The sequence below is a fragment of the Somniosus microcephalus genome, chromosome 17, assembly GCF_052327205.1.
Source record: "Somniosus microcephalus isolate GS21.2 chromosome 17, FLI_Smic_1.0, whole genome shotgun sequence".
In the NCBI taxonomy this organism is placed as follows: Eukaryota; Metazoa; Chordata; class Chondrichthyes; order Squaliformes; family Somniosidae; genus Somniosus; species Somniosus microcephalus.
Window position 1 is genome coordinate 48608516 of NC_141003.1, and position 137090 is coordinate 48745605.

General features: G+C 45.6%; 2 protein-coding genes and 1 pseudogene across 5 annotated transcripts; 2 read left to right on the forward strand and 1 right to left on the reverse strand.

Moving 5' to 3' along the window:
* The first annotated feature begins 26724 nt into the window (after window positions 1–26724).
* On the forward strand, window positions 26725–41166 carry zbed4 (zinc finger, BED-type containing 4; annotated as a pseudogene).
* A 503-nt stretch (window positions 41167–41669) lies between these two features.
* Window positions 41670–74561, reverse strand: alg12 (ALG12 alpha-1,6-mannosyltransferase). 2 transcript variants are annotated; one of them, XM_086010309.1, is made up of 9 exons: window positions 74056–74561; window positions 73790–73922; window positions 69824–69997; window positions 65081–65275; window positions 64873–64976; window positions 63020–63243; window positions 59587–59756; window positions 55345–55420; window positions 41670–43611 (listed from the first exon to the last, which is right to left on the reverse strand). In XM_086010309.1, the coding sequence occupies exons 1-9, from the start codon at window positions 74209–74211 to the stop codon at window positions 43362–43364; spliced, it is 1482 nt and encodes a 493-aa protein (XP_085866435.1). In that variant the 5' UTR covers window positions 74212–74561; the 3' UTR covers window positions 41670–43361. The 2 variants fall into 2 exon arrangements, with proteins under 2 accessions (XP_085866435.1, XP_085866436.1); XM_086010310.1 differs by lacking the exon at window positions 65081–65275.
* Window positions 74560–104969, forward strand: creld2 (CRELD disulfide isomerase 2). Of its 3 annotated transcripts, none has more exons than XR_015081560.1 (10): window positions 74560–76290; window positions 78351–78433; window positions 82563–82673; window positions 84030–84121; window positions 89436–89612; window positions 92985–93095; window positions 95528–95611; window positions 100156–100251; window positions 100874–101023; window positions 102796–102905. XR_015081560.1 is itself a non-coding variant. In XM_086010312.1 (10 exons), exons 1-10 carry the CDS (start codon window positions 76162–76164, stop codon window positions 104677–104679), a joined length of 1101 nt encoding a protein of 366 aa, XP_085866438.1. In that variant the 5' UTR covers window positions 74566–76161; the 3' UTR covers window positions 104680–104969. The 3 variants fall into 3 exon arrangements, 2 of the variants coding, with proteins under 2 accessions (XP_085866438.1, XP_085866437.1); XM_086010312.1 differs by lacking the exon at window positions 100874–101023 and adding an exon at window positions 104603–104969 and having other exon boundaries at window positions 74566–76290; window positions 102796–102936; XM_086010311.1 differs by lacking the exon at window positions 100874–101023 and adding an exon at window positions 104600–104969 and having other exon boundaries at window positions 74570–76290; window positions 102796–102936.
* Window positions 104970–137090: the final 32121 nt, after the last annotated feature.

Here is a 137090-nt window from a genome sequence, read left to right on the forward strand (position 1 = left end):
TCCCTCGGAACCGAGGATGACTTGCTTCAATGCTAAAAATGAGTTCTATAGCTATAGAGAGCATCCTGACAAACTGTATCACGGTATGGTACGGCAGCTGTAGCTCCCATGACCGGAAAGCCCTGCAGCGGGTAGTCAAAACTGCCCAACGCATTACCGGCACCCGGCTACTGACCATAGAACATATATATCAGAAACGCTGCCTACGGAGGGCACGGTCCATCATCAAAGACCCTACCCACCCCAGCCACAGTGTGTTCGCCCTCCTACCATCTGGAAGACGCTACAGAGGCATTCGCACCCGTACGACCAGATTTAGGAACAGCTTCTTTCCCAGGGCTGTCATCCTACTGAACTCCACAAATAAACACTAAAGCCTGCACATCTGCCGATGCACTTTATTATGGTCATATTTATGCTAATATATATGTACAAATGTATGTTGAAATGTTTAAGTGTCCTAATCCAAATTGTACACTCTCGGGAGCCGCAAGCCTACATTTCGTTGTACTGCACTTGTGCACTAACAATGACAATAAAAGTTGATTTTATTTGATTTGATTTGATTTGATTCTCAGGTGACTGATGAGTCCAATGCAGGACCTACAGTCTCTGTCACAGGTGGGGTAGATGGTGGTTGAAGGGGCGGGTAGGGTGCTTGGGGTGACGTGCGCGCCTTCTGCTGTTTGTGCTTGGTGTCATATCACACACACACACGGTGGCTCTGTTCTCGGCCATGGAGCGCCAACTCTCTTTTCAATTACAGGGGCGCTGCAACGACCTGGGCACAATGGTAGGTAGCGTGAAGCATGCACTTTATGGCCTAGAAATTCAGTAGGCTTTGTGCCCAGTTTTCGCCCAAAGAGGGCTTTTGCGCCACTTGCTGAGATTTCGCCGATATTCAGCGCTGCGGTAATGGCGGCGTTAGCCAGTAGCGCTGCGCCGCCACCGATGACGTCATCGGTGTGCGCAGTGCCCCGCTACCGGCCCGACCGCCATATTTAGTTGCGGCCGCCTCTTCCGCAGCGGCTGCAAACAGCGATCAGAAAACGGGGCCGTCCTGTAGCCTTAGTAGGGCGCTTTTTTGGCGGCCGCCTGCCCGCACCTCCTTCCCCGGCCTCCTCCACCCCCCCCCCCCCCCGCGGCATTGCCGGCTGCTTTCCGCGAACCCGGCACTTCTCCGTGGTGCCGGGCTCATTTGCCGGCACTATCCAGCGGCGATCTCCCCGTTGCAGGCACCTCCCCCTTAAGAGAAGGAGGAGGCCTGCAGTACCGCAGCCTGCCGCTCCGCAGCGGGTGGCGCAGCGGCGCCTAGAGCGCTGAAATTCAGTTTCAGCGCCCCAAGCGGGGGCGGGCACACCCTGGAATAGCGCCCGGTTCCGACTTGGGGCGCAAAAACCGAATATCTGACGGGCGCAACTGGCTCCGTGCTCAGCGCTAACTTTTGGGCGCACGCCAGCTGGCGGGCCCAAAGTGAATTTCTAGGCCTATATCTCCTGTTCGACTCCAGCGGCAGTACCCTGGGCTCCCCCGAAGCCCAGCGGAGAGAGGTAAACGGGACGGCTCAGTGTCTCCTTTCTCGGACAGTCGGGGAGAGGCTTCGCCTTGCTCTGCTTTGGGGCTGCCCCCCTGCTCGCAGTGTGTGGGTCGGACCTGCTCAAGTAGGAAAAGCTGCTGACTGGAGGAAGACAATTTTTTTTTTAAACAATCCCGCCTTCAGTGTCTGTTGAGCTTCGATCTTTATTTGATGCCCGACATTTCTAGGATTGCTTGCAAAATTTCTATGGAAAGTGATGGTTTTTAAACAGTTGTCAAGTTTTTTTTTAACTTTCCATGCCCTACATTAGAAGGAGGAAGTTTTTTTAAATCTCCATTGGTAAGCAGTGTTGTATTTTAAAAAAAATGTTTTTCCTATGTTTAGCAAATCAGGCAAAGCACCTTCGGCGATACTGGTCAAAAGCAATCGACAGTTCCTTTGTTCTGATGGGGAGGTGGGTTGTCTCAGAATCTTTTTATTTAAAAATTTCTTGCAAAAAATAAGGTTGAGCGTCCCGAATCCGGCAACCGAGGCCGAGCTGGTTTTCGGGTTTTTCCGGACTTCGGAACGTGTTTCTGATGTCCGAAGTCCGGAAACGCCTGGGCCCAGGTTGCAATATTTCCGGACTTCGGACATCAGAAACACATTCCGAGTCCGGAAATGCCTGGGCCCAGGTTGCGCTATTTCTGGTTTTTGGTAAGCTTCCCTCAGGGTGTCTGGATTCCGGAACATTGTACGGATTCTGGACCCCTTCCACCAATCGTTCCGGATTCCGGAACATTGTACGGATTCTGGACCCCTTCCACCAATCGTTCCGGATTCCGGAACTCCAGATTTGAGACGCTCAACCTGTATTTACAACAGTTGGTGCAATACGTGTGATTGAAAATCACTGTCTAATTATACAGGATTACATTGCATATACAGCACAGAAACAGGCCTTTCGGCCCAACCAGTCCATGCCGGCCTTTATGCTCCACTCGAGCTTCCTCCCGTCTTTCTTTATCTAACTATCAGCATAACCCTGTATTCACTTCTCCCTCATATGCTCATCTAACTACATCTTAAATGCATCTATACTGTTTGCTTCAACCATTCCCTGTGGTAGCAAGTTCCACATTCTCACCACTCTTTTGGTAATTAAGTTTCTTCTGAATTCCCTATTTGATTTCTTGGTGACTATCTTATATTGACTGCCTCTAGTTTTGCTCTTCCCCACAAGTAGAAATGCTCTCTCTGTAGCTACTCTTATCAAAACCTTTCATGATTTTAAATACCTCCAATAGGTCACCCGTGAGTCTTCCCTTTTCAAGAGAAAAGAGACGTAGCTTGTTCATCCTTCGCTGATGGGTATACCCACGCATTTCTGGTATCATCTTTGTAAATCTTCTCTGCACCCTCTCCAGTGCCTCTCTATCCTTTTTATAATATGGTGACCAGAATTGTACAATGTGTAGTGTGTGTGTGGAGACACAAAACAGAAGCAGTTTTTGGAAAAAGTCACATCAGTAAAAAAGTGATGTCGGCACAAGGGAAGGAGCTAATTGGTACAGTAGTTGGTGAGTATATATATATATTTTTAAGTTTATAAGTTTATTTCTGCTAAGTTAATTAATAGCTTATTAAATAAAGGGAAAGAGCTGATTGGTGAGTAGCTGGGGAGTGTTTTTTGTTAAGTTTTAAGTTTATTTCTGCTGGGTTAGTTCTTAGTCTATTAAATAGAGGCATGGCAGGGCAGCTCCGTCCCATGGAATGCACATCCTGTGCCATGAGGGAAGTCCTGGACGCTTTGTATAGCCTGGACGACCACATGCGCGGGAAGTGTCGCCAGCTACAGCAACTCGAGCTCTGAGTTTCAGAGCTTGAGCAGCACCTGGAGTCACTGCGGTGCATCCGTGAGGCTGAGAGTTATGTGGATAGCACGTTTCTAGAGGTGGACACCTCGCAGCTTAAGAGTATGCAGGCAGAGAGGGAATGGGTGACCACCAGACACAAGAGGAGGACCAGGCAGATAGTGCAGGAGTCCCCAGAGTGCATCGCGCTCTCCAACCAGTATTCTGTGCTGAGTACTGGTGAGGGCGATGGTTCCTCTGGGGAGTGCAGCCAGAGTCAAGTCCACGGCACCACGGGTGGCTCAGCTGCACAGGGGGGGAGGAAAAAGAGTGGAAGAGCAATAGTGGAAGGGGATTCAATAGTTAGTGGAGCAGACAGGCGTTTCTGTGGCCGTAGACGAGACTCCAAGATGATATGTTGCCTCCCTGGTGCCAGGATCAAGGATGTCACTGAGCAGCTGCAGGACACTCTTGAGGGGGGGAGGGTGAACAGCCAGAGGTTGTTGTCCATAATGGTACCAATGACATTGGCAGAAAGATGGATGAGGCCCTGCAGGCAGAGTTTAGGGAGCTAGGAGAGAGATTAAAAAGCAGGACCTAAAAGGTAGTAATCTCCGGATTACTCCTGGTGCCACGTGCTAGTGAGTACAGGAATAGGAGGATACAACAGATGAATGCGTGGCTGGAGAGATGGTGCAGGAGGGAGGGCTTTAGATTCCCGAGGAATTGGGACCGTTTCTGGGGAAGATGGGACATGTACAAGCCGGACGGGTTACACTTCAGCAGAGCCGGGACCAATATTCTCGCAGGGAGGTTTGTTAGTGCTGTTGGGGAGAGCTTAAACTAGCTTGGCAGAGGGATTGGCACCAGCATATAGGAGTAGAAAAGAGGAATAAGGTGCATAAAAGAGTGAGTGTGTTGGGTAGTACTAGAGAAGATAGTACTAGAGGCGGTAGTAGTACCATATTAGATAGGAGCAGACTAAAAAAGACTACGAAAAATTCAAAAATGGGTTTAGAATTCATGTACGTAAACGCTCAAAGTGTGATGAATAAGGTTGGTGAGCTACAAGCACAATTAGCCATGTGGCAATATGTGGCAATAACGGAAACATGGCTTAAAAATGGTGAGGACTGGGCACTTAATATTCAAGGGTACAAGGTGTTCAGAAAAGATAGGGAAGGGTGGGCAGTGCTGATTAAGGAAGACGTAGTGTTGGAAAGGGAGGATGTTCTTGAGGGGACAAGGACAGATTCCATTTGGTTAGAGTTGAGGAGCAAAAAGGGTATGATCACACTATTGGGGGTATTCTACAGGCCTCCAAATAGTGAGAGGGAGGTAGAGGAGCAAATCTGCAGGGAAATCGCAGAGATATGCAAGATGCTATAGAGTTGTGATATTGGGGGACTTTAATTGCCCAAATATCGATTGGGATAATGCTAGGGTAAAAGGGAAGGAGGGGGAGGAATTTCTGAAATGTGTTCAGGAGAATTTCCTTGACCAGTATGTTCTTGGCCCAACTAGGAAGGAGGCATTGCTGGATCTGGTGCTGGGGAATGAGGTGGGCCAGGTCGACCAAGTGTCTTTGGGAGAACACTTGGGTACGGGTGATCATCCTATCATAAGATTTAGATTAGCAATGGAGAGGAGCAAGGAACAATCTAGAGTGGAACTTCTAAACTGGAATAGGGCTAACTTCAATGGGATTCGAAAGGATCTAGCCAGGGTAAAATGGAACCAAAGATTGACAGGAAAAACTGTAATGGAACAATGGGTGATCTTTAAGGAGGAGATGTTCTAAGTACAGGCTAGGTACATTCCAACAATAGGGAAGGGTAAGGGAACCAAAGCAAGGGCTCCTTGGATGACGAGGGAGATAGAGAAGATGATGAAACAAAAAAGGTGTATGATGCATGTCAGGTGAATTCTTCAAGGGAGAACCAGACCAAATACAATAAGCTGAGAGGGGATGTGAAGATGAAAATAAGATTGGCAAAGAGAATATGAGAGTAGAATGGCGGTTAACAAAAAAGAACCCAAAAATCTTCCACCGGCATGTAAGCGGGTAGTAAGAGGTGGTGTGGGGCCTATTAGAGACAAAGGTGATATATGCTTAGAGGCGTAGAGCAAGACTAGAATACTCGATGAGCACTTTGTATCGGTGTTTACTAAGGAGGTGGATGCTGACAAAATATCGGTAGAAGTGGAAAAGGTAGAAACAATGGAAGGGGTGAAAATTGATAGGATGTACTAGAAAGGCTGGGTATGCTTAGAGTGGACAAGTCGCCTGGTCCAGATGGCTTGCATCCCAGGTTGCTAAGGGAATTGGGGGAGGCGATAGCGGAAGGGCTTACCATAATTTTCCAATCTTCCCTAGATGCGGGGGAGGTGCCCGAGGATTGGAAAGTGGCAAATGTGACACCATTGTTCAAGAAAGGGTGCAAGGACAATCCTAGTAACTACAAGCCGGTCAGCTTAACATCAGTGGTGGGTAAAGTTTTAGAAACAATAATCAAGGAAAAAGTTACCGGCACTTGGAGAGGTTTAAGCTAATTAAGAAGAACCAACATGGATTTGTAAAAGGCAGATCGTTTTTGACTAATCTAATTGAATTTTTTGATGAAGTAACAGAGGATTGATGAAGGGAATGCAATGAATGTTGTCTACATGGGTTTTCGGAAGGCGTTTGACAAAGTACCACATAGAAGGCTGGTTAATAAAATTGAGGCTCATGGAATAGGTGGGTCAGTGGCAGCTTGGATAAGGAATTGGTTTAAGGACAGAAAACAGCGAGTTGTGGTAAATGGCCGTTTTTCGGATCGGAGGATGGTAGACGGTGGTGTTCCCCAAGGGTCAGTGCTGGGCCCACTGCTTTTTTTGATGTATATAAATGACCTGGATATTGGAATACAGAGTAGAATTTCTAAATTTGCCGATGACACCAAACTTGGGGATGTGGCAAACAGTGATGATGATACCAATTGACCGCAACAGGACATAGAAAGGCTAGCAGAATGGGCAGACAAGTGGCAGATGGAATTTAATAGGTGATGCATGTGAGGTGATGCATTTTGGCAGAATACACTTAATGGCACAGTTTTAAAGAGTGTGCAGGGACAGAGGGACCTGGGAGTTATTGTGCATAGGTCCCTGAAGGTGGCAGGACATATGGAGAGAGTGGTTAACAAAGCATATGGGATCTTGGGCTTCATAAATAGAAGTATTGGCCCAGATATTCTGATCGCAGGCCTCCCGCGGGCGGAGGACTGTGATCTGGAAAAATCTGCGCCCTTACCCGAGGGCTCCCGGAACGTGCACAGTTCCGATGCTGGGCCTCACCAAACTCCAAGTGCGCAGGGCCCACGTATCCCAGGGGCACAGATAGTTCACGGCATCCCTGGGATCTCGTGGGCCATGGGGAGCCAATCACAGAAGGGAATCTCTCTTCATATACTTGACAGGAAGACCTGTCAAATATATGAATGGAGATCACACCCAAAACATAGTAAAACTTTAAATAATTTTTTTTTAAATCACATTTTTAAAATGACTTGAAATTACAATAAATTAACTTTTAAACAAAAATTAAAATTTTTGAAAAAAATAATTAAAGTTTTTTACGGGGCTAAAAATAAACGTACCTTCTTTTAAAGTATTTTTAACTGATTAATCAAGTGAAAACATTTTTTTTACATTCAACTCTTATCCTGGTAAAAGCAGGCCTTACGCCTGCTTTTACCAGGCGCAAGAATTGTAAGTGTTTTCTGCGGGTGGAGGGTCTCCAAAAAGCGGAACTATCTGCCCGCAGAGGCCCTTCTCCACTGCAGCCGGGGGATCTGCCAAGAGCTTTCTTGACAGATCGGAAATGCCGGTTTCCAGCGCATGCGCTGTGCATGCCTAAAACCAACATTTCCGATGTCCCTACGGGTGAGTACACAGCGCATACCCACCCGTAGGAATCGGAATATCTGGCCCAATGAGTACAAAAGTAGAGAAGTTATGCTGAACCTTTATAAAACGCTGGTTAGGCCACAACTGAAGTATTGCGTCCCATTCTGGTCACCACACTTTAGGAAGGACATGAAGGCCCTTGAGAGGGTGCAGAGGAGATTTACCAGAATAGTTTCAGGGATGGGGGATCTTGGCTACAAGGACAGGTTGGAGAAGCTGGACTTGTTTTCATTCGAGCAAAGGAGGTTGAGGGGTGATTTGACAGAGATGTACAAGATTGTGACGGGTTTGGATAGGCTAGACGGGTTGATGGTACAAGGACGATGGGACACAGATTTAAGGTTTTAGGCAAGAGATACAGGATATGAGGAAAAACTTTTTACGCAGTGAGTGGTGATGACCTGGAATTCGCTGCTGACAGAAGTGGTGGAAGCGGAGACACTCAATGTTTTCAAGGGGAGATTGGATAGGCATTTGAGGGGAATAAGCTTGCAGGGCTACGGGGATAGAGTGGGGGAATGGGACTGACTGGATTGCTCTACAGAGAGCCGGCACGGACTCGATGGGCTGAATGGCCTCCTTCTGTGCCGTTATGACTCTCACTCTGTCAAGATGCATCTGTTCTTTGCAGTGACCCTATTGATTTTTTTCCAAGGTTCATTCATTTTATAGATTCCAATACATTGGCATTGAAATGTCCAAGCTTTGTAATGTAAATTACTAAAGTTAACATTATGCAGAGGATAAATTGCAGTGCAAACTATATGATTTATAATTTTGTTCATGATTCTTGGAAACAATTTTGGGGGGAATGCTGGTATATCCTTAGCCGGATTGATGCATTACTTACAGATGAGTGATCTGCATTATATGAATGTATGTATGAAATAATGTAGACTACTTGTACTGTTAGACTAACCTAAAGACAGTTTGTGGATTTATAAGTAACTTTCCCCCAAGAAAGTATTCAAGTTGTATCATAGTCTAATTTGTAAAGGATTGTTAAAAATATATCTGAAAATCACAAACTTTCTTAATGTCTTCCTTAAGTACTGCCATGAGCAGTTCGCATTTGCCATATATGTGAAATGAATTGAATTTTAGCACATTTATTACAAACTTGTGAGAACAAGTGTGCATGGAGAGAATTTGATGGAGTTATATGTGGAAACACAAATATTATATAACGATGTAGCTCTGGAGAAAATTAGTTCAAGTGTGTTTCAGTAATTCTGTGGAAGAGGCATAAAGGTATCAAAGTACATAATTTTATTATTGTAAATACATTTTAACAAACTCACTGAATGAGTTGTTTTACGATCCTAACTATCTGTTTCACAAAGGATTCTAGGAGTTTTTTTAAACCAGTGTTTTGTGGATTGTGATTTTGCTCATTATTCCATTTAAAAACTGCTAGCTATTTGTCTTGCTCAGAAGTAAACTATAATGGTCAGTCTGATCTTAGAATCTTACAGCACAGGAGGTGATTTGGCCTGTCGTGCCTGTGCCAGTTCTAAAAGCTATCCAATTAGTTGCACTCCCCCACTCTTTCCTCATAGCTCTACAAATTTTTCTTTTTCAAGTATATATCCAATTCCCTTTTGAAAATTACTATCGAATCTGCAAACTTTGAAATTATGCCCTTCTTACCCAAGTCCAGGTCATTAATTTATATCAAAAAGAGCAGTGGTCTTAATACCGACCCTTGGGGAACACCACTGTATACTTCCCTCCAGTCTGAAGAACAACCGTTCACCACTACTCTCTGCTTTCTGTCAATTTTGTATCCCATTTAATTCAATTTTGCTAAGTCTATTGGCCCAGAAATTCGGGTCTCCACGGGTGAGTACGCACGGGGTACTCACCCGTAGGCCCAATGGAAGTGCCGGTTTCCTGCATGCACTGCGCATGCGCGGGAAACCGGCACTTCCGTTCCTCTGAACGAAGAGGTTCAGAGGTCGAACGCGTGCGCGGGGGAGGCTGTGCGTGCGCATCAAACTTAGTTTTTTTTTTTTTTTTACAGGTTTTCCCGCGAGGGTAAGCCTGCAGAATTTAGAAATGTAAAAAGCAGGCGTAAGGCCTGCTTTTTACAAGGTAAGTGGCGAATTAATTAAAATTAAAACATTTTTTCCACAGGTTTATTATTTTTAAATACTTTAAAGCAAGGTAAGTTTATTTTTAGCCCCGTAAGAAAATAAAATTATTTTTTCAAAAATTTAAATTATTGTTTATAATAGTTATTTCATGTAATTTATAGTTTATTTTAAAAATGTGATGGTTTTTAAAAAATTTATTTGAAGATTTAGTGCTATTTTGGGGCCGTAGTATTTATAAGCCTTGACAGCACTTCCTGTCAGACTTATGAATGGAGCAATCCCTGCTCCGATTGGCTCCCCATGGCTCACGTGATCCCAGGGGACGCATCGAACTAACTGCGCCCCTGGGATACGCAAGCACTGCGCACCGGCAGCTGGACCAGGCCCCGGATCGGAATTCCATGGGGGCCCAGAGCTCAACGGCCGGCGCACAAGGTAAATGCAGATCGGGGGCTTGCACCCGCGGGAAGCCCCCAACCCGAATTTCTGGGCCATTATGTTGCATTTTACCAAATGCCTTTTGAAAATCCATATACACAACATTAACCGCACTGCCTTCATCAACCCTGTCTTTTACTTCAGGGGAATGCCCTGTGGTAACACTTTTGAAGCCGACTCTTTTATATAAAAAAAAAAAAAACTTTCCCCCTAGTCACTTAAATTTCACTCTCAGTCTACCCACTATCTAGACTTTGGCTCTTCATTAGCAACAATACTTCTCCAGCCATTGATTTGCTCAATCACCTCTTCACCTCTCCCTTTTGATGACTTTGATTCCAGCAAAGCTTTTACAATCTCCCATCCTCGTAGTTCCTTCAAAGCCAAGTGGTAAAAAATTGAGTGCATCTAGCACACAGTTGGCATAGCCGTCCATTACTAGCTCTGACTGGACCGCATCAAGTGATATCAGGCCTCAGTCCTGTCAAAATCAACCATTACTTCAGGCTTATCCTGGAGAACAAAGATAATGCCCAACTTCTTTTCTCCACTGCCAACTTTAACCCCGCTCCCTTCATCTCCAACAAGTACGAGAAGATCAAAGGAAGAAGCTTATAATGTTGCCAAAAAGAGTAGTAAGCCTGAGGATTGGGAGGATTTTAGAATTCAGCAAAGGAGGACCAATAAATTGATAAAGAAAGGGAAAATAGAATATTAGAGTAAACTAGCGAGAGACACAAAAACAGACTGTCCAAGCTTCTATAGGTATGTAAAAAGGAAAAGATTAGCGAAAGTAAACTTGGGTCCCTTACAGGCTGAGACAGGAGAAATTATAATGGGGATAAGGAAATGGCAGAGAAATTAAACAAATACTTTGTCTGTCTTCATGGAAGACGACACAAAAAACTTCCCGGAAATAGTGGAAAACCAAGGGTCTAGCGAGAATGAGGAACTGAAAGAAATCAGTATTAGTAAAAAAAAATAGTACTGGAGAAATTAATGGGACTGAAAGTCAATAAATCCCCTGGACCTGGCCTACATCCTAGGGTTTTAAGAGGTGGCAATAGAGATAGTGGATGCATTGGTCGTCATTTTCCAAAATGCCATAGATTCTAGAATGGTTCCTGCTGATTGGAAGGTTGCAAATGTAATCCCACTATTTAAGAAAGGAGGGAGAGAGAAAATGGGGAACTACAGACCAGTTAGCCTGACATCAGTAGTAGGAAAAATGCTAGAAACCACTATTAAGGACGTGGTAACAGGGCACTTAGAAAATAATAATAGGATTGGGCAGAGTCAACACGGATTTATGAAAAAATCATGTTTGACGAATCTGTTAGATTTTTTGAGGTTGTAACTAGCAGAATAGAGAAGGGGGAACCAGTGGATTTTGGATTTTCAGAAGGCATTCGATAAGGTGCCACACAAGAGGTTATTAAACAAAATTAGGGCTCATGGGATTGGGGATAATATACTAGCATGGATTGAGGATTGGTTAATGGACAGAAAACAGAGAGTAGGAATAAACGGGTCATTTTTGGGTTGGCAGGCTGTAACTAGTGCGGTGCCACAAGGATCAGTGCTTGGGCCTCAGCTATTCACAATCTATCTATATCAATGATTTGGATGAGGGGACCAAATGCAATATATCCAAGTTTACTGATACAAAGCTAGGTGGGAATGTATGTTGTGAGGAGGATGAAAAGAGACTTCAAGGGGATATAGACAGGCTAAGTGAGTGGGCAAGAACATGGCAAATGGAATATAATGTGGTGAAATGTGAAGTTATCCACTTTGGTAGGAAAAGTAGAGTATTTTTTTTAAATGGTGAGAGATTGGGAAATGTTGGTGTTCATAGAGACTTGGGTGTCCTTGTACACGAATCATTGAAAGTTAACATGCAGGTACAGCAAGCAATTAAGAAAGCAAATGGTATGTTGGCCTTTATTACAAGAGGATTTGAGTATAAGAGTAAAGACGTCTTACTGCAATTATATAGGGCCCTGGTGAGACCACACCTGGAGTACTGTGTACAGTTTTGGTCTCCTTACCTTGGTGTCATATTTGACCCTGAAATGAGCTTCCAACCACACATCCGTGGCATAACTAAGACCACCTATTTCCACCTCCGTAACATTGCCTGTCTCTGCCCCTGCCTCAGCTCATCTGCTGCTGAAACCCTCATCCATGCCTTTGTTGCCTCTAAACTTGACTATTCCAGCACACTCCTGGCTGGCCTCCCACATTCTACCCTACGTAAACTTGAGGTTATCCAAAACTCGGCTGCCTGTGTCCTAACTCGAACCAAGTCCCTTTCACCCATCACCCTGGTGGTTGCTGACCTACATTGGCTCCCGGTTAAGCAACGCCTTGATTTCAAAATTCTCATCCTTGTTTTCAAATCCCTCCATGACCTTGCCCCTCCCTATCTCTGTAATCTCCTTCACTCCATAATCCCTCACGGTTGACGGTGTCGAAGGTCTTTGTGAGGTCAAAGAAGGCCATGTACAGCGGTTGGTGCTGTTCCCTGCATTTCTCTTGTAGTTGACACGCGGTGAAGATCATGTCCATTGTGCCCCTTAGTGGATGGAATCCACATTGCGACTCTGGGAGGAGCTCTTCAGCCACTGGGAGAAGGCGATTGAGGAGGATTCTTGCGATGACTTTCCCTATGGCAGACAGCAGGGAGACTCCTCTGTAATTACTGCAATCGGACTTGTCACCTTTCTTGAAGATGGTCTCGATTACGGCGTCTGAGATACCCTGGCATGCTCTCCTTCCAAATAAGAGAAATGAGTTCATGTATTCGTGCCAATAGTGCTTCTCCGCCATGTTTTAGCGCCTCGGTGGGGATTCCATCTGCTCCTGAGGCCTTGTTGTTCTTCAGTTGTTGAAATCCATGATGAGGCCTTGGACAACGTGGACCACTTTCCATACCTCAGGAGCCTACTGTCAACAAGGGCAGACGTCGATGACAAAGTCCAACACCGCCTTCAGTGTGCCAGTGCAGCCTGAGGAAGAGAGTGTTTGAAGACCAGGACCTGAAACCCAGCACCAAGCTCATGGTCTACAGAGCAGTAGTGATACCTGCCCTCCTGTATGCTTCAGAGACATGGACCATGTACAGCAGGCACCTCCAAAGCACTGGAGAGGTACCACCAACGCTCTGCAAGATCCTGCCAATCCATTGGCAGGATAGACGCACCAACGTCTGTGTTCTCGCTCAGGCCAACATCCCCAGCGTGGAAGATTTATCCACGCTCGATCAGCTCCGATGGATGAGCCACATCGTCCGCATGAGCTCCGACATGGCAAGAGAGCCCCAGATGGGCAGAGGAAACGCTTCAAGGACTCCCTCAAAGCCTCCTTGGAAAAAGTGCAACATTCCCACCGACACCCAGGATTCTCTGGCCCAAGATTGCACAAAGTGGAGGAGAAGCATCCGGGAAGGTGCCAAACACCTCAAGTCTCTTCGCCGGGAGAAAGCGGAAGCCAAGCGCAAACAGCAGAAGGAGCGCACGTCAACCCAAGCACCCCACCCACCCGCCCCTTCGACCACCGTCTGCCCCACCTGTGACAGAGACTGTAGGTCCCGCATTGGACTCATCAGTCACCTGAGAACTCATTTTTAGTGTGGAAGCAAGTCATCCGAAGGACTGCCAAAGAAGAAGAATCTCCGTCAGCCCAACAACACCCACTCCCCTGCCCCGAGATATCTGCGCTCCTCAAATTCTGCCCTCTTGAGCATCCCTGATCATAATCGCTCAACCATCGGTGGCTGTGCCTTCAGCTGCCTAGGCCCCAAGCTCTGGAACTCCCTCCCTAAACCTCTCTGTGCCTCTACCTCACTTTCCTCTTTTAAGATGCTCCTTAAAACCTACCTCTTTGACCAAGCTTTTGGTTATCTGCCCTAATTTCTTATGTGGCTCGGTGTCAATTTTTTGTCTTATAACACTCCTGTGAAGTGCCTTGGGATGTTTTACTACGTTAAAGGTGCTATACAAGTTGTTGTTGTAAGGAAGGATATACTTGCCTTAGAGGGAGTGCAACGAAGGTTCACCAGACTGATTCCTAGGATGGAGGGATTGACCTAATGAGGAGAGATTGAGTAGACTAGGTCTATATTCTCCAGAGTTTAGAAGAGTGAGAGATGATTGAAACATACAAAATTCTTACAGGGCTTGACAGAGTAGATGCAGGGAGGATGTTTTCCCTGGCTGGGGAGTCTAGAACCAGGGGTCACAGTCTCGGAATAAGGGGTCGGCCATTTAGGACTGAGATGAGGAGAAATTTCTTCACTCAGAGGGTGGTGAATCTTTGGAATTCTCTACCCCAGAGGGCTGTGGAGGCTGCCATTGAGTATATTTAAGACTGAGATCGATAGATTTTTGGATATTGAGGGAATCAAGGGATATGGGGATAGTGCAGGAAAGTGGAGTTGAGGTAGAAGATCTGCCATGATCTTATTGAATGGCGGAGCAGGCCTGAGGGGCTCCTATTTCTTATGTTTTTCTGTTGTATGTCACAAAGACAGACCATCCATTCAGCTGCCCCTCCCATTTCCCCTTCCCACCAAACCAAATCTCTTTCTCACCCACCACCCCATCTTCCTGGCTCCTCCTTACTCTGGTCCTAAATCCATGTCCCTAAGTTTTTCTTTCATCTCTCCGCATACCCTCTATGAGCTCATCTTGTCCAGGAGACCCACGTCCTGCTCCCTTGGCCCCATTCCTGCTGAGCTCTCATCCTAGCTGACATTGTAAGTGGTTCCTTCTCCTCAGGTACTATATCCTCTCCCTTTCAAGACTGCTATCATCAACCCCTCCTCAAACTGAGCCTTCACTCTGTGTCCTTGCAAACTATCTCTAATCTTCCTTTCTTCTTCAAAGTCCTTGAATTTGTTATTGCCTCCAAATACCATGTTGAGCTCTCCTGCAACTCCGTTTGATTCTCTCCAATCAGGTTCCTGCCCTTGCCACAGCACTGATAGGACCTTAACCAAAGTCACTAACTACATTCTATGTGAAGATACCTGTGATGTATTATCATCCTCGACACTCCAGTGCAATGTTGAGGAAGTGCTGCACTGTTGGAGGTGCTGTCTTTCAGATGAGATGTTAAAGCAAGACCCCGTCTGCTCTCTCAGGTGGACGTAAAAGATCCCATGGCACTATCTCTAAGAAGACCAGGGGAGTAATCCCTGGTGACCTGGCCAATATTTATCCCTCAATCAACGTAACAAAAACATTATCTGGTCATTCACATTGCTGTTTGTGGGAGCTTGCTGTGCATAAATTGGCTGCCGCATTTCCTACATTGCAAGTGTGACTACACTTCAAAAAGTACTTCATTGGCTGTAAAGTGCTTTGAGACGTCCAGTGGTCATGAAAGGCGCTATACAAATGCAATCTTCTTTCTATCTCTATGCAGACTTTGACACAGCGACCATGTCTCTCCTCTGTTTTCCAGCTCGTTGGGCCTGCCCTTGCTTGGTTCCACTTTTACCGTTCTGATTGTAGCGAGAGCACATCCAGCAATGGCTTCTTGTCCCATTCCTGCACCGTTACCTTGGAGTTGCCCAAGGATCTATCCTTGACCCCCCTCCTGGTCCTCATTTATACCATGCCCCTTGGCAATGTCATCTGCAGAAATGGTGTTAGCTTCCACACACATGGTGATGACACCCAGTTGTACCTCTCCACCGCCTCTCTCAGCCCCTCCACTGCCTCTGGGTTATCAGACCGTTTGTCCGACATCAAGTCTTGGATGAGCTACAGTTTACTACAGCTAAACATTGGGAAAACCAAAGTCATTTGTCTTTGACCCCTTCAATTCAATTCAATTTTATTTGCCATATGTAACTAGTACAATGGAATGCTTTCCATTCCCTTGCCACCAATTCCAGCCACTGTCCCAGCTGAGCTAGACTTTTTGCAACCTCCACATCCTATTCAACTCTTGAGCTGAGCTTCTGACCCCATATCCTCTCCATCACAAACACCACCTAATTTCACTTCCATAACATCGCCCACCTCTGCTCCTAACTCAGCCCATCTGATGGTTTAACCCTCATCCTTTGTTGCCTCCAAAATCAATTATTTCAACTCTCATTTGGTCAGCTTTATGTCCTCCACCCTTTGTAAACTTCAGCTCATCCAAACCTTTGCCGCCTGTATCTGTCCTCATTCACCTACATTGGCTCCAGGCACCCCAACACCTCAGATTTAAAATTATTATCCTTGCATCTAAATCCCTTCATGGCTTTGCCTATCCCTATCTTTGTAAGATCCTACAAGCATGCCCTAAAGTCTCCACTCCTCGACCCTGGCCTCTTATGTACTCACCCCACCATTATTAGCCATGCCTTCTGTTGTGTATGTACCTTTAAGGGAATAACTGGTCTTAGACTGCAGTACCGGCAGTGACCACCCCTGTATAAAAGGCCCTAGCAGGCTTCTGTAGTTTCAGTTTCAAGCTGCCTCTTGTTCAGTAAAGTACCTGTTAAACTGTTCTCCCAAAGTCTGTGTATTATTGAGGCGCAGACTTTACAGTGGCGACGAGTAAGTTCAAACTCACCTGCAGTGTGGCATCATCTCACGGGGATCTCGCCTGAAAGGAAGGTCCTGGAAGGTCGTAGTCTGAGCAACGGGCGTCGACCGAGGGCAACCGCCCAAAGAATCCATCGGTGTTTGGAGAATTGCGGGAGAGACTGTGGTTCCAGCGAATCGTGCTGGTAGCAGGTAGCGCGCTGACCCTTCCGGACTGCGGCGGGCTCAAGCTCGATCGAGTGGCTCTACAAATCGGGCCGCGCAGCGTCGCCGGGAAAAGAAAACGAGAGAGGGTGGAGCGCACAGGGCGCGGTCGGTGCTCGAGAACAGGACAGCGGAGAGAAACTAAACGGGGGGGAAGGAAAGCGAGATGCGCCGAAGCTGCGGGTCGCCGCCATTACCCCGTAGAACGCTAGGAGCAGCGTGGCAGTAAGGGGAAGAAGCAAAAGCGCGGGAGGCGCCATTTTATCCCGTTGGGGAAGAAGCAAAAGCGCGGGAGGTGCCATTTTATTCCATTGGGGAAGAAGCAAAAGCGCGGGAGGCGCCATTTTAAATCGCCCAAGATGCCGAAAAGTGGCAGTATCACTGCTTTCGACAACGAGGTAGAAGACTGGACCACGTATGTGGAAAGAATTGAAGTGTACTGCAAGGCAAATGAGGTGGCTGATGGAAAGAGGGCATCGGTATTATTAAATCTGATGGGTGCGAGTACGTACGGCCTATTGCGGAATTTAATTACCCCAGCTAAACCAATGGAGAAAAGTTTTGAGATTGTTCATATCTTACAGGAACACCTAAGCCCTACACCACTGCTGATAGCAGAAAGATTCAAGTTCCATAAAAGAAACCAGCACAAAGATGAGAGCAATGCTGACTATCTTATGGAACTACGCAAGTTATCGAAGCACTGCCAGTTCGGAGCAGGACTGGCAGACACCTTACGGGATAAGTTTGTCTGCGGGCTCCAGAGTGAAGGAACCCAGAAACGACTACTTTCAAAAAAGGACCTGACGCTAGAACAGGCTTTCAGCGTGGCAGTATCCTACGAAGCAGCAGCACGGGGAGCTGCGGAAATACAACAGAAACCACAAGAATACAGCGCTAACGAAATGGCGTATGGAGCCGAAAAGTGCTATCGCTGCGGTAGAACAACCCATGAGCAGAAGGACTGCTGGTTTAAAGACAAAATATGCAGGCAATGCTGGAAAATGGGACATATAGCAAGAGTCTGCAGGTCGGGAAAGAAGACCAACACGACAAGAACTACTAAGGAACAGTACAGGAAAGTAAAGAAACTGACAGATAGTAGTTCAGAAGATCAGGAGAGTGATAAGGACTCCGGGAGCAGGCAACTAAGTTGTTTAAAGTTACACAACGTGATCGCAAAAGAAGATCACCAAACCATTTGGGTCACCCTCATGATAGCAGGGTCCCCAGTGAAGATGGAATTGGACACAGGATCAGCCCTAACTGTCATGAATCGACGAGACTATGAGCGGCTATTCTCACACATACCCTTAATTGAAGACATACACGGGGCAAAAGGTCTACCCCAGAGGAAAAATAAGGGTGCCAGTTGAATATAACGGAAAGGAAACACAGAAACTATACATGTATATACTACGAGATGGAGGACCACCATTATTGGGACGTGAATGGATCCGAAGACTACAATTGGATTGGCATTCCATTCTGGCACTAACTGTGACTGACAAAAAAGATGATGACGTCGCACCTGGACGTCTGTCACATATTCTATCTGACGCGGAAGAGGTGTTCCAACAAGGACTTGGGACTCTAAAAGGAGTAAAGGCAACCATAAAGATTGAGGATAACGCAACCCCAAAATTTTTCAAGGCCAGACCGGTGCCATACGCGATATGCCCAGCTGTGGAAGCTGAACTGGAGAGTCTGGAGCGTTCGGGGGTGCTGTCTAAGGTGGACTGGAGCGAGTGGGCCACACCCATCGTTCCTGTAATGAAGAAAGCATTGAGCAGCACGCCTGGGGAGCCAAGGAAGGTTCGCATCTGTGGGGACTTCAAGGTGACTGTGAACCCAGTCCTGCACACAGTACAGTATCCGCTTCCGCGGATAGAAGATATTTTCGCCTCACTATCTGGAGGGAAACGTTTTACAAAGATTGACCTGGCTCAAGCGTATCTACAAATGGAGGTGGAAGAAGCATCTGGGAAATACCTCACGATAAACACTCACAAAGGCCTTTACCAGTACAATCGACTGGTATTTGGGGTAGCATCGGCCCCGGCTATGTGGCAGAGGGCAATGGAACAAGTCCTGCAAGGGATCCCGGGGACCCAGTGTTATTTGGACGACATCCTGGTTACGGGCAAAAATAACAATGAACACCTTGCCAACCTGGAACAGGTGCTCACGAGATTGCAGGAATATGGGCTACGAGCCAACCATCCCAAATGCGAGTTCTTCAGGAGACAAATCTCGTATTGTGGCCACATGATTGATGAGGAAGGGTTGCATAAGTCGCCGGACAAGATTGAGGCTGTAGTCAAGGCTCCAGCACCAGAAAATGTGTCGCAACTGAGGTCGTTCCTCGGGTTGGTGAACTACTACCATAAGTTCTTGCCGAATTTATCTACAATTCTGCACCCACTGAACGCCCTCCTTCAAACTGGTGTAACATGGAAATGGAGTGATGAGTGTAAGCGTGCCTTTCAGGAATGTAAATGCCAAATCACTTCAAAAGAAGTATTGGCCCACTACAATCCAACACTACCGATTCGGTTGGCATGTGATGCGTCACCTTACGGCATTGGAGCGGTGCTGTCACACAAATTCCGTGACAGTTCAGAGAGGCCAATAGCCTTTGCATCGCGCTCGCTACCCTCAGCTGAGCGTAACTACGCCCAGATTGACAGGGAGGCCCTCAGCCTGGTGTGGGGGGTGAAGAAGTTCAATCACTATCTGCACGGGCAGAAATTCACCCTACTGGCTGATCATCAACCCCTGGTCTCAATTTTTAACCCAAAGAAGGGCATTCCGGTGATGACGGCGCAACGGCTGCAAAGATGGTCACTTTTTCTAGGGGCACATCAGTATGACATAGAGTACAAAGGTACGAAACAACATGGAAACGCTGATGGGCTGTCGCGCCTACCGTTGCCTATGGCGGAAGAAGCACCTGCAGTGGACCCGGTGGAGATATTCCATGCAACCATCGTCGAATGTTTGCCTGTTACAAACGCAAGTATTGAGAAGGAAACCCGAAATGACCCGACACACTCTCGGGTCTATGATTTGACGGTGAAGGGATGGCCAGCATATGGCGACTCACTGTTGCCAGCATTCTCGCCAAGGAGGGAACAGCTGTCAGTGTGCCAGGGAACCTTGATGTGTGGATCCCGAGTGGTAATTCCACCCAAGTTGAGAGATAGAGTACTCAATGAGCTTCACGAGGGTCATCTGGGAGGGGTAAAAATGAAGAGCCTAGCCAGGGTGTTTGTGTGGTGGCCGGGAATCGATAAAGAAATCGAGGATATGACCAAGAGATGCACAGGATGCCAGAAGGTCCAAAACGCTCCACCACAGGCCCCGCTACATCCATGGGAGTGGCCCTCATCTCCATGGCAACGGGTACACATTGATTTCGCTGGTCCATTTATGGACTCAATGTTTTTAATCGCTGTGGACGCCCATTCGAAATGGCCAGAGGTCATTAAAATGTCCTCCACCACCACGGAGAAAACTATTGCAGTCCTAAGGACCATCTTCGCCAGGAATGGGTTGCCAGAACAGATCTGTTCCGACAATGGCCCACAGTTTGTGTCTGAGGATTTCTGGAGGTTCCTGAAGAATAATGGGGTGAAACATTACACATCTGCCCCATATCATCCAGCCACAAATGGATTGGCTGAGAGGTTTGTTCAGACCTTTAAAAAGGCCATAAAGGCAATGTATAATGACGACATACCACTGCAACACAAGGTGGATAACTTCCTGTTTGCTTACCGGAATGCGACACATGCAGTAACCAACCAAACTCCAGCCGTACTGTTTTTCAACCGGAGACTAAGATGTCGCTTGGATTTGCTCAAACCAAACATAAGACGAGATGTTGAGGATAAGCAGTTCCAGCACATAAATGAGAAGCCAACCAGGAGCTTCAAGATAGGGCAACCAGTCTTGGCCCACGACTACCAAACAGAAAAATGGCAGCCAGGCACGATATGCACACAGCAGGGACCACTAATGTACACAGTGGACGTTGGAGAGAGCATCGTGAGACGCCATGCTGACCAGATTATAGAGTCACAGGAACAAGCCAAACCTGTACCACAAGCATGTGCACCTGGTAATGAGCCCGAAGTACAGATTGTGTCTACCTCAGAAGCAGGGGTATTGGAAGCTGACGAACCAACCAATGACAATGAGCCAGGATTGACTCCACCGCCAGAACAGGATACTCGAGAAAGGCGCTATCCAATCCGGATCAGGAAGCCTCCTCAAAGACTGAACTTATAAATGACTATTTCAGTTGATGTATATATTACTGAGAAAATTGTAATTGTAATTAGTTATTATTTAGTTGTTAAATGAATGTTATGTACTGTTTATCTAAAAGGGGAGGAATTGTTGTGTATGTACCTTTTAAGGGAATAACTGGTCTTAGGCTGCAGTACTGGCAGTGACCACCCCTGTATAAAAGGCCCTAGCAGGCTTCTGTAGTTTCAGTTTCAAGCTGCCTCTTCAGTAAAGTACCTATTAAACTGTTCTCCCGAAGTCCGTGTATTATTGAGGTGCGGACTTTACACCTTCAGCTGCCTAGACCTCTCGCTCTGGCATTCCCTCCTGAACTGTCTCTCCTCTTATGACCAAAAGCTTGGTCAAAAAGGTTTTTTTTGACCAAGCTTTTGGTCATCCATCCTAATATCTCCTTTGGATCAGCATCCATTATTTTATCATGCCTCTGAAGTGCTTTGGGATATTTTTCTACATTAAAGGCATTAAATAAAGTTGTTCTCGTATGTAATTTAAAAGCAATGATAAATTTGATTCTAAAGAAATAACTCTATGAAACTACTTTCAGTTGAATATTTTGAATTTTGTTATAGGATGATCATAATTGGAGTTGGTAAAATGTTTTTTTTTTTAGGTGGCCCACTGGTTGGAAAGGAAGATTATCCACATATTTCAAAATTATGACTTAATTAACTTGATTCTGTTCTGAAGATCTCCATATATTTTTGAAAATAATTCTAGATGTTTTGTGACTGGAGGATGCAGCGTTGTACTGTTTTACTACTTGAAATTAAAAGCTACTTGCTCTACAGCTGAAAAGTTGCAAATCCTGTGCCCTGAGTCTAGCCTGCAGTATATGCTTATTTCCACATTCCCAGTGATGGATCATAAATATGTTTAATCAAAACATCCTGCTTTTCACCTTGCACTAGGGAAACTCATTACATACGGCTTACATTTTACATCAATGATGCAGAACAGTAATGGTATCACCTTATAACTATTAATATATAAACATCTGTTAAAGAAATGGGAAGGTTGTAATACTTTATTTACATTATAAGTTTCAGAAAGTTGCTTCATCTAGATTTTAATGCAAATAACCTGGAATTTCTGAGCCTTATTTCTGTTTGAATAATGTTATAAAACAACAGATTCTGATATTGATAGACTATATATTACAGTGTGTAACCACAATTATTGCAGGAATGTGATTTTAAATTGCAGTTATTTTGATAGAACTGGGAATGGGGAGATTAATACATACAGTAGTTGATGAAGTACTGAGGATTGTGCTTTACTTCCATTTCAAGAAATTTATAGTTTTCTCAATGCTTTCAAAAGTCATAGAGTCATAGAGTTATACAGCACAGAAAGAGGCCCTTCGGCCCATCGCGTCCGCGCCGGCCATCAAGCCCTGTCTAATCTAATCCCATTTTCCAGCATTTGATCCGTAGCCTTGTATGCTATGGCATTTCAAGTGCTCATCCAAATGCTTCTTGAATGTTGTGAGGGTTCCTGTCTCTACCACCCTTTCAGGCAGTGAGTTCCAGATTCCAACCACCCTCTGGGTGAAAACATTTTTCCTCAAATCCCCTCTAAACCTCCTGCCCCTTACCTTGAATCTATGCCCCCTTGTTATTGACCCCTCTACTAAGGGGAAAAGTTCCTTTCTATCCACCCTATCTATGCCCCTCATAATTTTGTATACCTCAATCAGGTCCCCCCTCAGCCTTCTCTGCTCCAAGGAAAACAACCCCAGCCTGTCCAGTCTTTCTTCATAGCTGAAGCGCTCCAGCCCAGGTAACATCCTGGTGAATCTCCTCTGCACCCTCTCCAAAGCAATCACATCCAATAGTGTGGCGACCAGAACTGCACAAAGTATTCCAGCTGTGGCCTTACCAGCGTTTTGTACAGCTCCATCATAACCTCCCTGCTCTTATATTCTATGCCTCGGCTAATGAAGGCAAGTATCCCATATGCCTTTTTAACCACCTTATCCACCTGTTCTGCTGCCTTCAGGGATCTATGTACATGCACACCAAGGTCCCTGTGATCCTCTGTCTTTCCTAGGGTCTTACCATTCATTGTGTATTCCCTTGCCTTGTTAGTCCGTCCAAAATGCATCACCTCACACTTTTTAGGGTTAAATACCATTTGCCACTGTTCCGCCCATCTGACCAACCCATCTATATCATCCTGTAGCCTGAGGCTTCCCACCTCGCTATTTACCACCCCACCAATTTTCGTGTCATCTGCGAACTTGCTGATCATACCTTTTACATTCACATCCAAATCATTAATGTAGACCACAAACAGCAAGGGACCCAGCACCGATCCCTGCGGTACCCCACTGGACACAGGCTTCCAGTCACAAAAACCTTCCACCATCACCCTCTGCCTTCTGCCACTAAGCCAGTTTTGGATCCAATGTGCCAAGGCACCCTGGATCCCATGGGCTCTTACCTTCCTGATCAGTCTCCTATGCGGGACTTTATCAAAAGCCTTACTGAAATCCATGTAAACCACATCCACTGCACTACCCTCATCCACACACCTAGTCACCCCCTCGAAAAATTCAATCAAATTGGTCAGACATGATCTTCCCTTGACAAAGCCATGCTGGCTATCCCTAATTAATCCCTGCCTCTCCAAGTGGAGACCAATTCTGTCCCTCAGAATTTTTTCCAATAATTTCCCTACCACTGATGTTAGGCTCACTGGCCTGTAATTCTCTGGTTTATCCCTACTACCCTTCTTGAATAATGGTACTACGTTCGCTGTTCTCCAGTCCTCTGGCACATCCCCTGTGGCCAGAGAGGTTCTGAAAATTTGTGTCAGAGCCCCTGCAATCTCCTCCTTTGTCTCACATAGTAGCCTGGGATACATCTCATCCGGGCCTGGGGATTTATCCACTTTTAAGCCTGCTAAAACCACTAGTACCTCCTCCCTCTCGATGCTAATATGTTCAAGTATATCACAGTCCCCCTGCCCGATTTCTATGTCCACATCGTCCTTCTCCATAGTGAACACAGATGCAAAAAATCCATTTAAAACCCCACCTACATCCTCTGGCTCTACACACAGTTTGCCACTTTGGTCCCTAATGGGCCCTACTCTTTCCCTAGTTATCCTCTTGCCCTTAATATACTTATAAAACAAGTGAAATTGTTATCTTGTTTGATACTGTATTAAACAATTTTGATTGTAATAGGACAAAAATTATGACTAGCCAAAGTAATTGGGAAAATTTCACTTGTAAGTGATGAGAGACATCAGAAGGAAGAAAATCATAGATCTATTGGTGACAAACAAAGTGACTCTTCATTTACAACCTTCATAAGCCCTCTTCATGCTGATACTGATACAGTTGTTATTTCTCTTCCATCTATTAGTGGTGGAGGTTCTGGAAGAAAATTAGCTGTCTGGAATCATTTTACTATGTCTACTACAGATATTACCAAGGTGATTTGTGTGCATTGCAATCAAGAATTTAGTAGAGGTAAGAAATGGTCAGATCTTGGTACAAGTTGTCTAATGAGGTATCTACATCGGTCTCATCCAGCTGTACTTATACATGATTGTGGCAATGCTGCAAGTTCATCATCTCTTTCAGCTTTACCAACATTTTTGTCTTCCCTGCAATCTCTACCACTTCAGCGGACAATTGAACCTACTACTCAAAAAATATCAAGATGACAAACCTCAGAAGCATAGAATCATTTTAGTGTGTCCCCATTGGACTGTGCAAAGGCAGTGTGAATGCATTGTCACCGTGTGATAAGCAGAGGAAAGAAAAGGTATAAGAACATAAGAAATAGGAGCAGCAGTAGGTCGTGTGGCCCCTCGAGCCTGCTCCGCCATTCAATAAGATCATAGCTGATCATCGACCTCAACTCCACTTTCCTGCCCGATCTCCATTACTCATTGGAGTTTAGAAGAATGAGAGATGATCTTATTGAAACATATAAGATTCTGAGGGGGGTGGACAGGGTAGATGCTGAGAGGATATTTCCCCTCGTGGGGGAATCTAGAACCTTCGAATAAGGGGTCGCTCATTTAAGATGGAGATGAGGAGGAGTTTCTTCTTTGAGGGTTGTGAATCTTTGGAATTCTTTACCCCAGAGAGCTGTGGAAGCTGAGTCATTGAATATATTCAAGGCTGAGATAGACAGATTTTTGAGCAACAGGGGAGTCGAGGGTTATGGGGATCCGGCAGGAAAGTGGAGTTGAGGCCAAAATTGGATCAGCCATGATCTCATTAAATGGCGGAGCAGGCTCGAGGGGCCGAATGGCCTGTTCCTGCTTATGTTCTTATGTCCCTTGATTCCCCTAGAGTCCAAAAATCTATCTATCTCAGCCTTGAATATACTCAACAGCATTCACAGTCCTCTGGGGCAGAGAATTCCAAAGATTCACAACCCTCTGCATGAAGAAATTCCTCCTCATATCAGTCTTAAATGGCCTACCCCTTATCCTGAGACTATGCCCCCTAGTTCGAGACACCCCAGCCAGGGGAAACAACCTCTCAGCATCTACCCTGTCAATCCCCTTCAGAATCTTGTATGTTTCAATGAGATCACCTCTCATTCTTCTGAACTCCAGAGGGTATAGGCCCATTCTACACAATCTCTCATCATAGGACAGCCCTCTCATCCCAGGAATCAATCTAGTGAACCTTCGTTGCACCGCCTCCAAGGCAAGTATGTCCTTCCTTAGATAAGGAGACCAAAACTGTGCACAGTACTCCAGGTGTGGTCTCACCAGAGCCCTGTACAATTGTAGCAAGACTTCCTTACTCTTATACTTCAACCCCCTTGCAATAAAGGCCAACATGCCATTTGCCTGTCTTATTGCTTGCTGTACCTGCATGCTAGCTTTCTGTGTTTCCTGTATGAGGACACCCAAATCTCTCTGAACACCAACATTTCAAAGTTTCTCACCATTTAAAAAATATTGTTTTTCTATTCTTCCTACCAGTGAATAACCTCACATTTCCCTACATTATACTCCATCTGCCACCTTACTGCCCACTCAGTCTATCTATATCCCTTTGCAGACTCTTTGTGTTCTCCTCACAGCTTACTGTCCCACCTAGCTTTGTATCATCAGCAAATTAGATACATTACACTTGGTCCCTTCATCTAGGTCATTAATATAGATTATAAATAGCTGAGGGCCCAGCACTGATCCTTACAGCACCCCACTAGTTATAGTCCGCCAACCTGAAAAAGATCCATTTATCCCTACTCTGTTTTCTGTCCGTTAATCAATCCTCTATCTATGCTACTATATTACCCCCAACCCCATGAGCCCTAATCTTGTGTAATAACCTTTTATGTGGCACCTTATCAAATGCCTTTTGGAAATCCAAATATACTACATCCATTGGTTCCCCTTTATCTACCCTGCTAGTTACATCCTCAAAAAACTCCAATAAATTTGTCAAACACAATTTCCCTTTCATAAAGCCATGTTGACTCTTCCTAATCATGTTATCATTTTCTAAGTGCCCTGATACCACTTCTTTAACAATGGTATCCAACATTTTCCTGATGACTAATGTCAGGCTAACTGGCCTGTAGTTCCCTGTTTTCTTGAATAGCGGTGTTACATGATCTTGGTACCAGTTGTTTAATGAGACACCTGTATTGGTATCATGCTTCTCTACTTCAGCACAGGAAAGATCTTGCTTTGGGAACATCTCTCACATATATCCACTCTATGTCCTTCTTGCCATCCTGTTCAGAAAATGTGGCTGCAAGTAAACCTACTCTTATGTTGCCATCTATGGAAAGTACAGGTGATTTTTTTTCATTTTTGCAACAATGAAACAAGTTGCCACACCTATTGCTAAAAAGTCAAAATTATGGAAAGTTTTCTGTATGTTCGCAGATCTAACCAAAATAGTGTACATCCACTGTAACTATACAAGAAACTCAGGAAAGCAAACCTCCCATCTGACTACATGTTTGCTTCAACATCTTCAACAGTCTCATCATGTGCATGTGCACAATGATGGTATATCAGATGTTTAATTTCCATCTTCATCCTGTTTCAGAGCTGCCATTTAAAACACAACTTAAAGCAGCAGCCTCTGAGAGCAATAATGAATGGACTTCTCCACTAAGTGCCAAAAAAAATTTCTGTCTTGGAGAATGTTGGGTTCAATAGGTTGCTGTCATATTTACAGCCACAATATTCCTTACCATCTCCATCTTCTCCAGGATTGCTGTGCCAAGAATGTACAGGAAACTTAGTGATATCCGGCACCGACGGGACTGGCATGTTGCCGATCTATCAAAACTGCCGGACATACAAAGTTAATGTTGAAGCATACGGAGGTTTTCATCTCCGTATCTGACAACAAACACTGTTGCTTAGCAACAGCTTCTAAAGAGTCGGCTGCAGCTGCAAGCGTCTCTAGCTGAAGCTGTTGCTATAGCTACAGACCTTGCAGTGCCTGACTAGGGAAAAAAAAAGAACGAGAACTAAAAAAACTTATAGAAAACGGCTCCTGATTTTTGCCGTTAGATCGAGTATTCCAGACATACAACCTCCGGATAAACCAAAGTTTCCTGTATGTGTGTGTGTGTGAAGGAAACGATAGCTTTAGATCTGAAAGAAGCAGAGGGTGGAGTAGTGCATTTTACAACTGGCAGATAGATGAGCAACCAAACTAGGGAATACATGACTCTAAGTGCTCACTGGGTAACATTTGATTCTTCTATATGTCCACCAAGTCAGAAAGATTATCACTGTTCTGCTTTACTAAATGTATCACAGACTGACTGTGACTGCAATGGTATAAACATCCAGAAGCATTTGGAATCTTTGTGGGCAGCTTGGATGGCCTCATCTGGACTTGAGATTGGTTTCACTGTTACTGATGATGAGCAAAACGTACTGAAAGCACTGAAGGACAGTGGACGTGCAGTTGTTCAGTTTTGCTCATAGTATTAAGGTAATTGTCAGTGAAGCCATCAAGACTCAGAGAATGGTTCAAAATCTTCTCTGTTGCATGGAAAGTGTGTGAATGAATGTCGCTCACCAGAGTTAAAAGAAAGGCTAGGTAAATTACAAAAAGAATATAATTTGCCTCGGCACCAACTGTTTCAAGACATCCCAACTAAGTGGGCCACCTCATTTTACATGCTTGAATGACTTATAGAGCAAAAAAAGGCTGAAGAGTTATCCCTGGAGCACAACTTTTGAGAACTAATCCACCACAATCATTGGCAATTAATGGAATCTGTTTGCCACACGCTGAAACATTTTGAAGTTGCCAGTAAGGAAATGAGCAGTCGGATTGCAGCACTCAGTCAAGTAATCACACTTGTTCAAATTCTGATAATTTATTTGAGGAAACTGTAGGAATTGACAATATGTTAAAGTCTGAGGGAAGCAGTGGTCTGCTGCTTTTCATCTGCACTTCACAACCCAAAGTACATCTTCTCTACTTTAGTGGATTCTCGTTACAAGACGTCATCTTCACAGAGAATGAAGCTGAGCAGTACAAGCAGGAACTGATTAATGAGGTTGAAACCTTTTATTATACTTCCAAAGGAGATGATAACTTAGATGCGGAGGAGGAGCCCGGCTTGAAAACCGGCGGCAGCTACGAGGCCCGACCAGTTCGGGGGAGAGCAGCAGCGGAGGAGGAGCCCGGCTTGAAAACCGGCAGCAGCTACAAGGCCCGACCAGTTCGGGGGAGAGCAGCAGCGGAGGAGGAGCCCGGCTTGAAAATCGGCGGCAGCTACAAGGCATACCAATTCAGCAGCGGGGAGAGAGGTAAAAAGTAATCAGTTTGTGACGTCACCAGGGAGCAAGTAAGTGATTGGTTGGTGAGTATTTCTCTTTTTTAAACTTTAACTCTGTAGTTTATAGTTACTAGGGTCTTTTCTGGTGTAGCAGGGACTGTGGTAGACTATACAAGCGCCTTAGAGATATCTTAAATTGGTGATAGTAAATTAATTTAAATTAATTAAAGGGTAAGTCATGCCAGGAGAGCCCAGCCCCATGATGTGCTCCTCTTGCTCCATGTGGGAATTCAGGGACACTGCCCCTGATGACCACGTGTGCAGGAAATGCATCCATCTGCAGCTACTAGCAGACCGCATGGAGGCGCTGGAGATGCGGGTGGATGGGTTGTGGAGCATTCACGATGCTGAGAAGTTCGTGGATAGCACGTTTAGTGAGTTGGTCACACCGCAGGGAAGGGTTGCACAGGAAGAAAGGAAAGGGGTGACCATCAGGCGGAGCAATAGAAGTAGGCAGGTAGTGCAGAAAACCCCTGTGACCATTCCCCTCTCAAACAGGTATATCGATTTGGATACTGTTGAGGGGGATGACTCACCAGGGGAAGGCAGCAGCAGCCAGCTTCCTGGCACTGGGGGTGCTCCTGCTGCCCAGGAAGGGAGGAAAAAGAGTGGGAGAGCAATAGTGGTAGGGGATTCTATAGTCAGGGGAACAGATAGGCGTTTCTGTGGCCGTAGACGTGAATCCAGGATGGTTTGTTGCCTCCCTGGTGCCAGGGTCAAGGATGTCACTGAGCGGCTGCAGGGCATTCTGGAGGGGGAGGGTGAACAGCCAGAGGTCATGGTCCACATTGGTACCAACGACATAGGTAAAAAGAGGGATGAGGTCCTGCAGCAAGAATTTAGGGAGCTAGGGGCAAGATTAAGGAGCAGGACCTCAAAGGTTGTAATCTCTGGATTACTCCCGGTGCCACGTGCTAGTGAGTATAGGAATAGAAGGATAGAACAGATGAATGCGTGGCTAAAGGGATGGTGCAGGAGGGAGGGCTTTAGTTTCCTGGATCACTGGGTCTGCTTCTGGGAAAGGTGGGACTTGTACAAGTCGGACGGTTTACACCTGAACCAGAGGGGAACCAATATCCTTGCGGGGAGGTTTGCTAGCACTGCTGGGGGGGGTTTAAACTAACTCGGCAGGGGGATGGGATACAGAGTGGAGCTATAGTAGGGGGTGATGTACAGCCAAATACGGAGGAAAAAACAAGTCAGCAGGGAAGGCAGAGCAAATATGTGGAGGCAAAAGGGAATATGGCAGGGCTGGAAGGCATTTATTTTAATGCAAGGAGTCTTGCAAATAAGGTGGATGAACTGAAGTTGTTGTTGAACACATGGGAGTATGATATTGTTGCTATCACGGAGACATGGTTGAGGGAGGGTCAGGACTGGCAGCTCAATATTCCGGGGTATAGAATCTTCAGGCGAGACAGAGGGGGGTGTAAAAGGGGAGGGGGTGTTGCAATATTAATTAAGGAGTCAATTACTGCTGTAAGGAGGGATGATATATTAGCGGGTTCCTCTAATGAGGCCATATGGGTAGAACTTAAAAACAAAAAGGGGGCAAGCACTTTGCTGGGAGTGTACTATAGGCCCCCAAACAGTCAGGGGGAGATAGAGGAACAGCTATGTAGGCAAATCTCAGAAAAGTGTGAAAATAATAGGGTAATAATAGTGGGGGATTTCAACTTCCCCAATATAAATTGGGATAGTCAGAGTGTGAAAAGCTTAGAGGGTGCAGAATTCTTAAAGTGCATCCAGGAGAACTTTTTGAGCCAACATGTAGAAAGTCCTACAAGAGAGGGGGCGGTACTGGACCTCATTCTAGGGAATGTAGCCAGGCAGGTGGTGGAAGTGTCTGTAGGAGAGCATTTTGGCGATAGTGACCATAATTCGGTGAGATTTAAGGTGATCATGGAAAAAGACAAAGACGGCCTGGAAATAAGGGTTCTAAATTGGGGGAAGGCCGATTTTAATAAGATAAGGCAGGATCTGGCCAAAGTGGACTGGGAGCAGCTACTTATAGGAAAATCCACATCAAAACAGTGGGAGGCTTTCAGAAGGGAAATAGAGAGAGTACAACACCAACATGTTCCTGTAAAGGTCAAGGGTGGGACCAACAAGCAAAGGGAACCTTGGATGACAAGGGATATACAAAAATGCATTAGGAAAAAAAGGGGGGCTTTTGGCAGTTACAAAAGACAAAAGACGGAGGAAGCCCTAGAGGAGTATAAAAGGTGCAGGGGCATACTTAAAAAGGAAATTAGGAGGGCGAGGAGGGGCCATGAAATAACACTGGCGAGCAAAATAAAGGAAAATCCTAAGATGTTTTATAAGTATATTAAGGGCAAGAGGATAACCAGGGAAAGGGTAGGGCCCATTAGGGACCAAAGTGGCAAGCTGTGTGTAGAGCCAGATGAAGTAGGTGGGGTTTTAAATGAATTTTTTGCCTCTGTGTTCACTATGGAGAAAGACGATGTAGACATAGAAGTCGGGCAAGGGGACTGTGACATACTTGAACATATTAGCATCGAGAGGGAGGTACTAGCGGTTTTAGCAGGCCAAAAAGTGGATAAATCCCCAGGCCCGGACGAGATGTATCCCAGGCTGTTGTGTGAGGCAAAGGAGGAGATTGCAGGGGCTCTGACACAAATTTTCAGAACCTCTCTGGCCACAGGGGATGTACCAGAGGACTGGAGAACAGCTAACGTAGTACCATTATTCAAGAAGGGTAGCAGGGATAAACCAGGGAATTACAGGCCAGTGAGCCTAACATCTGTGGTAGGGAAATTATTGGAAAAAATTCTGAGGGACAAAATTAGTCTCCACTTGGAGAGGCAAGGATTAATCGGGGATAGTCAGCATGGCTTTGTCAAGGGTAAATCATGTCTGACAAATCTGATTGAATTTTTCGAGGGGGTGACTAGGTGTGTGGATGAGGGAAATGCTGTGGATGTGGTTTACATGGACTTCAGTAAAGCTTTTGACAAAGTCCCCCATAGGAGACTGGTCAAGAAGGTAAGAGCCCATGGGATCCAGGGGGCCTTGGCGCGTTGGATCCTAAACTGGCTGAGTGGCAGGAGGCAGAGGGTGATGGTCGAAGGTTGCTTTTGTGACTGGAAGCCTGTGTCCAGTGGGGTACCTCAGGGATCGGTGCTGGGTCCCTTGCTGTTTGTGATCTACATTAATGATTTGGATGAGAATGTAAAAGGTATGATCAGTAAGTTCGCGGATGACACGAAAATTGGTGGGGTGGTAAATTGCGAGGAGGAAAGCCTCAGGCTACAGGACGATATTAACGGGTTGGTCAGATGGGCGGAAAAGTGGCAAATGGAATTTAACCCTGAAAAGTGCGAGGTGATGCATTTTGGACGGACAAATAAGGCAAGGGAATACACAATGAGTGGTAGGACCCTAGGAAGTACAGAGGGTCAGAGGGACCTTGGTGTACATGTACATAGGTCCCTGAAGGCAGCGGAAGAGGTAGATAAGGTGGTTAAAAAGGCATATGGGATACTTGCCTTCATTAGCAGAGGCATAGAATATAAGAGCAGGGAGGTTATGATGGAGCTGTACAAAACGCTGGTGAGGCCACAGCTGGAGTACTGTGTGCAGTTCTGGTCACCTCACTATAGGAAGGATGTGATTGTTTTGGAGAGGGTGCAGAGAAGATTCACCAGGATGTTACCTGGGATGGAGCGCCTCAGCTATGAAGAAAGACTAAACAGGCTGGGGTTGTTTTCCTTGGAGCAAAGGAGGCTGAGGGGGGACCTGGTTGAGGTGTACAAAATGATGAGGGGCATAGATAGGGTAGATAAAGAGGAACTTTTCCCCTTAGTAGGGGGGTCAATAACAAGGGGGCATAGATTCAGGGTAAGGGGCAGGAGATTTAGAGGGGATTTGAGGAGGAACTTTTTCACCCAGAGGGTGGTTGGAAGCTGGAACTCACTGCCTGAAAGGGTGGTAGAGGCAGGAACCCTCACAACATTCAAGAAGCATTTGGATGGGCACTTGAAATGCCATTGCATACAAGGCTATGGACCAAATGCTGGAAAATGGGATTAGACTGGACAGGGATTGATGGATGGCGCAGACACGATGGGCCGAAGGGCCTCTTTCTGCGCTGTAAAACTCTATGCTACTGGCTGTATCTTGGAATCCTCTTCAAATAAGTCATCTGCTGGTTGTGAGGATGACTTGTGGTCACTCCAAATATAAACATGGCAGCAGTGGAACAGGTTACTATGTAAAAGTCGCCAGAGAGAATTTTGAGGATGATATATTTGATCAACGCTGTTGTAGTGTATGTACCTTTAAGAAAGAACTACTTTTACAGCTCCTGTATACTGTAGTACCGGCAGTGACCACACCTGTATATAAGCCTTGAGCATGCCTCTGTACCCCAGTCTTGAGACTACCCTACTCCAGTACTCCAGCAAACCTTTGATTGCTGTGATTATCTCTCTGCCGAGGTGTGATAAATGGCAGTTGGAAACATTACCTGTAAACATCTGACATGATTCTCTGACTATATAAGCTGTGTCTTCATGCATTTCTCCACTTCACCTGACGAAGGAGCAGCGCTCCGAAAGCTTGTGGTTTCAAATAAAGCTGTTAGACTATAACCTGGTGTTGTATGACTTCTTACAGTAAATACCTGTTGATTGTTAAGTTACAGCATCCGTGTGGTTATTGAAAAACATCATACTCTCAGAATCACGGATCTAACAGTGGCGACGAGTGTCGATTCGAATCTACCTGCAACTCTGCATTTCCCTTTGAGGATTTGCTCTGGGAGGGCGGTGGAAGAAAGTCGAGGCCAGAAACACAGGCGTCGACCACGAGCAACCGCCCAGTCGTCCGGCAGAGAGTGAACATCGCAGGGGAGGCTGTGGAGAGCCGGGCTTGGTTCCCCAGCCACGACGATCAGCAATAGACTGACGCAGACCCTTCCCGGACAGCGGCGGCTGGAGCTGACCGACGGTGGAGAGAAAGCCGAGCAGCGTCGACGGGGTAAGACAGAGGGTGAAGTGCACAGGGCGCAGCCGGGGGTTGAAAACCGAGTGGCGTCGAGGAAAAACAAAACGGAGAGAGGGTAAAGCAACAGCCGGGTTCAGGACCGAGCGGCGGAAACGGGAAAGGCGCACAAAAAAAAAACCGCGCAGAGCACAGCCAGGGCTTAAGGGCTGAACAGTGTCCGCGGGGAGAAGGGAGAGCGCGGGAGACGCCATTGAGCCGCGAAGAAAGGGAAGAGCGCGGGAGATGCCATTTTTAGAAGCCGCAGCGGAGAAGGGCGAGCGCGGGAAGGAAGGAAAGCGCGGGAGACGCCATTTTGTGCCAGCGGAGTAGAAGGGGAAGCGCGGGAGACGCCATTTTTGACAGTTAAATCACACCCAGGGATACCGAAGAGTGGCAGTATCTCTACGTTCGACAATGAAGTCGAAGATTGGGCGACATGTGGAACGTATTGAGGTGTACTGCAGGGCGAATGAAGTGCCAGATGCTAGGAAAGCACTGGTTTTGTTAAATTCCATGGGTGCAAAAACTTATGGGTTACTGCGAAACCTAATAACCCCAGAGAAGCCTGTGAACAAGAATTTCGAAAGCATAGTAGAAATCCTACAGGACCACTTAAACCCCACACCGCTGCTGATAGCAGAACGATTTAAGTTCCATAAAAGGAACCAACACAAAGACGAAAGCAATGCTGAGTACCTAACGGAACTGCGCAAGCTATCGAAACACTGCCAGTTTGGAGCGGGACTAGCAGATACGTTAAGGGGCAAGTTTGTGTGTGGGCTGCAAAGTGAAGGAACCCAGAAACGTCTTCTATCAGAAAAGGATCTTACGCTGGACAAGGCTTTCAGTATGGCAGTATCACACGAAGCAGCCGCAAGGGGCGCTGCAGAGATACAACGGAGACTGCAAGAATATGGCACCAATGAAATGTCCTATGGAACAGGGAAGTGCTATCGCTGCGGCAGAACAACACATGACCAGAAGGATTGTTGGTTCAAGGACCAAGTGTGCAGACAGTGTGGAAAAGCAGGACACATAGCAAGAGTCTGCAGGTCTGGGAAGAAAACCAACAGTAAGAAATCTCCACAGGAGAAGTACAAAAAGGTACACCAGGTGATGGACAGTAGTTCAGACGAACAGAAAAGTGACACAGACTCTGGAAGCAAGGAGCTGGGTTGTCTGAAACTACATAATGTAACCAAAATGGAGGATCACCAGACTATCTGGGTTACACTCAAGATAGACGGAGTCCAAGTGAAAATGGAATTGGACACAGGATCAGCCCTAACAGTCATAAACCAAAGGGACTACAAGCGGCTATTTTCACATATACCCTTGAAAGCTACAGAGATTGTCTTGAAGACGTACACGGGGCAAAAAGTCTACCCCAAAGGAAAAATAAGGGTGAAAGTGATATATAAAGGCCAGGAAATACCTAAAATGGATATATATGTATTGCCAGATGGAGGACCACCACTGCTAGGACGTGAATGGATCCGGAAGATACAATTAGATTGGCATTCCATACAGGCACTGAAGGTTGAGGCCAAAAAGGATGACGACGTCACACCTGGACGACGGTCAAAAATGCTAACTGACGCAAAAGGAGTGTTCCAGGAGGGACTCGGAACACTAAAAGGCATAACAGCAACGATTAAAATAGAGGAAAATGCAAGCCCAAAGTTTCTTAAGGCCAGACCAGTGCCTTATGCGATCAGACCAGCTGTCGAAGCAGAGCTGGAAGGGTTGGAACGTTCAGGAGTACTGTCCAAAGTGGACAGGAGCGAGTGGGCTACACCCATCGTTCCTGTAATGAAGAGGTCATTGAGTAATACGCCTGGGGAACCAAAGAAGGTCCGCATCTGTGGGGATTTTAAGGTGACAGTGAACCCAGTCCTTCACACGGTACAATATCCGCTTCCACGAATTGAGGATATTTTCGCCTCGCTATCTGGAGGTAAACGCTTCACCAAAATTGATCTAGCCCAGGCGTACTTGCAAATGGAGGTAGAAGAAGCCTCGAAACAATACCTTACGATTAACACTCATAAAGGTCTTTATCAATACAACCGGCTGGTGTTCGGGGTAGCATCAGCTCCGGCTATTTGGCAAAGGGCGATGGATCAAGTCCTGCAAGGGATTCCAGGGACCCAGTGTTATTTGGACGACATCCTGGTCATGGGCGAAAATGACAGTGATCACCTCGCCAACTTGGAGAAGGTGCTTACCAGATTAAAGGAATATGGGCTACGAGCTAATCACAAGTGCGAGTTTTTCCAGAGGCAGATCTCGTATTGTGGCCACGTCATCGATGAAGAGGGTTACATAAGTCCCCTGAAAAGATTGAGGCAGTAGTCAAGGCTCCAGCACCGGAAAATGTTTCACAACTGAGGTCGTTCCTCGGGCTGGTAAACTACTACCATAAGTTCTTACCAAATTTGTCCACGGTATTACACCCACTGAACATCCTACTGCAAACAGGGGTACCATGGAAGTGGAATGACGAACGTAGATGAGCTTTCCAGAAGTGTAAAGAATTGATCACATCCAAAGAGGTGTTGGCCCATTTCAACCCAGCACTACCAATTCATTTGGCATGTGATGCATCACCCTATGGTATTGGAGCGGTGCTGTCGCACAAATTCCCAGAGGGGTTGGAGAGGCCAGTAGCCTTTGCGTCTCAGTCACTAACCTCAGCCGAGCGCAACTACACCCAGATTGAGAGGGAGGCCCTCAGCCTAGTATGGGGAGTAAAAAAATTCAACCACTATCTGCATGGGCAGAAGTTCACCTTGCTGACTGACCACCAACCACTTGTCTCCATCTTTAATCCTAAGAAGGGCGTTCCAGTGATGACGGCACAACGGTTACAAAGATGGTCTCTGTTTCTAGGGGCGAATCAATATGAGATAGAATATAAAGGCACGAAACAGCATGAAAACGCTGATGGGCTATCGCGCCTGCCACTGCCTACTGTGGAGGAAGCACCAGCAGTGGACCCTATCGAGATATTTTATTTGTCAATAATTGAACGATTGCCAGTAACGAACGCGGTATAGGAGACCCGCAATGATCCGACGCTGTCTCGGGTATATGATTTGACGGTGAGGGGATGGCCAACACATGGCGATTCACTGTTGCCAGCATTCTCATCCAGAAGAGAACAGCTGTCAGTATGCCAAGGGACAGTGATGTGTGGATCCAGAGTGGTGATTCCACCCAAGTTAAGGGAGAGAGTGCTAAATGAGCTACATGAAGGTCATCTGGAGGGAGTGAAAATGAAAAGCCTTGCTAGGGCTTGTGTGGTGGCCGGGAATCGATCAACAAATCGAAGGCCTAACCAAGAGCTGCTCAGGATGCCAGAAGGTCCAAAATGCACCACCACATGCCCCTCTACACCCATGGGAGTGGCCCTCCTCTCCAGGGCAACGGGTGCATATTGATTTTGCTGGTCCATTCATGGACTCAATGTTCTTAATAGCAGTGGATGCTCACTCGAAGTGGCCTGAGGTGATAAAAATGTCCTCAACCACTACAGAGAAAACGATTGCAGTCCTACGGACCATATTTGCCAGAAACGGCTTGCCAGAGCAGATTTGCTCTGATAATGGACCACAGTTTGTGTCCGAAGAGTTTCGAAAATTTATGAGAAGGAATGGGGTAAGGCATTACACATCCGCCCCGTATCATCCAGCCACAAATGGATTGGCTGAGAGGTTCGTACAAACCTTTAAGAAGGCGATAAAGGCCATGTGCGACGATGAAATTCCACTACAGCATATAAGGTGGACAATTTCTTATTAGCCTACCGAAACGGGACACATGCAGTTACCAACCAGACCCCGGCCATGATGTTCTTTAACGAAAGGTTGCGATCTCGTCTGGACTTGCTTCGACCAAATGTGCGAAGAAATGTTGAGGATAAACAATTCCAGCACATCAATGAGAAGCCGACAAGGAGCTTCAATGTAGGACAACCAGTCTTGGCCCGTGACTACCGAACAGAGAAATGGCAACCCGGAACGATATGCACACGGCAGGGGCCATTAATGTACACAGTGGATGTCGGGGAGAACATTGTGAGATGCCACGTTGATCAGATCTTAGCGTCACAGGAACGAGTCAACCCCATGTCTTGCGTACCTGGGGATGAACCCGACATACCGGTAGCATCTACCTACGAACCAGTAGCAGTGAAACCCGATGAACTAACCGATGAAAAGGGGCCAGAACCGCCTCCTCACCAAGAACAAGAACCTCAGGAAAGGTGCTATCCCGAAAGGATCAGGAAGCCGCCCCAAAGACTGAATCTATAAATGGACTATTGTTGTTTAATGTACATGTTAAAGTGTTAATTGTTATTTGAATATTATGGGTACTACTAATCTAAAAGGGGAGGAATTGTAGTGTATGTACCTTTAAGAGAGAACTACTTTTACAGCTCCTGTATACTGTAGTACCAGCAGTGACCACACCTGTATATAAGCCTTGAGCATGCCTCTGTACCCCAGTCTTGAGACTACCCTACTCCAGTAAATACCTGTTGATTGTTAAGTTACAGCATCCGTGTGGTTATTGAAAAACATCATACTCTCAGAATCACAGATCTAACAGCTGTGACCCTCTACTTTATTGGAAGCTAAAAAAAAGTGTGCCTACCACTTGCTATGGTTGCAGTTACTGGGCATCCATGAGGCGCTGTGGGCCATTAGCAGCAGCAGAATTGTATTCCACCACAATCTGTAACCTCATGGCCCAGCATATCCCTCACTCTACCATTACCATCAAGCCAGGGGACCAACCCTGGTTCAAGGAGGAGTGGGAACACCACCACCTCCAAGTTCCCCTCCAAGTCACACACCATCCTGCCTTAGAAGTATATTGCCGATCCTTCATTGTTGCTGGGTCAAAATCCTGGAACTCCCTCCCTAACAGCACTGTAGGACTATCTTCACCACCCGGACTGCAGCAGTTCAAGGCAGTGGACCACCACCACATTCTCGAGGGCAATAAATGCTGGCCTTTGCCAGCGACGCCCACATCCCATAAACAAATTTAAAAAAAAGTTGCTTGGGTGTCCCCCCTGTGCTCTGGCTTCTGAAAGAATATTTAATACTACTGCTGACAATCCCAGTCTAAATTATTCCAGGCCACTACCAGAAAATGTGGAAAGACTCCTTTATTTGAAAATGAACCTACCATTTATATATTTTCAATATCAACACTGAGCCCTCGAGTTGGCAAAACTACAAATATATTCTGGAAACTGAGAAGTAATGTGAGATGGTGCTAAAACTGCGTCGATACTGAGACTTGCAGTGTTCATTTGTGGATACTGTATTTACTAACCCAAGACTGAAATTAGTGCTGCAACGTGTTTGTGCAGTGGGTCTTCCAAACCATCAGGGATAGAGATTGTACTTAATTTCATTGTGCCTTATTTAGAGTTAATTAGGTATGTGTTTAAATTCAACATTCACAAGTTACAATAAAGGGTAAGCAAGATTTTTTTATGCAGGTCAACAAAATAGTACTTTTCTACATTTTAAAATAAATAATGTAGTTGTAATAAAGTTTGAACACCACTAAACAGTAAATAATTATGTAAATGTGTGAAGAATAAATAAGATGTTTGCACAGCATTAGTTGTGTTCCAATAAAAGGGTTTTACCTACAATAATAATTTGTACCAATGGTGAAGCTTTACTTGTTCGTATGGTAGTGGATGGTTTAAGATTCTGTACAAATCTCAATCAATTTAAAATAAAGCCGTGTACTGTTAAATATAATAAATATGCAGCGATCATAACGATTTAGTGAAATTGCCTTTAGGACATGTTTAACCTTCAGCTTAAAAAAAAGTAAATAAATTAATTGTAGTTGATGGTTTCAACATTGAAGGGACATGTTTTATGACTTTAGGGGAAAGGGAAGTTGGAGGTGGGGTTTGTTGGACCTGGTGCATAAATTGACTGGTGCGTTTCTCCACATTACAACAGTGACTACAGTTCAAAAGTACTTCAGTGGCTGTGAAGTGCTTTGGGATGTCCTGAGGCCATATATAAATGCAAGTTTTTCCTTCTTTCCTCAGAGGACAATTAAACTGCCAAATATGTACAATTGTATGAAACTACATCTAGTTGTAAAGTAGTTCCACTTGTCTAAGGGTCATTTGATGGCAACTTGTACATTGACCATAAACCAGGAAGTTATAACACGTTAAATATTCAAAAGAGGAACTGTAAAAATGCACATCATGTTCTGTAGATCATTATCAAAGCTGTTGTGGAAAGTGGATCAAGTCCACTACTAATTGCCTGGTTTTTGTTTCTGTTTTGAGCTACAATGGCCCAGAATATGCTGGGAAAATAATGGTGAGTTCACGGCGCTTGTCGTTATTAGTGCGTAAAAAACCCCAGCAATTTGTGGCGAGGAAGAGATATGCAAATCGCCACAAATTGCTGGAAGATTTGCGGCGCTCTGCAGTTAGCCTCACACAAACAGGATCTCGCCATCAATCTCCCGATGAGGTTCAAGAGATTGCTGGATTTGCAGTATAAATACAAATTAAACTCGCTGCAGAAAGTTAGAAAGCATTTAATGATGGAAGGACCCTTTTAATGACAAGATTTATGTTCCTGCAATGTCACTCGAAAGGGAACAATTGAAACTGTGGAGTCTCTTTCCTCCTGGTGGTTTTAATTTTAAAAAAAGTTCTCTTACTTCTCCCTCAATCAATTTTTCTTCCCCTCTTTCTCTTCTTGTATCTAATTTGACTCTAATTTACCCAAATTCCGTCGCCACCATTCCTCTGTTTCTCTATCCATAAATTTCATTAAGGAGATAGACTGTTGGTCCCGTTGTTCACCAAGGTCTCACATGCTCAGTTATCAACTTGCACTTCCAGCAATTTGCGGCGCAAAAGATTTGAGCTGAAAGGAGACAAAAAAAAAACATCTCAGGGCACGCCGCGAGATGCCCCACTCCAGCAAATTTTGGCCCAATACTTCTTGGTTATAACAGAGCAGACAACCGCAGCCATCATACTTCGAGTCATTTTCTCTAGGTTGATCTCTAGGATTTTTACATTTCCTATCATCAAGGAATATCTGTTAACTTGTATAACTTAATTTCCTATCTTATAATCATGGTATAAAAGCTACCAGGAAATGACCATACTCAAGTAGAATTTTTAAAACTAGGTTTGGTTTTCAACAGCACAACCCATGTTCATCTCATCACAATTCCAACATTGCTTTTAAAATGCAGAGATCAAGTGGGTCTTCAAAAGACATGAATGTCCTTTCCAGCTTAATACACTAATATACACCTCTTACTAAGACTGAGGTGGAAAATGGCTTGTTCTTGGGTTCCAAAGCCAGTAGTGTGCCCACAGTGCCAAACTGGGAAGCCCGCAGCCTGTTGGAATTTGGTCCTCGTTAACATTTTTGCTCGAACTGCCAATGCTTGTCTCACCTCCAGAGGCAGCTGGTGCATTTCAGTAAGATAGCGCCTGCTTCTCCTGACTCCACGGGAATGTTTTTGGTGGCGCAGCGTCCACTTAAGAATGCTCTGCTCAATCAAAACCCAAGGGGGCCAAAACAGGCGTTAAGCCCCTCCTTTACATAGCTAAAGGTGACTGGAGCCTGATTTAGGCGGCTGCCTGGGACGCCTGCAAACTCACCTTTACCAATATGGGTATGGGACATTGTGCCCTGAAATTGATCCTGTGTGTCCCGGCTTATCACCCAGAAAACAGGTACAATGAGGACCAATTTCTACCCTTAATACTCTGACTACTCTTAGAAGGTCACAAGATTGAACCTGTGATATTGAGCGGCTTCCAAGCATTCCTAAAATTGGAGAGGATCGCTTTGCAGGAAGTTCTAGAAGTAATGAGGTGCAGATTCCAATTGGTTAGGAGTGAAGAGACAATGCTACAACTGTACAAACATGTCAACTTTAATAGTTTGGTTGCACTAGAAAAGATCCACATATAAATACTGGTATTATATTCAGTTATGCAGAAAGTTCCGTTTAAAAAAAAAAAATACAAGCACTGCAATCAATTTGCACATCGTTACTATGAATTTACCAGTGAAAATATTAATTTATGTGGATGCCATATTAGGTGAACAGTAGATAACTTAACCTGCTCTCGCCAGGAGATTTAGCTTTCTTGGAAATAGACCAAGTCTGCTTCACAACAGTAAAAATTATAATCAAATAGAAATACCCTTTTAAAACTTGGATGCTCATAACTTTTTTTCCAGTGATTTTCTGAGAAATTATGTACGATGCCGATAGTAGTGATTGATTTCCATTCAAGTGGCTCTAAGAAAAAACTTATTAGATGCAGATTGTCAAAATGACTTGCTTTTTGTTCCTGTGACAGAAGTCTACTGCCTCAGATATAGATAAATGTATAGTATTGAATTTCCCTAATAGCATTGAGAATAATGTAACATTAACTGCAGCACACAGCAGAATAGGAATGAATAGAGCCATAAATTATCAACCATAGAGGTCAGAAGTATGAACTGGGCATTCCAATATGCCAAGTTGTCTTTTTAAAGCATATGGAATAATTTTAAATTTATTGGTACACATCTGAGGTGCCAACGATGGCGTCTCAAGGGTTATGTATGAAGTTTAAATCTATGTTCCCATTAATTTTGCATATATCTCAAGCTACTGATAATAGTATTTTGATTTAGAATTTATCCATCAATAAAGTAACAAGCCCTTTCCAAACCTCCAGACTTTCAAAATTCAAACAGGACAAAGCAATGAATACGAAATATATAAGCTCAAATAGGAATGAGTTGACAGAGGTTGAGGCCTGTTTTTGCAACCCAGGTCTATGCTACATTAGCTTCTAGTTTCAGTCCAAGATACGACCACCTTTACCAGTAAATCAGAGGATCAATATAATATTTAGTCCTATGACTCAAAAACATCTTTAAAAGTTCCTGCACTACAGACAACTACACTGAAAGTTGTTTTTATTGTTTCAATTTCATTCAATAGACCAGGAGTGTGATTTACTGTTGCTTTTCAGCAGACGAAGGCAGAAAAGAGATTAGACAGCTATACAAATCAAGCTGTCTTATGTGCAATACAATTTGTACCACAGCAATGCAGAATTATCATAAAGTTCTGTTGTGCAATAAATGCTGCACTTCTGAAAAACACACAGGGATTAAAATTCAATTTCTGCACTCATCATCGTGTCATGTTCTGCCCATTCACTTCAATTGATATAAAATTATGGGCAGGCAAACGCAGAAGCAGAATTATTATCCCATGCTGTTTATCGTAAAACTGAGGAGGACATGATGCAGGTTTTAAAATCAGGGAGGAAACTGGGTAGGTGTAGAAACACTCGGAGTAGAACTAGAAGTAAATGAGCAAATTAAACTACTTCATGTTTTTTTTTTTAGTTTGACGTGATTAAAGGAGCAACATCCCCACACACCTTATTTCATAGACTCCCACTTAGCACAGTGAATTAAGATTTTGTTCAAGCACTGAAAAAGCAAATAGAAAAAGCAAATTGAATAAACAGGGACTAGGAGAATGTTGTCTGCGAGTCTTAAATATTGAACGGAATGGTGGAATGGGCTGGATTTTTTTTTTCATCCTTTTCTCATATTCTCGTGATGTGTGTATATTTTTTCTAATGCCACTATTTTTGTTTCAGTTTTAATATAAAATGGAGGTAGTTGAGATATGTTAAATCCGATTCCACTAAAGCCAGAAATATTAAACATTATCTTATGGGTGTTTCTGTACCGCGATATATAAATTGGGTTCATTTCCATTAGGTAGTGTGTATGTGCAATACTTTCAACCTCTCCCGGTTTAAGATCTTCCCTCTTGTCATACCTATATATTACAAAGGAAAAAAATATCAAAATGACAGAATCTTTTCATACTGAAACTCTAGTAAATACATTTAAGCCACGTTTCTTGAATTTCTTCTAACACAACATCAAATTTAGAGATTTAAGACTTCTAGTCATGAACCACTTTTTTCTTCCCAGCAAAGTCAGTTATGTCCTATTTATTGGTGGTAGTCTTGGAATTCTTGAATACTCATGAAAATCATAGATCCTGTTCTATTAATTATTCAGAGATCCCTCTATTTGCAGAAAATGAATTCTATACCATTCCGATTCTGAATCATACGGGGAAATTTTCACTTTCAGTGCAGGCAGTTGTGGTAAACCACTTTTATCGTTCACTATCGTTACACTATAGTTATCACTGTTGTATTGTTATCACTGTTCTCACTGTTGTATCACTATACGAGGTCGCCTCTTGTCGCGCTGTTATACCTGGGCTGACCACCTTCGACTCCGCCCATGGCTCCACCTACCTGCCCAGGTATAAAGGTAGTCGACTGGCTGGTATTCCTCCTTGTTGGACCCGATCACCCACGAGGGTGGGCTCTGTTATTTAGTCAATAAAAACCTTTAGTTACGTTCCTAACTCGTCGCTTTTTATTGGATGAATTGATAGGTATATCAATTTTATTGACTAAATTTTAAAGATGTCTACTACTGGCCAGCCAGAAGCCCTCCCAGAAGCACAGCCACAGCAGCTTTCAGACACCGGGCTACACCAGCCACACCAGCCGGCTTGGCTGCAAGCCCTCAAACCACCGTACCTGGATCTAAACCCACAGGCAGCAAACTCAGCCCTCGACTTCAAACACTGGCTGGGCTGCTTCGAATCCTACCTGGAAGAATCCGGCGTCCCTCAGAGATCCAAACTAAGAGTTCTGAACGCCCAAGCGAGCCCGAGAGTATACGCACTCATCCAGGACACGACTACATACGAGGCCGCTATCAACCTACTGAAACAGCAGTACCGGAGCCCGGTAAATTACATGTACACCAGGCACCTCCTAAGATCCCGCCCGCAACAGCCAGGAGAGTCTGTAGCTGAATTTTTACGGGCGCTAAGAGCACTCGGCAGGAACTGTGACTTTAAAGCAGTGACGGCTGTTGAAAATACGGAAGATAATATCCGCGATGCCTTTGTGAAAGGCCTACGGTCCGACCACTCACGGCAAAGACTGCTTGAAGCTAAAGACCTCGACCTGGACAAAGCTGAAGCCCTCGCTCTCTCCCTAGAGGTGGCCCATCAGGACCAGGAGGCGTTTTCCAGGTACTGCTCGCGACCCTGGGACTCGGGCCCGACCCCTACCGCAATACCCTTCGCAGCGCCGCCTCCGGGACCTACCTCAGCGTCGGCGTCCCGGACCCGACCGGGACCGCCACCCCCGGTACCGGCTCCGACATCGGGCACCCGCGATCGGGCCGCCGGCTGCTTCTTTTGCGGCCAGGAGAAGCACCCGAGGTCGCGCTGCCCAGCCAGGAACTCTACCTGCTCAACCTGCAGGAAGAAAGGCCACTTCTCTAAGGCCTGCAGGAGCGGATCTTCAGAGGCCAGCAGTACCTCATGCGAACTGTGGGGGCGGCCATCTTCTTTCAAGGCAACTGAGGCCAGCATCCCCACACGTGAGTCATGGGGGCGGCCATCTTTGATCAAGGCAACCGACCCCAATAGTGCCTCATGTGAGTTATGGGAGCAGCCATCTTCTCCGCCATTTTGTCCTACCTCGTGGGAGACGCCATTTTACCCACCACGCCCGACTGCCACCGGGCCTCCGGACCCGACGACCGCCTCGCCCGCAGACGACAACGACTCGCTTACCTACACACTAGCCTCCGTCACTCTGGATCAAGCCCGCCCACACCACCTGTCCAAGTCGATGATGGACATCAAAGTAAACGGCCACGCCACGACCTGCCTGTTCGACAACGGAAGCACGGAGAGCTTCATCCACCCAGACACGGTGAGCCACTACTCCCTCCCTGTCCTGCCAACGCGCAACCGAATCTCGATGGCATCGAGGTCCCACGCCACGGACATTAGCGGCTACTGTGTTCTGACCTTGTCGGTTAAGGGTACGGAGTATAAAAATTTTAAACTCCTCGTCCTCCCCCAGCTCTGCGCTGCCGTCCTACTAGGGCTGGACTTCCAATCCCACCTCCAAAGTGTAACCCTAGCATACGGTGGACCCCTCCCCCCACTCACAGTCGACAACCAGCGAATGTTAAACCGCCCACCGCGTAACACCTGCAGCCTATCCACCCTCAAGGTGCCGCCACCTTCCCTGTTCGCTAACCTCACCCCCGACTGCAAACCCGTCGCTACCAAGAGCAGGCGGTACAGCGCTGGGGACAGAGCCTTCATTAGCTCTGAGGTGCGGCGCCTCCTGAAAGAGGGCATTATCGAGGGGAGCAACAGCCCCTGGCGTGCCCAGGTCGTGGTCGTTAAGACCGGCGATAAAAATCGCCTGGTCATCGACTACAGCCAGACCATAAACAGATACACCCAGCTCGACGCATACCCCCTTCCCCGCATATCTGACATGGTCAATCAGATTGCACAATACCGCGTATTCTCGACCATCGACCTTAAGTCGGCCTACCACCAACTCCCTATCCACCCCGAGGACCGCCAGTACACCGCCTTCGAGGCGAATGGGCGCCTATACCACTTCCTTAGGGTCCCCTTCGGTGTCACCAACGGGGTCTCGGTCTTCCAAAGGGAGATGGACCGGATGGTTGACCAGAACGGACTGCAGGCCACATTCCCCTATCTAGATAACGTCACCATCTGCGGCCGCGACCGGCAGGACCATGACGTGAATCTGGAGAAATTCCTCCGTACGGCCCAACGGCTGAACCTCACCTACAATAAGGAGAAATGTGTGTTTAACACCTTGCCATCCTTGGCTGTGTAGTAGAGAACGGACTCATCGGCCCCGACCCCGAAAGAATGCGCCCCCTCATGGAGCTACCCCTCCCCCACTGCCCTAAGGCACTTAAGAGAACCCTGGGGCTCTTCGCCTACTATGCCCAATTATGCGGACAAAGCCAGACCCCTCATGAAGTCCACATCCTTCCCCCTCACGGAGGAAGCGTGCGCGGCCTTCTCCCTCATCAAGGGAGACATAGCCAAGGCCACAATGCACGCAGTGGATGAGTCCATCCCCTTCCAAGTGGAGAGCGATGCATCCGACTTCGCCCTAGCCGCTACCCTTAACCAGGAGGGGAGGCCGGTGGCCTTCTTCTCAAGGACCCTACAGGGCCCCGAGATCCGACACTCGTCGGTCGAGAAGGAAGCCCAGGCAATTGTGGAGGCGGTACGGCGCTGGAGGCATTACCTGGCAGGCAAACGATTTACCCTCCTCACCGACCAACGTTCGGTTGCTTTCATGTTTAATAACAAGCTGAGGGGCAAAATCAAGAATGACAAGATCTTGAGGTGGAGAATCGAGCTATCTGATATACCTATCAATTCCTCCAATAAAAGGCGAAGAGTTACGAAGGTGACTAAAGGTTTTTATTGACTAAATAACAGAGCCCACTCTCGTGGGTGATCCGATCCAAGCAGGAGGAATACCAGCCAGTCGCTCACTTTTATACCTGGCCTGGTGGGTGGAGCCAAGGCGGAGTCGGCAGTGGTCATCCCAGGTATAGCAGTGTGGCAAGAGGCGACCTCGTACCGTGATACAATAGTGGTCAGTGATACAGTTATAACGAACAGCGGTGAACAGTGCTAACTACTAACAGTGATACGATAGTGAACGTGGTTTACCACATTCACCCCTTGTTTAGAATTAAGTCCGGCGGGGTGAAGTGTACTACCAATTCTGGTAGGTCAGTCTGTCCGGAGGCTTCGTAAGCCTCTCCGATCGCCGCAGCGGTGGTGTTGCCTTATCCGGTGCTGGTGCCTTATCCGGTGTTGATGCTGGTGTTTGCGTGGTTGGCGAGGGCTCGTGGGGTTCCGGCATGCCGTCTACCTGGGCTGAGGTTGGGGGGGGGTGGTGGCGGTGTTTCCGGATCGGCTGAGGGTGCGGGGTCTCGTAGGGAGACAGTGTCCTCCCGCCCGTCTGGGTACGCCACGTAGGCGTACTGGGGGTTGGCGTGCAGGAGGTTCACCCTCTCGACCAGGGGGTCCGTTTTATGGGCCCTCACGTGTTTCCGCAGCCAGACCGGCCCCGGGGCGGTCAGCCAGGTTGGTAGAGTGGTTCCCGTAGTCGACTTCCTGGGGAAAACGAACATTCGTTCATGGGGGGGTGGTGTTAGTGGCCGTGCAAAGTAATGACCGGATGGAGTGCAGCGCTGTCGGGAGGACTTCTTGCCAGCGGGAGGTTGGGAGGCCCTTAGACTTTAAGGCTAAGAGGACGGCCTTCCATACCGTCGCGTTCTCTCTTTCCACCTGACCGTTACCTCTGGGGTTGTAGCTGGTGGTCCTGCTTGCTGCAATACCTCTCTCTAGGAGGAATTGCCGGAGTTCCTCGCTCATGAAGGAGGAGCCCCGGTCGCTGTGTATATAGTTCGGGAACCCGAACAAGGCGAAGAGGGCATTCAGACACTTAATGACCGTGCTACTGGTCATGTCGGGGCAGGGGAAGGCAAAGGGGAAACGGGAGTACTCATCAACGATGTTGAGGAAGTACACATTACGGTCAGAGGACGGGAGGGGCCCCTTAAAGTCGATGCTCAGGCACTCGAAGGGGCGGGTGGCCTTGATCAGGCTTGCTCGGTCCGGCCTATAGAAGTGCGGTTTGCACTCCGCACAGGTCTGGCAGTTCCTGGTCATGGTCCTGACCTCCTCGATGGAGTAGGTCAGGTTGCGGGCCTTAATGAAATGGTAGAGTCTGGTGACTCCGGGGTGGCAGAGCTGGTCGTGGAGGGTCTGAAGCCTATCGATATGCGCGCTGGCGCATGTCATTCGTGAAAGGGCATCAGGGGATTCGTTCAGCTTGCGTTCAGATCTCATAATCGTAGGTGGAGAGCTCGATTCTCCATCTCAAAATCTTGTCATTCTTGATTTTGCCCTTCAGCTTGTTATTAAACATGAAAGCCACCGAACGCTGGTCGGTGAAGAGGGTAAATCGTTTGCCTGCCAGGTAGTGCCTCCAGCGCCGTACTGCCTCCACGATCGCCTGGGCCTCTTTCTCGACCGACGAATGTCGGATCTCGGGGCCCTGTAGGGTCCTTGAGAAGAAGGCCACTGGCCTCCCCTCCTGGTTTAGGGTGGCGGCTAAGGCGAAGTCGGATGCGTCGCTCTCCACCTGGAAGGGGATGGACTCGTCCACTGCGTGCATCGTGGCCTTGGCTATGTCTCCCTTAATGAGGGAGAAGGCCGCGCACGCCTCCTCCGTGAGGGGGAAGGAAGTGGCTTTCAGGAGGGGTCTGGCTTTGTCCGCGTAATTGGGTACCCATTGGGCATAGTAGGCGAAAAGCCCCAGGGTTCTCCTAAGTGCTTTAGGGCAGTGGGGGAGGGGTAGCTCCATGAGGGGGCGCATTCTTTCTGGGTCGGGGCCGATGATTCCGTTCTCCACTACGCAGCCGAGGATGGCAAGGCGCGTGGTGTTAAACACGCATTTCTCCTTATTGTAGGTGAGGTTCAGCCGTTGGGCCGTACGGAGGAATTTCTCCAGATTCGCGTCATGTTCCTGCCGGTCGCGGCCACAGATAGTGACGTTATCTAGGTAGGGGAATGTAGCCTGCAGTTCGTTCTGGTCAACCATCTGGTCCATCTCCCTTTGGAAGACCGAGACCCCATTAGTGACACCGAAGGGGACCCTAAGGAAGTGGTATAGGCGCCCATTCGCCTCGAAGGCGGTATACTGGCGGTCCTCAGGGTGGATAGGGAGTTGGTGGTAGGCCGACTTCAGGTCGATGGTCGAGAATACTTTATACTGTGCAATCTGATTGACCATGTCAGATATGCGGGGGAGGGGGTATGCGTCCAGCTGGGTATATCTGTTTATGGTCTGGCTGTAGTCGATGACCAGGCGGTTTTTATCGCCGGTCTTTACGACTACGACCTGGGCACGCCAGGGGCTGCTGCTCCCCTAGATAATGCCCTCTTTCAGGAGGCGCCGCACCTCAGAGCTAATGAAGGCTCTGTCCCCGGCGCTATACCGCCTGCTCTTGGTAGCGACGGGTTTGCAGTCAGGGGTAAGGTTAGCAAACAGAGAGGGTGGCGGGACCTTGAGGGTGGAGAGGCTGCAGGTGTTACGCGGTGGGCGGTTTAACGTTTGCTGGTTGTTAACTGTGAGTGGGGGGAGGGGTCCACCGTATGCTAGGGTTACGCTTTGGAGGTGGGATTGGAAGTCCAGCCCTAGTAGGACGGCAGCGCAGAGATGGGGGAGGATGAGGAGTTTAAAGTTTTTATACTCCGTGCCCTTAACCGACAGGGTCACGACACAGTAGCCGCTGATGTCCGTGGCGTGGGACCTCGATGCCATCGAGATTCGGCTGCGCGTTGGTAGGAGAGAGAGAGGGAGTAGTGGCTCACCGTGTCTGGGTGGATGAAGCTCTCCGTGCTTCCGCTGTCGAACAGGCAGGTCGTGGCGTGGCCGTTCACTTTGATGTCCATCATTGACTTGGACAGATGGTGCGGGCGGGCTTGGTCCAGGGTGACGGAAGCTAGTGTGTAGCTGAGCGAGTCGTTGTCATCTGCGGGCGAGGCGGTCGGGCGTGGTGAGTAAAATGGCGTCTCCCACGAGGTAGGGCAAAATGACGGAGAAGATGGCTGCCCCCGTAGCTCACGAGGCACTATTGGGGTCGGTTGCCCTAAACAAAGATGGCCGCCCCCATAGTTCGCATGCGGCACTGCTGGCCTCTGAGGATCCGCTCCTGCAGGCCTTGGAGAAGTGGCCTTTCTTCAGGCAGGTTTTGCATATGGAGTTCTTGGCTGGGCAGCGCGACCTCGGGTGCTTCTCCTGGCCACAAAAAAAAAACAGCCGGCGGCCCGATCGCGGATGCCCGATGTCGGGGCCGGTGCCGGGGGTGGCGGGGCCGGGACGCCGACGCAGAGGTAGGTCCCGGGGGCGGCGCTGGGAAGGGTGCTGTGGTAGGGGTCGGGCCCGAGTCCCAGGGTCGCGAGCAGTACCTGGTGAATGCTTCCTGATCTTGGTGGGCCACTTCCAGGGAGATAGCGAGGGCTTCAGCTTTTTCCATGCTGAGGTCTTTAGCTTCCAGCAGTCTTTGCCGTGAGTACTCGGACCGTAGGCCTTTCAGGAATGTGTCGCGGATATTATCTTCAGTATTTTCGGCTGCCGACACCGATTTAAAGTCACAGTTCCTGGCGAGTGCATATAGCGCCTGTGAGAATTCGGCTACTGATTCTCCTGGCTGTTGCGGCCGTGATCTTAGGAGGTGCCTAGCGTACATGTAGTTTACCGGGGTCCGGTACTTCTGTTTCAGCAGGTTGATGGCGGTCTCGTAGGTAGTCATGTCCTCGATGAGAGTGTATACTCTCGGGCTCAGTTGTGCCTGCAGGACACTTAGTTTGGATGCCTGAGGGACGCTGGATTCTCTCAGGTATGATTCGAAGCAGACCAGCCAGTGTTTAAAGTCTGCGGCTGAGTTTGCTGCTCGTGGGTTCAGGTCCAGGTACGGCGGTCTGAGGGCTCGCAGCCAAGCTGGCTGGTGTGGCTGTGCTCCTGGGAGCTGCGCTGGTGGCTCCTCCGCCGGTTGTGACTCATTAAATTTAGTCAATAAAATTGATATACCTATCAATTCCTCCAATAAAAGGCAAAGAGTTACGAAGGTGACTAAAGGTTTTTATTGACTAAATAACAGAGCCCACTCTCGTGGGTGATCCGATCCAAGCAGGAGGAATACCAGCCAGTCGCTCACCTTTATACCTGGCCTGGTGGGTGGAGCCAAGGCGGAGTCGGCAGTGGTCATCCCAGGTATAGCAGTGTGGCAAGAGGCGACCTCGTACCGTGATACAATAGTGGTCAGTGATACAGTTATAACGAACAGTGGTGAACAGTGCTAACTACTAACAGTGATACGATAGTGAACGTGGTTTACCACACTATCCACCTACGATTATGATATCTTGTACCGGCCAGGTAAGCTGAACGAACCCCCTGATGCTCTTTCACGAATTACATGCGCCAGCGTGCATATTGATAGACTTCAGACCCTCCACAACGACCTCTGCCACCCCGGGGTCACCAGACTTTACCATTTCATTAAGGCCCGCAACCTGACCTACTCCATCGAGGAGGTCAGGACCATGACCAGGAACTGCCAGACCTGCGCCGAGTGCAAACCGCACTTCTATAGGCCGGACAGAGCAAGCCTGATCAAGGCCACCCGCCCCTTCGAGCGCCTGAGCATCGACTTTAAGGGGCCTCTACCGTCATCTGACCGCAATGTGTACTTCCTCAACATCGTTGATGAGTACTCCCGTTTCCCTTTTGCCTTCCCCTGCCCAGACATGACCAGTAGCACGGTCATCAAGTGCCTGAACGACCTCTTCGCCTTGTTCGGGTTCCCGAACTATATACATAGTGACCGGGGCTCCTCCTTCATGAGCGAGGAACTCCGTCAGTTCCTACTAGCGAGAGGTATTGCAGCAAGTAGGACCACCAGCTACAACCCCCGAGGGAACGGCCAGGTGGAAAGAGAGAACGCGACGGTATGGAAGGCCGTCCTCTTAGCCTTAAAGTCTAAGGGCCTCCCAACCTCCCGCTGGCAGGAAGTCCTCCCGACAGCGCTGCACTCCATCCGGTCACTACTTTGCACTGCCGTTAACGCCACCCCCCATGAACGAATGTTTGTTTTCCCCAGGAAGTCGACTACGGGAACCACTCTACCAACCTGGCTGACCTCTCCGGGGCCCGTCTTGCTGCGAAAGCACGTGAGGGCCCATAAAACGGACCCCCTGGTCGAGAGGGTGAACCTCCTGCACGCCAACCCCCAGTACGCCTACGTGGCTTACCCAGACGGGCGGGAGGACACTGTCTCCTTATGAGACCTCGCACCCTCGGGCACTCCGGAGACACCACCTTTACCCCCCACCCCCCCCCCCCCACCACCCCCCCCAATTCCAGCCCAGGTAGACGGCATGCCGGAACCCCACGAGCCTTCGCCGACCACGCAGACACCAGCATTAACACCGGATAATGCAGCACCGCCGCTGCGACGATCGGAGAGGCTGACATACCAGAACTGGTAGCACACTTCACCCCGCCAGACTCAAATCTAAACAAGGGGTGAATGTGGTAAACCACTTTTATCGTTCACTATCGTTACACTATAGTTATCACTGTTGTATTGTTCTCACTGTTCTCACTGTTGTATCACTATACGAGGTCGCCTCTTGTCGCGCTGTTATACCTGGGCTGACCACCTCCGACTCCGCCCATGGCTCCACCTGCCTGCCCAGGTATAAAGGTAGTCGACTGGCTGGTATTCCTCCTTGTTGGACCCGATCACCCACGAGGGTGGGCTCTGTTATTTAGTCAATAAAAACCTTTAGTTACGTTCCTAACTTGTCGCTTTTTATTGGACGAATTGATAGGTATATCAGCAGTAAACTGGCGGTTATGGATCGGCCATCCATATATGCCCCGCCCAATTTTCCTTTCCACTGATTTCAAAAGTTGGGTGGAGTGTACAACAGACGGTCGATCCGCAACCACCACGCTAAAAGTGAAAATTGGCCCGTAGAATCTTAAAGCAGAGGAGGCCACTTGGCCCTCAGTACTTGTGCCGGCTCGCAGTCCCATTATCCGTACCTTTTAAAAAAATATATTTTTCCCAAATTTGATCCATTACCCTTTTAAAAGCGGTTATGGATTCTGCTTCCACCACTTTTTCCTGATAGGACGTCCTAACACCGCTTGTATTACGGAAACAAAAATCATCTAACTTCTCCCTTTATTCTTATGATAAATTTATGCCCTCTAGTTACTGACTTGCCAACTTGGAAATTGTTTTTTTTTTTTTTTTTTTAAAAACTGTTTACCTTACTAAAACCCCTCATAATTTTTTAACAACTCTATCAGATCTCCCCTTAACTTTTTCTGTTCTCATGAAAAAAGTCCAAGTTTCTCTTGTTTCTCCTCATCACTAATGCCTTTAAATCATTTTAATGAATCACTTCGGCACCCTCTCCTTGACACCCTCCATAAAATAAGTGCCCAAAAATGGACACAATATTCTAACTGCAACCTAGACAATTATTTGTACAGATTTAGCTCTTTGTTTTTATACCCTGTGTCCCATCTCCCTCGATACCCTTACTTATCAAAAATCTATCGATCTCCGTCTTGAAAATGTCAACTGACTCAGCATCCACAGCCTGTTGGGGAACGAGTTCCAGATTTCCACTGCCCTTTGTGTGGAAAAGTGCTTTTTGATTTTACTCCTAAGTGGCCTAGGGCTAATTTTAAGATTATGCAGTTTTGTTCTGGATTCTCCCACCAGTAGAAATTGTCCCTCTGTATCTACCTTATTGAATCCCTTTATCATTTCAAACACCTTGATTAGATCACCCCTCAACCTTATAAACTCAAGGGAATAAAAGCCAAGTTTATGCAACCTGTACTCATAATTTAATCCTTTTAGCCCCGATATAATTCCGGTGAATCTGCACTGTACCCCATCCAAGGCCAGTATATTTTTCCTGAGGCTTGGTGCCCAGAACTGAATGCAGTACTCCAGATGGAGTCTGACCAAGGCTCTGTACAACCAAAGCATCACTCCTACACTGTCTTGAGGTAAAGGTCAGATTCCATTAGCCTTTTTCATTACTTTTTGTACCTGGGTCAAGTTTTCCAATGTTACCTCACTTCTTCTCTCTCCCATAAGAGATGATTCATGCTGGTTTCACAGTTGGTTTTTTGACTAGGTGTATGTTCTTCATGTGTGCATGTAGATGCCAGGCTACTGGACTGTGGAAAGCATCACAGCAGACCCTAGCCTTCCTTCATTTGATGTGTGTACATGCACACACATATAGAATTTCAACAGGCATCACTTGGTGGCTATGAGTGGGAACTCTCTGGTGGGTGAGTTCAGGGGACATAACCTTATAATTAGAGCTAGGCTGTTCAGGGGCAACATCAGAAAACACTTCACACAAAAGGGTAGTGGGAATCTGGAACTCTCTCCCAAAAAGGTTGTTGAAGCTATGCCAACTGAAAATTTCAAAACTGAGATTTATACTGTAGATTTTTGTTAGACAGGAGTATTAAGGGTCACGGAACCAAGGCGAGTAGATGGAGTTACGATGCAGATCAGCCATGATCTAACTGAATGGCAGAACAGGCTTGAGGGGCTGAATGGCCTACTTCTATTTTTATGTTCCTATGTATTCTCCTTCCCCCCCCCCCTACCGCCTGAAAATTAGAGACATTGATGTTAATTGTATCTTCACTGCCACCCAGGGTTTGAACCTTTAATTTTCTACTGAAAAGAATAGGATAACATTTTGATTTGCAACATCACACACAACAAATGTTTACTGATATGGGCAGTAACATTAGACATTGGTTCCATAATTGGTCTGAGCTGTTATTAAAGATAAAGAAAAACAGACAAAATTGAATACAAAAGAAATGAAATGAAAGGGAGGGGAACTGGGGAACAAAGGGATGGGGTTTTGTGTTATTAAAGCAACAAGCATGACTCATTATTCCAAGCAAGAAAATGTATTTGTTTCATTAAAAATTCCAGTTAGTATCAAAAAAGTGTGTTCAATATCCATTTGGAAATAACTTACCTCCAACTTCGATTAAGTTCAAGAAATCGGGAAACACCGGTCTGTGCAGAAGCCACATCAATGTGCACTGAAACAGCTGCAGGGAAAGATGGAAGCGAGCGTGATGCTAGGAAAAGTCCTCTCTATCATGAAATGTTCACTTGAAAATAGTTTCAGAATCGTCATTAAGCAACATTCTGCTTTCAATATATGACCATTTAGTGAAATCAGAATGTATAGGAAATAGAACATACTGTATTTTAAAAACAATACAGGTTACTAAGAGTTGGTCATAAAAAAAAACAGGTGACAAGAGAAAATAATTTAAGACTAATGAAATATTAAGGAGATGTGAAGGGATATTGACTGGAAGGATAGGTAGAATGATTGGCCCAGAAATTCGGGTCCCAACGCGTGAGTGTGGACGGAGTACTCACGCGTGGACCCGATGGAAGTGCTGGAATCTTGCATGCACTACGCATGCGCGGGAAACTGGCACTTCCGATCCTCTGAACCAAGGGGTTCAGAGGTCGAACGCGTGCGCGCGGGAGTCTGCGCGTGCGCATTGAACTTCCTTCTTTTTTAATACAGGTTTTAACGTGCGGGTAAGTCTGTACATTTTAGAAATGGAAAAAGCAGCCGTAAGGACTTCATTTTCAAAGGTAAGTGGTCAATTATTTAAAATTAAAACATTTTTTCCACAGGTTTTTTACTTTTAAATACTTTAAAGCAAGGTAAGTTTATTTTTAGCCCTGTTTTTTTATAAAATTATTTTTTTCAAAAATTTAAATTTTTGTTTAAAATAGTTATTTAATGTCATTTATAGTTTATTTACAAAGTGTGATTTAAAATTTTTTTATTTGAAGGTAAAGTACAGTTTTACAGCCTCAGCATTTATACATTTTGACAGGTCCATCTGTCAAGACATGAATGGAGCATTCCCTGCTCCGATTGGCTGCCTGTTGCTCACGTGATCCCAGGGGAAGCATCGCACTAACTACGCCCCTGGGACACGCCGGCATAGCGCGCCGGCCTCTGGGACAGGCCTCGGAGAGGAATTCCATGCAGGCCAAGAGGTCAACTGCCGGCGCGCTAGGTAAGTGTAGGTCGGGGGCTTGCACCCGCGGGAAGCCCCCGACCCGAATTTTTGGGCCACTATTTTGTCAATATGAAGCTGTAAAAAATGGGAGTCCAAATGAACAATGTACATAGTGAAATATGAGGCATGGCATGCAGACTGGGTCATTCAGGCTCCACAGATGCAGATGTGCTGACTGGGTGAGATTTAACAAGGAAACAATGGCGTGAGGATGACGGTGGCGAGAACTGCAACAATGATCAGTGTGGATGTGGTGAACAGCCAGCTATGAAGCATCGTATGGGGAATGTATACTGGTGCTTTTCTAAAATGACAAAAGCCTGGAGACCATTGGTTTAACTGCATGTAAAAGGCTGGGCTATATTGTCAGCACGCTATGGATGAACTGTGAATTATGAAACTTCAATAATCTGTGACTGATAAAGCTAACAACCACACCAATATATATCTTGATAGGGTGGCTGCAATCGGTGTAGATCAAAAAAGAGCCTTCCCACATCTATTCAAATATTGTAGAAATATTTACAAAGTAAAGATATTTCCCTTGGAACTTGATAGTTTAAACTTGCAACACCTACAAGCACTGTATTACTGAGACTTTAAATAACTTGCCACAGGAAGTACCTGATCTCTCTCTTTTGCTCTGACTGCTCAGCCAATGGGGAGTGAGAATGTAAAATAAACAGACTTATAGGCAAATCACATTGAGCTGCTGTTGTGGACCTACTGGCCAGCCTCAGAATGGTGCTGACATAACACTGGCTCCTCACCTAGAAATCCCTGAATGACTAAGGGAAATCAGCTCGAGTACTAGCTAGTGTGCAAATCATGCCAACAAAGCAGCAATGGTCCCTAATAATCAGGAAAACATGAAAAAGTATAAATAATGCAGTTTTTCTTTTAAAACTAGAATATCCAAAATAAATTATTTCATAGCTAAAAACACATACAAAAATAGAACTAAAGCTAATATGAATTCATGCAACTATGTGATGTGACAGATGCCTGGTGATATAATGGTTCAGTCCAGAAAATCATGGCCTTTAAAACCTGCAGATTCTGCTCAGTGTTTCACTCTATTGAGCAAAATTAGAAGTGGATTGGCCAAGACAATAACGGAGATGTTTTGCAGCCGACGTCTAGTTATCATCCACCCAAACTCCATCTCAGCGGATGAGCTTTCCAATGACGGCAGTTTATTGCAGTTTGATTATGCCTTCATTGTATTTGTGGGCTGGGTGCTCTTCAGTCTCTTGATTGATATAATTGAGGTGACAGCTCATATTGTTGCTCGTCCTCCAACTTAAAACAATGGAAGTGCAAGTATGCATGTAAATGTCATGCTGCGCTTATTTTGCCTACTCCACCATGCTCTAATTCTTGGTGACAGCAAGCATGCAAATGGTTAGTTTATGAATAGATAATACCAAATGTTTATCAGCGACAGTTTTGACAATACATGGTAACCCTTAGATTGCCAGCAGTTCTAAGGAATTTAAAGCTCCCTGTGCTGGCCAATTTTTATTTTTTATGCACTGTGACACTAACAAACCCTAGTAGTACAGTAATCATATTATTGTAATAGTAATGCAAAAACTACTAAAAATACTTTTAATAAAAATGTAATTTCCATTTACTTTTCCCCCCTCCATTACTTCTGTTTTAACTTTTAATTTTATTTCTATCTCATATGCACTATTATAACCTTTCTACCTGGGCAGTAGTTCTGCCTCCAGGCCCTACTATCTGTTTTGAAGGTAAGACATGAATCATACAATTCAATTTCACCTTTGATTGGCTATAAATCAGTTTTGACATCCAAAGATCAGGTGTATAAAGACTGACATGATCATGTCATCAACATCATCAGATCCCTTTATAAAACTGGCTAATATAAATATGGCAATTTTGAAATGTTGTAAAATCAGATGGATTTTAAAGAAAGGAAAGAGCTTTCACACCCTCAGAACAGGAAACTTTGTGCTATCCGGCACCCACGGGACCGAGCTGCTGCCGTTGCCTCAAAACTGCCGTACTCTCCAGAGTTAATGTTGAGAGATACGGAGATTCTTATCTCCGTATTTGACAACAAACACTGTTGCTTAGCAACAGCTTCTAAACACTCGGGTGTGGCCCTAAAGCTCTGTAGCTGAAGCTGTTGCTATAGCTACAGACCTTGCACAGCTTGACTGTTCAAACAAAGCAAAAAAAACCAAAAAGAATAAAAAACGGCTGCTGATTTTTGCCGGTGGCTCCAGATTGCCGGATAGCTCACCTCCGGATAGCACAAAGTTTCCCGTACTTTAAAACCAATAGATTACTGTTGTTAGTTAGGTAAATGTGGCAGCAAAATTTGTATACAGCAAGGTCCTACAACTGGCAAATGAATGATAACACCATAAAACAGATTAGGTGAAAGAGGAACATGTCCAGGATCAGGACACTGGGAGAACTCTTTTTTTTAACATCCATCTGAACAGGCAAACAGGGCCTTGGTTTAGTATTTCATCCTAAAGATGGCTCTTCGAACAATGTACTTCCTCAATACTACAATGAAGTGTCAGCCCAGATTATGTGCTCAAGTCCTTAGTGGGGCTTGAACTCTCAACCATCTGATTCAGAGGCAAGAGTACTACCAACTGAACCAAGTTGATACTTGTAAAATCTATAACGAGTTACTTACAATAAGCAGAATATGTGGACGGGCATGTAAAGAGCACAATCATGTAAATGCAGCACTTCCTTTTTTTTAAAAATGTGTAATATCAGTCTCACTGCAATCAAACCTACGATCTTGGTTTGCCTCAAAGACTGTCAACGTAAGGCACCACTTAAAAAGACACCACTAATAGCAAACGGACAACCTATCCAAATTAAAAGATATTTCCCCTGGATTTATTTTTACACAACTGTAAAATTCAATATCCTGTGGTGCCCGCCGATCGTGGAAAACATGCAGTGAACATGGAAAATGTGTAGTGAACTGGTGGACACCACATGCTCATATACCATGGTCACCAGGACACGTACTGAAGATCTAAACATGAGTAAGCAGTTGTAGAGATCAATCCCCAGTCAGCTTACACATCCTGCATCTGTGTACAATGGATTTCGCAAGCTGGTTTGCCTAAATCAAGGTTTGTTATCATAGTAGGGTTACAGACCTGTTGTTGGAGGCACAATCTCATGTAGCCTTTGCATGGCGACTCCACCGGGGTAGTTGTAGTGGGATACATACAGCAGCATCCCAGTGTAGCAGGCATTTGCCACTAGATGTGAAATCGCAACAACGGATCCTAATTTATACAGAAAGGATTTGCGGAAATTTATCATTCTGTGCAACAAAAGAAATAGAAGTAATTAGTGATGGGCTTTTATTAGTCATTACACTTAGGAACACAGGGGCAGGAGCAACTTTCCCGTGAAGTCTGGAAGTCCCGCGCAGGCCGCTCACTGGCTTTACAATGGAAATAACCGGGGATGCGCGAAAAATTGAATGGGCTGCGCAGCTAGTTAAAGGGCCCGTGCACCAAAAAAAAAAAAATCACACTGATCATTGGACAGGAGTAGGCTATTCAGGCCTTCGAGCCTGTTCCAACATTCAATCAGACCAAGGCTGATCTGTACCTCAAACTCCTCTTACCCACCTTTGCTCCATATCTCTTAATACCCTTACCTAACAAAATTTTACCGATCTCATTCTTGAAAATGTCAATTGACCCAGAATCCACAGCCTTTTGGGGGAGTGAGTTTCAGATTCCACTACCCTTTGTGTGTAAAAGTACTTCTGATTTCACTGCTCAATTGCTTCAACTCTAATTTTAAGATTATGCCCTCTTGTTCTGCATTCCCCCACTCGAGGAAATAGTTTCTCTGTATCTACCCTATCAGATCTCTATCATTTTAAAGAACACAAATAGATCACCCTTCAAATTTCTAAACTCAAGGGAATAAATGCCAAGTTTATGCACCCTGTCCTCATAATTTAACCCTTTAAGCCCTGGTATCATTCAAGTGAATCTGCACTGTACCCCTTCCAAGGCCAGTATATCTTTCCTGAAGTTCAGTGCCCAAAACTCAATGCAGTACTCCAGATGGGGTCTGACCAAGGCTCTGAATAGCTGAAGCATCACTCCTTCACTATCCACCCCCTTGAGGTAAAGGTCAGCATTCCATTAGCCTTTTTGACCTGTGCACTAGTTTTTACTGATTTGTGTGCACGGATACCTAAATCCCTTTGCTCCTCCAGAGCTCCAAATCCTTCACCGTGAACAAAATATTCTGTTTTGTTTTTCTCAAATCCAAAGTGGATGACCTTTCACTTCTCCACATTGAACTCAGTCTGCCATAGATTTGCCCACTCGCTTAGTCTGTCTGTGTCCTTTTGTAACTTCCTGCTCCCATCCATGTAACTTACTGTGTCTCCTAACTTAGTGTCATCGGCAAACTTAGATATACAACTCGCTATTGCTTCATCCAAGCCATTAGTGCATAGGGTGAAAAGCTGAGGCCCCAGTATAGATCCCGGGGAACACCAATGGTCACATCCTACCAGAGAATGAAAGCTTTATCCCAACTCTCTGTCTTGTACCATCCATCCAATTACCCATGTCACAATGTTATCTCTAATTCTATGTGCTCTTTTGCCCTTATACAACAATAGTTCATAGATACAGAAAATGCTGGAAACACTCAGCAGGTCAGGCAGCATCGTGGAGAGAGAAACAGAGTTAATGCTTCAGGTCGGTGACCCTTCGTCAACAGCCTGAAACGTTAACTGTTTCTCTCTCCACGATACTTCCTGACCTGCTGAGTGTTTCCAGCATTTTCTGTTGTTGTTTCAGAATTCCAGCAGTCGCAGTATTTTGCTATTGTAATAGTTCATAGATACTGGGTATGATTCCAGTTCACCACAAGCACCATACAGGCAGATTTTTCCTTCGACTGTACTAGCTTTTTCCATAAAGACTGGAGCTCAGAAAATTTGTTTCTCATTCCTCTCTATAATATTGAACTTAGAGCACTTTGCCATCCTGAAACTAATGCTGCAGTAGAATATAAATAATGCAACAATCAGCATGAATAAAATATTGTATTGTGATACATTTTGGTAGAAAGAATGAAGAGAGGAAATATAAACTAAAGGGTACAATCCTAAAGTGAGTGCATGAACAGAGAGACCTGGGGGCATATGTGCACAAAGCGTTGAAGGTGGCAGGACAGGTTGAGAAAGCAGTTAAAAAAAAGCTTATGGGATCCTCGGTTTCATGACTAGATGTACAGAGTACAAAAGCGTGGAAATTATGATGAACTTGTATAAAACACTGTTTTGGCCTCAACTGGAGTATCGTGTCCAATTCTGGGCAGCACACTTTAGGAAGGATGTGAAGGCCTTAGAGAGGGTTCAGAAAGGATTTACGAGAATGATTCCAGGGATGAGGGACTTCAGTTACGTGGCTAGACTGGAGAAGCTGGGGTTGTTCTCCTTAGAGCAGAGAAGATTGAGAGGAGATTTTATAGGTGTTCAAAATCATGAGGGTTCTGGACAGAGTAGAGAGAAACTGTTCCCACTGGCAGAAGGGTCGAGAACCAAAGGACACAGATTTAAGGTGATTGGCAAAAGAACCAAAGGTGACGCAAGAACGAACTTTTTTACTCAGCGAGTGGTTAGGATCCGGAATGCACTGCCTGAAAGGGTGGTGGAGGCAGACTCAATCACGGCTTTCAAAAGGGAGTTGGATAAGTACCTGAAAGAAAAACATTTGCAGGGCTACGGGGAAAGGGCGGGGGAGTGGGACTAGCTGAGGTGCTCTTGCAGAGAGCCGGCACGGTGGACCGAATGGTTACAGCATGGAAGAAGGCCATTCTATGATTCATTTTATGATTCTAAAACGAAACATATGAAGACATACTAATATATACAGAGAAGTGTGAAGCAACTGAGAACTTCGGATATCCTAAAGCAGGGATGCCCAAAGCTTTTGTTTTCAGGGGCCGCATAGGTGCAGACCACGGGGCCTCGGGCAATGTATAGGGGTAGAATTTCTGCAGGGGTTCTCACGATCTCCCGCTGTAACTTGAGCATAAATGTCAGAAGCAGTGTAATGGCCGTTTAAAAATTTTATTTGATAAATAAAAGTGCTTATAAGCCACTTGACTGCCAGAGGGGGAGTGGGACTAGCTGAAGTGCTCTTGCAGAGAGCTGGCACGGGCTCAACGGGCCAAATGGCCTTCCGTGCTGTAACCATTCTATGATTCCCAATTGAGGTCCTTTTTTTCTTTGTTCATCTCACAGTCCTTTCCAAATTGAATTAAATGGACACATGGCTGCTCCTTTGGTTGGGAAAATATATTTGATGGGGAATTATCAGAGAAATAATAATAACAAATTAACACATACTTATTCAGTGTTGCACAGCTAGATACTTATCTTTACAGCGTATGCCAATTTGGGCTGAACAATCCTAATAATAAGTGTTAGTAATGCACAACTAATTTATTGTATAATAAATGTCTAAAATCACCTATACAACATTCGCTTTACAAAAAATACAATCAACTCTTGACTTTTTAAGGATAATGCCATTGAATACTTACAGGTGCGAGCACCCTATTGCTGCAACGACATTCAAGACAGGAAAAGTGTAAATTATGAAGCGCAACTCCTTGTGAGGTAGGAATGAATATAAAAAGATGAAACCAAGCGTCGGGAAGAGTAGCCTCCAGCTCCTCCGGTCCCGAGCCCCAAGAGGCAGAAAAATTATACTGCAACCGAGAGCACGAGGCAGCACCGAGTAAAAATACCAGAAAAAGGGTGATGTCTAAATAGAATCTCAGTCAAGGAAACACAAAAAAATTGTAATCTGTTACTTAAGTCATTAAACTCAAAACAAAAATCTACATTTAAGGAACCAGCAAGTAACACTGCAGCAAAAATGGTGCAAATTTGTAGCCTATCTAATGGAAATCAATTGAAATTAGTCAAGGATACGGAGGGATTGTCAGGCCCATCGAACTGAATTCATCCTCAAACTTGTAATAGTCACTTTTTCAAATTTCTTTCCAATGACAACTTCCAATACTCCCAGGTCAGGCACAGTACGGATTAGATGCAGAGAAAAGCTCCCTCGTCTCTGCGCCAAGTGTTTTTTTCTTCCCCACAGGAGGTAGTAGGCAATGTGACATTTCCTAGACCAGGTGTACTTATGGATCCTTGGAGTCAGATTGCCAGTGAGTGACAAATGATGGATAGTTTTATGCTGTGGATTCATTCCCATTAGCAATTAGAATGATTTTAGACACTTACAGCCAGAAGGCAACAAAGACTTTTGTAACACCAGTCGGCACTGGATTTGAACCCGCGCCTTAGGAGGTGAAAGGACAGTGGGTTTAACTCATGGCACCAACTAGTTCCACTTGCATCAGCGCTAAAATGAAACTTTTTTTTTGCAAAAGCAATCTGTATCTCAAAGCAATTCAGTACAGAGAAGCAGGATGCTTTGGTGAATAATTCACACCTCTGAATGAATCAGAACCCCAGTTAGCACACTGATAAATGCAGTGAAACTACCATTTTTAGGGGTAACATTTATGATTATGCTTTCTTGGCACAGAGCCTCACTTGCCAGAAATGTACGTCAGGAATCAGGCACTTGTAGCTCATGATTCTCTGTCTATTACTTTAATGGATGGAAAATCATGGACTGCACATACCCAATTTCCTAAAATATGCTCCAAGCAGAGAGGCAATGTCAGTTGCATTGCAACTAGAAAATTTACCCTTAATGGCGCATTAAAAATCTTTAGATGTTTACAAAGTTTATCACATTTTGTTACAATGAGCGTGAAATTCCTGCCTTCATTTTAGCGAAATGCTGGTGTAAAGTGGTAGAAAGTGACTCCTCCCACATAGCTTTATAATTACTGATGATCCTCAAAATCATATGGGAAGCAAGAGCCTGATAATGTTTTTTCTCTTGAATCCAATACTGGCAATATAGAGATAATGAATGTCTGGGAGTAATTATAAAGGCAATAATCTGATTGCGTGGTTGAGGTGGTATTACACAAGCTTTATAACCTTCAGTTGAACTCCAAGATAAGATTTTAATCTTGAAATCACTAATTCACGCTGATGTGTTTTTTTTTGCTGGCAACTGCTGTTATAGTGAAGCCAGCAGCCTTTGCTCTACCTGTCAATGTGTGATGACACTCACAGTGATAGATGAACAATTGTGATGTTGCAAGTTCATAGTGATAATCATTGATTGCACAGAAATAAGACTGTCAGCATATCTCATATTTAACTTAACATGTAGTGGGACTGTATTTTTTGTTTAAACTATATATTCACAGTGAAGTCAAATCACATTTAAAATAAACATTTTCACTGTTGTTGAATTTGCTTTTGAGTTCTACTATAGTGATCTGAAGGCTGTGTAAAAGGATAGTCCCCATTTGGAGCTCTTATTCAAGACTGTGTTGTACCAAAGTACTTCTCCCTCAGGCCATAGGAGACGTCCCCAAAATATAGAATCCACACACACGGTTAGACCTGAAAGGAAACATACTGGAATGTTACTAGATGTGTTTATTTAGATGTATGGACAAGTGTGTAAATTCCAGTCCCTGTCTAAGAACAAACAGTATGTTACTTACCCAACCACACCAAACCAGCTGGTACCGCATGGCACAGACTTTTGAAAATAGAAATACGACGGTTCACTACTGACAGCAGCAGCGTGAGGCCCAGGAATATGCAAAGCTCGGATCGGAACACAATGATAGATAAAGCAGAAAGCCAGATAAAGGTGCCATGGTTCTGCTGCATCCAGGCAGTAAACGCCAAGATAACTGCAACATAGATGAAATATACAGTTTTCAAATGAATGTGCCCCTTACAGACTGTGTGCCTATAAAAATGTTTCAAGTTTTTTTTTAACTTTCGCTGGAAGTAAAAGATTTGCATATCAGCATTTACTCCTTTAGAACAATTTCAAATTTTAATTTAGTCTGGCACAGTTCCATTCTTACAGGTCCATTGTTACAGGTAATGTATATTCTCAGTCACTAGCCTTGGCTTGGTGGTAGCACTTGTTTGAGTCAGAAGGTTGTGGGTTCATGCCCCACTCCAGCATGAGAGCATAATCTAGGCTGACACTTTGGTGCTGTACTGAGAGTGTGCTGCACTGTCGGGAGGTTCCGACTTTCAGACGAGACGTTAAACCGAGGCCCTGTCTTTCCTCTCGTGGACATAAAAGATCCCATGGCCCTATTCAAAGAAGTTCTCCTATTTTTTTGGCCATTATTTATCCCTCAACCATCACTAAAAACAGGTTATCTGGTCATTTATCTTATTACTGTTTGTGAGACGTTGCTGTGTGCAACTTGGCTGTCATCTCAGGATTACTCCCTGTGCCACGTGCTAGTGAGAGCAGAAATAGAAGAATAGACCAGATGAATGTGTGGCTGGAGAGATGATGTAGGAGGGATTTAAATTCCTGAGGCATTGGGACCAATTCTGGGGAAGGTGGGACCTGTACATGCTGGACGGGTTACACCTCAGCAGAAACGGGACCAACATCCTCGCAGGGGGGTTTGCTAGTGCTGTTGGGAAGGATTTAAACTAGTTTGTCAGGGGGCTGGGAACCTAAGTGTGGGCCCAGAACAGAGAGAGACAAAGCTGGAAGTGCAAGTTAGAAAAGTAGTCAGCAAAACTAGTAGGGAGCAGAAACAAAGGCCAACAGTAAAGAGGGTCAAAGTGCAGAAAAATATTAAACAGGCAAAGTTGAAGGCACTTCATCTAAATGCACGCAGCATTCGCAACAAGGTGGATGAATTAATGGCACAAATAGAAGTAAATGGGTATGATGTAATTGCCATTACAGAGACATGGTTGCAGGGTAACCAATGCTGGGAACACTTAGGTTCCCAGCCCCCTGACAAACTAGTTTAAATCCTTCCCAACAGCACTAGCAAACCCCCCTGCAAAGATGTTGGTCCCGTTTCTGCCGAGGTGTAACCCGTCCAGGGTACTCAACATTTAGGAAGGTCAGACAAAAAGGAAAAGGAGGTGGCGTAGCGCTGTTAATAAGGGATGAGATCGGTACGGTAGAGATAAAAGATCTTGGCTTGGCAGGTCACGAAGTAGAACTGGAATCAGTTTGGGTGGAGCTAAGAAACAGCAAAGGGTGGAAAATATTGGTGGGAGTTGTGTATAGGCCACCAAACAGTAATGGTAATGTAGGGCACAGTATCAATCAAGAGATTAGAAGTGCATGTAACAAGGACAATACGGTAATCATGGGGGACTTTAATCTACATATTGACTGAGCAAATCGAAATTACCACTAATGGTATGGAGGACGAATTCTTGGAATGCATGCAAGATGGTTTCCTGGATCAGTATGTGGAGGAACCAACCAGGGAACAGGCTATTCTGGATCAGGTACTGTGTAATGAGAAAGGGCTAATCAATAATCTTGTGGTGAAGGGGCCTTTAGGGAAAAGTGACCATAATATGATTGAATTTTACATTAAGTTTGAGAGTGATGTAGTCCAATCTGAAACTAAGGTCTTCAATCTAAACAGAGGAAACTACAAGGGTATGAGGGACAAGTTGGCCATGGTAGATTGGGAGACTATACTAAAAGGTATGAAGGTGGACATACAATGGCTAACATTCAAGGAAATAATGCATAATTTGCAACAAACATATATTCCTCTAGGGCATAAAAACCCAAAAGGAAAAGTGATCCAACCATGGCTAACAAAAGAAATTAAAGCTAGTATTAAGTCAAAGGAGGAAGCTTATAAAGTTGCCAGAAAAAGCAGTCAGCCTGAGGATTGGGATCTTTTTAGAAATCAGCAAAGGGGGACTAAGAAATTGATAAAGAAAGGGAAAATGGAATATGAGCACAAACTAGCGAAAAATATAAAAATGGATTGTAAAAGCTTCTATAGTTATGTGAAAAGGAAAAGACTGGCGAAGGTAAATGTAGGTCCTTTAGTCAGAGATAAGAGAATTTATAATGGAGAAATAAGGAAATGGCCGAGAAATTAAATAAATACTTTGTTCTGTCTTCACGGAGGAAGACACAAAAAACCTCCCAGAAATGCGAGAAAACCAAGGGTGTGATGAGAATGAGGAACTTAAAGAAATTATTAGTAAAAAAAAAGTACTAGCAAAATTAATGGGACTAAAAGCCAACAAATCCCAAGGACCGGATGACCTACATCCTAGGGTTTTGAAAGAGGTGGCCATTGGAATAGTGGACGCATTGGTTGTCATCGTCCAAAATTCTATAGATTCTGGAACGGTTCCTGCAGATTGGAAGATAGCAAATGTTACCCCGCTATTTAAGAAAGGAGGGAGAGAGAAAACGGGGAACTACAGACCTGTTAGCCTCACATCAGTAGTTGGAAAATGCTGGAATCTATTATAAAGGATGCAATAACTAGGCACTTAGAAAGTAATAGTAAGATTGGGCAGAGTCAACATGGATTTATGAAAGGGAAATCCTGTTTGACAAACCTATTGGAGTTCTTTGAGGATGTAACTAGTGGAGTAGACAAAGGGGAACCAGTAGATCTGGTGTATCTCGCTTTTCAGAAGGCCTTCGATAAGGTCCCACACAAGAGGTTGGTGAACAAAATTAGGGCACATGGAATTGGGGGTAATATACTAGCATGGATTAAGAATTGGTTAACAGACAGAAAACAAAGAGTAGGGATAAACGGGTCTTTTTCAGGATGGCAGGCTGTGACTAGTGGGGTACCGCAAGGATCGGTGCTTGGGCCCCAGCTATTCACAATCTATATCAATGATTTAGATGAGGGGACTAAATGTAACATTTCCAAATTTGCTGATGATACAAAGCTAGGTGGCAGTGTCAGTTGTGAAGAGGATGTGAAGAGTCTTCAAGAGGATCTCGACAGGCTCAGTGAGTGGGCGAGAACATGGCAGATGGAATATAATGTAGATAAATGTGAAGTTATCCACTTTGGTAGAAAAAACAGAAAGGCAGAGTATTTCCTAAATGGTGAAAGATTGGGGAGTGCAGATGCTCAAAGGGACCTGGGTGTCCTTGTACATGAGTCACTGAAAGTGAATGTGCAGGTGTAGCAAGCCATTAGGAAGGCAAATGGTATACTGGCCTTCATTACAAGAGGATTTGAGTATAGGAGTAAAGAAGTCTTACTCCAATTATATAGGGCCTTGGTGAGACCACACCTGGAGTACTGTGTACAATTTTGGTCTCTTTACCTAAGGAAGGATATACTTGCCATAGAGGGAGTGCAACAAAGGTTCACGAGATTGATTCCTGGGATGGCGGGACTGTCGTATGAGAAGAGATTGAGTAAACTAGGCCTGTATTCTCTTGAATTCAGAAGAATGAGAGGGGATCTCATTGAAGCATACAAAATTATTACAGGGCTGGATAGGATGCATGCTGGGAGAATGTTTCCCTTAGCTGGGGAGTCTAGAACCAGGGGCCACAGCCTCAAGATAAAGGGTAGGCCATTCAGGACTGAGATGAGAAGAAATTTCTTCACACAGATGGTGGTGAATCTTTGGAATTCTCTACCCCAGAGGGCTGTGGAGGCTCAGTCATTGGGTATATTCAAAACAGAAGGTCGATAAGATTTCTGACTAGTAAGGGCATCAAGGGATATGGCGATAGGGCCAGTGAATGGCGTTGAGGCAGAAGATCAGCCATGATCTCATTGAATGGCGGAGCAGGCTCGAAGGGCCTACTCCTGCTCCTAGTTCTTATGTTTTTATGCTTCCCTACATTGCAACAGTTACTGCACTTCAAAAGTACTTAATCGTCTATGAAGTGCTTTGGAAGTCCCAAGGTTGTGGATGGCGCTATATAAATGCAAGTTAAAAAAAAATTATATATTGAATTACAGACTTTTAAACATCTAATTTCAGGTAATACTGTACAGGAGGTGTAAACCAAAGATAGAACCTGCTCCAATCTGAGTCTCCAGTATACTACCGCCGCACGGTTCTGCTAAGATTTCAATAATATTCAAGCCATATGATAGAAATCACGTTCCTACGTTCCATTATTTTACTGTGTTTCTAGGAAATATCAAGAAGCACTCGGAAAGGTCATGAATGGTGCAAAATAAATGTATTTTGATCACTACACTGTTCCACTGGATTTAAAGAGATTGTTAATAAATATTATAAAAGCTCTCAGCTCACTGCCAAATAGAATTATATACACTCGTATTTCAGAATTCATGCTATTTTCTAGACTTTACTAACCCCACTATAAATCCGGAATATAGTTCATACATTTCCAAGTTTACTGTAGTGGTAAACCAGGTTACAATAGACCCCATCTCCACAAAAGAATAAACAAGAAGGAATTACGAAGCTGCACTCACCAATAGGAAATGCAAATATATTTGGGAGAGTTCTTGAGCAGTAGAAGAGAAGGTGAAACTGAGTTGCTGAGATCCAACAGTAAAAACAAGCTACCGTTGAGCCAAACTGTTTCCTAACTTCTTTCTGAAACTTCCATAGTGCATAAATCACACAGAGACCCAGGCATCCTCGAACTGTTAAAAAAACATAAAGGAAGCTGAACGCAATTAAATATGCTTTCATTAATAGCTATTACATCTATGGTAGATTTAGAACACTACAAGATCAAAATAAGAGTATTTTATTACATAATCCAGTTAACCCCCTGTTTATCAACTGGAAGCACTCATTAACCAGAAATCCTAACAACTCTGGTGCCCACTGGCTTCCAGATTATAGTTGTTAATTGGAGGGAGATCATTTTTTGTGGCAGGGTATCGAATGGTGTATGCCATTAGTTAGACTTGTCCTTGCGCATTTAGGTTTTAAGATTTTTTTGCGTGGTAAGTTGCTGAAAGTACGAGCTGATAACGTCGCAGCGAGGGAAACAGAGTATCTGGGTCCTGAGTGAACAGGGCAAACAACTGTGTATCTCATTAACCAAACAGATTGCATTGGAGGCAGTTCAGAGACAATTCACTAGGCTAATTCCAGAGATGAGGGGATTGACTTATGAAGAAAGGTTGAGCAGGTTGGGCCTATACTCATTGGAATTTAGAAGAACGAGAGGTGATCTTATTGAAACATATAAGATACTGAGGGGGCTCGACAAGGTAGATACAGAGAGGTTGTTTCCCCTCGTGGGGAAATCTAGAACTCCGGGGCATAGTTTTAGAATAAAGGGTCGCCCTGTTAGAACTGAGACGAGGAGGAATTTCTTCTCTGAGGGTCGTAAATCTGTGGAATTCTGTGCCCCAGAGAGCCGTGAAGGCTGGGTCATTAAATACATTTAGGGTGGAGATAGACAGATTTTTGCAAGATAAGGGAGTGAAGGGTTATGGGGAGCGGGCAGGGAAGTGGCTTTGAGCCCAAGATCAGCCATGATCTTATTGAATGGCGGAGCAGGCTCGAGGGCCAAGTGGTCTATTCCTGCTCCTATTTCTTATGTTCTTACGATTGAAGGGTTGTGAAATTAACAACACAAGGAAGTGTAAATTAGAGTGGCTGAATTCAATGTCAACTCAGGTACGAAAGAGAAATAAAGAGAGGGATTTGATTGAAAGAAAAAAACACAGACTGGGGCGGAGATCACCTCTTACAGAAGGTAGGTACTGCAGGGAATTAAGGGCCAGAGTGATCTCCTGGACTAGTTTCGATCGCCTAGAAGGGTCAGAGAGGAATTTCCCAGATTTTTTCCCCCAAATTGGCCTGGATTTTTAATCTAGCTTTTTGCCTCTCCCAGGAGATCACATGGTTTTGGGTGGGGTGGTGTGTATACATTGTGACGCACAAGCAATTGTGCGGAACAGGCTCGATGGACCAGAGGGTCTTTACCTGTCGGTCATTGTTCGTATGTTCGTAGAAAGGAAAAGTTAAAAAAAAATGTTGATTTTTAAAAATCTCGAACAATTAAAACATAAAGGAATGAGGCTCCACACTCGTAATAGTTAATTTTCAGTGCCAGAGGTTGATTGGCAGTAATTAACACTACATCATGACAAGGGTACTTAGACTGGAAGGGACAAGGCTTAACTTTCTGTGGCGAGTTTAGTTTGTATCTACCACGCAAATACAGCAATTTCACGCCATTCAATGCATTTCGATGGTGAGCCAGAGAGAGAGGCCGTTTTCATAAAGCTAACGGCCGAGCGGCCAACTTGGATAGCAACTTTTCGATATTTGAGTTTAACTGCTCATCTGCCACTCGCCTATCATTTGTGCATAAATAATAGAGCACTGTTAGTCTCACTGTTAGTTTGATAGCAAATTATGGCCCCATGTAGAAAACCAGGAGCAAAGCCAACAAGATAGTATTGGGTTAAAATTCAATTTTGTATTAATATTATGCAATTCTTAGAAGGCGAGAATTTGTGTCATTTGAAAGTACAAGCCATGACAATGAAAGGAGTCAGACGCTCTTGCTTTAAACGATCCTCTAAAGATAATGGGGGGGGAAAAGCAACCTTTTTATTAGGTTAGTGGCTGGTTGTCCCTTATAAGGGAACATTTCCTCTAAGGGCCTCTTAGGTTGTCAAGTTTTGTAACATGTAATTATTTGACCAGAGTGAAGTACCTAGATATATCATCACTAAAGACCCCATCAATAAACATATTAAAAGCCTGAAAAGAAATAGTTTTTTCATAAATTAAAAAATGCAAAATCTTGAAATGGGGATAGGAGGTAAACAACATAGCTTGATGTCGGATATGAGAAAGGCATTACTGTATCCCAATTTGTGAGTTGAGTTCATTTCAGTAAAGATAAGCTGGAGAAAGAAAAGAGAAAGAGAGCTTTGTGTCTTACTCCATTCAGACCAAGGACCAAGTCAGACAAAGAAACACTTGAGAGACTCAAGCTAAGGTTGAAAGGAAAGGAGTCTAAAATTACTTAGTTTAGTTTTGAGAGAGAGGGAGAGATCTTACAGTACTGATCAGCCAATTCCATAATATATGGTACAAGGAATATAGGATAAATGTATTAATACATGAATCAGAAAAAGAGAGACCAGGAATAACTGATGATTGTAGAGGACTCACAGAAGGATTAACCTAGATGCCATAACCAGTCCTTTGCAAGATACAACAACAGCAGTTTGATGTAGAAGATTCAACTTTGACTCAATGGTGTAACCACTCCCAGACAAGGAAGTCATGAGCCTTTTTACTGATAAAATAGACTTTAAAATAGAGCTTATAAATGCTATTGTTTGCTTGGTTGTTCAACTACAAAATAATTATACACAGTATAATCCTTGAAACTGGAATTCTAAAACTGAGCTATGTCACCTTACATTAAATGAAACTGAACACTTGTAATTTCAAACCCCATTTTTCTACTACTTGTGACAATCACTCAGATAACCATGCTGCCTTTGCACACGCAGAGTTAAGAAAATAAGTGATGGTAGAAAAGCAAATGTTGTGCGCCCTTAATTTCTTCATCTCTGGTAAGCCAACAGTTAAATGGTTTCCAACCAATGTTGAACTTCATTCAGCTGACTGGCAGAATATTTCCTTATCATTCAGGTTGGCAATGTAAGACAACGCAACAAGACAAATTCAGCATCAAACATTAAACTCTAGACATACAAGATCAATTCCAATATATTTTGTTTATTGATTGTGGCCATTGCAATACTAGATATCATCCCCATCTTAAATGTATAGTTGATTCCTAAAAATGGAATATTCAGTTCTAACAGGGTCTCAGAACTTACGTCCAAAATGAGCATTAATCATTCCTACAGAGACGGTACACTACAATATACTACTCTGCATGTATATGGCAATATTAACTGTTTGGTTAGGCCACAACCAGGATCAGGCCATGAAAGCTATGTTATGAGCTGAACCAACAATAAATCAGGAATCATTTCTATTTAGAAACAGAATAGAAGAAATTATTGACAAGATGTTAATTTACTATAATAATTCACACATTTAAATAATAAACTGGATCAAATATTGAGTATTTTCATCGAGGCAGAAGCAGAGGGTGCAGAGAAATTTGGGATATGGTACCAATAAAATCAGCAGGCCTACTTCAACAAGTCTCACATACTGTCCACTACAAAAGTGGGAGCATAACTACACCCTGTAACAGTAAAGACATGTACATTCTCAGTTGTAGTAAACATAGAGGCTATGTTTTATACAGCAGATATAAAAGGGTTCTAATTAAACTATTTCTGGTCAGGTTGTATGGCCAAAAAAATACTAACTGTAATCTTTTGAAGAATGTGCTTCGATCATTCCTCCCCAAGATTTCTCAGTTTTGCATTGACTAAGACTGTAGTGCAATTTAACTTAAAATGAGCCAGTCATACCTAAAAGCTGCGAGTAAAACTTGGAGACGTCAAGAGCCGAGAGGACGGAAGCTGCTGGTGCAGACAGCAACGAAATGAAAAGCGGCCCCACGAAGGTCCTTGGAACAACACCGGGGAACTCGTGATGATCGTACTACAACATTTAAAAAAAAGGCCACAGAAAAAAAGTTTCACACCAAGAGTCAGAAAGTTAAATGAACAGAGGAGTGTAAAGCGATGCAATGCAGCCGGAGGAGCTAGGGTGCCAGTTTGCAGGCTCTCTGTACCTTCTCCAGGTGCAGGCGGTGGTAGAGCAGGTCGTGCGCCGCTTGCAGGTTGAAGCTTTCCTCCACTTTGGTGAAGGGACAGGCCAGCATGTGGAGGGAGGCGAGCAGAGCCAGGAGCAGCAGCTCCCCCTGCACGGCCCGGCTCCGCTCAGCCATGTTGCGGTCAGGTGGAGGCGAGTCGAAACCCCACTCACTGTCTGCAGGCAGCAGATCAAAAGTGAGGTGGCAGCAAGGCAGCTCCCAAAGCTATCGCCGCTGTGCACACTGCCCGGGACCCTCTGCACCCGGCATTTGGTTAGATTGCAGAGCCCACTTTAGTGTCCCGATATTCCACAATTCTCCTTGCGGTGGAGATAAATTGCAGCTGCACGAAGCAATGAAGGAAAAGAAAGCAAATACAGATCACCACCCCCACGTGCAAAGAGCCAGCGGAGGCCCCCGATGACGGGTAACAACATCCAGTTCAAAGGCGCTCTGCACAGGATGTCCCTGCCCCCAATGTGCATTAGCTGCGATTGAGCCCGAGATTCCATTATTTATAAGTTTTTATGTGTCGATTGTCATTTTTCTGCATTATCAGTAATAACGCAGTCTGATTGTGTTTGCATGTTTATGCAATGACTTGCGTTTGTCTGTGTTTATGGATATAAATAACCAGGCGAGGGCAGCTGTATTCAGCTAGACAATGGAGGAGGATGGCGTGGTCGACCATGTCAAAGGCTGCAGACAGGTCACGAAGGATGAGGAGAGAGAGTCCACAATGCTCATAGTCACACAGGATGTGTTAGTTGTGACTGATTAGGGCTGTTTCGGTGCTGTGGCAGGGCAGAAAGATGATTGGAGAGGTTCAACCATGAAGTTGCGGGAAGGATAGGCACAGATTTGGGAGGCGACACCTCAAGAAAAAAGACTTGCATTTATATAGCGCCTTTCACGACCACTGGACCTCTCAAAGCGCTTTATAGCCAATGAAGTACTTTTGGAGTGTAATCACTGTTGTAATGTAGGAAACACAGCAGCCAATTTGCGTACAGCAAGCTCCCACAAACAGCAATGTGATAATGACCAGTTAATCTGTTTTTGTTATGTTGATTGAGGGAATAATTATTGGCCAGGACACTGGGGATAACTCCCCTGCTCTTCTTCAAAATAATGCCATGGGATCTCTTACATCCACCTAAGAGAGCAGACAGGGCCTCGGTTTAACATTTCATCCAAAAGACGGCACCTCCGACAGTGCAGCACTCCCTCCGCACTGCATTGGAGTGTCAGCCTAGATTTTTGTGCTCAAGTCCCTGGAGTGGGTACTTGAACCCACAACCTTCTTGCCTGTGTTTATGCAGAGATTTGTGTTTGCCTGTGTTTATGCAGAAATTTGTGTTTGCCGCTGTTTATGCAGAGATTTGTGTTTGCCTGTGTTTAGCCATTAATGTCTGTCGGCAGATACTCCTACATTGATTCAGGATATCGCTATTCAACGGAGCGCACGCGCGCTACACGTGGGTAAGCGGCCGCGTTCAGCGTGTCGAAACCTGGTTGGCGGGCTCCGTGATGGACAGTGGCGTGGACCAATCGTCTTGCACGTCATTGGTGGAGCAGGCGGGATCTGTGATCTGGAATGTCCGGCTTGGTGCGCGCGCACGCGCGGTGGAACGGCGGTACCTGCGGATGGGAATGTAGCGAGTCAGAGTTACCTGTACCCAGGGGACGGCGCCCAGCCACTGCTGCCTGTACAGGACTGCAGCTGATCACAGCCACTAGCACCAAGGGGATTGATTGCTTCGAGTCACAGTGAAGAGACACCGTTAGCTTTATCCCGAGCACTGCAGTTGCTGCTCGCTACGGTTTGGGACTGTACCAGTGTAAGAAACAGGCACTGCTCCCTGCTTCCAACTTTCTGACACTCCCAGCACTTCTGCACACTGGCACATAAATCCGGTGCAAACTAAACCCTAAATTAATGTCTTACACTGGCGTTTGAGTTTGCACTTCAGTAGCTGTAATTAAACAGTATTACTGGCATTTCTTTTATTGGCTTGTTATACCTGGTATTACATGCTATCTCATAATTTTTTTTGAATTTGTATTTATATATATAGTAAGGAAATGGGTTGCTCCAGCAAAAAGCTCCATTGTATTCTGTTATTTGGATTGCTGCTGTTATGTCGTCTTTCATCAGGGTACGACAAGTTATCTTGTCCCACTTGCAAAAAAATAGTTAGCAATTTTTTAAAGGTGAGTACTTATCCTATTGGTTCTTTATATCCTATTTGAATTTCACAGCAGTTGTAATGGCCACCATTTGAGCTAGTTGTCCTTGTAGTGAGAGAGTCACTATCAATGACTTAGTTGAACTGTCTGATATGATGTTAGGGCCAGTAGATGCTGGATACTTGCAGTTTACATCTGGTTTACAGGCTTGGCCAATATAGAATATGAGAATTGTAAAGGAGTAGGAATGACTAATGTAAATGCTAAACAAAGTAAAATGTACTGGTGTCAGAAAATTCTTATTTAATAAATTTATAGATGATGCATGTGAACTGGGAGTGTTTGGAACAGTGTAGACAGTGCTGTAGTCTGTGGGGGAGTCCAGAACAAGGGAGCATAACCTTAAAATTAGAGCTAGGCTGTTCAGGGGTGATGTCAGGAAGCACTTCTTCACACACAAGGTAGTGAAAATCTGGAACTCTTTCTCCAAAATGCTGTTAAGGCTGGGTCAGTTGAAAATGTCAACACTGAGATTGATAGATTTTTGTTAAGTGGGCGTATTAAGGGATATGGAACCAAGCTGGGTAAATTGAGTTGAAATACAGATTACCCATGATCTGATTTGAATGGCTCGAGGATCTAAATGGCCTACACTTTTTTTCTTCCCCCCCCCCCCCAATGCTTCCAACTTGCTGTTATGTCAAGTTTCACAAGTGTTGAAGACAGTAGCTTATAAGCACCATCATGAATTATAAATGTCTCCTTCACAGTGGTGGAATATCAAAGGATTCAACAATACTACATTGACCATTCTATTTGTGGTACATGTGTACATCTCTCTAAAAATTAAAATTCAATTAATGTGTTTGAGTGGAGTTGTGATCTGAAGTGATTTAAGGTTCAACATTAGTGGGTGCCTGCATGTCCTGGACATCCAGATAATGTTTCTTGGAACTAAAGTTAGCCTGCTTGCATCACTTGTGCCCAACCAGTAGAATTCTGTTTAAATGGCTGTTGAACAGGTGAAATACCAAAGAATCAATACCACTTTAACTTGTTTCCAAATGTTGCCTCTTCCTATAGCATATATTTTTATGTGACTGTGTTTTCTTCAGTTGGATTTTAGTGTTTATACAAGACTTGAATTTAACACATGATGTTTAATGGCTTTTTGGGCAGGTGGCCAGTAGTTTGGTATTCCATGGTATAGTTAACTAATTACTTATCTGTGGGATCTCAACTGTTTGGGAGATGTGGAGTCCATTTGTTTTCTAGACACTTTAAACTTGTATCTGGAATAGGACTGTTGAATAATTTGGAGAGGAGAAAATGCAAATGTGCCAAACTTGGTGATATACCTGATGGTTGATTGCTGAATTTTGTTTGAGTTATGGTGGTATAGTCTCTAAAATGTGTCCTGTTTCTGGTAACTAACTAGCCGGATTTACCATAATAATGAAAAGAGGCATCTTTGGTGAATATAATCTCTCATCATCTTGGTACCATATTTAGAAGCGGACAGCTCAAACTATTCTGTCTAAGGTATCATTTAAGAGTTAGGGCCCTCGACACTTAAAAATACCTCGCTCTGAAAAATATCCCTTTCAAATAGAATAGATTCCAGAAAAGTTATTGTGTAAAGCTTATTTAATGTTATTGGCTCAATTTGGAATTGAAACATGTAAGTTGAGCTTTTCTCATCCAGAGTTCTTTAGGAGCACAAACCTGGGAATTTATGTAGGTAGTGAACCTGCATTATGATTAAAGTGAAAGCTGGATAGAGGTTTAATGGCTGAGGGCAATTGAATATATACTTCCACTTAATTTTGAGAGCTGATCAAGAATGTGTGTGTGTCTGAGGGTTTTGTTTTGCGGGTGGGGGCACTGGGAGAAGAGATGCATACTCGCCTGCCCCTGCCTTGCAAAGAGTGATTAGTGATGTGCCAAATGATGCACTGTGCCAAATGATGCACTTTCCCAATGTGTATTGATAAACTAGAATGCAGTATTAATAGTGTCTCCAGCTAAATGTGTCTAAATACAAAAAATTATTGCAAGTGATCAAAATTGTTTTTCAAAAATAGGGTGTAGAAGATACTTCCAGAAAGAATTTTGGTGGTGGAAATACAGACTGGGAAGAAAGATATTTGTCAAAATATGAAATCAGGTATGTATTTACATCAGGTATAATTTACTTGTACTTCTTGCAATTTAGTATACTGTATTCGCTGCTCACGATGTGGTCTCTACATTGGGGTGACCAAATGCAGATTGGGTGACCGCTTTGCGGAACACCTCCATTCAGTCTGTAAGGGGGACCCCGAGCTTCCGGTCGCCTGTCACTTTAATTCACTGCTCCACTCCCACTCAGACCTCACCGTCCTCGGCCTCTTGCATTGTTCCACGGAAGCTCAGCGTAAGCTCGAGGAACAGCACCTCATCTTTCGATTAGGCACTCTACAACCCTCTGGACTCAACATAGAGTTCAACAATTTCAGATCATAACCTCTGCCCCTATCATATATATATTTTCTTTTTTTTATCCACACTCTTTGTTTGGCCTTTCTTCCCTCCCACATGGCAGCTGTCCTTCATTCTGCCAGCGCAATTCACACTTCATCTAGAGCCATCCTTTGTTCCTTAACCTGTCCCATTACCACCTCCTCTTGCCTTGAATGTCTCTTACTCTCTCCTGCTTTCTATCCTATCACTGACCTTCCCTTTTGTTCTTTCACCCTTTTCCCAGCCCCTAAACCTGCTTTCCATTTCCTGCTTTTTTCCAGTTCTGACGAAAGGTCTTCGACCTGAAACGTTAACTCTGTTTCTCTCTCCACGGATGCTGCCTGGCCTGCTGAGTTTTTCCAGCGTTTTCTGTTGTTATTTTGGATTTCCAGCATCCGTAGTATTTTGCTATTGTATGCAGTTCGTAATAAATCTTGCCCTGGCGCTGTCCTTACATTTTAAATTCGAACATACGAAATTGAGGGGCAGGAAAAGACTAGCTGGTCCATCAAGCCTGCTCCGCACTCATAATGACGGGAGCATTAGACACTTCCTAACCCCCCCACCCCAACCGCCAGCCGCAGCTGAGAGGCAGGAAAACAGAAAAACCCAGGGCCAATAAAGGGAAAAAATACTCTCTGACCCCTTTAGGTGATCAAAACTAATCTAGAAGATCATGTGGGCCATGTGTTAACTAGAAAGCCACCTACCTACCTACATATAATGCGATCTCTGGCCCAGTCAAGAACCAGTGCAGCTCCTTCTTTAAGGCTGACCCACATCTGTTAACTACAACTTTTTGGCTGTGGTATTGGAGCCAATTCCTAATCCAGCATATCGGATTCCTACTGATACCACAAGATTCTATCTAAAGTGCATTTCTTATGATCCCTTCTAGCATCTTCTCAATAATGGATGTCAGGCTGATAGGCCTGTAGTCCCCTGGATCTGATTTGTCCTCTTTTTTTATTTTGAAAATAGGAAATACATGAGCTCGCTTCCAGTCTAAGGGAACAATCGCTGACTGTATTAAACTTTTGAAGATACGGGCAAGGGGCTCACAGAGCACCAGTCCCATCTCTTTAATGACCTTTGGATGTACATTATCCAGACCTGGAGCCCCATCTTGAGCTTTCCTAATCTATCCAAGATGACATTACTATCTATTCTAATATTAATAATGCTATTCAGTACAGAGCAACTCCCATCTGGGACATAAGCATCATCTACAGGAGTATAGATTGATGCAAAATAGTAATTTAGCAACTCTGCCATACTGTCAGCCGTGGCTCATTTGGTAGCATCCTCGCCTCTGAGTCAGAAGGTTGTGGGTTCAAGTCCCACTCTAGAGACTTGTGCACAAAAATCTAGGCTGACACTCCCAGTGCAGTGCTGAGGGAGTGCTGCACTGTCAGAGGTGCCGTCTTTCAGATGAGATGTTAAACCGAGGCCCAGCTGCCCCCTAAGGTGGACGTAAAAGATCCCATGACACTATCTCGCAGGGGAGTTATCCCCAGTATCCTGGCCAATATTTATCCCTCAATCAACATCACTAAAACAGATTACTGTTGTGGTAAACCACTGTTTGTATTCCACTGTGTACATGCCTGGACATGCCTCGGCTGACTCCTCCCACAAGTCCTAGTATAAAGGTGACTGCTCCCCAGCCCTTTGTATTTCTGGACCGGTCGACCACTCGAGGCAGACCTTCATTCTTTTGTTAATAAAAGCCTTTAGTTACTCTCTTAACTCTCAGTCTTTTATGAGTAATTGATAGCGCATCAACTGTATCTGGTCATTATCACATTGCTGTTTGTGGGAGCTTGCTGTGCGCAAATTGGCTGCTGCGTTTCCTACATTACAACAGTGACTCCACTTCAAAAAAACTATTTCATTGACTGAAAAGCACTTTGGGATGTCCAGTGGTCTTGAAGGGCGCTATATAAATGCAAGTTTTTCTTTTGTTTCCGTGAATACAATAATAGAGATATGCAGTCTCAAATAAAGTGATTAAAATAGACTAAACAAGCTCAGAAAGGAAAATGGATTATGTATAAGATTGCCGTTCTATTATACAATAGCTCTGATTTAATGTGTTTCTATGATCAAGCTTTGCAATACAGTTGTAATGGGAATTGAATTTCTGTGTTATTGATCATAGTCTGTACTGTAAGAATAACTGTCGGAACTCTGTTCTTATGCCTGGCCATTTCTGTAAAATGTGAATGGCTAGGACTTGACTGTTAATGGAAGGGCCGGTGTAGTGAAATAAGTCAAATGTATCAAAATGCTCAAACAATTTAAGCACTTATTTCATAATGTATCCTCAATAGTTCTGTAATAAGTGCAATCTACTCACTATTTGCTGCCAATCTAGCCATTCTTATACACTTGGTGAACTTAATAGGAAATGGAGAATTAGATTACAGCAACTTGGATTTTTATACTGCTCCTCATGTGCAGCAAGATATGAGTGCTTTACAATACGGGACGTGAATATATAATGACATAGAGCATGGAGAAAGGGGGAGAAAAAAATGAGTAGGGAACCGAAGACACAGTCAAAGATTATTGAAAGCAAGGGAGGTGACCAGGTGGAGGGAACTGGGTAGAAAGTTCCAGAGGGCTGGAGTGAAGTGGTTGAAAGAGCAGCTGATGGTGATAGAGTGCAGGGAACAAGAGATGTGGAAACTCTCTGGTGTTAGAGGAGCTGAGGGAGCATGCGGACAAATAAGACAGGACAAGATCAAAAGATGGCAAGGGTGGGGCCATCGAGAGACTGGGAAAACAAGGATGAGAATTTTGAAAATCGACTCGCTGGGACACAGGGAGCCAATGGAGTTTGGAGAGGGGGTGGGGGCGCGGAGTGTAGGACTTTGTGTGGATGAGGATGTCAGCTGGATCCGGGGAGCCCACCTATCAGGTTTTTAGAGACCGAGGCTTGAGGTGGATGCATGGACTAGGTTTTTAGGAGTGGAGGTACAGGAAAGCAGTCTTGGTAATAGAGTGGATGTGCGGGAGAAAAGCTGAGCTTGGGATTGAGCAAGATGCCGAGGTTCCACATCGCTTCGTTGAGCTTGAAATGGGAGACCGGGAGTTTGATGTAATTCAGGCCTGAGACAGAGATGCTGACTGGAGCTGAAGGCGATAGTCTCCATTTTGCTGACATTCTAGTTCATCCAGGTCTCTAATATTAGTCAGGCAATTTGAGACTGTGGCAGGTAATTCACTAAGGGCAGCATGTAGATAGGGAAGAGGAGTACGTATTGTTGAGTTACAGAAATTTCTGTTTTACAACACATGTCAAGGGTTCTGGATTGTGTTTGATGCCCTGGGCAGCAATAACTAGCCAGTTGTGTGTTATGGATTATAATGCCAGATGAAGCTTGTGAGCCCCAATCTACCTGGTCCATGATGTCTTGGTGACTTCTCCTGAATTGTCTCAAGTATCTCTGAGAGCACTTCACGTACAATAAATTGCTTTGAAGTGAAGTGATCGTTCTTATGTAGGCAAATTGTTTTTTTTTTGTCAGGGAGTTGAATGAATTTCACTTAGTGGCATCTGGTTAATGGCAAATTCTACTGTAGATAAGAGGGCACATGAGAGCAACAAAAGGATCTACTACACATTGTGTGAAAGGGTGATTTCACAATGTGATCTGCCTATGTGTAGCTATTACATTAGTCTATATGCAGAATAGTATGGATTTTGAAATGTTATGATATGAGAGAAATTTTAATTAGGTGCTTTTGTAGAACAGGATTTTTGTTCTTAACTGTTCTTTTTAATTTAGTGAGACTCGTCTTGTGGAAATTATTGAATCCCTGTGTGAGAATTCTGAATTTGAATGTAATCTCATGGTGGAAACCAATGAAGAGCATATTGAGCGCTGGTGGTTCACAATGTAAGTGTCTTTGTAACTAATTTGTTTAGTCTTTATTACTAAATCTGTGACATAAAAAATAATGAATCAATGGGTTTGTTGTTATGAGTTTGTAACACTCTCTTGTGTCTCCACACTGCTCCTCCAATACAAAACTTCCCCTGATTCTGCACTCCGTGTTCTGTCTCCTTCCTTTCGCTATTGGTTGCATGTACAGCCATTACACTCCTGCCCTCAGCAACTCCATGCATAGCTCCCTCTGCAATGCTCTTTGCTCCCTGCCTTACAAAGACTGTGGCTTTGATCACTTTTGCCCCTTCTCCAACTCGGCATCCACCATTTCTTATCCTAATTATAAAGCATTTTGAAACATATTCCAGCACATGAGGAACATTGTAGAACTGTATTTTGCTATGAGCCTACACTGTCAGCAAGCTATTCCTTCAAGGTATTACTGCTGACCTGACCCTGTCTCTGCTGACCTGTACATGCACTCACTTTCCAATAGGAGCTGGTGACAAGTGTTCAGGAGCAGGGCTTCTGGCTGATGTTCTGTTTTGATTCTTCCCTCTCTAGCACAGGAAGGCTGAGGCTAATTCAAGTGACCTACACTTGGTCTAACTGAGATCAGGTAACTCGAAACAAATTGGGAATATAACCTCCGACTTGCTGGACTTCATAGCATAGTAACACACACTTGCACACAATCTTTTCTTGTCGGAAATCTTGGATGTCCTCTTGAGTTGGTTTCCTTTTAACCAAGGTCACCAGTGTCATAATTTCTTTGTGGATATAAAATATCCCATTTTGATTCAAATACAAAGACACTACTTCATTGTAAGTCCTCGGAAATTCCTTTTAACAATTGTACTGATTTGTAGTCTATTCTATACATTGAGTGGACCAGATACCAGATGTGTCTGCATATCAGAACTGATTGCAAAACTGGTGCAAAAGCAAATTAATTCCTCAAAACCAATGTAATTTAAGAAATAAAATGATCAGCATTGTGTTAATTAGGACACAGTGCTTTATTTTTGTCCCGAATTAGTTCGAGATGGAGTTATGTTTTATTCTAATGATTTCATGACCGTTGTCAACTTCTGTATTAAATGCCTGATAATGTTTTCACTGAAGGACTAATGATTGTGTTGCAATCACTGCAAGTGTATTGAGTGTTTACCAGAAAACCGCTTTCAAAAGGAAATTGGATATATACTTGAAAAGAGTGGGATGAATTGAACAGCTCTTTCAAAAAGCCTCACAGGCACAGTGGGCTGAATGGCTTCCTTCTGTGCTGTAATATTCTATGAACATGATCAGTTTGTGTTGCATTCAAATTTAGATACTCATAATTTTAATTTTTTTTAATTGCAGGCAGAAAAATCATCCTAATTTCTTCCTCTGGTTCTGTGTGGATATGATTAAAGCTTGCTGTCCTGCTGGGAGCTTTGGTGTAGACTGTATTGGTACTGTCATTCCTTTTGTGAACATTATGAACTTCAGTGTATGGAACGCGGTATAACAGCATAGCTGTGTCTTGTGACACAATTTTGATGGCTGTATTACATGATGCTCTTAATTTGGTCAAATTCTGTATATTTAGTTCCTTCCCAAGGTAACAAACCTGCATGTTACAGGAAACTTTGTGTTATCCGGAGGCTAAGTGTCCGGCAAGCTCGAGCCACCGGCAAATATCAGGAGCCATTTTGTTAGGTTTTTTTTCTTCTCGTGGCTTTTTTTTCAGGCTCTGGAAAGTCTCTCTGAAGCTGTTGCTAAGCTACAGAGACGCTTCCAAGGTACGGGCCGACTGTTTAGAAGCTGTTGCTAAGCAACAGTGTTTGTTGTCAGATACGGAGATGTAAAGCTCCGTATGCTTCAACATTAACGCTGGTGTGTCCGGCAGTTTTGAGGGAACGGCAACAGCTTGGTCCCGTCGGTGCCGGATAGCAAAAAGTTTCCTGTATTGCATTTTAACAAAAGGATTCTTTTACTGCATTAACTAACCTCTTTCTTTAATAGTTTAGTGGATCCCTTGTATAATTGTGTTATCAAGAGCCCTTTGATTATGTTGAGCTGTGTGCAAAGCATGACACTGACTGGCAAACACTCCACTAGACCAGGGTAAAGAGTAGACCATACATTATTCAAGGCAACCGGAGAGTAGTCACAGTCAGTCAGTAACAATTTCATGTTTCAGGCAGTCAAATGAGGTTTCAGTAAAACCCGAGAGTAAAATTCCTCTTAACAAACGAATGGTTACTTTTCCTCCCAAATTAATGGACTGTTTACAGTCTCGTTCTCATAAACCACTTGTATCAAAGTTTGATGGTCCTTCAAATCCATTAAATATGGAGAAAAATTAGCATTCTTCTACTTTTAGTTAAAAGAAGTTCCCCCGCCCCCCCCTTCCACTTGATCTACTGACAGTTAGATTGACAAAGGAATTAAGAATGAGAGCAAAGCATTGCAAAGCTGGCCAGAGCAAAACTGAGGTAGATACAACATTGCAGACCAGGCCCAGGGATCAATTCAGTGTTAACTTTTAAAACCATGTATATTTTTTTCTGTAATTTTTGTCTACTTCCTCAATTAATTTTCTAATATAATGCCCAAGTCCCTCTAAACAGCATGGAATGGCCACCTGGTATGAAATCTTGACGTGCAGCGTGCTTTTGATGTGTCACACCAAGATCACTTCTAACTCGCTGTCATCAAACCGAGTAGGATTTAAAATGGGGTGTAGGCCAACCGTAAGTGCATAACCCCCTGAATAAATAGAAGCTGATCACAGTTTTCAATATTGAACTGTATTCAACTAGTTGGAGCAGACCCACTGAAGTGACCGGGGAAGGGAGATTCCTTTTGCTGTGTTGCCTCTTCCGTAACTATGGAGACTGGTCACATGCTATTACAAATTAACTTCCCCCCCCCCCCCCCCCCCTCGCTTCAGTTTTCTCACCTCCTCTCCAGGGGGGCATTGATTCGTGCTGGGGTATGCTTTATAGATGCTGGCCGCCCTCAGTACCTCATCCAAGTGGCCATTGTTTTCAGGTATGAGCCTCAGCAGCAACGATCTGTTTGACCATCTTGGCTGTACGCACGTGTACGCTTTCCAGCAGCGGTCACCTGCTAGCAATTGGCAGCAGTGTTTCCCCCCTCCCCATCGAAGGGGCACTGATGCCAAATGAAACTCTCCTACTGCACTCGGATCAGCTACCTCAGCAGACTGGGAATTGAACCCGAGGCATTCTGATCTGTATGCGCAAATGTTACACTTTTTCAAATGAGCCATCAGTTGAGCTGATGCTACATTGTTGTAATCTATTCAGAATATTTAATAGCCATGTATGTAAGAACATAAGAACATAAGAAATAGGAGCAGGAGTAGGCCAATCGGCCCCTCGAGCCTGCTCCGCCATTCAATAAGATCATGGCTGATCTGATCCTAACCGCCAATCCACTATCACAGAACCATCTCCTGAATCTAACAGAATTAGACACACAAAATAGGAGCAGGATCAGGCTACACGGCCCCTGGGCCCGCTCCGCTACCCACAGGGCCATGACCGATCCGAACCTAGACTCATGTCCAAATTCCTGCCCGCTCCCCGTAACCCTTAATTCCCTTTACTTCTAGGAAACTGTCTATTTCTGTTTTAAACTTATGTAATGATGTAGCTTCTACAGCTTTTTGGGGCAGCATATTCCATGGACCTACCACCCTCTGAGTGAAGTAGTTCCTCCTCATCTCAGTTTTGAAAGAGCAGCCCCTTAGTCTAAGACTATGCCCCCTAGTTCTAGTTTCACCCATCATCGGGAACATCTTCCCTGCATCCACCCGATCCAACCCCTTCACAATCTTATATGTTTCAATAAGATCGCCTCTCATTCTTCTGAGCTCCAATGAGTAGAGTCCCAATCTACTCAACCTCTCCTCATATGTCCATCCCCTCATCCCCGGGATTAACTGAGTGAACCTTCTTTGTACTGACTCGAGAGCAAGTATGTCCTTTCTTAAGTATGGACACCAAAACTGTATGCAGTATTCCAGGTGCGGTCTCACCAGTACCTTGTACAACTGAAGCAATACCTCCCTATTTTTATATTCTATCCCCCTAGCAATGAAAGCCAACATTCCATTGGCCTTCTTAATCACTTGCTGCACCTGCATACTAACCTTTTGAGTTTCGTGCACCAGGACCCCCAGATCCCTTTGTACTTCAGTACTTTCCAGTTTCTTGCCATTAAGATAATAACTTGCTCTACGATTTTTCCTGCCAAAGTGCATAACCTCACACTTTCCAGTATTGTATTCCATCTGCCAAATCTCTGCCCACTTACTTAGCCTGTCTATGTCCCCTTGAAGGTTTTTTATGTCCTCCTCACTCACTACTTTCCCCCCCCCATCTTAGTATCATCTGCAAACTTTGATATGTTACACTCGGTCCCCTCCTCCAAATCGTTAATATAGATTGTAAAGAGTTGGGGACCCAGCACTGACCCCTGCGGAACACCACTAGTTACTGATTGCCAGTCTGAGAATGAACCATTTATCCCAACTCTCTGCCTTCTGTTAGATAGCCAATCCTCTATCCATGCCAGAATATTACCCCCAATCCCGTGATTTTTTATCTTAAGCAATAATCTTTTGTGTGGCACCTTGTCAAATGCCTTTTGGAAGTCTAAATACACTACGTCCACTGGTTCCCCTTTATCCACCCTATACGTTACTTCCTCAAAGAACTCCAGCAAATTTGTCAAACATGACTTCCCCTTCATAAAACCATGCTGACTTTGTCTTATTAAATTATGATTATCCAAATGTCCTGTTACTGTCTCCTTAATAATGGACTCCAAAATTTTACCTACCACAGATGTTAGGCTAACCGGTCTATAGTTTCCAGCCTTCTGTCTACTGCCCTTTTTAAATAAGGGTGTTACATTAGCAGTTTTCCAGTCTGCCGGGACCATTGCCGAGTCCAGGGAGTTTTGGAAAATTATTACCAATGCATCCACAATCCCTACCGCCACTTCCCTCAAGACCCTAGGATGTAAGCCATCAGGTCCAGGTGATTTATCCGCCTTGAGTCCCATTATTTTACCGAGTACCACTTCCTTAGTGATTTTGATCGTGTTTAGCTCCTCCCCCCCCTTTAGCCCCCTCTTTGTCGAGTGTTGGGATATTCTTAGTGTCTTCTACTGTAAAGGCTGATGTAAAATATTCATTCAGTGTTTTTGCCATCTCCATATTTCCCACCATTAATTTCCTGGTCTCATCCTCTAAGGGACCAACATTTACTTTAGCCACCCTTTTTCTTTTTATATAACTATAAAAACTCTTACTATCTGTTTTTATATTTTTTGCTAATTTACTTTCATAATCTATCGTCCCTTTCTTAATCTTTTTGTTATTTTTTGCTGTCTTTTAAAGTTTTCCCAATCCTCTATCCTCCCACTAGATTTGGCTACCTTATATGCCCTGTAGAACTAAAACATATCAGTCAGGATAAGGGGTAAGCCATTTAGGACTGAGATGAGGAGGAATTTCTTCACCCAGAGAGTGGTGAACCTGTGGAATTCTCTACCACACAGGGCAGTTGAGGCCAATTCATTAAATATATTCAAGAAGGAGTTAGATATATTTCTTAAGGCTAAAGGGATCAAGGGATATGGGGAGAAAGCAAGGACAGGGTACTGAATTTGGATGATCAGCCATGATCTCATTAAATGGCGGAGCGGGCTCGAGGGGCTGAATGGCCTACTCCTGCTTCTATGTTTCTACAGGAAACTTTGTGCTATCCGGCACCGACGGGACCGAGCTGTTGCCGTTCCCTCAAAACTGCCGGACAAACCAGCGCTAATGTTGAAACATACGGAGATTTTCAGCTCCGTATCTGGCAACAAACCCTGTTGCTTAGCAACAGCTTCTAAACAGTCGGCCGTACTCTCTAGCGTCTCTGTAGCTTAGCAACAGCTTCAGCGAGACCTTGCAGAGCTTGACTGTTGAGAAAAAAACAACGAAAAGAAAAAAAAACCTAACGAAACGGCTCCTGATTTTTGCCGGTGGCTCGAGCTTGCCGGATATTTAGCCTCCGGATAACACAAAGTTTCCTATATATCTAAATATTAGCATGCAAAATATATTTTTATGGCCTAAATCACCCTGTATGATCTTCAGAAATATCAGCAATATAAGGAATTGTCCAGAAACATTTGTGATTTTCCTGTCTATTGATGCAAGTACAGTGGATGTATCTGAGTTTTACTGTGGAGTGGTCCCATGTTCATTAGATAGGACTTGAGTGAGTCTTCCTGAAGGCTCTGGATAAACGCAGAATGTTGCAGTTCTGAGCGATATGGATCAAGTCATCCTTCTGTGTGTGCTAAGCTGATTTCAGCTAGGATAGCAATGGGAGCCCAGTACAATTGGCTAAAGTGTGCATGGGCAATAACCTGGGCTTCTGCTTTTGATCACTATCTAGTGGCTACTGCTGGTAACTGCATGCGTGTGCATGTTAGGTGACGAGAGCATCAGGTTCAGTTATAATGTCTCCCACAGTCGCCTCCACTCTTAATTGGCTCACCATAAAGAGTGAGTCACTAGGGTGAGGTACTTAAAAACTTGTCACTAGCTGTGGAACCCTACCCCACTCTGCATCATTACCTTTGGGGGGAGGAGATTAAAATTATGGCAAAAGGTACTTTGAAGTCCTGGGATTACATTATCAGACCTGTATTTCTAAAGTGACTACATGTGCCTAATAACCTGTATTATTTTAGGATGTCCCGGTGGTGTAGATAGGCCCTGCAATGGGCATGGTTCATGCGATGGCGAAGGTACACGGACTGGCGATGGCTCTTGCAGCTGTGTGAAGGAGTACAAAGGAGAAGAATGTCTAGACTGTGCTGCCGGCTACCACAGTGAATTCCAGAATGAAACCTATTCACTCTGCACAGGTAAGTTTCTGAGCTGAAAATGTAAGTCCCTTCGGTTAGTTCCTTCACATCCTCAGAATGACCCAAAGTGCCTCACAGCCAATCAATTACTTTTTGACTTGTTGTCACTTGATACATAGGCAAACATGGAGCCATCTTGTGCAATACGAGGTCCCACAAACAGCAAGGAGATAATGACTGGTTAATTTGTTTTAGTGGTGTAGTTGATGCCACCTTACCCACAATGTTTGCAACTGAATGTCTTAATAGAATAGTAACCAGCAATTATCCATTTGATACATTCAAAAAAAGCAACACGTTGAAGTTCCTGCTATCCTAAAAAGGGAAAAGATTAATACTTAGTTCTCGTATTGAGGGAAATGCTTCTGCTGAAATTCAATTTAAAGCTGCATTTAAAAAAAAAAAAAAAAATCTTCTGCTTTCTTCAAACTTTGAAGTTCTTTTGTGTGGTCCTCCAGGTGAGGAATCTCAGTGTTAGGGAATGGAATACTTGTCATTTGGTGCCTGCATGAAATACTCCCAGGTCAAGTATAGCACAGCTAGAGACAGAACAAAGATCCTTTACCTCTGCCCCAACAAATTGCCTAATTACAACCTGCAAAGCATGCTTTTTTTTTTCTGCTTGATGCCCAGTGAGTCAGGGATATAGCAGGACATGACTGCAGATTGATGAAGTGGTTTAAACAGGTGCAGAGTTGCTCAATGTGGGAGCAGTAGACCTTCTGCCATTCAGTGCTGATGTTGTTTCTTCACTTTAACTGTTAAAAGGACGGGTACTTCAGCCGATCTTCCAAGCCCAATGCTGGGCAAGTCCGTGCACTGGCTTAAGATCCCTGCTCCCACTCTGACACAGTACATGCCTGTGCCCTTGACTCCAAAGCCGCAACATTTCCCTAAAGGTGACTTGGGCTAGTGTCCGAGAGACCAAGAAGCTGGGTAGGCACATGCCTGTGAGGAAAAAGGCAAGAAATTACAGGAAGACAAGTTAGCAGAGTGGACAGATAGGTGGCAGATGTAGTTCAAAGCGGAGAACTGTGAAGCAGTACATTTTGGTGGAAAAAGAACTGTGAAAAGAGGTAACCCTAAATTTATGAGATGCTCAATGGCGTGCAGGAGAGCAGTAAAGAGGAGTGTAGGCATAGAACTTTTAAAGATGAAATGCCGGTGGAAAAGGCCATAAAGGCAAATAGGATCCTGAGTTTTATACACTGGGGCATTGAATGTAAAAGTAAGGAAATGATGTTGAGTTTATGTCAGACATTGGTTAGGCCACAGTTGAAATATTACATGCAGTTCTGGGCACCCCATTACAGGAAGAATATTGGAGCCATGGAAAGGCATTTTCAAAAGGCCTTCGATAAGGTACTGCATAGTAGAGTCATGACCAAGGTCAGAACATGTGAAGTCAGGGGACAAGTAGCAGAATGGATAGCAAGCTGTCTACAAAACAAAAGAGAGTAGGGGTTAAAGGTAGTTACCCAGATTGGCAAAGGTAGGAAATAGTGTTCACAAGTATCAGTGCTGGGACCACTGTTTACCATTTACATAAACACTCTGGAATCGGGTGCAATTTCAAAATTTGCGGATGACACCAAATTGGGAGATACAAGTAGACTACCCTTTATCCGGACTTCCGAAAACCGAAAACCGAAAACCGAAACCCTCTAAAAACCGAAGGTTTTTTCGGTCAGCGTAAGTCGTGTGCACGACATGACCAGAGTGGCGCACGACTTACAGGCCTAGCCGGATAAGGGATAGTGTAGCATTTTTCCGCACTTCTGAAAACCGAAATCGCTCAGCGTAAGTGTACCAGCCTTTATCCGCACATCCGAAACCAGACAACCTCTGAAAGCCGAAAGTGGAGCAAAGCATGACTTCTGAAAACCGAAATGCGCACGACCACGACCCCCGCCGACCCCCACCCCCGACCCCCCTTTCGGATAAGGGATAGTGTATCCTTTATCCGCACTCCCGAAAACTGAATTACCTCTGAAAACCGAAGTGTTTTCGCGCACCTTCCGAAATCCGAAATTTTCCTAAAACCGAAACACGGCTGGTCCCGAGGTTTTCGGATAAAGGATAGTCTACCTGTAGTTAATACAGAGGACGTCTGCGACAAAATACAGGACGACATTAATAAACTCGCAGAATGGGCATGTAATTGGCAAATGAACTTCATTATAGATAAGTCTGAGGTGGTACATTTTTGTCGGAAGAATGAGGGGGCCAGATACTCCTTGGAAAATAAGTGTGTAAATGTGGTTGAGGAGCAGAGGGATCTGGGGTACAGATACACAAATCACTAAAAGAAGCGACACAGGTTAATAAGGCCAGTTTAAAAAAGCAAACTAGCACTGGGGTTCATTTCTATACAGATTGAATTGAAAAGCAGAGAAGTTATGTTAAACTCGTATAGAACCTTGGTTACATAGAAATATAGAAGCAGGAGTAGGCCATTCGGCCCCTCGAGCCTACTCTGCCATTCAATGAGATCGTGGCTGATCATCCAAACTCAGTACCCTGTCCCTGCCTTCTCCCCATATCCCTTGATCCCTTTAGCCTTAAGAACTATATCTAACTCCTTGAATATATTTAATGAATTGGCCTCAACTGCATTCTGTGGTAGAGAATTCCACAGGTTCACCACTCTCTGGGTGAAGAAATTCCTCCTCATCTCTGTCCTAAATGGCATACCCCTTATCACACTTGGAGAACTGTAAACAGTTCTGGTTCATGAGGGAGAACGGAATAGAAGGATAAGTTGATGGGGTTAGATGAAGAATGGTGGGAGGGGGCTTGTGTGGAGCATAAACACCGACATGAACCTGTTGGGCCGAATGGCCTGTTTCTGTGCTGTAATACAATGCAAAGGATAAATAGCAATGATTCATTTGAATGATACCGGGAATTAAAGTTTATAGTTATGAGCAGGACTTGAACAATTGGAACTATTTCATTTGTGGCAGAGACAATTAAGCAGGGTTCTAATGGAGGTTTTCAAAATTCTGAAAGTTTGTAAGAAGGTAAATAGGAAATATTGTTTGCATTGGTTAGGAATCGGTAACTGAGACTGAGGGAGTTTATTTTGCTCAGAATTAATATGGAAAGCTTTGCCATAAGTTGGCTGTTGAGGCAGAAACTTTATGGGGAAAAGGCAGGGAAATGAGATTAGAATCGATAGCGCCAGTTGAAGAACTAACACAGACATGACGGGCCAAACAGCCTCCTACTGTGCTACTATTTCAATCTTTGTCAAAGATCCAAACCAACAATGTAACTGGACAGATGTGCCCCATAGCAAGTAGTTTATCAGCAAGGAGTGAAAGTTGACCTGCAGTCAGTTATATAACACATATTTTGAACTCTGTACAGCCTGTCATCCTGCCTGCAAAATGTGCACTGGTCCATCGAGCAAGAACTGCACTGAATGTGCAAGCGGCTGGGTAGAAGCCGCCACTGATGAAGATGGAGTTGTCTGTGTGGGTAAGCACGCTTGTATCATTACAGTGCAAAACATTGTGGTCCATTCCTCTCTATTTTGTTTCTTTTCAGAAGTTTGATAAGTCCAGTATTCATTAGCACCATAGACATGAGCAATCTAAACCCTTCGATGCTAATGATCCAATTTATTTTACTCTAAGGATATTTGTGTAAATTCAAAGGACAGCACAAATATTCAGTCACTAAACATTCAATAGTTCCTGTCAGCAAGCCCTGTGAGTAACGTGGTCTGAAGACCTCTCCAAATGTTCCTTTGTGACTGATTGATAGTGCCATGCACAAGTAATTTGGCTTGCTTTCATTGATTTAAAATGTTACTATACACTTTTTTTTCCTTCCAACCATTTGGCATTTCTAGCAGACATAAATAGGAACATAGTGTCTTCAGACTGGTGCCTGATTGAATAACCTCATTTACCTTGAAGTGCTACAGACCTTATTAAATGTATATTCAGTGTAGACTAATTTGGAAATGCCTGTAGTACTATTTTTCTGCCAGCAGATGACATGAATGCACTTTACAGAAGTATTGACAAAGTACCAAATTCTAACTCATCAGCTCACTAATGTCAGAAGCAATCCGAACAATATATATTGGTAATAAAATAAAGTACTCGCAATTTGTTTATTGTGCGCTTCTGTTCAATTTAAAGTAGCATTTGTTAAATAGTAAACATCAATTGCTAGATAACTGGAGGTTTTTAAAAAGCTTTAAATTGAGGCAAAGTATTCTATTCAAGACTTGCAAAGCCATTGTCTAAACCTTCATTTCAGAGCATCTAAACAACAGAAAAATGCCTTTAAACCTTCCAGTCTGGTTTTGATCCAAAAACTGGTAATTCAAGTCCTTGTGGCTCATTTGACCTTTTTAATATCTGAATCTTACTGGCCATCATCTTCTAATTACTGCCAACTTTGGCTTCAAAGGTAGACGTTCTGGATGTTTGTTCCTCTTTGTCTTTAATGAGAGATCGAAACTGATGAGGTGATCTTGTTTGAATTAAGATTGTTCGGAATAAGACACTCCCTTCAGTCCAAAGCAGCTCATTCTTTTGGCTCGATTGGATCCTGAACAAAGGCATTTATTGTTTTCCCATAAACAGCCTGTTACCCTCCATTTTGAATTTTGGTAAGGGGAGACTACTTCCAATTTAACCCTAGCTATTATTTAAAAAAACTGTATGAAATAGAGAAGTCCCTATTCATCACACTTTCTCTTTTTTTTATCCAAGTGTCTGCCCAATTATATAGCTGATGTAAATGTTTTGCTGCATTCCTTGTGTTTTATCCAGTTTCTTATCTAGTCTGTCATTCCTCCCTGAAATACTGTGGCCTTTTGTTTAATTGAGAGTCTTTCATGTGGAATTTTGTACAAGGCTTCCTAAAAATCTACTTATTAACTACTTGCTATCTATTTATCTGTATCTCCAAGAATTCAAATAAGGTTTGTCAAGTGTAAGGCCCTGTAAATTTATTGTGTTGTGATATTCTACTTCCTCCTCTCTGGCCCACACAGCCCAATGCTCACTTGCCATGTGTGGTGGGGAAGCTCTGAGACCACCTCAGTGGATTTAATAATGAACTGTTTTGTAATTTTTGTCTTTTTTAATGTTAGTCATAGTAGGAAATAGAACATTTTTCCACTTGGGACGCCCGTTGTTGGGATCCAGCACTCTTGGGTAAGATGGAAAGTAAAGTTCCCTCTACTTCAACAATGGGTCTTAAAGCTAGACTTACAAGAGCTTGCCAACTGCACCAGTATAAGTTTTAGCATTTTCTACATCAACCATCCTTTTAGTTTCTCAGAGTAAGATTGAAAATTTAGTGCCAATTACAGGAAACTTTGTGCTATCCGGCACCGACTGGACCGAGTTGTTGCCGTTCCCTCAAAACTGCCGGACACACCAGCACTGATGTTGAAGCATACGGAGATTTTCAGCTCCGTGTGAATCAACAAATCCTGTTGCTTAGCAACAGCTTCTAAACAGTCGGCTAGCGTCTCTAGCTGAAGCTGTTGCTTAGCTACAGACCTTGCAGAGCTTGACTGTTGAGAAAAAAGCAACAAAAAGAAAAAAAACCTAACGAAACGGCTCCTGATTTTTGCCGGTGGCTCGAGCTTGCCGGACATTTAACCTCCGGATAACACAAAGTTTCCTGTAGTGGATAGTTCTGCTGTGGACTTGCTCCTACTAGGAACTGTATTCAGAATGCCCAAACTTGATTCCGAAAGATTTCTTGCACCAAATGAGAGTTTTGTCCCACGCTAATAATGTTTATAATAGTGTTACTTATGGGTGCTTTAAGTCCAGGTCTTACACCTAGTGTGAACTAAATTGTCAAGTTCTAGATAGCAAAGATCGCGCACTCTTGCTCTCGTATCCACTGTACAATTAAATCTTTCCATTTACTTGTAGATGTTGATGAGTGTGCAGCAGAAACCTTACCTTGCAAACAACATGAGCACTGCTCAAACACCGAAGGGTCCTATTCCTGTAAAGGTATGTGTGTTCACTTTGAGCTTTGTTTCACCAGACACCACAAAAGCTCATTTACATTTTCAGGTATCTGGTTGTATCCACACTAATAACCTATTTGCACTACCAGTTTGGCATGAATGGTCTTGTTGAAAGCAGGCATATAACTCTTTCCCCCCCCCCCCTCCCACGAGCATTGAAATTTGGAGGCAGCAAGCACCACCAGAGCCTTCACTCGTGCCTCTGACACCAGGACTACCTCCTAGTATAATAGAATCTATAAAAACAACTGGAAGCAGAGGTGGGACAAAATACGGCCCTCCCCTCTATACAGGTTTCAGAATCATTCGCCCCTAAAAGAGCTCTCCAAGCAATTAGGAAAGTTAAGAGAGCCAACACACAGGTTTTTAAAAACTTCTTTTTTCAAAACACATGTGCAAGTCACTTCTTTGTAGATAAAGTACAGGAAACACTCTTTTTACCGGCACCTAAATAAGCGGAAATCTCTCTTAACCGGCAAAATTCAGGAGTAGGTTCAGGTAAGTTTTACTTCATATTAATGGCCGTGTAACCGGGGTTCCTGGATCTGTGGCCGTGTAACCGGGGTTCCTGCACCTGTAGCCATGCAACAGGGACGCCTGGATCTGTGGCCGTGTACGGGGCTCTCGTACCTTAGTAAGTATACCTCTCTGTAATCCGGACTTTTTGATCAACCGGCACCACGCCGGTCCCGTCTGTGCCGGATAAAAAAAAGAGTTTCCTGTAATTCTTTTTTGGTCCTTCAACTTCTCTCATTGCTGTGGAAGTTCCACACAGGTGAAAACAGCTATAAAAAAAACACCTCACAACTTGTGCAGTAATGTCTCAGCCCTTCACATGTTTATGCAGCCTATTGGTTCTCTATCTGCTATAAAAAAAAACTCAATGTAAGTGTGGTTTTAATATTTCCTCTTTAGAAAGCAGTTCCAACAATTAATTTTTTTTTGTTGAGTTCAAAAACATGCAACCAAGAAAGACACCATACAAAACAGGAAGGTTGCTGCCTCAATTCCTGTTGGGTGTTGAGTTGGTTGTTCTAGGTCAAAGAGCAGTTGGAATGCTACAGTTGGTCAGGACATCTCTGGATTGGGGAAGGGAAGGGATAATTGCCCAAGGTTCTCACTCCTGACTCAGTAACCCATGCTGTAAATGCAACTATATGGATCTCGGATGAGAAGATAAGCTGTGGATATGATGCTAAATAGCTAATGGACACTCACTATTTAGGTTTACATGTGAAGAATGGCCACTTGAGCCTGTGGTGCTGCCTTTTTGCAAGGATTGAGTTTGCTGTACTTAAAATAGATAAGTCACCAGGACTGGATAGGGATGCTGAGGGAAGTGAAGGAAGAAATCACGGAGGTACTGGCCATAATCGACCAATCCTCCTTAGAAATGGGGGTGGGTGCCAGAGGACTGGAGAATTGCAAATGTTACACCCTTGTTCAAAAAAGGGTGTAAAGATAAACTCAGCAACTACAGGCCAGTCAGTTTAACCTCAGTAGTGGGGAAGCTTTTAGAAACAATAATCAGGGACAAAGTTAACAGTCACTTCGACAAGTGTGGATTAATTAAGGAAAGCCAGCATGGATTTGTTAAAGGCAAATCGTGTTTAACCAACTTGATCAAGTTTTTTGATGAGGTAACAGCGAAGGTTGATGAGGGCAATACAGTTGATGTGGTGTACATGGATTTTCCAAAGCCGTTTGATAAGGTGTCACATTAGGCTTGCCAACAAAGTTGAAGCCCATGGAATAAAAGGGACAGTGGCAGCATGGATACAAAATTGGCTAAGTGACAGGAAATAGAGAGTAGTGGTGAGCGGTTCTTTTTCGGACTGGAGGAAGGTATACAGTGGTGTCCCCCAGGGGTCGGTACCAGGACCACTGCTTTTCTTGATATATATTAATGACTTGGATGTGGGTGTACAGGGCACAATTTCAAAATTTGCAGATGACCAAAACTTGGAAATACAGGAAACTTTCTGATATCCAGCACTGACGGGACTGAGCTGGTGCCGTACCATCAAAAGTGCCGGACATACCAGCGTTAATGTTGAAACATACGGAACTGAAAAGCTCCGTGTGTATCAACAAACCCTGTTGCTTAGCAGCAGCTTCAAAACAGTCAGCTGCAGCTGCAAGCGTCTCTAGCTGAAGCTGTTGCTATAGCTACAGACCTTGCAGTGCCTGACTGGGGGGGGAAAAAAAAAGCAACGAGAACTAAAAAAACTTATAGAAAACGGCTCCTGATTTTTGCCGTTAGATCGAGTATTCCGGACATATAACCTCCAGATAAACCAAAGTTTCCTGTATAGTGAACAGTGAGGAGGATAGTGATGGACTTCAAGAGGACATAGACAGGCTGGTGGAATGGGCGGACACGTGGCAGATTAAATTTAATGCAGAAAAGTGTGAAGTGATACATTTTGGTAGAAAGCATGAGGAATGGAAATATAAACTAAAGGATACAATCCTGAAGGGGGTGCATGAACAGAGAGACCTAGGGGTATATGTGCACAAATCATTGAAGGTGGCAGGACAGGTTGAGAAAGCAGTTAAAAAAGCATACAGGATCCTGGGCTTCATGAATAGAGGTACAGGAAACACTTTTTTTTATCCGGCACCAACGGGACTGGCGTGGTGCCGGTTTATCAAAAAGTCCAGATTACAGAGAGGTATAGTAAAAGGTACGAGAGCCCCGTACACGGCCACAGATCCAGGCATCCCTGTTGCATGGCAACAGGTGCAAGAACCCTGGCCACAGATCCAGGTGTCCCTGTTGCATAGCAGCAGGTGCAGGAACCCCGGTTACACGGCCACAGATCCAGGAACGGCCAGTAATATGAAGTAAAACTTACCTGAACCTACTCCTGAATTTTGCCGGTTAACAGAGATTTCTGGTTATTTAGGTGCCGGTAAATCGAGAGTTTCCTGTATAAAGTACAAAAGCGTGGAAATTATGATGGACCTTTATAAAACACTGTTTCAGCCCCAACTGGAGTAATGTGTCCAATTCTGGGAAGGATGTGAAGTCCTTAGAGAGGGTGCAGAAAAGATTTACGAGAATGATTCCAGGGATGAGGGACTTCAGTTACGTGGATGGACTGGAGAAGCTGGGGTTGTTCTCCTTAGAGCAGAGAAGATTGAGAGGAGATTTGATAGAGGTGTTCAAAATCATGAGGGGTCTGGACAGAGTAGATAGAGAGAAACATATTCTCATTGTCAGAAGGGTCGAGAACCAGAGGATACAGATTTAAGGTGATTGTCAAAAGAACCAAAGGCGACATAAGAAAAAACTTTTTCACTGGGCAAGTGATTAGGATCTGGAATGCACTGCCTGAAAGGGTGGTGGAGGCAGAGTCAATACGGTTTTCAAAAGGAAGTTGGATAAGTACCTGAGAGAAACATTTGCAGGGCTACGGGGAAAGGGCGGGGGAGCGGGACTAGCTGAGGTGCTCTTGCAGAGAGCTGGCACGGGCTTGACGGGCCGAATGGCCGCCTTCCGTGCTGTAACCATTCCATGATTCATTCTATGATTCTAAAACCAAACAAATGAAGACATACTAATATATACAGAGAAGTGTGCAGCAACTGAGAACTTCGGATATCCTAAAGCAAGGATGCCCAAGCTTCTGTTTTCAGGGGCCACATAGGTGCAGACCACGGGGCCTCGGGCAATGTATAGGGGTAGAATTTCTGCAGGGGTTCTCACGATCTCCCGCTGTAACTTGAGCATAAATGTCAGAGAAGCGGTGTAATGGCTGTTTTAAAATGTTATTTGATAAATAAAAGTGCTTATAAGCCACTTGGCTGCCAGAGGCATCACACCCACACCGTATCTTCATATCTGAAAGGCATAGCACTAGTGTGGCAACAGACTTAAACACGGGACTTTTCAAACTGCCAGGCCCACAAAATAAAAATATATATATAAATGCAAGTTGAACTAAGTAATGTGTGCTTCAAAGTTCAAGATTGCCAAAACTTGGGGTCATAGAATGAATCATAGAATGATTACAGCACGGAAGAAGGCCATTCGGCCCGTCGAGCCTGTGCCAGCTCTCTGCAAGAGCACCTCAGCTAGTCCCACTCCCTCGCCCTTTCCCCGTAGCCCTGCAAATGTTTTTCTTTCAGGTACTTATCCAACTCCCTAGAGCACGAGCATAAATTCAAGTGATCATAGTCTTCCGAATCATTGCATGTTAACTGCATTGCAAGAATACTGTTAAAAGGGGAGCTTTTCTATTCACACTTGTGGATGAATTGATCAAGTAGGTTCATATTTTGATGGGGGGGGGGGGGGGTGGAAGAGAAGAAAGGTGTTATTAAAACATAACCCAGAAAGAAGAGATTGTGAATAATGAAAACTGCTGTTTTATAAGAGCTTTTATAAAAAAAAAAAAAAAAAATTAGAAGTTGCATTGCAAGGAGTTCCATGAGTCTATGCTATTAGAGGTCACATTTACAATGAATTAATATACTGTAGTAATATTGTGCCCGTTTAACTTTATTTGTCACACTGTTCAGCTTGTGATGATGCCTGTGATGCATGTACTGGAGAAGGCCCAGAAGAATGCATCAACTGCACAACTGGGTACACAATGGAGGAGCGAAAATGCGTAGGTATGCGATGCACTTATGGCTGATGAGATCAGCTTTGAATGAATTGTGTAGCAGATGCTGGAATCTCTGTCTTGCTGCTGATCTTAGACCAAACACTAATCTATGTGATGATTTTTTTTTTATATTAAGCCTCCGAAATGTAAAGATCACTTTCTTTATCTTAATTTTAAACTGGCCATATCCAGTGGGCAACTTGAAAATTGAGGGGAGAGAGAGAGAGCACAAGAAAGGAGCATGTGTGTATTTGTGTGTTGCATGATAACATAACTCTTCTCATAACGGAGAACATGGTACTGGCTAAAAAAATCAGCTGACAATATTAGTGGAAGTAGTAAAGATAAGTTTAAAATGATACATTTATTAATGCAGACTGATGGACCTAAGCTTACTCTGCGCTGCCCAATCATCACCTAAACTAGCTATGGGCCAGAAGTTTAATCAATTCAGCGGCTGTCATTTCAGGAAAAGATCCATTTCAATACATGTAACATTGCATGAGGTTCAGTTTACCAGCTTATCTCCGGCTGTTTTTCTTTCTCACTTTAGCCTGTTCTGAGATTTCTAAATATATGGGCTGTAAAATACCTTTAACTTGCCCCTTTCTCTCCTCTCCAACCCATAGTTAGTGCCTTCTTGAATTGGGAAAATAGGAACTCTGTTCAGTTATTGGATTCAAGATAAGAAAAGTAGCCTGTGAAAGTCACACATCATGTGGACACTCCGATGTGGAGCTTAAAGAAATATGGCAGCTAGTGATTCCCTGGTGGAGTAGGTGAGATGCTTGCCCACACATTTAATATTAGAACTCATTAGTGCCACTATTGGCTACATTTTTTACCTATTTGTTCTTTCCATGTGGCGTACTATTCCCAGGCCTACGCTAATATTGGGCCAACGTTTGCGATCGGAGGCTTCCTGTGGGCGGATGTCTCCGACCTGCAAAAAATCTGCTGGTGGCTCAGGAGATACGGAGGCTTGCGATTTTGGGCCTGCGCAGGCAGAGCTCAACATATCCCAGGGGCGCTTGCGGTTCATAGACACCCCTGGGATCACGTGGGCCGGCCCAACCAATGAAAGAAGGGAATCCCCATTCATACTTATGCGAGTTCCATACGTAGCGAACTCCAATAAGTATGAATGGGGATCACTTAAAATAAAAAAGTGATGTGCTACCCCAGTGTTGTTCAATAGAAATTACTACACATGAAATAATTGTTTTTTGATTACATATTTAAAATTAATAAAAATGCATTTTAATTTAATATTTTATACAAAAATTAATTTTTTTGAAAAAAATATGTTTTTACGGGGCTAAAGATAATCTTACCTTATTGAGTATTTTTAATTCATAAATGAGTGATAAAATTTTATTTTTCTATTTTTTAAAACTCTTATGCGTAAGAATTTGACAGGCATTCAGCGGGCAGATAGCCCAACTCTCCACCCACAGAGGCCCATCTCCTGGGGATGCAGAGGGTATGTCAAGAGGATTCTTGATTGCTTTCTAACTGGCCATTAGAAAGTGCCTCAACACGACTCTCTGATTTCCCCCCACCCCGGGCCGGTAGCTAAGCTAAGCATCTGGCCTCTGCTTGGTGCGTTCCCACATTGACGCAGCAGAGATTGGGAAATCCTACATGTGGAAACCTAAGTCCTATCCCACTCCAATGCACAGCCTGTTGGACCTGTAAAGTGATGTGCTACCCCAGTGTTCAATAGAAATTACTGACTAGCCACAGACGTGGCTACAGCAACACTGTTTTAGCCACATGCACTAATTTTAAACGCCTTCCATGCACTCACAAAATACAGCTAAATGTACTTCATGTATATATTTATTATTATTAACAAACATCTGCCACCATTCAGTAACCAAGGAAGTAAAGCACTCACAATGTTCCTAAAACACTCGCACACTCTGCTTTTTTGTTATACCATATTATCAACAAATGTACAAAAAGGTTAAAGTACATATACATATGCGTGTTGAGATCATATACCCAATGACTGTGTCTATTACTCATTTTTTATTTACTAATCAGAAATGCAGTTAGCCACATCTGGATTTCCAAGCCACATGTGGCTAGTGGTTACTGTATTGGACAGCACAGTGCTACCCTACAATTTTAAACTTTTTTTTACATCCCTTCCATAGGAATAGGAAGCATGCGGAATAATTTAGCTTTGTCACGGTGCGGACTTGGATAAATATAGCTCTAATTCCAACATGCTTCAGTCTTGTTCAGTTTAGGTCATTCACAGCAATGCTGTGCTGTGGTATACTGTACAGAAAATAACATGCACTATGAAACTGCTTAGGAGCTTAAGTCAGATTCACCTTTTCTTTCATTTTCCCCCCCCCCCCCCCCCCCAAACTGGATTATTGTTCTGTGGTGGGGAGTAGGGGAGAGAAGGGAATTCCATAGCATGCTAATTTTAGTGCACTGGGATTCCTTTATTAAAATTAAATTAAACAAAAAAACAAAGATTTGAAGAGTTATGCAATGTTAAGTTTCAAATTTTGTTCAATTTCCCCGTGTTTAGATATAAACGAATGCAGCCTGTCTGATGAAGTGTGTATGCGTGAAAATGAAGACTGTGTTAATACTGAAGGCAGCTTTAAATGTGTCTGCACTGAAGGCCACGAAGACCGAGATGACGCCTGTGTAGAAATAAAAGTACCAGGTATGCTGAAGTTTCAAATTCCACTTGCATCAGGTGATGGCTTTTATTTAACTCAGAAATTAATATGAGCAAGTTGCTTAATAAAGTAAATAGAATTAAAATACTTTTCAGTGCTAACGGAGTCAGATCCTCATCACCACTTTAAAAATATTGCCACTGTAAAATTCAGTCAATGCCAAGGACTTTTAAGGTTAGAAAACTTTTAAGGAAATTAGAAATAGTTAGCTGGTTTAATTCTTCTAATCTTCTGGTTTAGACCGCCCTTGTATATTGTTGGCATTGAGAATCCTGGCAATGCTAGGTACTACTGATGGGTACTTTCACTGAAGTTATTTACAGTGCACTTGCTCTTGCTCTTTTTGTATCAATAATGCACAGGCACCTAAGTGGGAAAGAGGTGAGATGGACTCCGAGATCAAACCTTATCCATCCATTTCGACATAAAATGTAAAATTGAAATCTGTTCATCTGAATTTGAGTCCAGAGTTGAATAAATAGAATTCCCAGGCTTTTTTGAGTAGGAAAGTAATAAAAACCCAAAGTTCTAACCATGACTTTAAAGGGAGGAGCAGAGATGCTGACTATTACGATTCTTCCAACTTGTATGCAAACTCAGATGAGTCTGCCATCTATTTTTCTCCACTAGTCACAGAAGCACGTCATTTTATTGCCTCTCTGTATTGCAGAACCACATGTGCAAACTTCTGTTGCAGTTTCTTCATGTTTCAAAAGTGAATCTTGGTTTGTTTTGACCACCACACCTTCCTCAAGGAAGGAAAGACTTTCGAAACAACTACACATGTGCAAACTTCTGTTGCAGGGGAAGGTCCATACTAATCAATGAGCAAAACACTGCCTCACTGGCGTGCAAGCTGTTTAGCATCTTCCATCCTCTGCTGAACCGAAAGGCTGGTCTGTATCTGCCTACAAGTCCGCCTGTGTTTACAGTGTGTTGTCAGAAGTAGTGCTGCCACCAGAGATGCCAACACAAAACATCTCTCGTTGTGTGTGCCTTCTTTGGCACCATGGGCCTGCTGGTGTGCCCAGTCCTAATTATCATCCTATAAAATAGTGAAGGGAGTGGGGGTTGATGAGGAACGCAATGTTACAAGACTATCCTGCTCACCAGTGTGTGCCTCTTATTAACCGATAAAGAGCTGCCCTGGTGGCAAATTTATACTGATAAATATAGCTAGGCCCTGCTTGCACCCAGTGCATAGTGAGCATGTTGCACAAGATTACCCAATATGTACTGGCTGCATGCAAAGCCCCACCAGCAGCGTTGGAGCCTTGCACACTTCTATAATTTGTAGCCAAGGTCATGCTATTTTTGGCTACGTTATCAAAGGGGTGGCATTGATACAAAAAGGCAGTTACATGTGCTTGAAAATGATGGCATTTCCCAACACAAGTGACTTTATCTGGCTAAAAAGAATGGCCCTCTACTGAGAAGAAAATGGGGGTAATTTTGACTTTTGAAGTCCATGGAAATAAAAATCAGGAGAGCTGTAAAACGGACTGCTGATTCAGCGTCGCCAGTTTTACACTATCGCACAAAGTCAAAATGACCTCCAGTGACTTTACAAAAATATCAATTGCCAGGCCATGACCAGTATTGGCAATGGGGACTTCAGTTTGATAACTTTTCTTTTGTTTTCTGCAGTAGAAGTGGAGGATTCTGAAGAGCAAAATGCTGTTGCACCTGAAGTTTTAGCAGATGTTGCCCCTCATGAAGACCTTTGACCCACAGTTCAACATATTAGTTTGTCTTGTACAAAAATCTGCGGGTATATTTTAAAAAGGACTGTCATTTATAAATGATGTAGATGTTATTTTTCAACCAGAAAGTTAAACATGTTGCCAATGTGATTTGTTTACATGGCCAAAAGCTGCCAGTTCCTGGCCTGTGTCCATTTTAAACTCCTTGGGTCAAAATGCTCTTTACGGATTTATTTGTGTCACAAATATTTAGTTTCACCTTGTCTATCCTTTTATGTGAACAAATTTGTCAATAAAAAACATTTTGTAGTGTTTTTGCTGCCAGTGAGTCTCCCTGGAATGCTGAAAAGTTTTAACATTGATACATGACCTTTATGTAGTGACACTGAGCTTCATATCTAAAGATTTTAACATCTGAACCGTTTTCAGTTGTGTATGTACTTTTTGTTGTTGTGATTTTCATATCTTCATTAGTTGGAGGTTAGAGTTTTGTTTAAAATGGGTATTGCAAAATGGAAACTATGGTTTTGACACTACATCTACTCTGGATTCTGATTTAAACTTGAATGACGGTGATCATCCAAACAATTTCTCTTTCTCCTCGATGCCGACTTGCGTGTTGATCACTTCCAGTATTTTCTCTCATTTCAGACTTTGATATTTCTAGGGTTTATTGGTACTTTACCCCTAATTCCTGAATTAGGAGATCATTGCATCACATATGAGAATCTGTCTCTGCAATCTAACCCAAAAAGACACAGTTTATGCTCCAGTCACATTTTTTAAACTGAGGGATATTTCAAAAACCACTATGATCCTTGTGGTTGATTAAGATTTGTCTTTTCAGAATTGTTATTTTAATGTTCATTTTTGTGACACTCCTGCACTCAAATGACATTGCCTAATATTAAATAAGTGGGCATTGTAGCAAAAATGTTGTGGACATGCAGGCTTGCATATTCCATTGCGAATACTCTTTTTTTTGGGTGCTGCTGATTGGGAAATTGATTGGTCATCGCTGCCCATTTTACCTCCATTTTGAATCTCTAATCAGCATTGAAATTGATGCACGAAGTAAGTTTGTGGGCCATTGTATGTAAATTAGTGCATAATGTGATTGTCAAACATGATATTTCTGCACCTCAGGATTATAAGTTGTTGTGCTCCACAGGGAAATTAGTTTAGAGAGATTACTATTGAGATTGCAACATTGTTAGGCCATTGTTGAAGCATTGTTCTTGTGTTTTCCTCCTTGCCACTAATGTGCTTAGAAAGCCTTTGTGACTCTTTTTGTGGACAATGTGGACCACTCCATACCTCGGGAGCCTACTGTCAGCAAGGGCAGACTTCGACGACGAAGTCCAACACTGCCTTCAGTGTGCCAGTGCAGCCTTCGGTCACCTGAGGAAGAGAGTGTTTGAAGACCAGGACTTCAAATCCGGCACTAAGCTCATGGTCTACAGAGCAGCAGTGATGCCCGCCCTGCTGTATGCCTCAGAGACATGGACCATGTACAGCAGGCACCTCAAAGCACTGGAGAGGTACCACCAACGCTGCCTCCGCAAGATCCTGCAAATCCATTGGCAGGATAGGCGCACCAACGTCCGTGTTCTTGCTCAGGCCAACATCCCCAGCATCGAAGCTTTGACCACGCTCAATGAGCTCCGATGGACGGGTCACATTGTCCGCATGCCCGATACGAGGCTCCCAAAGCAAGCGCTCGGAGCTCCGGTACGGCAAGAGAGCCCCAGGTGGGCAGAGGAAATGCTTCAAGGACACCCTCAAAGCCTCCTTGAACATTCCCATCGACACCTGGGAATCCCTGGCCCAAGACTGCACAAAGTGGAGAAGAAGCATCCGGGAAGGTGCCGAACACCTCGAGTCTCTTCGCCGGGAGCAAGCGGAAGCCAAGCGCAAGGAGCGCACGTCTACCCAAGCACCCCACCCACCCGCCCCTTCAACCACCGTCTGCCCCACCTGTGAGAGACTGTAGGTCCCGCATTGGACTCATCAGTCACCTGCGAACTCATTTTTAATGTGGAAGCAAGTCATCTTCGGTTCCGAGGGACTGCCTAAGAGGAAGAAGGTACTGAATTTTTTTTCTACTCCCATTGCAATTGTACCACAAGGACATTCTCACTGACAATTCCCCTATATCTGTTTTCAAGAGGGGGAGCAACATAGGGATGTAGGCAACTTATATTGTGCCTGAGGCAGTTGACACCCACCAGTACCCCACACCAGCAAAGGCACACATGGCTCCACTTTTCTACAGAGGATTGCCTGTGATGCTTCAATTCAGCAGGGAGACTGATACAGAATTAGGTCCCACTGCAAGCAGACCTGCTACAAAACGCCACCACAGGTATGGCATTGTCTGTGGCTCTAAAGCACACTCAACTTTTGGCATCGGGCTTTTTCAGTTGGCCTTCTGTCGATCAGAAAATCTAGGTTACAGAGTAATTTTCTGTTGCATTAGTAATGGTGGTAGTAGTTGTCAGCATATTAAAATACTAGTTAGGATTTGGTGATTGGCTACCTAATAGGTTAAAACAGTGTCCTTTTGCCTCTGGTACTTGGGTGTAAATGTTGGCTAGATTTGTAGCAAGAAAGCCTCATCTCTTTGCTGTGACTTACAGCCTGTTTAGTTGGTACTAATGCTTAACCAAAAACCTTTTATAAATTAGTACTAGCCTTGCTGTTTTACTCTGGGTCCCTAACGAACAAGAGAGTTGAAGTAGGAAATAAAAATGCAACATTAGTGCAGTAGAAGATAATATGTGATATTCCACAATTTGGTCATTAGCAGAATTATTCATAGATTTATGTGCAGCTTTAGTAGTCTGTACCTGAACTTCCAATATGTTCTGCCAGTGGACTTCTAAAATTACTATAATGGAGTAAAGCTCTGTTTTACACATCTGGTTAATATAGCTTGAAACTAACCTTGGCATACTTTTTCTGGGGCAATGGGTGCCCATTACAGAAATACCTTTCCTACTGAGCCATTATGCATTTTCCTGTATCATTTATCCTTGTAACCACCACTCAACAAGACTACCCAATTGGTACCAAATAATGGATACTCTGTGCACTCGCACCCTCAAGGAAGTTGATTCATACTTCTCCGACGTTTAGAGGTGGTCACGCCGCAGGTAAAGAGTGCACAGGCAGACAGGAAATGGGTGACCGCCAGACAGTAAAAGAACTAGGAAGGTAGTGCAGGAGTCCTCTGGGTCCATCTCCCTCCAACAGATTTTCCGTTTTGGATACTGATGGGGGAGATGGTTTCTCGGGAATGCAGCAAGAGCCAAGTCCATGGCACAACGAGTGGCTCAGCTGCACAGGAGGGGAGGAAAAAGAGTGGGAGAGCAATAGTGATAGGGGATTCTATCAAAAGGGGAACAGGTAGACGTTTCTGTGGCCGCAGACGTGACTCCAGGATGGTATGTTGCCTGCCTGGTGCCAAGGTCAAGGATGTCACTGAATGGCTGCAGGGCATTCTGAAGGGGGAGGGCGAACAGTCAGGTCATGGTAGAAAGAGGAATGAGGTCCTGCAACAAGAATTTAGGGAGCTAGGTAGCAGATTAAAAAGCAGGACCTCAAAGGTTGTAATCTCTGGATTACTCCCGGTGGCACGTGCTAGTGAGTATATAGAAATAAGAGGATAGAGCAGATGAATGCGTGGCTAAAGAGTTGGTGCAGGAGGAAGGGCTTTAGTTTCCTTGATCACTGGGTCTGCTTCTGGGGAAGGCGGGACCTGTACAAGTCTGACGGGTTGCACCTGAACCGGAACGGGACCAACATCCTTGTGGGGAGGTTTGCTAGTACTGTTTGGGGGGGGGGGGGGGTTAAACTAACGGCAGGGGGGTGGGATACGGAGTGGAGTTATAGTAGGGGGTGATGCACAGCCAAATATAGAGGAAAAAACAAGTCAGCCTGGAAGGCAGAGCAAATATGTAACGGAACAAGGAAGTATGGTAAGGCTGGATGGCATTTATTTTAATGCAAGGAGTCTTGAGTAAGGCAGATGAATTGAAGGTGTTGATGAACACATGGGTGTATGATATTGTTGCTATCAGAGATATGGTTGAGGGAGGGGCAGGACTGGCGGCTCAATATTCCGGGGTATAGAATCTTCAGGGGGGGTGTAAAAGAGGAGGGGGTGTTGCAATATTAATCAAAGAGTCAATTACTGCTGTAAGGAGGGATGATATCTTAGCAGGTTCCTCTAATGAGGCCATATGGGCAGAACTTAAAAACAAAAAGGGGGCAAGCACTTTGCTGGGAGTGTACTATAGGCCCCCAAACAGTCAGGGGGAGATAGAAGAACAGATGTGCAGGCAAATCTCAGAAGTGTAGAAATAATAGTAGGGGATTTCAACTTCCCCAATATTAACTGGGATAGTCAGAGTGTGAAAGGCTTAGAGGGTGCGGAATTCTTAAAGTGCATCCAGGAGAGCTTTTTGAGCCAGCATGTAGAAAGTCCTACAAGAGAGGGGGCGGTACTGGACCTCATTCTAGGGAATGTAGCCAGGCAAGTGGTAGAAGCGTCAGTAGGAGAGCATTTTGGTGACAGTGACCATAATTCAGTGAGATTTAAGGTAGTCATGGAAAAGGACAAAGATGGACCGGAAATAAAGGTTCTAAATTGGGGGGAAGGCCGATTTTAATATGATAAGGCAGGATCTGGCCAAAGTGGACTGGGATCAGCTACTTGTAGGAAAATCCACATCAGAGCAGTGGGAGTCTTTCAGAAAGGAAATAGAGAGAGTACAACGCCAAATGTTCCCGTAAAGGTCAAGGGTGGGACCAACAAGCCCAGGGAACCCTGGATGTCAAGGGATATACAAGAATGGATTAGGGAAAAAAAGGGAGGCTTTTGGCAGATACAAAGGACTACAAACAGTGGAAGACCTAGAGGAGTATAGAAAGTGCAGGGGGTACTTAAAAAAGAAATTAGGAGAGCAAAGAGGGGGCATGAAAAAACACTGGCAGGCAAAATAAAGGAAAATCCCAAGGTGTTTTATAAGTATATTAAGGGCAAGAGGATAACCAGGGAACAAGTAGGGCCCATTAGGGACCAAAGTGGCAATCAGTGTGTAGAGCTGGAAGATGTAGGTGAGGTTTTAAATGAATATTTTGCATCTGTGTTCACTATGGAGAAGGACGATGCAGGCATAGAAATCAGGCAGGGGGATTGTGATATACTTGAACAAATTAGTATTGAGAGGGAGGAGGTACTAGTGGTTTTAGCAGGCTTAAAAGTGGATAAATCCCTAGGCCCAAACGAGATGCATCCCAGGCTGCTGTGTGAGGCAAGGCAGGAGATTGCAGGGGCTCTGACACAAATTCTCAGAACCTCTCTGGCCACAGGGGAGGTGCCAGAGGACTGGAGAACAGCTAATGCAGTAACATTATTCAAGAAGGGTAGTAGGGATAAACCATGGAATTACAGGCCAGTGAGCCTAACATCAGTGGTAGGGAAATTATTGGAAAAAATTCTGAGGGACAGAATTAGTCTCCACTTGGAGAGGCAAGGATTAATCAAAGATAGTCAACATAGCTTTGTCAGGGGGAGTTCATGTCTAACCAATTTGATTGAATTTTTCGAGGGGGTGACTAGGTGTGTGAGGGTAGTGCAATTGATGTAATCTACATGGACTTCAGTAAGGCTTTTGACAAAGTCCCACATGGGAGACTGGTCAAGAAGGGTAAGAGCCCATGGGATCCAGGGCAATTTGGCACATTGGATCCAAAATTGGCTTAGTGGCAGGAGGCAGAGGGTGATGGTCGAAGGTTGTTTTTGTGACTGGAAGCCTGTGTCCAGTGGTGTACCGCAGAGATCGGTGCTGGGTCCTTTGTGGTTTGTAGTGTACATTAATGATTTAGATATGAATGTAGGAGGTATGATCAGTAAGTTCGCAGATGGCACAAAAATTGGTGGAGTAGTAAATAGCGAGGAGGGAAGCCTCGGTTTACAGGACGATATAGACGGGTTGGTTAGATGGGCAGAACAGTGGTCAATGGAATTTAACTCTGAAAAGTGTGAGGTGATGCATTTTGGGAGGACTAACAAGGCAAGGGAATACACAATGAATGGTAGGACCCGAAGAAGGACAGAGGATCATGTACATTGGTGTGCATGTACATAGATCCCTGAAGGCAGCAGGACAGGTAGATAAGGTGGTTAAAAAGTCATATGGGATACTTGCCTTCTTTAGCCGAGACAGAGAATATAAGAGCAGGGAGGTTATGATGGAACTGTACAAAACGCTAGTTAGGCCACAGCTGGAATACTGTGTGCAGTTCTGTTCGCCACACTATAGGAATGATGTGATTGCATTGGAAAGGGTGCAGTGGAGATTCACCAGGATGTTACCTGGGCTGGAGCGCTTCAGCTATGAAGGTTTTCCTTAGCAGAGAAGGCTGAGGGGGGACCTGACTGAGGTGTACAAAATTATGAGGGGCATAGATAGGATAGATAGAAAGGAACTTTCCCCTTAGTAGAGGGGTCAGTAACCAGCGAGCATAGTTTCAAGGTAAGGGGCAGGACGTTTAGAGGGGATTTGAGGGAAAACTTTTTCACCCAGAGGGTGGTTGGAATCTGGAACTCACTGCCTGAAAGGGTGGTAGAGGCAGGAACCCTCACAACATTCAAGAAGCATTTAGATGAGCACTTGAAACGCCATAGCATACAAGGCTACGGACCAAGTGCTGGAAAATGGGATTAGAATAGACAGGGCTTGATGGCCGGTGTGGACACGATGGGCCGAAGGGCCTCTTTCTGTGCTGTATAACTCTGACTCTAGTCTGGGCCAGATTCATATCCAGGCCTCTCAAATAAACTTACAGGACCCTTGTACGCAACCATTAAAATCAACGGAATGTAAATAAGGCGAGTTCTACAATGGATGGGCGATCCACTCCGCCACATTATCTCCCAATTTGCGGTGACAAAACCGTGCCCCGTTTCTTACTAATGATAGAGTTGGAAGGCACTGTGGTTATATTTCCAAATTTTGCTCGTTCATAACTAACTCTGTCCCACCTGGTGTTCAGACCCACTTTCTATTTGCATTCCATTCCTCCCTCAGTCCTCTGCTAGTTTCTCAGGATAGGCCTGTAACGCAACACTAATCGTCCTCAACAAGAAATGCAGAATAATATTGCTCAAAACAAGCTTGCAAAATCAGAATATTAAGAGTAAAAGCACAGTGCTGAAATATAAACCATCATCATTGATGCAGGATGTGGTATATATTCACCATACTCTCTCGGGCTTTTTGACAGATGGCCCTTTAACCAGTTAGGAATGTATTGTTGATGTGTCAAGGGGGTTTGGCTTGTCTATTGAACATAAGTAACTTCTCCACTCTGTTGTCGGTTGAGGACTTGTAGATTCTTTGGATATTGATTTTGGGGTGGGAAAGTCTAAAAGATCAGACAGCATGACTCCCAATAAGAACATGTAAAACCTTTCCATTTTATTGAACTCAGAAGAAAACTTAAAAAAAGCAGATCGAATTACCACTCCTCATTTAGCTTATTTCTCTCCTGTGCTCTAGCTTATATCTGGGTAGATTCTTGGATTACTGTAAATGTGAAGCTAAGGTCTCAGATTTCATGAAAAATCAATACAATATGTACAGTTTAAAGTACTGTCATAATCCAGTTACATTTTTAGTGAACCTCCAAAGAGGGGTTCATTAAAGGGGCACTGTTGCCATGGTGAGGATCTTACAAGATCCATTAGTAAGCACAAAGGACTGTGCCATGACGAGGGCAAAACTATATTTCCGATTATATCTGATGCACCAAATTATTTTTAGCATGATTTGCATTGTGGTTTTCAGACTTTTTGAATTTGATTTAATGCAAGGTTCTTGCTATACAATATCTTAAGGACTAAAACTGAACCACTACACCTAGTTGATAGCCAGTTTCAAAAAGGTGATAAAACTAATCCAGGTAACTAAAGTTCAGTTTCACATCAACACATGATAAAATAATAGAATTGGTTATCAGGAATGCACTTGACGATTACTTCTATGATAAGCTGGTAAGTAGCAGTCAATATGGATTCGGAAGGTAACAATGCTGCCTGATTAATCTCCCTACCTTTTTGAGGAACTGATATCCCAAGTGGACTGTGGAAGGCCTTATGAAATGATATACTGAGACGTGGAAAAAAAATCTGAATGAAAGGCTGCTACTTAAGCTTAAAGCAATGGGTAAAACCAGTGAATGGTAAAGACATTTACTGAAGAAAGCAACACATAGGGTGGGGGGATGTGGGGTGCCCCAGGGACCAGTGATGTCAGGGTGGGGGGATGTGGGGTGCCCCAGGGATCAGTGATGTCAGGATGGGGGGATGTGGGGTGCCCCAGGGATCAGTGATGTCAGGGTGGGGGATGTGGGGTGCCCCAGGGATCAGTGATGTCAGGGTGGGGTGCCCCAGGGATCAGTGATGTCAGGTTGGGGGATGTGGGGTGCCCCAGGGATCAGTTGTCAGGGTGGGGGGATGTGGGGTGCCCCAGGGATCAGTGATGTCAGGGTGGGGGGATGTGGGGTGCCCCAGGGATCAGTGATGTCAGGGTGGGGGGATGTGGGGTGCCCCAGGGATCAGTGATGTCAGGGTGGGGGGATGTGGGGTGCCCCAGGGGTCAGTGTTGGGACCCCTAATGTTTTGAATTTGGCTTTGGAAGCTCAATGCAAACTGATTCAATTTGAGAGGGCAAGCGGTTGAATAAGTTAGATAAAATGTGTAAGTGGTGCAACAGTAGCCGTTGTAATTTAATATGGACAAGTAGAAATTGTTGTACGTAGTAAGAATAAAATGGAAGTCAAACGTACTCCGTGAATTGTCAAAATAGCAAGGCGGAAGTTGAAAGAGGGTTAGTAGTTTAACACTGAGGGGAGACCCTTAGAGCTATACAAGAGTAAGCAAAATTAAATCTGGAACATTACTTCTTAAGTTAATACAGGAGACCTAAGGGATGTATGTTCAAATTAGTGAAAAGCAAATTTCGGACTGCTGTCAAAAAATTCTGTTTCACATGAATGATCAGCACATGGAATAGGTAGAGTAATGCAAACAAAAACAAGGCATAGAATAGGAGATAAGCTTCTGGAGTTTTGGCTAAACTGCAGAAAGCAAAAGGTGGCTGTGAATGGAACAATGTGGATATGGCAAGAGGACAGTGGGCTGTGGTAGAATCAGTGCTGAGGCCATCGCTGCTGTTTATTGTTTATATTTTAAAAATTGAGTTGGGGACAGAAGCAAAGCTATCTAAGTTTGGATGTGACACTAAATTGGGGGAGGGATCAAACAATAGGGACAAACCAAACCAAAGGTATCTAGCTATGTTGGCAGGTGGCCTGATGAGTGGCAAATGGCACTTAATGGGAACAAATGCAAGGTAATGAGATGAGGGAAGGGCACATATACTAAATGGTTCTACGACACAGGACACAGCACAGGAGAGTGTCCTTGAAGTATTGGTAAATAGCTCACTGAAACTAATAGTGCTGTATGCAACAGCAATAGGGAAAGATAACTGGATCTTAGAATGTATAGCCAGACAGATACAAATGACAGGAAGTGATAATTAATCTGTACAAGGCACTGGTATGGCCATGTCTAGAGGACTCTGACTGCTAGACTGCAGTAACATTAGGATAGCCAAATGACCTTCCTAATCTGCAAGTTTTTGTGATCTCTTCAATGGGGCCAGTTTGTTTCAATTCTCCAAAGGCAGTTTCTGCATGTCAGTTGGAAGTTTAACCAACAACTATCTCATTTCTATAATTGCAAAATACTGCGGATGCTGGAAATCTGAAATAACAACAGAAAATGCTGGAAATACTCAGCAGGCCAGGCAGCATCTGTGGAGAGAGAAACAGAGTTAACGTTTCAGGTCTGGGACCCTTCATCAGAATGGTGAAGGGTCCCAGACCTGAAACGTTAACTCTGTTTCTCTCTCCATGGATGCTGCCTGGCCTGCTAACTATCTCATTTCCCTGGGTGGCTCTGTCATTACTCATTCTTCATCTATTGCCATTCTTGACTTCATTATCTCGTCTGCCTTCAAATGGAACTCTCATATCTCCTATATTGATACAACTCTTCCCTCTTTCATGTTAAAAGCTTATTTTCTCCTTACACAATTAGCTCTCTATAAAGCCCAAGCCTAGAATATTGCTCCCATACTTGAGGAGGCCTTTGCAGCACATTTCTCACACTTCTGGACAGGATCTAAGAAAAGATGTGCTACCTGATCAGTGATCTCATTCTCACTTGTAGACTTCAACCTGTCTCTCTCCATCACAAAACTATCTTGTGCTCAGTGGTCCTCAGGATTTTCATCTTTTATTCCTTCTAAGTTCCAAATATATTGTCCTTACAATTTGAGTTCAGCACACTAGGGATGTATTTCACCATTTTTACTGTAGCTTGTTCATTCCCAGGGCCTCAGAACTGGAACTCCTTACCTCAGACTTTCCTTCCTACCACAATCTTCAGGCTTTTAAATCTCAAGCTTGACATCGCACAACCATGACTTCTTGATTTACCTGGTCTTCTTTTACTCTTTGTCAACATTCGCTTTGGGCACTGACCTTGGAGTCACAATTTAAAAAAAATTAGAGGCAGTTTGGCTCTTACAAATTGTGTTCGAGTAAAACCGGTTAAGGATGCTAGGAATTATAGATGATGTTAAATCACTCGGAGGGGTAGAACCTCCACAGGGGTTCCCCCGATTACTTGCCATAACTTTAATAAAAGATCAGAGGAAATCCCTTTGAAATGGTGTAACTGTTTCTCCAACAGAGTTTCCCCCCAACGTCCCTCGGAAGATATGGCGGGACATTGGAAGAATCCCCACTGAAATTCTACTCCCTAATGTTTATACAATTATGTTTGTGTATGGATCCAGAAACCTAGGCACCTCAGTAGTTTTCATATCTGTGACTCCATTAAGCAGAAAGAGAGAGTTGTAATTCACTTATTGGCTTATGTAAAGAAGGAAAGGCTTGCATTTATATAGCACCCGTCATGACCTCAGGATGTCCCAAGGCACTTAATTGAAGTGTAGTTACTGTTGTAATGTAGGAAACACAGCAGCCAATTTTCATGCTACAAGATCCCACAAACAGCAAGCAGATTTTTTTTTTTGTAGTGATGTTGGTTGAGGGATAAATGCTGACCAGGACACCAAGGGCAATTCCCCTGCTCTTCTTTGCATGATATCATGGAATCTTTTACATCCACCTGAGAGGGCAGACAGGGCTTCAGTTTAACATCTCATCTGAAAGACGGCACTGCCAACAGTGCAGCACTCCCTCGGTACTGCACTAGTGTCAGTCTAGATTTTTGAATTCAGACTTGCAGATAACGTGAGGTATCATTTATCCAAACACCTCTTGTCTGTATTCTGATTCGGTATCTGTATGGACCTCCCAGAATACTATGTGTGTATAATATATCCATACTGTAAAACTACTCCATGCTGAATGATAATTGCACAGAACAATGCAACAGCAAATTTAAGTGGTTAACTATTCTGTTATCTGAATACTGGACCTCCCATTAAAGCTGCCCATTTTATTACAATGCCCTCCCATGTCTTGTACTCCTTTTAAAAGAAAGACTTGCATTTACATAGCAGCTTTCACGACCTCAAGATGTCAAAAGGGTTTTACAATCAATGAAGTACTTTCGAATTGTAGTCATTAATGTAATGTAGGAAACACAGCAGCCAACTTTCACACAGAAAGGTCCCACAAACAACAATGAGATAATCACCAGATAATCTGTTTTTTGTGATGGTGGTTGTGGGAAAAATATCAGCCAGGCCACCTGGGCGAACTTCCCTGCTGTTCTTTGCTCAGTATCATGGGCTCTTTTATGTCCACCTGAGAGGGTTAACATCTCATCCAAAAGATGACCCCCTCCAACAGTGCAGCACTCCTTCAGTACTGCACTGAAGTGTCAGTCTAGATTTTTGTGCTCAAGACTCTGGAGTGGGACTTGAACCCACAACCTTCTGGTCCCAGCAGATTGGAAAACCGCAAATGTAACGCCACTATTCAAGGAAGGAAGGAGGGAGACAGAAAGCGGGAAACTATAGGCCAGTTAGCCTAACATCTGTCGTTGGGAAAATGCTGGAATCCATTACTAAGGAGGTAATAGCAGGACATTTAGAAAATCATAAGACAAGCAGAGTCAGCATGGTTTTATGAAAGGGAAATCGTGTTTGACAAATTTGTTAGAGTTCTTTGAGGATGTAACAAACAGGGTGGATAAAGGGGAACCGGTAGATGTAGTGTATTTGGATTTCCAGAAGGCATTTGATAAGGTGCCACATAAAAGGTTACTGCACAAGATAAGAGCTCACGGGGTTGAGGGTAATCTATTTGCAGGGATAGGGGATTGGCTAAGTAACAGAAAACAGAGAGTCGGGATAAATGGGTCATTTTGCGGTTGGCAATCAGTAATGAGTGGGGTGCCACAGGGATCAGTGCTGGGGCCTCAACTATTTACAATCTATATTAATGACTTGGATAAAGGGACCAAGTGTACTGTAGCCAAATTTGCTGATGATACAAAGATAGGTGGGTTAGCAAGTTGTGAGGAGGACACAGAGTCTGCAAAGGGATATCGAGAGGTTAAGTGAGTGGGCAAAAATTTGGCAGATGGAGTATAATGTGGGAAAATGTGAGGTTATCCACTTTGGAAAGACGAATGAAAAGGCAAATTATTATTTAAATGGAGCGAGACTACGAAATGCTGCGGTACAGAGGGATCGGGGGGCCCTAGTACATGAAACACAAAAAGTTAGCATGCAAGTACAGCAAGTATTTAGGAAGGCTAATGGAATGTTGGTCTTTATTGCAAGGGGTATGGAGTATAAAAGTAGGGAAGTTTTGATGCAACTTTACAGGATGCTGGTGTGACCGCACCTGGAGTACTGCGTACAATTTTGGGCGCCATATTTAAGGAAGGATATATTTGCATTGGAGACAGTGCAGAGAAGGTTCACTAGGTTGATTCCCGGGATGAAGGGGTTGATGTATGATGAAAAGTTGAGCAGGTTGGGCCTATACTTATTGGAGTTTAGAAGGAGAGGTGATCTTATTGAAACATATAAGATTCTGAGGGGGATTGACAGGGTAGATGCTGAGAGGATGTTTCCCCTAGTGGGGGTATCTAGAACTAGGGGGCATAGTTTCAGAATAAGGGGTCACCCATTTAAGACAGAGATGAGGAGGATTTTCTTCTCTGAGGCTCGTGAATCTTTGGAATTCTCTACCCCAGAGAGCTGTGGAGGTGGAGTCAGTGAATATATTCAAGGCGGAAGGAGATTGACAGACATTTGAACTACAAGGGAGTCAAGGGGTATGGGGGGAGAGCGGGAAAGTGGAGTTAAGGCCAAGATTGGATCAGCCATGATCTTATTGAATGGCGGGGCAGGCTCGAGGGGCTGATTGGACTACTCCTGCTCCTGTATCTTATGTTCTAACTCAGGTGAGGGTGTTACCAACTGAGCCACGCTGACACCTATGTACATGCCTTTAGCTTTTGTTTTCTAAGCAATATTCATCTGCTGCTGTCAACATCCCACATTGTCTCAAAATTACCAACACAGGTTGATTTTAGCATTTAATTATAGCTATTAGTAATTTTGCTATTTGGAGCACCTTCAGTTGTAAAAATACCAATCTGAAAAGTTATTGGAAGAAAAGAAAAATTGTTGCAGATAAGAAAATAACTACGTATTTTAAATACATGAAGATTAATTAAAGCATATATTTGAGAACTGCTAAACTCAGTGAAACTGCAGTACCTGCTAATTAACACATGGTGGTGCCCTTGCCCCGCATCTGGGAACATAGCTGCTGGCATTTGCTAAAGAATAAATTCTCCTATTAATTCAGACCAGATTCAGAGACGGAGAATCAAAATCTAGATAATACTGTGACTGCAGGGACCACCACTAAGTCACACACATAGTTAAAGGGAATGGACTGCTACCCATTACTACACATCCAGTGAAAATGGACACCCAAACCACAAAAGAAAACATGTCTGTAACAATTAAAACCACCATCAAAATGGATGCGTAGAACTCCACTTTTACAAAAAAAATCTTTGTATACACTAAGCTCCTGCAGTGAATAAAGAACACAGGACATGAGGCATTTTGTCCACATATGTCACTAGCCCAAGGCCCACATTTATAGACACCCTCCACATGTACCTGAACGTCAGAACTGGCACGTTAGGTTGCATGTTTTCTCCGCAGATGCTGCCTAACCTGCTTAAGTGCTTCCAGAAAGACCTCCAAGACTTCAGCATCAGAGGAAGCAGTGTTGCCCACATTTCTATTCTGTGCCGTTAAGAACAATTAGTTTGATTTTCTGGAACCACCACACACTCCCCTTTTTTCGTGAGCTACAGCCTTTAAGAACTGATGGCTTAAAGGATTTGTTTGTTCCTCAGCTAAGTTTGTTACCGGCCAAGCTTCCTGTGCAAGCTTTTCATATGTCAATCGTCTATTCAAATTAGAGGGCGGGACTCCTGTTGCACAATTCAGCGTACCCCAGCTCCTGAGCTGCCAGCATAGGTGAGCCTGCACTATGGACCAACTCAACTTTTTTGCCATTTTTACAAAATTGGGGCTAAGATGTAGATAGTGCCAAGGTGCATTCTACTCCTAGCTATGAGTGCTTCTTTTCACATGGTAAATTTGGTTTTCTAGCGCAAGCAAATGTTTGGCCCTTTTACAGCTCAACTGAAGTGTGAGGTAACTTGACCAGTAAATAGACAAAGAACAAAAGAACTTTTATTTATATCATGTTTTCTCACATCCTCAGGACATCCCAAACCAAAGCAGTTCATATCCAGTGAATTAATTTTGACGTGTGGTATCTGGGGCTGGTAATACAATAGGAGGCATGAGGCCTACTCTGTGTCTAATGACCACAGCTCATGACAGTGTGGGTTGGAAGCACTTTGAGTACACAGAGACTGCATGTAGAATATGTGTAAGGCTTATTAAGGCCCAATTTTATTTAAGTTGGGGCAAAGCCCTTGACCAGATGCTCAGAGCTTGTTTGAAATGGGTGCTTCAAGGGAGGCCTGGTCAAAAATTACACTGTTTATAATTGGTTGGTTCTCTCTTCCAAATAAGACCACTCTTCCTTGCAGCATGTGCTGCATCATGGCCTCCAATGCCCAATCTGTAAATGAAGCCATTTTGCCGTAAGCTATTTTTTATTTGGCAAAAAAAACAGGCACAGCTTTAATGACAGCCAACAGCTTAACAGTTAACCTACCCTGAGACTTCAGTACTCTCCTACATCATCATCATGTGCTATAGATTGGGAATGGAATCAAGATATTTAAATTGGTATTATGGAGCAAGATCAGCTTGTAGTCCCAATGCACGAACAGTGGTCCCGACATTGCCCGAGGACCACATTATCCACCCCATTGTTGTTATGTAGGGTATGTGGCAGCAAGTTTGCACACAGCAAGATCCTGCTGATAGTAAGTTAGATGAATAAGCAGCTAATCTGTTTTTTGTTGGGCTTGGTTGAGGAATAAATGTTGGACAGGACACAAGATCTGCCTGTTCTCTTCAAATAGTGTCAAAGGAGCCTTTGAACAAGCAGACGAGGCCTTGATTTAACATCTCATTCAAAAGACAGTACCTCTGAAAATCTAGCTCTCCCTCAGTACAGCATTGATGTATCAGCCTAGATTATGAATCCACAATCTCCTGACTCAACCGAAGAAGCACTACCAACTGAGCCAAACTGACACTTAAATCTGCTGTAATCGGCCTTTTGAAATGCATTAAATTTGGGTTGGTTTATCACAGGAGGTTTTCTGTTGGGTTTTACATTCATTCAGTGGGGGTATTGCTCTTTGATAAAAGGAATCATGCATCAACAACTCAAATATGCGGCTGCTGTAACAGTTAACTTACCTGTTATGTGGCAACAGGTCTTTAGTGGGACATGTCACAACACCAAAGAATATTAGACTCATAGTAGGCTCATTTTTATTATTGAATTGTAATGTTTTTTGCAGAGACCAAGGGGGGAATTTTAACCCTCAAAAATGGGCAAGTTTGGGTCGGGTGGGATGTTAAAATGTTAAAAATCTGAATCCCAACCCCAACCTGCTTCCAACCCGCCCACTCCAGCTTTAACGGAGGCGGGACAGGGGGCAGGCAACTTCCCAGGAGGCGGGTTGGCAATTTAAATATAATCAGGTTGCTTGCCTCATATTTAAGCACCATTTTAAATTTAACCCTGGCCGGCCAAGTTTTCCGAGCCTCGGGAAACCCGCCAGCTAAAGGGAGGCAAGGACAGTTGGATCCAGGAGGTAAATGACTTTCCACTTATCTGCTGAATCCAGTTTACTTGTTCCACCAACCCCCTGCGATTGGACACCCCCTGCCCCAGTTGAGTTTTGAAACTAACCACCCAGGGAGATATTGTTGAACAACAACAACAACTTGTATTTATATAGCGCCTTTAACATAGTAAAACATCCCAAGGCGTTGCACAGGAGTGTAATAAGACAACAAATTTGACACCGAGCCACGTAAGGATAAATTAGGGCAGGTGAGCAAAAGCTTGGTCAAAGAGGTAGGTTTTAAGGAGCATCATAAAGGAGGAAAGAGAGGCAGAGGAGTTTAGGCAGGGAATTCCAGAGCTTAGGGCCTAGGCAACAGAAGGCACGGCCACCAATGATTGAGCGATTATAATCAGGGATGCTCAAGAGGGCAGAATTAGAGGAGCGCAGATATCTCGGGGGGGGTTGTGGGGCAGAAGGCGATTACAGAGATAGGGAGGGGTGAGGCCATGGAGGGATTTGAAAACAAGGATGAGAATTTTGAAATTGAGGCGTTGCTTAACTGGGAGCCAATGTAGGTCAGCAAGCACAGGAGAGATGGGTGAACGGGACTTGGTGCGAGTTAGGACACGGGCAGCCGAGTTTTGGATCACCTCAAGTTTACGCAATGGAGAATGTGGGAGGCCAGCCAGGAGTGCATTGGAATAGTCAAGTCTAGAGGTAACAAAGGCATGGATGAGGGTTTCAGCAGCGGATGAGCTGAGGCAGGGGCAGAAACGGGCGATGTTACGGAGGTGGAAATAGGCGGTCTTAGTTATGCAGCGGATGTGTGGTCGGAAGCTCATTTCAGGGTCAAATATGACTCCAAGGTTGCGAACAGTGTGGTTCAGCCTCAGACAGATGTTAGGGAGAGGGATGGAGTCAGTGGCTGGGGAACGGAGTTTGTGGCGGGGACCGAAAACAATGGCTTCGGTCTTCCCAGTGTTTAATTGGAGAAAATTTCTTCTCATCCAGAACTGGATGTCGGACAGGCAGTCAGACAATTTAGAGACGGTGAAGGGGTTGAGAGAAGTGGTGGTGAGGTAGAGCTGGGTGTTGTCAGCGTACATGTGGAAACTGGTGCTGTGTTTTCGGATGATGTCGCCAAGGGGCAACATGTAGATGAGGAATAGGAGGGGGCCAAGGATAGATGCTTGGGGGACACCAGAGGTAACGACGCGGGAGTGGGAAGAGAAGCCATCGCAGGTGATTCTCTGTACTGTAACAGCCTGCATCATTACACTGCCCTGTGTTTTATAGAGATTTGAAACGCTACTCCTCCACCAGCTTGAAATGGTGTGTCCAGTGGTGCTGAATGTTGTCACTCTGGTCCATGGGTTTGAGTTCATTGCAGATTGACAGGAGACAGGTAACACAAGTGCCAGACAATGACCGTCTCAAACAAGAGATTTAAGCTACTCTCCTGAGCAGGCAGCATGGACACCCACCCAAAGCTGGTGGGGTCCTTCATTACATATGCATGTCAGGTGCCGATGTCAGCAATTTTGACTCCGGGACGAACGGGGCCTGCCAGGGCTACCCGGGACAGCAGAGGATCCGCCTCGGAAGAGGCCGAAAAAGGTGTCTTTCTTTCCTTTGTGGGGCTAGGAGAAGCAGGAGAGACTCTTTCCCTCTTTCCCAAACGTGAGACACATGCAGACACCCCCGGAACCCAATCCCGTCACCTACCTTGTGTCGAGGTCGGCCGTGCGGTTTCCAGGATGGGTGGGAAGTGGACCAGTGGAATGTTAATGAGGCCTGAGAGTTAAAATAGCCCAGGCCTGAATTCACCTCGCCACCACTGGTCACGCTAAAAAAAAAATTTGTGCGCGGTACCTTTAAATTTGTTGTGTGGGCCCGGCATCTTAGAGGGAGCAGCTTGTGAGCGGCCTGTGCGGTACCTTCCCCATTGCAGCGCGGCCATGCACGCTCGCAGCTTAGAGGGAACATTGCTCGCCACCCATCTGCCCAAAATCCCGCCCAGTGTTAAAACTGCAGCCATTTTGTAAATAAGATGGACACAGGATTATATTCTTTTCGAGCTGGTGACAGACATGTGGTAAATATGCTGGACCAGTTGAACATGATTTTGTTCCCGTGTAACTATAAAGAATTGTATGAAGTCAACCGGTAACCACAGGTTCGGGCATTGAAGTAGCATCTAGCTGTGCGTGCTGGGCCTGTGGTAAGTAATGTCAGAAGCTGCTGGTGAGTTGGATGATCAGAAGTCTGCTATGCAGCTGGAACATGAGTTAGGCATTTGTGAAGGTTCCTTACAGGATGCAATTGCTGGATTCTCCTGGGAGGGCTCGCGACATATACAACGGCATGTGCATGGGTTTGGGTGCCAGTGAATTGAGCTATGTTGGAAGTACGGTAAATAAATGGAGCAGGATAAATTGCTGCACAAGCAGCTAGGCACCAGAGGTTGGGAGTGTTCATATTGTCGTGATATTGAAAAGAGACCAATCTCTATGTTGTACTCAGCAAAATTTCTGTCACCAATTGCTGGTGCCTCAGTGAAAAGCAATAGTTGCCTTCAGTCCCCTAGACCCTCACATATTTAAGCTTCCTTAATAGCTAATTGATCTCTGGTGGTGTTGGACGCAAGGAGTTAAAACCAAGTGTAGCTTTTAGTGAATCGAGGTTAGGGGACAAGGATAATTGGACTAGGGCATGCAAATGCAATTCAGCCCTCATTTTAAAGTCATACATTTATCCTTATTTTTATAACACATTGATTTTATATTATTATTTTTAGAAAATCTGTGACCCTTTCTTTGCCCTCCTATTGTAAGTCAGGTGGCAGTGCAAGCCAAGGGCAGTGAATTCAGTCTGGACCCAGATACATTGGGCTCTACCATCTGTGCCCAGTTTCTGTGAGGCCTTGTTTGTGGCAGAACATCGTCCACCCCAAAAATGGTCCCCTATGTCAGAGAGGCATGTCCAGGGGGAGGGGGCTCCCAGGCTGGGAGGTTCCTTGGGCCTGGGCTGGTGGAAGAGTAGTGACTGGTATGCCAGGGAAAAGGAGGTGTACCAGCTATTGGGCACAAGTGGGGCCCATCCGGGTCTCCAAGGCCCAGGGCATGGACTGGACCCCAAAGAAAAGATTCATAAATTTTTAATTTCATAAAGGAAACACCTTCTGGGAATGGTCAGGCTCTGCTGCATTTTGCGGCCTTCTCGGGCTGGCTCGTGTTGGCTGAGTGCCTGCCATTGCAGCTCTAATCAGGCTCCTTCTCCGCCACTGAAAGTCTGGTGATGTCAGCAGTGGAGGATTCCAGCAGGCACATTTCACCCTATGTAAACGTGAGGTCATCCAAAACTCGGCTGCCCGTGTCCTAACTCGCACCAAGTCCCGTTCACCCATCACCCCTGTGTTCGCTGACACACATTGGCTCCCGGTTAAGCAACGCCTCAATTTCAAAATTCTCGTCCTTGTTTTCAAATCCCTCCATTGCCTCGCCCCTCCCTATCTCTGTAATCTGCTTCAGCCCCACAACCCCTCGAGATATCTGCGCTCCTCCAATTCTGCCCTCTTGAGCATCCCTGATTATAATCACTCAACCATTGGTGGTCGTGCCTTCTGTTGCCTAGGCCCTAAGCTCTGGAATTCCCTGCCTAAACCTGTCCGCCTCGCTACCTCTCTTTCCTCCTTTAAGACGCTCCTTAAAACCTACCTCTTTGACCAAGCTTTTGGTCACCTGCTCTAATTTATCCTTATGTGGATCGGTGTCAACATTTTTTCTTATAACACTCCTGTGAAGCGCCTTGGGACGTTTTACTATGTTAAAACTGCTATATAAATACAGGTTGTTGTTGTTGTTGTGAGTTCGAACCAGAAGAGCCACACACCATTTTCACCCCGATGCTGTCAGATACAAGAGATGTGATAACACATCTCGACATCTTTTATGTCATTGCATCCTACGGTTGAAAACAATCAAATAAAAAGTCTGTCAATGTCTTTTTCAGGAAGATGATGATCCTACATTCTTGCAGCTCAGATTGCTGATGTCGAATGCCTTTCCTCCCACTCTAGAATTGGGTCCTCATCAAAATATCGTTGTAAAAAAGCTGAGGCTTCCCTCTGCTGGTGATGTTGTGCTAATGCACTGCCCGGGGAATATTAGTGGCTAACTTGAATGCACTTTAAAATAGTAATATTGATTAGAAAATGTAATGACAAACCTCATGTGCACTATGCAGATGTGTTTGCCATTCTGTAAGTGGTGTTAGGTTCCTGTGAAACTTAAGCCTGATTGCATCCATATGTATTTTTTGTTATCTTGCTCATTGGGCTCCTGTTTAGCATCCAGTAACAGACGTTTCCAAAGTGCTTCTGATAAGGCCAGCTTTGTGCAGAATGAAATGGTCATTGCTTTTTACTTTGTTCATGTCTGGTGAATGGGATGTTAGCCTATTAGACTTTCAGGATTGGTTAATTGGTGATCGAGGATATCCCTGGAGTCACTGCTTATTTCTCCAGTAAGACAGGTACAGGGAAAGAGGGGTGTGGGGTGGGCCGGGCGGGGGGGGTGGGGTGGGGTTGGTGGGAAATATAGTGAGGCCCATGGCACTCCAAGAATTTTAATAAAGCAGACCATAGTCAATCTCATTTTAGACCTAGATAAATCTGGTGGAGCACAGCAATACAGCTAGCAGGAGTCTCCAGAATGATAGTAACTTATACAGTAGCCCAGAGTTTACTGGAGTGGGTGTGCCCCATTTGTTAGATTTTTTTTCCCTCACCCTTAAGCTCGGTGATGTTTTGCGCCACAAATTGCTGGATGTGCGAGCTTACAACAGCGCGACGAGGAGCAATGGGACATCTGGGACCATAGTGAACAACGGGACCAACAATCTGTCTCCTTAACCAATGAGATTTAAGGATGGAGAAAGAACCAGAGGCGCGGCGGACAAGGTAATAGAATGAATTAGAGTCAAATTAGGTACCGAAAAAGAAATGGAATGGGAAAGAAAGATTGGATTAAGAGAGAATAAAAAAAAGAGACCGAAAGGAAAAATAAGAAAAACATTTAAAAAAATAAAATTTTATATTTTATAAAACTCTAGGAACTTTTATTACCTGCAGGACTGAGACTCCACAGTTTCAATTGTTCCTTTTCTGGGCCGGAGAGGTTGAGTGGCATTGCAGGAACATAAATCTCATCATTAAAAGGGTCCTTATGTCGGTAAGTACCAGCCCTAACTTTCTGAGGCAAGTTTAATTTGTTTAAACAGCGCAAAGGCAGTTGACGGAGAGCTCCCATTTTCGCCAGGCAAAGTGGCGCAAATCATCCGGCAATTGGTGGTGATTCGCAACTTGGGGGATTCCTCTAACTCACCACATATTGTGGATGATTTACACAGTAATAACGATGTGCGCCTTAAACTCACCGTTATTTTACAAGCACATTTTCGGCCATTATCACAATGCAGAAAGGGTGGCTACTTCCTGCAGCTGAAGAGTATGATAATAATGATGATAAAGAGGGACAGTGCCCTCCATCAGAGACAGTGCCCTCCATCAGAGACAGTGCCCTCCATCAGAGACAGTGCCCTCCATCAGAGACAGTGCCCTCCATCAGAGACAGTGCCCTCCATCAGAGACAGTGCCCTCCATCAGAGACAGTGCCCTCCATCAGAGACAGTGCCCTCCATCAGGGACAGCGCCCTCCATCAGGGACAGCGCCCTCCATCAGGGACAGTGCCCTCCATCAGAGACAGTGCCCTCCATCAGAGACAGTGCCCTCCATCAGAGACAGTGCCCTCCATCAGAGACAGTGCCCTCCATCAGAGACAGTGCCCTCCATCAGAGACAGTGCCCTCCATCAGAGACAGTGCCCTCCATCAGAGACAGTGCCCTCCATCAGGGACAGTGCCCTCCATCAGGGACAGTGCCCTCCATCAGGGACAGTGCCCTCCATCAGAGACAGTGCCCTCCATCAGAGACAGTGCCCTCCATCAGAGACAGTGCCCTCCATCAGGGACAGTGCCCTCCATCAGGGACAGTGCCCTCCATCAGGGACAGTGCCCTCCATCAGAGACAGTGCCCTCCATCAGGGACAGTGCCCTCCATCAGGGACAGTGCCCTCCATCAGGGACAGTGCCCTCCATCAGGGACAGTGCCCTCCATCAGAGACAGTGCCCTCCATCAGGGACAGTGCCCTCCATCAGAGACAGTGCCCTCCATCAGAGACAGCGCCCTCCATCAGGGACAGTGCCCTCCATCAGGGACAGTGCCCTCCATCAGAGACAGTGCCCTCCATCAGAGACAGTGCCCTCCATCAGAGACAGTGCCCTCCATCAGGGACAGTGCCCTCCATCAGAGACAGTGCCCTCCATCAGGGACAGTGCCCTCCATCAGGGACAGTGCCCTCCATCAGAGACAGTGCCCTCCATCAGGGACAGTGCCCTCCATCAGGGACAGTGCCCTCCATCAGGGACAGTGCCCTCCATCAGGGACAGTGCCCTCCATCAGGGACAGTGCCCTCCATCAGGGACAGTGCCCTCCATCAGGGACAGTGCCCTCCATCAGAGACAGTGCCCTCCATCAGAGACAGTGCCCTCCATCAGGGACAGTGCCCTCCATCAGGGACAGTGCCCTCCATCAGGGACAGTGCCCTCCATCAGAGACAGCGCCCTCCATCAGAGACAGTGCCCTCCATCAGAGACAGTGCCCTCCATCAGAGACAGTGCCCTCCATCAGAGACAGTGCCCTCCATCAGAGACAGTGCCCTCCATCAGAGACAGTGCCCTCCATCAGAGACAGTGCCCTCCATCAGAGACAGTGCCCTCCATCAGGGACAGTGCCCTCCATCAGAGACAGTGCCCTCCATCAGAGACAGTGCCCTCCATCAGAGACAGTGCCCTCCATCAGGGACAGTGCCCTCCATCAGAGACAGCGCCCTCCATCAGAGACAGTGCCCTCCATCAGAGACAGTGCCCTCCATCAGGGACAGCGCCCTCCATCAGAGACAGTGCCCTCCATCAGAGACAGTGCCCTCCATCAGGGACAGTGCCCTCCATCAGGGACAGTGCCCTCCATCAGGGACAGTGCCCTCCATCAGGGACAGTGCCCTCCATCAGAGACAGTGCCCTCCATCAGGGACAGTGCCCTCCATCAGAGACAGTGCCCTCCATCAGAGACAGTGCCCTCCATCAGGGACAGTGCCCTCCATCAGGGACAGTGCCCTCCATCAGGGACAGTGCCCTCCATCAGAGACAGTGCCCTCCATCAGAGACAGTGCCCTCCATCAGAGACAGTGCCCTCCATCAGGGACAGTGCCCTCCATCAGAGACAGTGCCCTCCATCAGAGACAGTGCCCTCCATCAGGGACAGCGCCCTCCATCAGAGACAGTGCCCTCCATCAGAGACAGTGCCCTCCATCAGGGACAGTGCCCTCCATCAGAGACAGTGCCCTCCATCAGAGACAGTGCCCTCCATCAGAGACAGTGCCCTCCATCAGAGACAGTGCCCTCCATCAGGGACAGTGCCCTCCATCAGAGACAGTGCCCTCCATCAGAGACAGTGCCCTCCATCAGAGACAGTGCCCTCCATCAGGGACAGTGCCCTCCATCAGAGACAGTGCCCTCCATCAGGGACAGTGCCCTCCATCAGGGACAGTGCCCTCCATCAGGGACAGTGCCCTCCATCAGGGACAGCGCCCTCCATCAGAGACAGTGCCCTCCATCAGAGACAGTGCCCTCCATCAGGGACAGTGCCCTCCATCAGAGACAGTGCCCTCCATCAGGGACAGTGCCCTCCATCAGGGACAGTGCCCTCCATCAGAGACAGTGCCCTCCATCAGAGACAGTGCCCTCCATCAGAGACAGTGCCCTCCATCAGGGACAGCGCCCCTCCATCAGAGACAGTGCCCTCCATCAGAGACAGTGCCCTCCATCAGAGACAGTGCCCTCCATCAGAGACAGTGCCCTCCATCAGAGACAGTGCCCTCCATCAGGGACAGTGCCCTCCATCAGGGACAGTGCCCTCCATCAGAGACAGTGCCCTCCATCAGAGACAGTGCCCTCCATCAGGGACAGTGCCCTCCATCAGAGACAGTGCCCTCCATCAGGGACAGTGCCCTCCATCAGAGACAGTGCCCTCCATCAGAGACAGTGCCCTCCATCAGAGACAGTGCCCTCCATCAGGGACAGTGCCCTCCATCAGAGACAGCGCCCTCCATCAGGGACAGTGCCCTCCATCAGAGACAGTGCCCTCCATCAGGGACAGTGCCCTCCATCAGAGACAGTGCCCTCCATCAGGGACAGCGCCCTCCATCAGGGACAGTGCCCTCCATCAGGGACAGTGCCCTCCATCAGAGACAGTGCCCTCCATCAGGGACAGCGCCCTCCATCAGGGACAGTGCCCTCCATCAGAGACAGTGCCCTCCATCAGAGACAGTGCCCTCCATCAGGGACAGTGCCCTCCATCAGGGACAGTGCCCTCCATCAGAGACAGTGCCCTCCATCAGAGACAGTGCCCTCCATCAGGGACAGCGCCCTCCATCAGGACAGTGCCCTCCATCAGGGACAGTGCCCTCCATCAGAGACAGTGCCCTCCATCAGGGACAGTGCCCTCCATCAGGGACAGTGCCCTCCATCAGGGACAGTGCCCTCCATCAGAGACAGTGCCCTCCATCAGGGACAGTGCCCTCCATCAGAGACAGCGCCCTCCATCAGGACAGTGCCCTCCATCAGAGACAGTGCCCTCCATCAGAGACAGTGCCCTCCATCAGGGACAGTGCCCTCCATCAGAGACAGTGCCCTCCATCAGGGACAGTGCCCTCCATCAGAGACAGTGCCCTCCATCAGGGACAGTGCCCTCCATCAGAGACAGTGCCCTCCATCAGAGACAGTGCCCTCCATCAGAGACAGTGCCCTCCATCAGGGACAGTGCCCTCCATCAGGGACAGTGCCCTCCATCAGAGACAGTGCCCTCCATCAGAGACAGTGCCCTCCATCAGGGACAGTGCCCTCCATCAGAGACAGTGCCCTCCATCAGGGACAGCGCCCTCCATCAGAGACAGTGCCCTCCATCAGGGACAGTGCCCTCCATCAGGGACAGTGCCCTCCATCAGAGACAGCGCCCTCCATCAGGGACAGTGCCCTCCATCAGGGACAGTGCCCTCCATCAGGGACAGTGCCCTCCATCAGAGACAGTGCCCCTCCATCAGGGACAGTGCCCTCCATCAGGGACAGTGCCCTCCATCAGGGACAGTGCCCTCCATCAGAGACAGTGCCCTCCATCAGAGACAGTGCCCTCCATCAGAGACAGTGCCCTCCATCAGGGACAGTGCCCTCCATCAGAGACAGTGCCCTCCATCAGAGACAGTGCCCTCCATCAGGGACAGTGCCCTCCATCAGAGACAGTGCCCTCCATCAGAGACAGTGCCCTCCATCAGGGACAGTGCCCTCCATCAGAGACAGCGCCCTCCATCAGAGACAGTGCCCTCCATCAGAGACAGTGCCCTCCATCAGAGACAGCGCCCTCCATCAGGGACAGTGCCCTCCATCAGAGACAGTGCCCTCCATCAGAGACAGTGCCCTCCATCAGAGACAGTGCCCTCCATCAGAGACAGTGCCCTCCATCAGAGACAGTGCCCTCCATCAGAGACAGCGCCCTCCATCAGGGACAGCGCCCTCCATCAGAGACAGTGCCCTCCATCAGAGACAGTGCCCTCCATCAGAGACAGTGCCCTCCATCAGAGACAGTGCCCTCCATCAGGGACAGTGCCCTCCATCAGGGACAGTGCCCTCCATCAGAGACAGTGCCCTCCATCAGAGACAGTGCCCTCCATCAGGGACAGTGCCCTCCATCAGGGACAGTGCCCTCCATCAGGACAGTGCCCTCCATCAGAGACAGTGCCCTCCATCAGAGACAGTGCCCTCCATCAGGGACAGTGCCCTCCATCAGAGACAGTGCCCTCCATCAGGGACAGTGCCCTCCATCAGGGACAGTGCCCTCCATCAGGGACAGTGCCCTCCATCAGAGACAGCGCCCTCCATCAGAGACAGTGCCCTCCATCAGAGACAGTGCCCTCCATCAGGGACAGTGCCCTCCATCAGAGACAGCGCCCTCCATCAGGGACAGTGCCCTCCATCAGAGACAGTGCCCTCCATCAGAGACAGTGCCCTCCATCAGGGACAGTGCCCTCCATCAGGGACAGTGCCCTCCATCAGGGACAGTGCCCTCCATCAGGGACAGTGCCCTCCATCAGGGACAGTGCCCTCCATCAGAGACAGTGCCCTCCATCAGAGACAGCGCCCTCCATCAGAGACAGCGCCCTCCATCAGAGACAGTGCCCTCCATCAGAGACAGTGCCCTCCATCAGGGACAGTGCCCTCCATCAGGGACAGTGCCCTCCATCAGGGACAGTGCCCTCCATCAGGGACAGTGCCCTCCATCAGGGACAGTGCCCTCCATCAGAGACAGCGCCCTCCATCAGAGACAGTGCCCTCCATCAGGGACAGTGCCCTCCATCAGAGACAGTGCCCTCCATCAGAGACAGTGCCCTCCATCAGAGACAGCGCCCTCCATCAGAGACAGTGCCCTCCATCAGAGACAGCGCCCTCCATCAGAGACAGTGCCCTCCATCAGAGACAGTGCCCTCCATCAGGGACAGTGCCCTCCATCAGGGACAGCGCCCTCCATCAGAGACAGTGCCCTCCATCAGGGACAGTGCCCTCCATCAGGGACAGTGCCCTCCATCAGAGACAGTGCCCTCCATCAGAGACAGTGCCCTCCATCAGGGACAGTGCCCTCCATCAGGGACAGTGCCCTCCATCAGGGACAGTGCCCTCCATCAGAGACAGTGCCCTCCATCAGGAGACAGTGCCCTCCATCAGAGACAGTGCCCTCCATCAGAGACAGTGCCCTCCATCAGAGACAGTGCCCTCCATCAGAGACAGTGCCCTCCATCAGGGACAGTGCCCTCCATCAGAGACAGTGCCCTCCATCAGAGACAGTGCCCTCCATCAGAGACAGCGCCCTCCATCAGAGACAGTGCCCTCCATCAGGGACAGCTGCCCTCCATCAGGGACAGTGCCCTCCATCAGAGACAGTGCCCTCCATCAGGGACAGTGCCCTCCATCAGAGACAGTGCCCTCCATCAGGGACAGTGCCCTCCATCAGAGACAGTGCCCTCCATCAGAGACAGTGCCCTCCATCAGGGACAGTGCCCTCCATCAGAGACAGAGCCCTCCATCAGAGACAGTGCCCTCCATCAGGGACAGCGCCCTCCATCAGGGACAGCGCCCTCCATCAGGGACAGTGCCCTCCATCAGGGACAGTGCCCTCCATCAGAGACAGTGCCCTCCATCAGAGACAGTGCCCTCCATCAGAGACAGTGCCCTCCATCAGGGACAGTGCCCTCCATCAGAGACAGTGCCCTCCATCAGAGACAGTGCCCTCCATCAGAGACAGTGCCCTCCATCAGAGACAGTGCCCTCCATCAGAGACAGTGCCCTCCATCAGAGACAGTGCCCTCCATCAGAGACAGTGCCCTCCATCAGAGACAGTGCCCTCCATCAGAGACAGTGCCCTCCATCAGGGACAGTGCCCTCCATCAGAGACAGTGCCCTCCATCAGAGACAGTGCCCTCCATCAGGGACAGTGCCCTCCATCAGGGACAGTGCCCTCCATCAGAGACAGTGCCCTCCATCAGAGACAGTGCCCTCCATCAGGGACAGTGCCCTCCATCAGAGACAGTGCCCTCCATCAGAGACAGTGCCCTCCATCAGAGACAGTGCCCTCCATCAGAGACAGTGCCCTCCATCAGGGACAGCGCCCTCCATCAGAGACAGTGCCCTCCATCAGAGACAGTGCCCTCCATCAGAGACAGTGCCCTCCATCAGAGACAGTGCCCTCCATCAGGGACAGTGCCCTCCATCAGGGACAGCGCCCTCCATCAGAGACAGTGCCCTCCATCAGGGACAGTGCCCTCCATCAGGGACAGTGCCCTCCATCAGAGACAGTGCCCTCCATCAGAGACAGTGCCCTCCATCAGGGACAGTGCCCTCCATCAGAGGACAGTGCCCTCCATCAGGGACAGTGCCCTCCATCAGGGACAGTGCCCTCCATCAGGGACAGTGCCCTCCATCAGGGACAGTGCCCTCCATCAGGGACAGTGCCCTCCATCAGAGACAGAGCCCTCCATCAGAGACAGTGCCCTCCATCAGGGACAGTGCCCTCCATCAGGACAGTGCCCTCCATCAGGGACAGTGCCCTCCATCAGGGACAGTGCCCTCCATCAGGGACAGTGCCCTCCATCAGGGACAGTGCCCTCCATCAGGGACAGTGCCCTCCATCAGAGACAGAGCCCTCCATCAGAGACAGTGCCCTCCATCAGGGACAGTGCCCTCCATCAGGGACAGCGCCCTCCATCAGGGACAGTGCCCTCCATCAGGGACAGTGCCCTCCATCAGGGACAGTGCCCTCCATCAGGGACAGCGCCCTCCATCAGGGACAGTGCCCTCCATCAGGGACAGTGCCCTCCATCAGGGACAGTGCCCTCCATCAGAGACAGTGCCCTCCATCAGGGACAGTGCCCTCCATCAGAGACAGTGCCCTCCATCAGGGACAGTGCCCTCCATCAGGGACAGCGCCCTCCATCAGGGACAGTGCCCTCCATCAGAGACAGTGCCCTCCATCAGAGACAGTGCCCTCCATCAGGGACAGTGCCCTCCATCAGAGACAGCGCCCTCCATCAGGGACAGTGCCCTCCATCAGGGACAGTGCCCTCCATCAGGGACAGTGCCCTCCATCAGGGACAGCGCCCTCCATCAGAGACAGTGCCCTCCATCAGGGACAGTGCCCTCCATCAGGGACAGCGCCCTCCATCAGGGACAGTGCCCTCCATCAGAGACAGTGCCCTCCATCAGAGACAGTGCCCTCCATCAGGGACAGCGCCTCCATCAGAGACAGAGCCCTCCATCAGAGACAGTGCCCTCCATCAGAGACAGTGCCCTCCATCAGAGACAGTGCCCTCCATCAGAGACAGTGCCCTCCATCAGAGACAGTGCCCTCCATCAGGGACAGTGCCCTCCATCAGAGACAGTGCCCTCCATCAGAGACAGTGCCCTCCATCAGAGACAGTGCCCTCCATCAGGGACAGCGCCCTCCATCAGAGACAGAGCCCTCCATCAGAGACAGTGCCCTCCATCAGAGACAGTGCCCTCCATCAGAGACAGTGCCCTCCATCAGAGACAGTGCCCTCCATCAGAGACAGTGCCCTCCATCAGGGACAGTGCCCTCCATCAGAGACAGTGCCCTCCATCAGAGACAGTGCCCTCCATCAGAGACAGTGCCCTCCATCAGGGACAGTGCCCTCCATCAGAGACAGTGCCCTCCATCAGAGACAGTGCCCTCCATCAGGGACAGTGCCCTCCATCAGAGACAGTGCCCTCCATCAGAGACAGTGCCCTCCATCAGAGACAGAGCCCTCCATCAGAGACAGTGCCCTCCATCAGAGACAGTGCCCTCCATCAGAGACAGTGCCCTCCATCAGAGACAGTGCCCTCCATCAGGGACAGTGCCCTCCATCAGAGACAGTGCCCTCCATCAGGGACAGTGCCCTCCATCAGGGACAGTGCCCTCCATCAGAGACAGTGCCCTCCATCAGAGACAGTGCCCTCCATCAGGGACAGTGCCCTCCATCAGAGACAGTGCCCTCCATCAGAGACAGCGCCCTCCATCAGGGACAGTGCCCTCCATCAGAGACAGTGCCCTCCATCAGAGACAGTGCCCTCCATCAGGGACAGTGCCCTCCATCAGAGACAGTGCCCTCCATCAGGGACAGTGCCCTCCATCAGGAGACAGTGCCCTCCATCAGAGACAGTGCCCTCCATCAGGGACAGCGCCCTCCATCAGGACAGCGCCCTCCATCAGAGACAGTGCCCTCCATCAGAGACAGTGCCCTCCATCAGGGACAGTGCCCTCCATCAGAGACAGTGCCCTCCATCAGAGACAGTGCCCTCCATCAGGACAGTGCCCTCCATCAGAGACAGTGCCCTCCATCAGAGACAGTGCCCTCCATCAGAGACAGTGCCCTCCATCAGAGACAGTGCCCTCCATCAGAGACAGTGCCCTCCATCAGGACAGTGCCCTCCATCAGAGACAGTGCCCTCCATCAGGGACAGTGCCCTCCATCAGGGACAGTGCCCTCCATCAGAGACAGTGCCCTCCATCAGAGACAGTGCCCTCCATCAGAGACAGCGCCCTCCATCAGAGACAGTGCCCTCCATCAGAGACAGTGCCCTCCATCAGAGACAGTGCCCTCCATCAGAGACAGTGCCCTCCATCAGAGACAGTGCCCTCCATCAGAGACAGTGCCCTCCATCAGAGACAGTGCCCTCCATCAGAGACAGTGCCCTCCATCAGAGACAGTGCCCTCCATCAGGGACAGTGCCCTCCATCAGGGACAGTGCCCTCCATCAGAGACAGTGCCCTCCATCAGAGACAGTGCCCTCCATCAGGACAGTGCCCTCCATCAGAGACAGTGCCCTCCATCAGAGACAGTGCCCTCCATCAGAGACAGTGCCCTCCATCAGAGGACAGTGCCCTCCATCAGAGACAGTGCCCTCCATCAGGGACAGTGCCCTCCATCAGAGACAGTGCCCTCCATCAGAGACAGTGCCCTCCATCAGGGACAGTGCCCTCCATCAGAGACAGTGCCCTCCATCAGGGACAGTGCCCTCATCAGAGACAGTGCCCTCCATCAGGGACAGCGCCCTCCATCAGAGACAGTGCCCTCCATCAGGGACAGTGCCCTCCATCAGAGACAGTGCCCTCCATCAGAGACAGTGCCCTCCATCAGAGACAGCGCCCTCCATCAGAGACAGTGCCCTCCATCAGAGACAGTGCCCTCCATCAGAGACAGTGCCCTCCATCAGAGACAGTGCCCTCCATCAGAGACAGTGCCCTCCATCAGAGACAGTGCCCTCCATCAGGACAGTGCCCTCCATCAGAGACAGTGCCCTCCATCAGAGACAGTGCCCTCCATCAGAGACAGTGCCCTCCATCAGAGACAGTGCCCTCCATCAGAGACAGTGCCCTCCATCAGAGACAGTGCCCTCCATCAGAGACAGTGCCCTCCATCAGAGACAGTGCCCTCCATCAGAGACAGTGCCCTCCATCAGGAGACAGTGCCCCTCCATCAGGGACAGTGCCCTCCATCAGGGACAGTGCCCTCCATCAGAGACAGTGCCCTCCATCAGAGACAGTGCCCTCCATCAGAGACAGTGCCCTCCATCAGAGACAGTGCCCTCCATCAGAGGACAGTGCCCTCCATCAGGGACAGTGCCCTCCATCAGGGACAGTGCCCTCCATCAGGGACAGTGCCCTCCATCAGAGACAGTGCCCTCCATCAGAGACAGTGCCCTCCATCAGAGACAGTGCCCTCCATCAGAGACAGTGCCCTCCATCAGAGACAGTGCCCTCCATCAGGGACAGTGCCCTCCATCAGGGACAGTGCCCTCCATCAGAGACAGTGCCCTCCATCAGGGACAGTGCCCTCCATCAGAGACAGTGCCCTCCATCAGAGACAGCGCCCTCCATCAGAGACAGTGCCCTCCATCAGAGACAGTGCCCTCCATCAGAGACAGTGCCCTCCATCAGGGACAGTGCCCCTCCATCAGAGACAGTGCCCTCCATCAGGAGACAGTGCCCTCCATCAGGGACAGTGCCCTCCATCAGGACAGTGCCTCCATCAGAGACAGTGCCCTCCATCAGAGACAGTGCCCTCCATCAGAGACAGTGCCCTCCATCAGAGACAGTGCCCTCCATCAGGGACAGTGCCCTCCATCAGGGACAGTGACAGGCCCTCCATCAGGGACAGTGCCCTCCATCAGGACAGTGCCCTCCATCAGGGACAGTGCCCTCCATCAGAGACAGTGCCCTCCATCAGAGACAGTGCCCTCCATCAGAGGACAGTGCCCTCCATCAGAGACAGTGCCCTCCATCAGAGACAGTGCCCTCCATCAGAGACAGTGCCCTCCATCAGAGACAGTGCCCTCCATCAGG

Excerpts from the sequence above, each read along its gene's own strand:
- alg12 (XM_086010309.1), bottom strand. The coding sequence starts at position 74,211 with ATGGCTGAGCGGAGCCGGGCCGTGCAGGGGGAGCTGCTGCTCCTGGCT. Across the intron at positions 73,923-74,055 it reads ACCGCCTGCACCTGGAGAAG|TACGATCATCACGAGTTCCC; the intron begins GTACAGAGAGCC and ends TAAATGTTGTAG. Across the intron at positions 69,998-73,789 it reads GTTTTACTCGCAGCTTTTAG|TTCGAGGATGCCTGGGTCTC; the intron begins GTATGACTGGCT and ends TTTTTTTAACAG.
- creld2 (XM_086010311.1), top strand. The coding sequence starts at position 76,162 with ATGGGTTGCTCCAGCAAAAAGCTCCATTGTATTCTGTTATTTGGATTG. Across the intron at positions 76,291-78,350 it reads TAGTTAGCAATTTTTTAAAG|GGTGTAGAAGATACTTCCAG; the intron begins GTGAGTACTTAT and ends TTTCAAAAATAG. Across the intron at positions 100,252-102,795 it reads GGAGGAGCGAAAATGCGTAG|ATATAAACGAATGCAGCCTG; the intron begins GTATGCGATGCA and ends CCCCGTGTTTAG.